The following is a 144,179-nucleotide window of genomic DNA, read 5'->3' on the forward strand; positions in this document are numbered from 1 at the left end:
ACTATCCAAATCAATTCTCAATTCATAATTCATAATTATCACAAAATTCTCATCAATACTTCTAAGCATTTCAATCCAAACCACACAAAATCTTCAATCATACAACTTCAACTTCTTAATTCAACATCATCATCACACTTCACACATTCTCATCAATTCATTATTCCACACAATCAATATAAATTATTCATCATATAAATCCAGCCACTCACACAATAACTCCAACCACAAGTCATTAATCCTCAAACACACATACCATACAACTTATCTTAAAATCATCTAGCCTAAGTTTTCAGGAAACATTATACATTATCTACGAGAAACCAAAACCATACCATGGCTGATTTTTTCCTAAGCCACAAGGCACTGCAAGCCCTCGATACATAAGCTCCAAGCCTTCACCAAGTGAGTTTCTAGCTCTGAATACCCGAACTCCAGCCTCCAACATCATCATTATTGTTCCAATTCACAATTACACAACCTAATTTCACACAATTACATACGTAACCACTAATTTCACTACCCACTCTCATATAATTAAAGGATTCATAAGGGTTATGAGTTTCTTACTATTACCCACGAGCAATTGGGTAAAGCCCAATAATTTTTCGTTGCTAGAGTTCACCTAAATCATCAAAATCACTCAAAATCAAAACCTATTTTGTGGAAAAAGGGGGCACAAAAAACTGGGCATGATATTCAGAGATACTCACCACATTGTTTAGATAGAATTAAAGAGGACTCCGAGACGAATGCGTGGCCGCTAACGGCTCTTCAATCGGAGCTCCGAATCAAAAGTTATGGTGGATTACAGATTGAAATTAAAATTGGAACCTATGAAGCACGGACACTTCGTTGAGTTGCCGTGTCCACGTGTCGGACACATTTCAGACACGACACTCACCGACACTCGTTTGACACGCGTGTCTGCTGTGTCCAACCATGTCTTGATAAAAAATAAAAAATTTATCTCTGGACACACCTAAATACTATCACGTGTCAGCGTGTCCTGTCTTATTCTTAACATATATTTTTAAAATAAATTTAGATATAGTATATATTATTATTTATTAAAATAAAAAATATTTTAAATACTTGATATAATTAAAATAAGACATTAAAAATAATTAAAAATTTTAATTTATATTTTAATATCAATAAAATATCAAAATATCATTACGATTTGTCTAAAAAATACTTTATATTTTATATGTATGGGTGTCCCCATGTCATGTAAGATTTTAAAATTTGCGTGTCGGCGTGTCCCGCGTCGTGTCGTGTCCCGTGTCCGTGTCAGTGTCTATGCATCATAGATTGGAACCCTCACTTCTCACATCTCTTCCATTTCAGCATACTATTTCAATGTTTATGAAGGGAGGGGAGGCTGAACTTAACATATATATGTTGGGTCTTGGGCCCAATATATGCCCAGTCCAATCGGTTCGGCTCTAGGCCTAATTTTAGGTCAAAATCTTTAAAATTAGTGTTTAATTCGTATTTTAATTATTTCTACCCTCCTAATTGATCAAATTTAATTTTCTAATTTTTTAAATAATAATTAATTTATTCATTAATTATTTATAAATTCACAGGTTTTACATCCTACCCACCTAATTAGGAATTTTGCCCTCAAAATTCGCTCTCAATTTTTCGTATACGCTTCCTCAAATTTAACCGACCTCTTACCGTTCATTTTGCCATTCTCCAACAATAATTTAATACCCTATTACCAATTCAAGCCTAAATTAAACCCGTATGTTTTATTTTTAGTTTCATCTAACTCTTTCTTAATGACTACAAATTTCCTTATCCTTTTGGGGTTCCATCTAAATCAAATTAAATTCTCAAATCCTTCCCGCCATCTCGAATAATAAACAATTTCTCAATCTTTTCATCTGAGTCAACCCATTATAACCTAAACCATACATTCACACTTTCCATTCCTCAATCCTATGCCAATCCTCAAATCATTCTCATATCCCAAGATTTCTTCCTCACGTCCCTACAACTCTAGAGTCACCAAATCACCCCATGTCCGTAGTGCCACTCTGATTATAAATCACTAAGAGCTTAATCTATCACTCGCTTCCATCGAACATCTTCTTGAACCTTTTTACCCTTCTAACTAAAGGCCATTATCCTTTACTCCAGCTGCACGAGTTCTAATCCCTTGGTTTCTTTTATCACCAGTTCTATTACTGCCTCTATCACCATTTCTAGCTTGTTGTCTCAGCCCGTCAGCAATTGCCTATGCAGTAGCTCTATCGTCAATCGTATCACCTCACTCGCGTCCACGAGACGCCCTTTGGGTCATGTCCACACTGAACAATCGATATTAAGTTGATCAGTCTTAATATCTCAAGTCTAGTGCTTCAAATCTCCAAAAGTAATACTCATGAACATCTATGCTATATATGTCAAGCAAACATCCTAAATAGCATGTGCACACACCCAGAGTATGCTCAGAAGCATAGTCAGTCCATTCCTCAGGCTCTACGGGAACGAACGGCTCTGATACCATAATGTAACACCCTACAGAACCTTACACTCGAGTCGTAAAGCAGAGGTGGCGAGGTATTACAACCTTTAAAAGAAAAGACGTATATAGATATAGTTGAAGGAAATACATATCTAGGAGCCTTGAAGAAAAGAAACTTAAGCAAAACCGCAAAAGAAAAAAAAAACGCAAGGTACAAAGATCGAAATGAGAAGAAAGCTATACGTACATATAAAGGTCAGAATTTCCAAAATACAGATAATCAAGCTTTTAACTCGATCTGCGAAGCGAAGGTCGGCCAAAGTATCCATATATATATAATTGTATTTCGCCTTTTTGAGTGGACTTTTGGAGAGATAGGTGTTCTGTTTATGTTTTTGGGATAATTTTGGGTTGTATATATATAAATATATGGATACTCTGGCCGACCTTTGCTTTGCAGGTCGAGTTAAGAGCTTGATTATCTGTATTTTGGAAATTCTGACCTTTATATGTACGTATAGCTTTATTCTCATTTCGATCTTCATACCTTGCGTTTCTTTTTTGTTTTGCGATTTTGCTTAAGTTTCTTTTCTTCAAGGCTCCTAGATACGTATTTTCTTCAACTATATCTATATACGTCTTTTCTTTTAGAGGTAGTAATACCTCGCCACATCTTCTTTACGACTCAAGCGTAAGGTTCTGTGTGGTAGAGTGTTGCATGTTTTCCGATAATAGTAGAAGTGGCATTGATAAAGCAAAACTCATCAGATCCTCTCCTCCGACAATGGCATCAGTAGCTTCGACAAAAATGGGGGGGGGGTCAGGGGTCAGGGTCAGCCACAGTGGAGCAAAATGGGGGTTTAAGTAATTTCGGGGTGCACCAGCAGCGAGCTCCAACAATGGCAACGGTCGTAGCAATGGCAAAAAGCCTCCATCGTCACCACTGCTTGCGACTGCCCCCTTTTTCCCCTATCTTGTAGCTCTCTCACCCTCTCTTTATTCTCTGCACTTCCCGCTGTGACAATGATGTTTCCCTCCGATGGCAGCTCCTTTGATGGCAACAACATCAGAAAGGAGGGCGGTGATTCCCAGCGACAGCAGCGATGGTGATCGCAGCCTCTCAACCTCTCTCCCCGTCTCAAACTCGCACGCACATCACTTTCTCCTTCCTCGTGCCTCCTTGCGACTTCCAGCTGCAACAGCGATGCAAACGGCGGTCCTCCCTCTGCCGGCGCCGTCTTCCCCTCTCCTCCTCTTCTTCTCTCCTCTATTCCCCTCTCGATCCTCTTTCTCTCTTTTATTCTCTCTGTGCGTGGGAGTGTGGGTGTAAAAAAGAGTGTGGGTGGGTTTAATTTGGGGATTAGGATTAGAGTTTAGTAAAAGGGCTAAGAGTAGTGTAGGAATTTTGATAAAATTAGAGGGTAGAGTAGTAATTGAAAACCAAGTATATTTCAATATAATTATTTTAAAAATATTATTTATTTATCAATTTATTAATTAGTCTCAAATAAATACTCTAATTTAAAATTAGAGATAATTTAATTAATTTTCTTTTGGTTCATAAAATCAAAGTATTAAATTCTAAATCTCAATTATTCAAATTAAATCAAATCTTCGTTATTTTCAAATTACTAAAACTCATAAATTTTAAATATTAAAAAATATCTAATTATAATGAAATTGATGGGTCTACAATAATTTTTAAACTTAAAGTATTGTCAATTCAATTTAATAAAATAATTTTTTAAAAATAAAATTTTAAATAAATATAATAAATAATAAATAACTCATTATTTTAATTTTTAAAAATTCGGAGTCTTACAAAAAGAAGCGCGCTAGATGTGAAAAATAATTATCACAGCTTAGATGGATTTGGTTAAGTATATTCCTTGATTATACAACTTTATTTTTTTTCCCACCCTATTTCGTGCATAAATAATAACAAAATTTTACTTGTACAAATTATATGCATCATCATAACTTTTCTTTTATATATAGAAAAAGGTAAAAGCACTCAACTGAAGATAGTGGGACTAAGGATAAAGACATAAAGTAAGCTCACACAGAATCTACCTAAAGAAGAAAAATTAACTAGTAGCTCTTTTTATCCAGAAAAAAACACTAGTACTCTTTCTCTACAACCAAAAGAAAATAAACAAAGAAACAAAGAAGGGGCAAAAAAGAACAAGTGGAGGGAAGATTTATAATCCTCCAAATGCAAACAAGTTGTGGGTATTTTACTATTTTTACCTTTAGGCTTTAGCACGAAAGAGTAACTTAATCTTCGTTGGAGTTGAAGGTGCTTCTCTGATTCACCTACTACTTTGGAATTTAGAATTGGTAATTAATCTCAGCCATGAATAGTGTTGAAATATGAGGCTCCAACTAATACTATGATATTGATATGATGTCAAGAAGAATATTTTGACGATGAAACAAACAGGAAAGAGAGGGGGCTCACGGGCATCACCAAACAACACAACAAAAGGAAAAAGTGTCCAAACTAAAAATATTACAATCTTACAAAAGATGAAATTTTTTATTTATGTAACAAAAAAGTGCTACCTGTCCTCTGTTTCTTCTCTCTCTCTCTCTCCCCCTCTTGTGTTGATGGATGTGAGTAGAAGGAATGACCCGTGAACTCTCTCTCCCATAATTGACCTCACTTTCCACACCATAATCAATACTCAATAATCAATTGCTCCCTAACTAAATACTACATATATAAACCACAACCAGCTCTGTTACTTGGTAGTCCCAAACAGCATTCTTTTCCTTTCTTCCCCACAATTCTCTCCCAGAAATGTCAAATTTTCATTCCATTTTCCATGTGACATTACTCTTTCTTCTTGTTCTGCAAAATCCAAGAGCAACAGAATGCCACACCAAGGGAATTCGACCGGGGCGTTCTTCTGTGGGGAGTGTGATTCCCATAAACAGAACACGAGCCCAATTATCAGAAGAGCAGTTCATGAGATGGGTCAAGTTCGTCGGTGGCCTCAAACACTCTGTCTTCGGCATTGCCATGAACAAGCTCTTCCCTTCTCACACACTTCACGTTTCCAAGAAACACGGCAAAGGAGGCTTCTCTTCTATTCAATCAGCCGTTGATTCTCTTCCATTCATCAACCTTGTTAGAGTTGTAATTAAGGTCCATGCAGGGGTTTACACGTAAGTATTCATTCTACCCTTTCTTGATGGCACTGTAATAATATGTGGATGCAAGTTGGCGATTGTCTTGTCCACATTCACCGTTATATATATTTTATTTTATTTTATTTTATTTTGTTGACAGCAAATAAAAGGAATAATAATAAAACATTGCACGTCTTTTTGCCAATGCCTTCAGAATTATGTCTTTGACTAGCAGAAGACTTTTGCAGCATACGATGAAGTGTCTTTTCTTTTGGCCCCTCTCCTCTTGATCTAATAATATTTTGGGTGTAACAAATAATTACAGAGAGAAAGTTAACATTCCACCATTGAAATCGTTCATAACGATAGAAGGAGAAGGCGCAGATAAGACGATAGTTGAATGGGGTGATACTGCTGATAAGGCGGCACCTGGGACTAAAGGGCAATTACTAGGAACCTTTGGCTCTGCCACATTCGCGGTGAATTCAGCTTACTTCATAGCCAAGAACATCACATTCAAGAACACGGCACCCGTTCCGAGGAACGGAGCAGTGGGGAAGCAGGCAGTGGCGCTGAGAATTTCAGGAGACACAGCCATGTTTCTTGGATGCAAATTCTTGGGAGCACAGGACACACTGTATGATCACCTTGGGAGGCATTACTACAAGGATTGTTACATTGAAGGGTCCGTTGATTTCATATTCGGCAACGCGCTCTCTTTGTTTGAGGTTAGTACTCCCACGAGGTGGATTGAGTGAAACATGTTAAACCATTCTGAATGAATAATGGTGGTGTATGTATAGGGGTGTCACGTGCATGCAATAGCACAGAATGTAGGGGCAGTAACAGCGCAAGGGAGGAGCAGCATATTGGAGGACACGGGGTTCTCATTTGTGCACTGCAAGGTCACGGGGTCAGGGGCTCTGTACCTTGGAAGGGCATGGGGTCCCTTCTCTCGTGTTGTCTTTGCTTACACCTACATGGACAATATCATCATTCCCAAAGGCTGGTATAACTGGGGCGACCCCAACCGTGAAATGTGAGTTCCTTTTTCTTGTTATGCTTATTATGTATGCGCCCTCCAATAGGTAAAGTCCATCCACCGAATTACATCTTTTGTTTATATACAATTAGATTATAGCCGCATGCGCATTACATATATAGCATAGCATATATAGGGGTCTGAAAAGAGATATCTGTATTATTATTATTGTTATTGGCATGCGCATTTGCATTTATTTGGGTGAGATTCTTACTTTGTTGCTATGTATTTGTATTGTAATGGGCCACCACCACCATTACCAGGACTGTATTCTATGGGCAATACAAATGCACAGGACCTGGAGCAAGCTTTGCTGGGAGAGTAGCATGGTCAAGGGAACTCACTGATCAGGAAGCTAAACCATTTATTTCACTTGCCTACATTGATGGCTCTGAGTGGATCAAATCCCTTTTTTGATTGCCTTCTATAATCCCTCCACCACTACAAATTTTTTATGTATAAATATAAAACAATTCGATAGTGCCTCTAAGTTTCAGAGTCCCTAATTTCATTGCACGTTTAGATTTCTGTGTGAAATTTTAATAATCACATTTTTAATCTTTTACCAACTATGGAGTTTGGACTCTGGAATTTTCAAATGAAAAATAAAAGATGCCTCTTAGAGTCACTGACGGACTCATTTGACTTGGCAATTCTCCACCGCTTCATGATTATATAACGGAATTACAACTGGCACTTAAGAACTATATTCATTTCCTATTACATGAATTGATTCATTCATTCCTAAATCTTAATAATGGCTAAGTAGAAACTACATTTTTAGTAATATTTTTTTACCGGATTTTAATCAAATTTTAGAAGATTAGAGGGGCTTGCTTGAGATACGTTAAGCATGTTCGCGTCGATTGCTCCGAATTCAATTACATTTTGCTGGGCTTTCTCATCGAGCCTCCTCTTTTAATTTTTGTCTATGAATATTGGGTTTGTTTCGGAGAAAAATGATGAATTTGGTATTTTAAGCTCAGCCCACTTTGCTAGTAGAACACGCAACATAAGTTCTAAAGCTAATAATATCATAAATAATCTCGAATATACTAAAGAAAATTGAAGATGCAAACTGCAAAGCAATGGGGAGCATCCAATGATGATGAGTAAGTATTGGCTAATAATGGGTGTTAGAAAGGAAAAGCTATGTGTGTCTCATCTTGTGTGGGTTACAAAACTCTGCGGACATTTCAAGCTTAGCCATGACAGCATTCTTTAAATGAATCTTGGACATCCCAACCCCACTCAAACTGTTCCTTGGACTTGGACTTGCCTCTCCCCTTTGTCTTGGAGCGCTCTGAGACCTCTTTTTCGCCTTAAATGACTCTGTATTAGCCATATAATTCGGAGCTTGTTGCCCTTTCAACAAGCTACTATCGATGAAAACACCACAACTACAACTGTTCAAGCGCGGCGTGCTCTGCGCCGTCCACAACCTCCCCTCTTCCCCCGTTAGTCCCCAATCGCGGCACGGGACTGGCAAGGGAGATGAAAACAAAGGGTCATCCCCAAAATCAGACATTGATATGTTGGTCCTCCGAGACCTTGACTTAGGCCTGCCAGTGTCCACTTCCACTATTTTTGGGCTGCCGTCATAGCTGCTATTCATTGTTGCATCAAATGATGATGATAGCCTTCTGCTCTCGCTTGGACCTCTATACTCTGTCCTTGTCTCATCAAACCTTTCCTGCAAACATTTAAAGTATTTAACTTTCCTATGCATTGAATAATATAAAAATTTGAATCTTTTATTGTAAATCTGAACCAAAAATGAAAAGCTTAAGTTACAATCCCTCAGTACAATGATATATAATGCAGTTAGATGTTACCTACTCTACCAGTCACCCAGTTGTAAGTTGTAACAAATTGAGTGAATTACAGCCACATTTATTCGTCATCATTCATCATTCTAACTATACAACTCTAACTATTCTCTAATTACTTCTAACTAACTGTAACTGATTGAAGTTAGTATCTAGTTAGGTAATAACAAATGTGTACCAAGGATCTTCTTGCTTGTGTAGGCAACCAATAAGCATCATTCCTTATGTGTCTGAGTCCGCGGCCATATTTGTGAGAGAGAATTGCAGCCTGAGCTCTAACAAGAGCCTGCATACCATGCAGCGTTTCTGCTGCTTGCTTCCTCACCAAGTACCCTCTCACAATGGCTTGTATCTTCACCAAACCCTTTAAGGCCCTTAGTGCCTTCCTTGCCTGTGCAAATACAATCCAAAAAGAAAATAAAATTTGGATCTGAATCTGAACCTTAACATACACATAACGACTATCATTTGCATATGATAAAGGAACAGAGGCAAACTCACCAAGAATCCCCTAAAAACGGTTTGGATCTTCACAGCTGCAAACTTCTCATGCCCACCAAACAAGCTGTCTCTTCCGTGGCTAGTTAGCCTCACAACTGCCACAGCGGCCTGAGCGGCAGCCACTGCTGCATCGGCTGCTGCGGCTGTGGCGGCAGCAACTGCGATGGCATGCTTGTTCTGCTCCCTCTCTGTTTTGGAGTAGAAGGACTCCAACCAAGCAGCCTCTGCAGGAGAAATGTTGGGTGGAATGGTTGCCGGATTGTGACACAAAACTCCGGAATCTGAGCGTGAATGAGAAGAACCCCACAACTTGGTGGTAGAATTTGAATTATGGCTGCGCTCTTTGTCTCTCTTGATCCCAAACAAGCTCTTAAACCACCTTGTGGCTCTCCCCATTGGCCTCAGTTTCTGAAGCAAAGACAAAATGAGGCCTTTGGAATTATGCAAGTGTGTGCGTGTGAAAGCCTACTAAATACACACCCCACAGTTTTTCAAAACTAAACAAGCTCTTGAAAATCCTCATTACATGACAAAAACATAAGATAAAAAATACAGTTATACTTGTGGGGCTTTACGTATATACATTAAAAACGAGGCATGTTACTGTTAAGAAAATGATGTGCAACAGTAAAATATTGACATTGTTCACACAGGAAGTCACCTTGGTATAATCAAATTCTCGAAAGAAAAAAGCAGTTCAAAAGTTGCAGAAGGAAAGTGAAAAACCCTAAAAAAATGGGTACTCCTCCAATGGGGGAACTCAGAAAAGAGAGTGAAATCTCTGCATCTAGTTGTTGTTCATCTGTCCCCTTCTCTATTGTGTTGTGGAGCGACGTGTCCTCAAAAAGAAAGAGATCTCTGTCCTAAAATGTCTGACACGCTCGTGAAGCAGCATTCCATATCCTCTGCTTCCTCCCTTCACTTCTCTCATGCATCTTTAACACTTTGCCAATAAATGAACCGTTATCATTCTGTGTTGTGTTGTATATTAATACTACTGCAAATAAATGAATAATGCATCTTTTGTTCTGCTGTTTTCTGTATTCAGCATTAAAACAAAGAAGATAGCTTTAATTATTAGTGGAATAAATGTTGCTTCTTTTTCTCAACCAATAAGTACCTATGCTGCAGCACCAACAAACACTACAGCTCTATGATCGTTTAAGCTTAACTGTTTCTCAATTATTTATGTACTAATTGCAATCTTTCTATTTGGTTTTACTATCCTTTTTACGCAACTCAGGCATCATGCCTTCCACATTTGGATATAAATAGGGTCCTCACTGCCCTGCCTAGTTCATTTCCACATCATTTCATTTATTCTTATGTTTATTATTAGAATCGAGTATGCTATATAAAAGCTACTGTATTAATATAAATTTTTAAATATTTTATTTTAATAAATACATAACGAATACATTGAAACTTTAAATTTTATATTCTTTTATAAAAACTTTCATAGTTGGTAATTAAGGACTTCCTGTTAAGTAAACCCAATAAATAATAACATAATGCAAACTTTGGTGAACTTAAACTAGGGTACTGGTAGTAAGTACCTTGCTGTTGGTGACCAGAATGGGAACAGATGAAAACAAAATCTCGCTGAACATGTCCCCATTTACGATTGCAGTGCCACTTTGGATCCTAGTAAAAGGTCAAAGCAAAGATTCAATAATAAGAATATTTAATTAAGGTGTTTAACGTTGGTGCATGCGGCATGGCGTATTGTAGTTACAGTACTACTACTTTTTGATGCAGTTCAGTTTAAGCTCTTAATAAACTCGTAAAGCATATGGTTATATACTTATATTTGACATGGTTTTGATTAGAGTTTTGTTAATTCCAGCTGGAAGAGGAAGGGATCAAGGGAATAATGGGGACCATATTCATTACTCAAATTCAAAGAGTTGAGGTAATCAAATTAATGAAACGGAAAAACCACTCACATACGCTAGACGCCTTTGACTGTAACTTACTGCTGTTTATTTCAGTACTGCTCCTCTTCGCCTGCCACGCTAACAAACTTAAATAAAATTCAAACAGCGAGTTCCATCGTTTGCACTCTTATTATGTCACCATTCACATCCTTTTCTTTCTCTGGTGGCCTGATGGTTGGTGGCTAATTGTGGCTAAGCGTTGACTAATCAATTCCCTTGCTACACGGGTTGAGATGGATAATGGCTATTAGTGTGTATCAAAATTCAAAACTCAAAAGTTACTACGAGGGCAACATAGGAAAATTAGCACCAAAAATTTATTGTTATGGGGTGGGTCGTGAAGACGGGGATAAAAACTCAAAATCGTAAGTAACATTTTTCAAAAAGAGGGAAAAACCACAAAAAAGAGATTCCACATTCTTGTTTTAGGTAATTACAAATGTTAATAATATTATTGTGGAAATAATTATAGTTGATCCATTACCTAAACCCTAGCCCACCACGGCAATCTCGGAACCAGATTTCACTAAAAGAGATATGCTCCTCGAAAATCTCTCCAACCTTAACCACTAAACACCCATAAATCGGAGCACTATCAGGAGACTCCGCAAAACCGGTAACAAATGATACGGATAACGGCCATATACAAACTCAATATAAACGAGTGACCAATAAAGTCACAAGTACACAACCCATCCCATTTTGACTTTGAATACTCTCACACTCTTACTTACTTAAGCGTTGGAATCCCTTTATAGGTGCCCAACGCCACCGCTCTTACAAGAAGACGATGTTCCTCCTTTTTATCCCAAGGGAAGCAAGTTCGAGCAACAGCAGAACGAGCTATACCTCGGAGACCTTTATTCACACAGGAACATTTGGCGCCCACCGTGGGGCCGAGATCTTCTAACCCCACAATTCTTTGAAAATTACCTTCTATGCTTTCTCATCTCTTTTGTAGGTCACAACACATGGCGGACGAACATAGCCACGCTCCCTCAAACCATAATCCAGCCGAACTGATGGCCATCAATGAGACCCTAAAGGCGGAGAACCAAAGAATGGCCGAACTCTTACGCCAGAGGCAGCATAGTCATAGCAAAGGAGGAGAGCATAAGTATGCCGAAAAAAAGAACGACCACGATGAACACATGTCGGAGGCTAAACATGTCATACCCACTCCCCCAAAAACAACCACCAAAAGGACTAACCCATTTTCGAAGGAGATCATGAGCTTTCACATGCCTAAAAGCTTTACCCTATCGATGACCCTGAAGCCCTACATGGGAATATGAGACCCAAACATCCACGTCACCAAGTTCTATACGATGATGTTCATGAACAAAGAATCCGACCCAATCCTATGTCGTACCTTTCCCACCTTCTTAGATAGAGCCGCCTTGATTTGGTTCTCCAACCTCTCTGAAGGCTCCATTTCCAACTTCGATGAGCTAGCCAACCAGTTCGTCAACCATTTCGCAGTATCCAAGATATACGTGCACAACTCCGACTACCTGAGCACTATAAAGCAGGGGCCGCACAAAAGCCTAAAGGACTATGGTACGCGGAATCGTGATTACACTTTAATTATGTAAAATTCATTGCTCTTTCTTTCCCTGGTAATGGCGCCAAAAACATGATGTCAAGACCATGGTTCACAACTCCGTGTAACTAACCAGCAAGTGCACTGGGTCGTCCAAGTAATACCTTACGTGAGTAAGGGTCGAATCCCACGGAGATTGTTGGTATGAAGCAAGCTATGGTCACCTTGCAAATCTCAGTTAGGCAGATATAAATTGATAATGGTGTTTTCGAATTTAATATAATAAAATAGGGATAGAAATACTTATGTAAATCATTGGTAAGAATTTCAGATAAGCGAATGGAGATGCTTTCATTCCTCTGAACCTTTGCTTTTCTGCTATCTTCATCCAATCAGTCTTACTCCTTTCCATGGCTGGCTTTATGTGATACATCACCACTGTCAATGGCTACTTTCGGTCATCTCTCGGGAAAATGATCCAATGCCCTGTCACGGCACGGCTAATCGTCTGGAGGCATCACCCTTGTCAATGGCTTCATCTTATCCTCTCAGTGAAAATGGTCAACGCACCCTGTCACGGCACGGCTATTCATCTGTCGGTTCTCGATCATGCTGAAATAGGATTTACTATCCTTTTGCGTCTGTCACTAACGCCCCGCAATCGCGAGTTTGGAGCTCGTCACAGTCATTCATTCATTGAATCCTACTCGAAATACCACAGACAAGGTTTAGACCTTCCGGATTCTCTTGAATGCCGCCATCATTCTAGCTTACGCCACAAAGATTCTGATTAAGAGATCTAAGAGATACTCATTCAGTCGAAGGTAGAACGGAAGTGGTTGTCAGGCACGCGTTCATAGGGAATGATGATGATTGTCACGTTCATCACATTCAGATTGAAGTACGAATGAATATCTTAGAAGCGAAATAAGATGAATTGAATAGAAAACAGTAGTACTTTGCATTAATCTTTGAGGAACAGCAGAGCTCCACACCTTAATCTATGGAGTGTAGAAACTCTACCGTTGAAAATACATAAGTGAAAGGTCCAGGCATGGCCGAGAGGCCAGCCCCCATGGTCTAAGAACTATGCGTTCAAAGATGGTCAAAAAGACGTCTAATACAATAGTGAAAGGTCCTATTTATAATAAACTAGCTACTAGGGTTTACAGAAGTAAGTAATTGATGCATAAATTCACTTCCGGGGCCCACTTGGTGTGTGCTTGGGCTGAGCTTAAGTGTTGCACGTGTAGAGGTCCTTCTTGGAGTTAAACGCCAGTTTTTGTGCCAGTTTGGGCGTTCAACTCTGGTTTTGGCTCCTTTTCTGGCGCTAGACGCCAGATTTGGGCAGAAAGCTGGCGTTGAATGCCAGTTTACGTCGTCTATTCTTGGCCAAATTATGAACTATTATATATTGCTGAAAAGCCCTAGATGTCTACTTTCCAACTCAATTGGAAGCGCGCCATTTCGAGTTCTGTAGCTCCAGAAAATCCACTTTGAGTGCAGGGAGGTCAGAATCCAACAGCATCAGCAGTCCTTCTTCAACCTCTGAATCTGATTTCTACTCAAGTCCCTCAATTTCAGCCAGAAAATACCTGAAATCACAGAAAAACACACAAACTCATAGTAAAGTCCAGAAATGTGAATTTAACATAAAAACTAATGAAAATATCCCTAAAAGTAACTAGATCCTACTAAAAACATACTAAAAACAATGTCAAAAAGCGTATAAATTATCCGCTCATCAGACTACATGACCAGATTCACTGAAGCAACCAATGAGATACCCAACTTAAACCCAGAAGTCCACCTTCACGCCTTAAAAAGCAGCCCCCATCCTAGAAAATTCCAAGATACCATAGTCATCGCAAAACCAAAAATCCTAGCTGAATTCCGAAAAAAGGCAACAACCCAAATCGAGATTGAAGAGCTCCGAGCACTGTGAAAAGCAGAAAAACCCACCTCGAATAGAGAGGACGAGAAGCGAAACAAGTATCCAAGCAGTAGGACAGACCAAAGGTCATTCAGACTTACACCTAAATTTAACAGCTACACTCCCCTCTAATGAGTTTGGAAAACTCTAAACTAAATTGATGATGATCAAACATTATTAACAGCAAAATTATTAATCTAATTTTGATTGATATATTAATTAAATTAATTTTGCTGTGCAGGTTTTTATTGGGCCGAGAATTAATGAAAATACAGCAAGCCCAAAATTAAAACTTGCAATCAGCCTTGTTTAATGTTTCTTACATTTTGGCTGAATGGTTATAATAGATGTTGGGCAGGAATAAATCTTATTACTTCAAAGCCCAAAGAATGCTTTCCTATTTGCTCATTGCTTGATCCAAATTTCATCAGGAAAGCAAATGTTATTATTGGGCCAGAAATTAAATGTTGTTGCAACTAAGTCCAACTTCACATTTGATAAGAGTTCCTCATGCATGATCCAAAACAAATGAAAAAGAAAGCAAAAATGCTTCCAACGGATCCAAGCACTTCACCATGTGATGGATTCCAAAATTCATTACATTGTCATTTATTGCATGGGAACTATGAGAGAGAAAGTTACAGCTGAATTGATTGATGGCCATAGTGCTACACGCCACTCTAGCTAGGGAAGTAAAAGCAACTCATTTGAATTAATTTATTCAAACACTTGATTGTTTTTTCTTTCACAATTTCTTCTCTCTCATCTCTTTCTCTCTTCTTCTTCGGTCCTTGTCCAAGAAACTATGAATGCTACGTTCATCTACCAAGAAAAAGAAGAAGTTACATGCATCAAGACCATCAAGCTAATGATGGCAAGAAAACATACTAAAATAAAAAAGAGCTGTGGCTAAGATTGTCACCAAACATGGATAGATTTGGTGAGGTAATCTTGGGTTCTTTATGCTCAAAAAGGAAGAAGAAGATCTCAGCCAGCAAGGGGAGATTCTTGGAGGATGGCTTGTCTTTGATTCTGCTCAACCACCACAGGAAGTAGCTAGAGTGGCGAAGTGATGGTAGAGGCAGAGATTGAAGCAGATGAAGTCATCATCATCATGAAGCATCAAGGGCCAGAAATCCATCTTGGAGAGCAAGCTAAGGATGGAGAGCTCGGATTGATGAAGAGTGATGACCAAGGAAGGACTAGAGGTAATTGCATGTTGGTTATTGCATGGTTATCTCTTCTCTCTCTCTGTGTGGCCAAACCGGTTTCTTGAAGGAAGAAGAAGTTGGCTTGGATTTTTGGCTTCAAGTGTGGAGGCTTCTCTCTTCTATAAAAAGGGAGAACAGCCACTGTTTGGAGCAAGGAGTTAGAAGTAAGCATTAAGAGTGCAAGGCACAGGATTCTCAGAGCTACCTAAGCTTACAGATTTTCTTCTCCTTCAATGTATTCTGTTTTGTATTTTTTTGTTTAATTTTGTCATGTCTTGAGTCTCATGGAAAAAGACAAACAGTGAGGTTTGTAATGAAAAAGCCATAGAGCGGAAAAAGGCAGAGAGTGCAAAATTAAAAGAAAAAAGCCATAGATGTCTTAGAGTTCCTTTGTTCATCTATGTTGTGTTTCATGATTCTGTGGGAATCCCCTTGTAAGTTGGGTTAGCACTTTACAGTTTGTAATCAGATTGATTATAGTGAAATTCCATCATGTTTATGATGGAGACTGGATGTAGGCTGCACTGCACTTAGCAGCTGAACCAGGATATATCTGGGTGTAATCTTCTACTATTCTCTTCTACATTTCTATTTCTACTGCATAGGAGCAAAAACCAAAATTATCTCGTGCCAAGTGACGAGACAAAAAGAAAAGTCTCGTGGCTAGGGACGAGACAAAAGAAAAAGTCTCGTGTAAAGTGATGAGCTAAAAACAGAAAAGTCTCCTCTAAGTCCAGCAAGGGTTATCAAGCAAAAAGGGGGCTAAGATTCAACCCCCCTTCTCTTAGCCACTGAAACCATCAATTGGTATCAGAGCTTGGTCTCAAAGAGATCAAGCTTTGCAGCTTGGAGTAAAGATCCTCATGGCAGAAAACAGTGGCGCAAATGTGGTGTCCTATAATCTGACTGAAGGTCAATCAAGCAACAGACCTCCTCTTTTCAATGGGAAAAATTACACCTATTGGAAGGAGAGGATGAAGATATTTGTACAAGCAGTGGATTACAGACTTTGGAGATTATTCTAGAAGGGCCTCAATTTCCAACTACCACAAGTGCTGAAGGAGTAGTCTCTCTCAAACCAGAAGCAAGATGGACTAAGGAAGATAGGAAGAAGATAGAATTAAATGCCAAGGCAGTTAATCTGCTCAACTGTGCTATCAGCTTCGAGGAGTACCGACGGGTATCAAGATGCACAACGGCAAAGAAAATCTGGGACAAATTGCAAATCACCCATGAAGGAACCACCATTGTAAAGAAGACTCAGACAGACATGTTGAATAGAGAGTATGAAATGTTTACAATGAAGGAAGGAGAGTCCATTGATGAACTGTTCGAACGGTTCAACGCCATCATTGTTGGCTTAGATGCTCTGGGAATTACACATTCTGAATCTGTGCTAGTGAAAAGAGTATTGAGATGTCTTACAAAAGAGTGGGAAATAAAAGCCTTAATTATTTCTGAGAGCAGTAGCTTAGATTCCATGACACTTGATGATTTGAGAGGAAATCTTCTTGCTTTTGAAAACACCTATTTGAAAAAAGATTCAAAAAAGAAAGAAATTGCTTTTTCTTCTGTGACTAACCCTCTGGATGATGAATCCAGTGATAACTCCTCTGAACATGAATTTGTGTTGTTTGCCAAAAAATTCAGGAAAATGATGAAGCTTAAAGGCAAAGGCAGCAGCTCAAGGAGAGTGAAGAAAGACCTTAGCAAAGTAACTTGTTACAACTGCAAGGAAATGGGGCATTTTAAATCTGATTGTCCCAAGTTAAAGAAGGAGGAGAAGCCAAAAAAAGGAAAGAAGAAAGGACTGATGGCCTCATGGGAAGATTTGGAAAATGACTCGGATGATGATGATGATGAGGAATCCGAGACCAAGTCACAACCTTGTCTCATGGCAGATCACATAGATCAGGTAGTTTTTCATAATCCTAACACTGAAGATCTTCATCTTATGATAGATCACCTTTCTGAAAAAATAAGATGTTTTCTGCTGGAAAATCAAGAACTTAAACAACAAATCACCATTCTTAAGGCTGAAAATAGTTTTTTAAAAGAAAAACTGAGAGAGGCCGAAACTGCTTGTGATCTTGTTGAAGAGAATAAGCAGTTAAGAGCCCAAATTAAGAGCTGTGAAAGTAATCATTCCGTTCTTGCATATGTGGATTGTTTTAAGCAAAATGAAGAGTTGCTTAAAGAGGTTAAAAGACTAAAGGAAGACTTAGCCAAGTTCACCCAAAGTTCTGAAAATCTGAATCAAATCTTGGCTAGTCAAAAATCTCTTTATGATAAGGCTGGGTTGGGGTTTTATAAATCTGAAAAATCTCATTTTGAAAATATTGCCTTATCTTCAAATGATACAAGGTATCAAGACCCAACCTACTTTAACAAAACAGCAACTCCAAGATTTTGTAGACTATGCAATCGAAATGGACACTTTCCCATTCAATGTTTTTTTGGTGAAAGAATGATTGGTGATAAGGTTTATAAAATTGTTTTTTATTACAATGGCTTAGGACATAGAAGATGGTTTAACGTAAAAGGATCCAAAAAGATTTGGATACCTAAGGTCACTTAAGCTTGTTTTGTAGGTGTGCCTAGCATCCAAACGGAAGGAAAATATGTGGTATATGGATAGCGGATGCTCTAGGCATATGACCGGAAACACAACCTTCTTCATAAAGCTTGATGACTATGATGGAAGACTTGTCACATTCGGTGATGATGCAAAAGGAAAAATTGTGGCTGTTGGGAAAGTGGGTAAAAGTTTCTCATCTTGTATAAATGATGTCCTTCTTGTACATAGCTTGAAACATAATTTACTTAGTGTTAGTCAATTATGTGATTTGGGTTTTGAAGTTATTTTTAAGAAATTTGTTTGTTTAGTTGTTTGTGAGAAAATTGGGGATGTTCTTTTTGAAGCTAAAAGATACAACAATGTGTATGGATTAACTCTTGAAGATTTAAAGGAACAAAATGTAACATGCTTTACATCTTTTGAATCTGAAAAATGGCTTTGGCATAGAAAGTTGGGACATGCTAGCATGTACCAAATTTCTAAGCTAGTCAAAAGGAATTTGGTTAGAGGAATTCCAAACATCAAGTTTGATAAGGATCTTACTTGTGATGCTTGTCAATTGGGTAAACAAGTAAAATCTTCTTTTAAATCAAAAGATAGAATCTCAACCAAAAGGCCATTGGAGATGTTACATATTGATCTTTTTGGTCCTAATAGAACTCAAAGCTTAGGAGGTAAACACTATGGCCTTGTGGTGGTAGATGATTACTCTAGATTTGGTTGGGTACTTTTTCTTGCCCATAAGAATGATGCTTTTCATGCTTTTTTCACCCTTTGTAAGAAAATTCAAAATGAAAAGGATTTGAAAATTGCCCATTTGAGAAGTGATCATGGAAGAGAATTTGAAAATCAAGATTTTGAAAAATTCTATGATGACTTAGGGATTTCTCATAATTTTTCATGCCCTAGAACCCCCCAACAAAATGGGGTGGTTGAAAGAAGGAATAGAAGCCTTCAAGAGATGACTAGGGCTATGCTATGTGAGAATGAGATTCCTAAATTTTTATGGGCTGAAACTGTGAACACAGCATGTTATATTTTGAATAGAACAATCATTAGAAAAGGGTTAAAGAAAACCCCTTATGAGCTATGGAAAGGAACCCCTCCAAATCTTAAGTACTTTCATATTTTTGGATGCAAATGTTTTGTGCTTAATAATAAAGAAAATCTTGGAAAGTTTGATCCAAAATCCTATGAAGGAATGTTTGTTGGATATTCCACCACAAGCAAGGCCTATAGAGTTTATCTCAAAGAGCATAGAACCATAGAGGAATCCATACATGTTACTTTTTGTGATTCTAACTTAATTCCCAGTATTGTGAAGGATATTGATTCAGATTGTGAAGAGGCTGGAACAAATAAAGAAAATCCCAAATCTGTGCAAAATGAAGAATCTGTCAGCCCGGTTTTGTCTCGTCAGATTGGAGGAGACATTTTCATTTTGTCTCCTGAGCAGACACGAACAACTGAAACAGTGAGACCACCAGAAGTTCATCAAAGCTATACACCTATCCAAAAGCCTAGAGAATGGAAGTCTATGAGGGGTTATCCTCATGACTTCATCATTGGTGATCCCTCTCATGGTGTAACAACAAGATCCTCCACCAAAAGGCAAACCGAACCTAGCAACTTTGCTTTCTTGTCACAAATGGAGCCCAACAATGTCAAACAAGCTCTTGAAGATCCATCTTGGGTCAAGGCCATGCAAGAGGAGCTAGCTCAATTTGACAAAAATGAGGTTTGGACGTTAGTACCTTGTCCGGATGGTAAGAAGGTAACGGGTACTAAGTGGGTATTTAAAAACAAACTTGGTGAGGATGGACAAGTTGTTCGTAACAAGGCTAGATTAGTGGCCCAAGGTTATGATCAAGAAGAGGGTATAGATTTTGATGAGTCTTTTGCTCCGATAGCTAGAATTGAAGCAATTAGATTGCTTCTTGCCTATGCCGCCCATAAAGGTTTCAAAATATTTCAAATGGATGTTAAATGTGCTTTTCTTAATGGCTTTATTGATAGAGAAGTGTATGTGGCACAACCCCCCGGTTTTGAACATATAGAATTTCCAAATCATGTTTTCAAACTAACTAAGGCTCTTTATGGTCTTAGACAAGCTCCAAGAGCTTGGTATGAAAGGCTTAGTGCCTTCTTATTGGAAAATCAATTTCAAAGGAGTACCACCGACTCTACTTAATTTATTAAAGCATCTAATGATGATATACTCCTTGTTCAAGTTTATGTTGATGACATTGTATTTGGATCGGCCAACATTTCCTTGTGTGAAGAGTTTGGAAAACTCATGACTAGTGAGTTTGAAATGAGTTTAATGGGAGAACTTACTTTCTTTCTTGGCCTCCAAATTAAACAAACTCCTAGTGGTACTTTTATTTACCAAGGAAAGTATGCAAAAGAGCTTATCAAAAAGTTTGGCCTAGAAAATTCCAAATTAATGGGTACTCCAATGCATCCCAACACAAAACTTGAAAAGGATGATGATGGTCAAGATGTGGATGAAACAAAGTATAGGGGAATGATAGGTTCACTCATGTATCTTACCTCCTCTAGACTGGATATTGTCCAAAGTGTGGGTGTATGTTCAAGGTTCCAATCTCACCCAAAAGAATCCCATCTCACGGCTGTTAAACGCATCATTAGATACATTAAGGGAACTTGTGATTATGGATTATGGTATCCTAAATCTAATAACTTTTGTGCAGTAGGATTTTGTGATGCAGATTTTGTGGGAGATAGAGTGGATAGACGAAGCACATCCGGCATGTGTTACTTCCTTGGAAGCTCACTCAATATGTGGTCAAGCAAAAAGCAAGCCACAGTGGCTTTATCCACAGCTGAAGTAGAATACATTTCCGTATCTGCATGTTGCTCACAATTAATTTGGTTAAAAACACAATTGGAAGATTACAAATTAAAAATCAATAGTATACCCTTATTTTGTGATAATATGAGTGCTATAAACATTTCAAAAAATCTTGTTCTGCACTCAAGAACTAAGCACATTGAGATAAAATATCATTTCATTAGAGAACATGTGCAAAAGGGAACTATTGATATTCAATTTGTAAAATCTGAAGACCAAATTGTTGATATTTTTACAAAACTCCTATGTGAAGACAGATTATGTACCTTGAGAAAAAGTTTGGGAATGTTTGATTTAAGTTTCATTGAAAATTTGTGAATTTTTTAACTCTGTTCAGTTTTTGTCTCGTAGGTTTGGACGAGATAAAAATGCAGGCTTGATGGAGGAGCTATGATCAAGGGGGAGGCAACGCAGATTTAATTTTTTTTGGGTCCCACCTAATAACTCCTGACCCCACTTTGCCGTTATGGTAGTTATCTCTCTATGCAAATAAGAATCTTCTTTCTGTGTCATCATATCTTTGGAAGTGGTTATTGTCAAATCAAATCCCTCTCTCCATCTAATCCCTTGATTTAAGGCAACAACTTTTCAGATTTTTTATTTCAAAAATAAAAAGGGAAATCATTTTTGGGTAATAACTACACCATAATGGTCATTAACCGTCCACTGATGGTCATTACTTCCACCAAATTCTCTCTCCAGTCCTCATTTAATGTGTCTCTCACCTTCCTTCTCTCCCACTCAATTCGGTTACTTCACCTTTCATATTCCATTCTTCCATCACCATGAAAAAGAAAACCGCGCCAAGAAAGAGTGAAAGAATCCTTCTCTCTCAAAAACCATCAACCCCTCAAACTCACACTCATATCCACATACATTCTACATCATCTTCATCACCCTCACCCCCTTCAAAACACACAGACACAATGAGAAAAAAGGTCATTGTCACAAAAACTTCCTCCAGGAAGAAGAAAGATCGTGTTCCCGTGGCAGAAGAAGAAGAGTCTCATACTTCTCCCATTCCTTCCCCTCCACAATCACCACCAAAGAGATCAACTCCCCATATATCCGGGAAGAGTGCTCAAAAGACTAAAGGTTTTTCTCTTCACGACACCACCGAACCTCCAAATTTGGAATCCTTGGAATTCAGAAACAAGTATGGCAAGACTCACTCCCACTTTGATCCGAGCAGATTCAACTCTTGTACCTCCTTTGAGTTTCACAATAAGGTTATGGAAAAACGTCACTTGTGTGCAACCTACCTTGTTAGTCTCGACACTCTCACTAACAAAGGCATCAACATCTCCTCTCTGTTTGAACTCCTCAACTGGAAGCCCCTTCTTCTCATTCAGAAACCAGTCTATCCTGGCCTAGTCCGAGAGTTCTACGCCAATATGCGACTCATTGACGGAACTCTTCATTCCTATGTCAAAAGGGTTCAAATAGCCCTTGATTCTGAGACTATTGGAGCAGCCCTGGGCTTCAAGAATGAAGGACCGCGAGCGTACATGGTAGACAAATGGGATACACAAGTCGGCGTTTCATACAAAACAGTTCTTCAGCACATTTGCAAAAATCTTTCTGGCTTGCATGGAACGATTCCAACCCACAAAGCTCTAGGACCAGTCAACTCTATGCTTCACCGAATCATCACCCATATTCTGACTCCTCAAAGCGGCTCACACAACCGAGTAACATTTTCTGACTGTCTTATATTATTTGCTTTGGTTACCTCTACTCCGATATCCTTTGGCTATATTATGATTAGGCATATGTGAGATTCTGTTAGAAGCACCAAAAAGGCTAACCTGCCTTATGGTATGTTTTTAACTAGAATTTTTGAATACTTTAAAGTTGATCTGTTGAATGAGGCAGTAGAGAACAAAGTATCCTCAATCAGAGGAGGAGGAGCGACTAAGGGAACCAAAGGGGGCAAATCTGTTGCATCGGATAATGACAATGAGACCCAGCCAGAGTCTTCCAAAATAGTCAAATCCATCAAAGAAATTTTGGGTGAATTCTCAAACATGGCAGACATGATGATTCAATCTCATAAAGAGACTCGCAAGCAAGCCTCTGAGAGCGAGAAAGCTTGGAAAAATTGCAAAGAAAGGGTCGGCCTGATGTTAGCAACTCTTAAGGAGGATTTGGGCGATAATAGTGAAGAAGGCGCTGAGGACTCTGCTTTTCATCTATCAGATGATTGATGACTGTTGTTTTATGTTATTTGATATTGGCATGATTAGGCTCAATCTTTCTTTTGTGGTAGCATGACTTGATACTCACTGCTTCTTGACACTTTGACTTATTTGGCATCTTATGAATATTTTGTTGTATTGCCAATGCTTTCTTACTGCAGGTACATAATGCCCCTTGATGCCAAAAGGGGGAGGAAATGATCCAAAATTGAAACAAAAAAAAAAACAGGGGATGAAATTCTCTTTGAGAATTCATGATCACCCTTGTTGATAATGGATAATGCAATGTGAAAATGCATTAGGATTATGATTGATGATGTTTTGATTTGATGATGTCTTGATAATTTAGCATTCGGTTCTACATTTTTTTTCTGCCATTACTTGATGATTATCTTGGTGAAATATGTGAATTACCTTGATAGAATGATTGATGATTGAACTTATTTTTGGCAGTTCCTTTAGTTTGAAATAATGAAAGTTGCTGTGTTTGAAAAGAATATATCATGTTGATGAAAAATATTTTTTCCACCATAACCATGATTGCTCTGATTTAGTGAAAAATATTTGAACAGCAAAATCATTTTCCAATATAGTTTGAGCAGAAAATCAAACTTGTGATAGCAAATAAGTTTTGTATATCATTCAAATCAGCTCATAAATCAAGCATTCAACATTTCAAAATTAATATGTTGAATAACATTGTTTCTTGAAGCTTGATTAAATTGTTACAGGTTAAGTGCTTCCCTTGGTAAGAATAGCATATATCAAGGGGGAGCCATGTGACATTTTGAAATGGGAGAAATTCAATCTTCAAAGGGAGTACTCATACTCAATTTTATTTCTAAAAATTTCTTTCCATTTCAATTTTAATAATGTTTATCATCAAGGGGGAGATTGATGAGTTTGGAAAACTCTAAACTAAATTGATGATGATCAAACATTATTAACAGCAAAATTATTAATCTAATTTTGATTGATATATTAATTAAATTAATTTTGCTGTGCAGGTTTTTATTGGGCCGAGAATTAATGAAAATACAGCAAGCCCAAAATTAAAACTTGCAATCAGCCTTGTTTAATGTTTCTTACATTTTGGCTGAATGGTTATAATAGATGTTGGGCAGGAATAAATCCTATTACTTCAAAGCCCAAAGAATGCTTTCCCATTTGCTCATTGCTTGATCCAAATTTCATCAGGAAAGCAAATGTTATTATTGGGCCAGAAATTAAATGTTGTTGCAACTAAGTCCAACTTCACATTTGATAAGAGCTCCTCATGCATGATCCGAAACAAATGAAAAAGAAAGCAAAAATGCTTCCAACAGATCCAAGAACTTCACCATGTGATGGATTCCAAAATTCATTACATTGTCATTTATTACATGGGAACCATGAGAGAGAAAGTTGCAGTTGAATTGATTGATGGCCATAGTGTTACACGCCACTCTAGCTAGGGAAGTAAAAGCAACTCATTTGAATTAATTTATTCAAACACTTGATTGTTTTTTCTTTCACAATTTCTTCTCTCTCATCTCTTTCTCTCTTCTTCTTCGGTCCTTGTCCAAGAAACTATGAATGCTACGTTCATCTACCAAGAAAAAGAAGAAGTTACATGCATCAAGACCATCAAGCTAATGATGGTAAGAAAACATACTAAAATAAAAAAGAGCTGTGGCTAAGATTGTCACCAAACATGGATAGATTTGGTGAGGTAATCTTGGGTTCTTTATGCTCAAAAAGGAAGAAGAAGATCTCGGCCAGCAAGGGGAGATTCTTGGAGGATGGCTTGTCTTTGATTCTGCTCAACCACCACAGGAAGTAGTGATGATTGGATTTTTGATGGTTTAGAATTTCACTAATGAAATCTCGTTGTAAAGTATAGTTTTTAACCCAAGCAATAATCCTTTCATACAAAAAGTTGTTTGTCACTAGTACAAACCCCTAAAATTTATAAACCAAAGTATTGGACCTCGGGTCGTTCTCCCTAGGAATTACAATAAAGTGTCTTGTTATTGGTTATGAGTTGTTTTGGGGTTTTGGATAAGAAGCATGAAAAGTAAATGGCAATGAAAATAAACTAACTACTATAAAAGCTCTTGGCAAGATATGAGAACTAGAAATCCTATCCTAGTTATCCTTCTCAATTGTGATGAGAATTGTTTATTGCTCCCACTTAGTTAACCTCTAACCATGGAGGAAAGTCAAGTGGATGAATCAATTTGATTCCTCAAGTCCTAATTAACTCCTAAAGGAGAGACTAGCTTTAGAGGCATTCAAATCAATTAGCAATCTCTAATTATCAATCAACAAAGAAATTAGATAACTCAAGAGTCACTAATCACTCTACCTAGGCCAAGAGGAACAAAATCTATCCAAAAATTCAACCAAGCATTTAATCAAACACTTGGAAGGCACAAAAGAAAAGTATAGTCAATCACAACAAGAGTGAATTCTAACTACAATTGAATGTAAAGAATTAACAACAACAATCAAGGAAATCACAATTATCATGAATTACCTCAAATTGCATTATTAAAAGGGAATAAAAGAAACAACAATCTATCCAAAACAAAGTGAAGAATTACAAGAATTAAAGTACATAACTAAAGAGAGGGAGAGGAGAAGATTAAGAATTGGAAAAGGAGAATTGAATTAAGGCATGAATTAACCCTAGATCTAAGAAGAGATATTAACCTAAACCTAATCCTAATCCTAGAGAGAAGTGAGAGCTTCTCTCTCTAAAACTACTTTTAAACTAAAGCTATCACTTCTTTCTTCTCTAATTTTTCTTTCTCCCCTTTAGGCCTTGATCATTTTATTCCTTTCTATCAGCAATTGGCGCCAAAAATGGGTTCAGAAACCCCTCAAAATCGCCAGGCACGTGTTGCCTTAATGAAGTCATGTGCAGACATCGACGCGTGCGCGCACGGTACGCGTGCGCGCACGGTACGCGTGCGCGTCCCTGGCTGATTCTGCAATGTGCGCGCGAGCGCCTTGTGCGCGTGCGCGTGCTTGGCCGTAATCAATTCTTTGGCTTTTTGTGCTTCTCTCCACTTGCATGCTTCCTTCCTTGCTTCCTTTGATCCATGCCTGGCCTATTTCAATCCTGGAATTACTAGCAAACACATCAAGGCCTCTTATGGAATCAAGGAGAAATCAAAATTCATCAAAATAAGGCCTAAAGAGCATGTTTTTACACCTAAGCACAAATACGGGAGAGATAACAAAACCATACTAATTCATAGGTTAAATGCGAGAAAAGGTCATCAAAATACTCTAAATTCAATACAAGATAAACCCTAAAAATGGGGTTTATCAACCTCCCTACACTTAAACCTTAGCATGTCCTCATGCTAAGATAAGAAGGAACTAAGGGGTATGACATTTATTAAATGCAACTAAACTATATGAGTCCTATCTAAATGCAACTACCTAGTGTGAGTGCAAATGCTTAGTTCAAACAAATCAATTCCCAAGAGACATGTATAGGCACAATAGCTAAGGCAATAGGAGTTAAGTCCAATCCACAATTGTATTGAATTATCAAAAAGAGTTCAAACTTGCAAGAATATAAATAATATGGGTGAGCACATGTACTTGAGCTTTTGAACCCTCACCAGATGTGTATCCGCTCTATTCACTCAAGTGTTTAAGGGTTAATTCACTCAATTCTCTTCTAATCATGCTTTCCAAAATTTGATTTTCTTCTAACAATCAACAATTATTCAATGCATCCATACATGTATCATGAGGTCTTTTCTTTAGGTTGTAATGGGGCTAGGGTCAAGGTAGGATCATATATGGCTAGTGGACTTAAGGATTTGAATCTTTGATTAACTTAAACTTTCCCACCTAACCTATATAATGACCTATACAATTAAGTACTAATCTAACTACCCATTCCTCACTTTTTCACATACTCGTGCATTTTCTTTTCATTTCACAACACTTATGCATTGATTTTATTGGACCTTGCTTTGGGGCATTTTGTCCCCTTTTTATTATTATTATTTTTTTTCCTTTTCTTTCTTTTTCTATTTTTTTCTTTTCTTTTCCATATTGTTTTTCTTTTTCTTTTGTTCTTTTGTTTTTCTCATTTTTTTTTCTATATACAAGAGCATCAATGCATAAGGTTTTACATTTGATCAATACATGAGTATGTACCCAATTCCCAATATTTTCAATAACAATACAAAATACCCTTTTGTTCACCCAATGTCCCAAGGTTCCCACACTTGAATGATACTCACACACACTAGCCTAAGCTAATCAAAGATCCAAATTAAGGACATTTATTGTTTTTCGCTTTAAGGCTAGTAATGTGCTAAATTAAAGAATAAGTGGGTTAAGCGTAGGCTCAAATTTGGCTAACAAAGGAAGATAAAAGGTAAGGCCATTTGGGTAAGTGAGCTAATGAAATGATGGCCTCAATCATATAAATGCATGAATACACAAAATAATGGACATAAAGAATCAAACGAATTAAGGATTACAATCATAGAAAGAGAATAATGCACACAAGAAGGAAAATAAATGGTTATAAGATGTAACCACACCATTAGGCTCAAATCTCACTTGCTTGTGTTCTTAGCTCAAAAACATGATCCATAATATATATAATTCAAGCAAGTTCTATGAAAAGTTTTCCACTCAAATCAATTGGTGCCCTATAGATAGAAATCCTTGGAAAATTTTCATTATTTTGACTAAGCTTATTGTGTATATATATGCAAAAATAAGAAAATGAAAGTAAAAATCCTGAAAACCTAAAAATGAAATGCAAAAGTGTTGGGATTAGAAATTTGTCACCCAAAATCGCCGACCGGTCGGACGACCTCCCCACACTTAAAAGTTTGCACCGTCCTCGGTGCACTCAAAGATGAGCAAGGGGGTACGGTGACTCTCCGGATTGCTATGTATTCTTAGTATTGCTTCCATGTTTGCTTGTGGTGCATTTATCATGAAAAACAAAAATACAACACCATAAGATGAGAAGATATAAAAGCAAGGAAGCATACATTGTTGGAATGAGGTAAATCACTAGAATTGAGTGAGTGAATTAGTGTGACATGAAGAAATATTAGGTGTGTGAATTCTAAATTGTGCGGTTTAGAACACACATTAGTATAAGAGCTATGTCACAAAAGAAGCATGCACTTCACTTATCCTAGTGTGCTTGAGATGCTTTAAGTGAACTTGTAAGGTAAAACAAGCATTACCGAAGCATAAAAGCATTCAAGTCAAACATATGGATGGATATAATCATGAAATACAATGTATTAAGGTAAAATGCTCAACATCATCCATTAAGAGATTGCCCAATCAAAGGATACGGTTCAAATCACATGGTGGCCAAATCATGCAATTCAAAAGAATTATAAGCTCGAAGACAATTCTCATCACTTGGTATTTTTCAAAAGGTAAGCATGAAGAACTCAAAACCAAGTAACAAAATATAACCTCAATCATAGAATCCAACAAAGATTATCTAAAAACATTAATGCTAAATTAGCATTTAGGCAATAAGGGCAGCAACGTATAATAAACAAAGTCAATAATTCAACACGTATAATGAAAAGAGAGAAAATAAAATGAAAGCTAAACTAAAACTAACTAATTAACTAACCAACTAACTAATTAACTAACTAACCAACTAACAACCAACTAAAATAAATGGTTATCGATGGTGTTTGGAAGTGTTGGATGAGTGGTAGTAGGAGGGAAGAAGAAAGGAGAAGGAAAGAAATAGAAAGAGGAAAAGAAAAGAAGTGGATGGGAGAAAGGGTATCCATGCGAATATTTCGAGAGTGGCGCGTACGCGTCATGTGCGCGTGTGCGCAAGTGGGGTTTGTGCCGGAGGCACAACGTTGGCGCGGCGCAGGCACAACTCTCTGGAAAATATATGGAGGTTGGAACTTCTCAATCCACGCGTACGCACGCAGGGCGCGTGCGCGTGGATGGTCGAAAATGCTGGAAGTGCGCGTACGCGCCATGTACGCGTACGCGTGGATAGTGCTCTGTTTTTCAAAAAAAAAATTTCTATGTTTTTGCACCAATCCAAGCATTCCAAACCTCCAAACAGCTACCAAAACACCATAAAACCTTATTTAACATACTTAAACTACCAATTAAACTCAACTATCTAAACAAAACATGAAATTAAACTAATTCTATCAATATGTACAAAAGAGAAAATGAAAGGATTTTACCATGGTGGGTTGTCTCCCACCTAGCACTTTTGTTTATTGTCCTTAAGTTGGACTTATGGGGAGCTCCTCATCAAGGTGGCTTGTGCTTGTATTCATCTTGGAATTCTCACCAATGCTTGGTTCTCCATTGTGCCCCAAGATTCTTCATGGATTGAGCCAAGTCTTGATGGAGTTCTTCACAAGCTTGGGGCTCCCAAAGTTGATCCTCTTCTTGTAATCCGGATCCCACACTTTGTTTTCACACCCGTCTTGAAGTTGATCATCATTATTAGTCCAATCGGGTGGTGAGTAAGGTGAATTCTCTATATAGTGGCCAACAATCCTCCTAGACCCATCTATTTGAGCACTACTCCAACCTTTATATCTCATGTTTGATGCATCAACCATAATGAGCCTTGATTTGCAATGCCAACCACGAAACATCTTTCGCTTACGCTTCATCCCACAAAGCATCCTAAGTTGACCATCCGTTTCAAGCAAGCCATACTCAAGTGGGCCAATAAAACTAATAGAAATGAATTTTACCCACTCAAGTGAAGGAGTAGATGACAACCTAGGCAAAGATGCTTCCAAAGATCTTGACAAAGCATAACCAACCCTCGTTCTTCTATTTCTAGGGACTTCCACCTCTTCACAAGATCTCTTAATCTCAATCCTTTGTTCAACAATTTTATCTAAACATTTTCCTTTACTCAAATCATAATAGGGAGGGTGAAAGGAGTTTACCTCCTCAACGCTTTCAAATCCAACCGGAGAGGTTCTTCATGCTTAAAGGATTCTTCACCACTAAGACTTGATGCTTGATCTTCATCACCAAGGGAACTCAATTCTTTCTCTATCCCATCCAAGTCTTCATATGGGATATGCCTTGGAAGGTGTGCACTTTCCTCCCTAGCATCAATTTCAATCATCTTGGAGGGGTTTTCTTCAACTCTATGTTCCCATGGAAGCTCCGCATCTCCTAAGTCTTCTACCACTTCTTTCTTGTCTTCAACAATTAAAGCTTCCTCCAATTGTTCCAATACAAAGCAACTTCCCTCATTTCCCACCGGAGTTTCCAATCTCTCCTTCATGCTATGTTCTTCATTTGATTCTCCACATGTATCCATGGGAGTTCCTTGAGTGTTCAAGCATTGGGAGGCTAATTGATTTGTTACCGCATCCAAGGTGGCCATGGAATTTTGCACATCCCTTTTCATCTCTTCTTGTCCTTGAACAAGAACACCAAAGGTTTCATCCATTAGAGATTGGGGTGGGTGGAAGGATTCATTAAATTGGGGGAAGGGTTCATAGTAGGAAGGTGGTTCTTCTTGGTAGAGTTATGGTGGTTCTATGTTTTCTACTCTTTCCACTTGTTGCACAACACACTCCATGGTTGTTTGAAATTGATCCAATGCTTCCTTGAGACGATCCCTTGACTCTTGTTCCTCTTGGATAATATGATTAGGATCATGTGGCTCTTGGATCAATGGATATGAGTATTCTTCCATAGAAGGTTGTGGTGGAAAGTAGTATTCATCTTGTGGTTGAAAATTTTCATATATTGGAGGTGGTTCATCTTGGTAATAATGTGGAGGAGGTGGCTCTTGAAAATATTGATGTTGGCGTGGTGGTGGCTCTATGTGTGGTTCATGTTGCTCATATGGTTGTTGGTAGGATGGATATGGATTAGGGTCATATGAAGGTGGTTGGTAAGAAGGGACTTGTGAGTATGGTTGGAAGTTATGTTGAGGGTATGGATCATAGGCATATGGTGGTGGTTCTTGAAAGTCACAAGGTGATTCACCATAACCATTGGATTGATATGCATCATAGAATGACTCTTCTTCATAGTGCATTGGTGGGGGTTGTTGCCATGAGGATTGATCATAAGCATATGGCTCCTCCCACATTTGGTCATCCCATTCTTGATACATATCTTCATTATAGTCCTCATTTCCTACAACATGTTGATAACCAAACTCATAGCCAAGGTGAGAATTCATGATAGCAAGAAGAAAATGAAAACAAAATCAAATAAGAAGCAAGAAAATTAAATCCTAAAACTAGCAAGAGCTAACAAAAGCAAACATATTCATACTATTCACATATATACATTAACCAATAACATAACACCATTGCAATTCCCCGGAAACGGCGCCATTTTGATGATTGGATTTTTGACGGTTTAGAATTTCACTAATGAAATCTCGTTGTAAAGTATAGTTTCTAACCCAAGCAATAATCCTTTCATACAAAAAGTTGTTTGTCACTAGTACAAACCCCTAAAATTTATAAAATTGGACCTCGGGTCGTTCTCCCTAGGAATTACAATAAAGTGTCTTGTTATTGGTTATGAGTTGTTTTGGGGTTTTGGATAAGAAGCATGAAAAGTAAATGGCAATGAAAATAAACTAACTACTATAAAAGCTCTTGGCAAGATATGAGAACTAGAAATCATATCCTAGTTATCCTTCTCAATTGTGATGAGAATTGTTCATTGCTCCCACTTAGTTAACCTCTAACCATGGAGGAAAGTCAAGTGGATGAATCAATTTGATTCCTCAAGTCCTAATTAACTCCTAAAGGAGAGACTAGCTTTAGAGGCATTCAAATCAATTAGCAATCTCTAATTATCAATCAACAAAGGAATTAGATAACTCAAGAGTCACTAATCACTCTACCTAGGCCAAGAGGAACAAAATCTATACAAAAATCCAACCAAGCATTTAATCAAACACTTGGAAGGCACAAAAGAAAAGTATAGTCAATCACAACAAGAGTGAATTCTAACTACAATTGAATGTAAATAATTAACAACAACAATCAAGGAAATCACAATTATCATGAATTACCTCAAATTGCATTATTAAAAGGGAATAAAAGAAACAACAATCTATCCAAAACAAAGTGAAGAATTACAAGAATTAAAGTACATAACTAAAGAGAGGGAGAGGAGAAGATTAAGAATTGGCAAAGGAGAATTGAATTAAGGCATGAATTAACCCTAGATCTAAGAAGAGATATTAACCTAAACCTAATCCTAATCCTAGAGAGAAGTGAGAGCTTCTCTCTCTAAAACTACTTTTAAACTAAAGCTATCACTTCTTTCTTCTCTAATTTTTCTTTCTCCCCTTTAGGCCTTGATCCTTTTATTCCTTTCTATCAGCAATTGGCACCAAAAATGGGTTCAGAAACCCCTCAAAATCGCCAGGCACGTGTTGCCTTAATGAAGTCATGTGCAGACATCGACGCGTGCGCGCACGGTACGCGTGCGTGTCCCTGGCTGATTCTGCAATGTGCGCGCGAGCGCCTTGTGCGCGTGCGCGTGCTTGGCCGTAATCAATTCTTTGGCTTTTTGTGCTTCTCTCCACTTGCATGCTTCCTTCCTTGCTTCCTTTGATCCATGCCTAGCCTATTTCAATCCTGGAATTACTAGCAAACACATCAAGGCCTCTTATGGAATCAAGGAGAAATCAAAATTCATCAAAATAAGGCCTAAAGAGCATGTTTTTACACCTAAGCACAAATACGGGAGAGATAACAAAACCATGCTAATTCATAGGTTAAATGCGAGAAAAGGTCATCAAAATACTCTAAATTCAATACAAGATAAACCCTAAAAATGGGGTTTATCAAGTAGCTAGAGTGGCGAAGTGATGGTAGAGGCAGAGATTGAAGCAGATGAAGTCATCATCATCATGAAGCATCAAGGGCCAGAAATCCATCTTGGAGAGCAAGCCAAGGATGGAGAGCTCGGATTGATGAAGAGTGATGACCAAGGAAGGACTAGAGGTAATTGCATGTTGGTTATTGCATGGTTATCTCTTCTCTCTCTGTGTGGCCGAACTGGTTTCTTGAAGGAAGAAGAAGTTGGCTTGGGTTTTTGGCTTCAAGTGTGGAGGCTTCTCTCTTCTATAAAAAGGGAGAACAGCCACTGTTTGGAGCAAGGAGTTAGAAGTAAGCATTGAGAGTGCAAGGCACAGGATTCTCAGAGCTACCTAAGCTTACAGATTTTCTTCTCCTTCAATGTATTCTGTTTTGTATTTTTTTGTTTAATTTTGTCATGTCTTGAGTCTCATGGAAAAAAGCAAACAGTGATGTTTGTAATGAAAAAGCCATAGAGCGAAAAAAGGCAAAGAGTGCAAAATTAAAAGAAAAAAGCCATAGATGTCTTAGAGTTCCTTTGTTCATCTATGTTGTGTTTCATGATTCTGTGGGAATCCCCTTGTAAGTTGGGTTAGCACTTTACAGTTTGTAATCAGATTGATTATAGTGAAATTCCATCATGTTTGTGATGGAGACTGGATGTAGGCTGCACTGCACTTAGCAGCTGAACCAGGATATATCTGGGTGTAATCTTCTACTCTTCTCTTCTACATTTCTGTTTCTACTGCACAGGAGCAAAAACCAAAATTATCTCGTGCCAAGTGACGAGACAAAAAGAAAAGTCTCGTGGCTAGGGACGAGACAAAAGAAAAAGTCTCGTGTAAAGTGATGAGCTAAAAACAGAAAAGTCTCCTCTAAGTCCAGCAAGGGTTATCAAGCAAAAAGGGGGCTAAGATTCAACCCCCCCCTTTTCTTAGCCACTGAAACCATCACCCTCAACACCAAGAGAGAGGACATCGTCAAAGACATCCTGCATTCAAAGCTCATCAAGCCTCCAAACAGGGCTGGCACATACCAAGACCAGCAATACGTAGACAAATTTAAATACTGCATTTTCCATCAGAAATACGGACACACAACAGATGACTGCGTTATAGCAAAGGACCTCCTCGAAAGGCTGGCCCGCCAAGGCCTATTAGACAAGTATATTGATACCCGAGGAAGAAAGCAAAACACAGAAGACCTTGGCCAACATTCCAAAACGACTGATAATCCCCGAGATAAAGCGAAAAAGGTAGACGAAGATATTAATCCACCTTGTAGAGTAATAAATTGCATTTCTGGCGGCTTTGCAGGTGAAGGATGCACCAACTCGGCTAGGAAGAGATCCTACGGGACTATGATGTCAGTGACGGCATCAAGCTCGTCTCAATCCATCAATCCAGACAAACTAGAGATCTCGTTCCTCCCCAAGGACTACAAGGTAAGCGACCGCAACCTTGACAACCCAGTGGTCATCTCTGCAAAAGTCGGAGAGCCATTGGTAAAGAAAGTCTTGATGGACCCAGGGAGCAGTGCAGACGTACTATTCTACTCAACATTTTAGAAAATGAAGCTACGTGACAAAGCCCTCCAAACATCATCCGAGAAACTGGTAGGTTTCTCAGGTAAGCGAGTTCCTATCCGAGGTTATATCTGGTTATAAACAACGCTTGGCAATTACCTTGCCTGTAAAACCATAAACATACAATACTTAGTCGTTGATTGCAAAAGTCCTTACAATATAATTCTAGGAAGATCCTCCTTGAATGCTTTCAATGCTATTATTTCCACCGTGCATTTGTGTGTTAAGTTTCTTTCGCAGGATAACAAAGTAGTTACAATTCATAGAGATTAAAGGGAGGCCAGGCAGTGCTATAATGCCAGCCTAAAAAATGAATATTCAAGACAACCTGAACAACAGCACGTCCAAGCAGTATACAACTCAGAACAGTTACCCCCATTAGCTGACCTAGATCCTCGGACCAACCACCAAGAGTGACCGATGCCGACAAATGACCTCACAAAGGTTCAACTAACAGCCGAGGAGGGTAAATATACATACCTCGGCAACGCGTTAAAGAACAGAGAGCAAGAACAACTGGTCGAGCTATTAAGACAAAACATCGACCTATTCGCATGGACTCTAGTAGACATGCCAGGAATAGATCCTAACGTCATCTGCCACAAGCTGGCAATCAATCCATTGATCCGACCTATAGCTCAGAAAAAAAAGACACCTTGGCACAGACAAAAGGGCAGCCTCTCTAGAAGAAACCCAAAAGCTCCTCAACGCTGGATTCATAAAAGAGCTCAGATACACTAGCTGGTTAGCCAATGTGGTAATAGTAAAAAAGAATAACGATAAGTGGAGGATGTGTGTGGACTATACAGACCTTAATAAGGCCTGTCCAAAGGACGCATACCCCTTACCATGCATCAATAAACTAGTTGACAGCTCTTCCGGATTTCAATGTTTAAGCTTTATATATGCTTATTCTGGTTACAACCAAATACGAATGCATTCGGCTGAACAGGATAAGACTGCTTTTATTACTAACAATGGAAATTTTTCCTATAAGGTTATGCCATTCGGACTCAAAAATGTAGGTGCAACATATTAAAGACTCATGAATAAAATCTTTTCAAACCAAATTGGCCAAAATATAGAAGTCTATGTTGACGACATGGTGGCAAAAACACTACATGCGACAAACCACATTAAAGACTTAAAGGAGATATTTCGACAACTTTGAACGTACAACATGAAACTCAATCCCGAAAAATGCGCTTTCGGAGTACAAGGAAAGAAATTCCTTGGCTTTATGCTCACCTGCCGAGGTATTGAAGCTAACCCTGAAAAATGCCAAGCAATACTGAACATGAGAAGCCCAAGGACGGTCAAAGAGGTTCAATAATTTACTGGTCGGCTAGCAACATTGTCTCGATTTTTGCCTTGTATAGCTCACTGATCGCATCACTTCTTCAAGGGGCTAAGGAAACACGAAAAATTTGAATGATCTGAGGAATGCGAAAAAGCCTTCATCGAGCTCAAAACCATACTATCAGAACCACCTATACTTCACAAACCGGAATTGAGTAAACCGCTATACCTCTATTTATCTGTTACTAATCATGCTATCAGTTCTGTCTTGGTAACAGAAACAGGAAAGCAACAATATCCAGTATACTTCGTCAGTAAGTCCCTCCAACAAGCTGAAGTCAGATACCCGAGGATAGAAAAACTTGTCTTAACCTTAATAACAACGGCCAGACGTTTGGGATACTATTTCCAGAGTCATACCATTATAGTAAAAATAGAACAGCCCCTCCGTCAAGTTCTAGCAAAACCTGAGCTTGACGGAAGACTCATCAAATGGTCAATCGAACTATCCGAGTATGACATCCAATACCAATCACAAGGAGCTATAAAGTCTCAAGCGCTGACTAATTTCATTGCAGAGCTGGCGGTAGACAAATCCAGTCTAACCATATCCAATTAGACGTTATACGTCGATGGGGGCTTCGAACAACAAGGGTTCTGGAGTTGAAATTCTGCTTGAAGACGAACAAGGGACAGCTCTAGAGCAATCCCTGCCATTTACCTTCCATGCAAGCAATAACCAGGTAGAACACGAGGCACTAATAGCAGGACTAAAGCTGGCCCACACAATGGGCATAACACAACTAAGCGTCAAATGTGATTCCCTACTTGTGGTGCAATAGGTAACAGGTAACTTTCAGGTAAAAGATCCACTGTTAGAAAAATATAATTCTATTGTCAATAACTCTATTGTTGGTTTCCAAAATTTCGATATTTCCCATATACCTCGAGAACAAAATGATAAAGCTGATATTCTTTCGAAATTGGCAACAACTAGGAGTCAAACTAAAACTCCGACCTTATCTCAACTAACACTTGATGAACCTGGTGTTATGCTAATAGCAATTTCGAGTATTTCACAGGAAGAAGACTAGCAAAAACCTTTTCGTACACTATCTACAAACAAAACAAATACCTAACGACGTTCAAAATAAGAGAAAGTTCAAAAGAAGAGCGAGTTTCTACACACTACTCGGCACCGAACTATACAAGCGAGCTTTCACAAGACCTCTTCTAAAATGCCTAGATACAACAGATGCCAAGTTAACCATGGACGAGGTACACGAAGGCGTTTGTGAAACGCATATAGGAGGACGAAGTTTAGCTTCCAAGATCCTCCGAGCAGGCTACTACTGGCCAACTTTGCAACAAGATTGCATGCATAAAGTTCAACATTGTGACTATTGCCAACGTCACGCACCAGTCATCCATAATCCAGTCGAGCAGTTGCATTCATCAGAGGTAAGCTGGCTGTTCAATAAGTGAGGACTGGACATCCTCGGACTTTTCCCACCAGCACCAGGGCAGGTTAAATTTTTAATTGTTGCTATTGACTATTTTACAAAATGAATAGAGACAATACCATTGGCAAAAATAACTTTTGAAAAAATGATATCTTTTGTATGGAGAAACATACTCTGCAGATTTGGTATCCCTCAGTCCATTATAACTGATAATGGTAGACAATTTATAGATAAAAAATCACAACTTTCTTATAAAATTTCAAAATAGTTTAACGGTTCTCATCTGTAGAATACCCACAGACTAACGGTCTAGCTGAGGCTGCCAATAAGATTATCCTATAGGGGCTCAAGAAGAAGCTTGAAGATTCCAAAGGAGAATGGGCCGAGCTCATCCCAGAAGTACTATGGAGCTATAACACAACAGAGCAATCCTCAACGAAAGAAATCCCTTTTAGGCTGATGTACGGATGTGATGCCATGCTACCTGTCGAAATCTCCTTACAATCTCCCAGAACTGCAAGCGTCAATGAAGACGACAACATTGAAAACAGAAGAACCGAGCTTGACCTCGTCAAAGAAAATCAAAACAAGTCAACACTTCAACAGCTTGCAGCAAAACGAGCTATAGCTTGGAAGTACAACAAGAAACTCAAGCCGAGAACATTCTTAGAGGGCGACCTCATCCTCAGAAAAATAGAAGACGTACAAAAGCCACCAGGACATGGCAAGCTAAGCACCAATTGGGAAGGCCCATTCCGGATTTGCAAAGTCATCGGCAAAGGAGCATACAAAATACAAACACTTGATGGCACAATACTACCAAATAATTGGAACATTTCTTCTTTAAAACTGTATTACAGTTAGTCTATAAGTCGGACACGGTGATGCACTCTTTTTCCTACTACCAGATTTTATCCCTAAGTTAGATTTTACTGGAGAGGTTTTCATGAGGCACACCACCCCGCACCCTTACAATTACTAAATTCATAATACACTAACTATCAGTTACTTTGTATATCTGTTTTCTATCCTACTCGGCCAAGTACTTTAAACAAAATACTACTAAACTCATGCGATGAGTATTCAAAAGGTTTTCAAGTCAGAAAACCACACAACTTACTAAACATGCATCAACATTCAACCAAATTATACCAGTACCAAACATTTTTCGGGTAAGTAAGCTAGCAAACAACATCAAAACAGTTTTTGGCTATACGCTAGAAGTTTCACAATCATACAAAAGATAAACAATATACAACTACTAATTTATCACATAAGTTCACGGGGCATCTGGGTTCTCACCCTCCCCCTCAATACCATCTTCATCATCCTCAACTAACTCCTCGCCAACAACAACCTTACACGGATCCATTGCAGACAAATCAGCAGCAGGCGCCAGAAGTTTCGCTTGCTCAACAGTCCTCTCAAATCCAGCAGCGAACATCTCAAGGCTGTGGTCTTCTTTGTCAGTCTTGAGCTTTTTCTTCTTAGCAACCAGCACAGCCAGCCTAGCCTCCAAAGCAATTTTTTCTTCATCAAATGTCTTTCTGACATTCTCGGCAGCAGTTAGCTTCTCTTGCAAAGAGTCCACCAAATCCAAAGCAGTGCGAAGTTTGTTACCTTTAACCAAATTATCCTGCATCAGCTGGTCCACAACAACTTTGTCAAACAAGTCCCTGGCATGTTTTAACTCCTGAGTTCGGCCGATAGACATCAGCCGAGCTCCTTTCACTTGAAACAACAAACAATCAAATCAAACCAGCACAAACTAACATTGCAAAGGAAAGACGAACAAAGATATCATACCTAAAGATATTGACAAACGCCAATGTCACCAACGTCCTGAACCAGTCTGATATCGGCGAGGCTTTGACAATATTCATCGGCAACCATCAACAGAGGAAAATGCTCACTCCATAGTGAGGTGAGATCCTTATCTCCCTTATAACCATGCAGTTCCTTTTGATTTTCGGTAAACCTCTTTACCTGATCCAAGTCGACCTCCTTCCCGCCAAATTTGTCACCAGCCAAATACACCACCTTTTCTTTCTTGCCATCTCCCCTCTTTTGCTTATAATTTACTTTCTTAGTAGGAGAAGGCTGATTAACCTCGGCTCCTTTCTCAACCTTCGCATGAATACTAGACCCTTCTTTATCCACATTCTTCGCTCGGAAGAATGCCTTCAAACTGCTCGATGTCACTTTCGGAGCCTTCTCAACTGCAAAAATACCAATACAAGAGAAACATAAAAAAACCATAAAACAAACTAGACAAGTCTAAACAAAATTTTTACTTATGTACTCTGAAACAACATCTTTATCAGACTCCCACTCAAGAAGTTCCATAACAGACAACAAACCAGAAGAGGAAACATTGTTAACTAAATATTCCACCATCATCTCATTTCTATATTCCATCTCATCCATCCCCAATATCTGCCTAGGTCTAGGACACCAGAATAAAAGAAACTTCTCCAGCAAACAGTCATCAACATACCAAGGAAACTCATCCTCGGCAACACTAACCTTCAGAAACATTGGCTTAAACCCTTTATAAGATGACTTATACAAACTAAAGATGGCTCGACCAGGAGCACTCGCCAAGTTCAACCATCCACCCCTTTTCACACCTTTACACTGGAAGAGAGCAAAAAACACCTCCAGCGATAGTTCGGATTCAAGGTACTCCATTAACACCTCAAACGCCCTAACAAAAGCCCATGAATTTGGGTGCAATTGAGAAGGCGCACACTTAAGCTGCATCAACACTCCACGTTCAAACTCAGTAAACAGAAATCTAACACCAAGGTCTACAAAAATGCAACTGTACATGAAGAAAAACTCAAACCCTTCACCACGGTGGTATAAGCGGTCATCAGCATTATAAGGCAAAAATTTAATATTAATACCCCCACCCTCCCTAACCCACGAAGACGCTAAGCCTAACTGAGGCACGCTTTGCTCATCATCATATACAGAAGACCATCCCCTCACCGATTCCACTACCCATGCAAAAGGATCATTAGGATCCCAGACCCACACATCTTCAACAATTTTATCTTTTTCATCAGCAATTTCCTTTTTACCATGACCCCTAACATTCCTCCCTATCACAACCTTCTTCCCTTTCACCATTCGAAAAGACACAATAAACGAATAAAATGAAAAGAAACTAAACGAGAGTAACTAACCTTTCTTGCTCATCTTCACCAAATACACAGAAAATGTAAGACCCAAAACGAATAATCAAGAGTTCAGCAAAAACCACCCATCGAAGGTAAACAATTTTATGATGAAAAATGGACAGTGAAATTTTGATTTGATCCAAAATTTGCTCCCATTGAAGTGTATAGATAGAATTTGTGCACACCCAGTGTCCATGCCATCAGATTCTCCATATAATCTTTCGTAGAGACATAATGAAGACAAGAGATTTACTGTTAAGTCCGCTTATAAGGCCCTGAGTTCCCTCCAGCAAGTAGCAACAATGTATCGATGAAGATTTGGAAATGGAGAGACACACAACGAATTAAAACTTTCATGTGGCAAGCCAACCACGACAAACTCTTAACTAACATACGCAGACACAAGTGGTTTGGAGTTTCTCTTTTCTGAAATAATTTCCAGAGTATGGTGGAAAGCATAGTCCATGTGCTAAGAGATTACAAGGAAGAGATGAATATTCGAAGGAAGCTTATCCACCCGCAAAAAATCAATGTCGTCACCTCTTCTAATTTGAAGGATTGGATTGAATCACCCGCATAATCTCTGTATTTATCCAAAAAGAGGTGGATTAGCACTTTTTTGTTACTTGTTGGAAATTGTGGACTTGAAAAAATATAGAGATTTTTCAAGAACCATTTAAACGTTCCAATATAGTGGTTTCTATTATTCATGATTATGTTGACACTATTCATGAGATTTTTGATAAAAAGAAGATTGGACCAGCCTACCCAATTAGGATAGAAACCAATATTAAATGGAAGACTCCTATGGAGAATTGGATCAAAGTAAATACAGATGGAGTAAAGAAAATTAGAGTGAACAAAGTGGGATGTGATGGTTTACTACGAAATAAAGATGCAAATAAGTTGTGTTTTTCAAAATAGTTGGGAAAATGGTCATCTTTCTTACTGGAGCTCTGAAAAGTCAGTCTTGGACTGGAGATAGCCTGGTCTATGGGGTTCAAGAATGTGTGATTAAAGTGCAATTTAAAGCAGCAATAGAAAGTATATCAAAGACCAAACAAAAAAGAGGAGTGGAATCGATCTTGTATTACAGAATCCAATATTTTATCTCGAGAGATTGGCAAATACACTTCTCGCATGCCTACCAACTCTTGTGTTAATTGGCTAGCAAACTATAGTGTAGAATAGAGCTAAGATTTAATCATATGGAATTCATCTCCAGCTGATCTGAATCTATCGTTACTTGATGATGCTATGGGGTCTCTAAACCTAGACTCTTATTGTGTGGTTAGGTTTTGTTTTGGACTTTTAGCCCCTTTGTAAACAAAAAAAAAGTTCATAATTTGACTCCTCAAAAGAACGGATCTATTTATTAATTTGTGGGGATAACTAACATTTTAAAAAAATATATGAAAATATCCATACAAATATATATGTACCTCCATTAAAAAATTGTCAACCTTTAACAGAATTAAATTTTTTCTTGTCAACCATTTAAACTTCACACATGTCACTTTTACATTGGCTACTTCAAGTCTACCTTAGCCATCAAACCAGGTCATTTACCACAGGTCACACGCCACCTATTTAAAATGGGAAGTTCTATGATATGGATAGAGTTAGACATTCAGAGGTATGGATCCGACGTGGACGGAATGCAGTTTTGACGCGTGCACGGGATCCTTGTGTCATTGAAGCAGGTGAGCTGATAGAAAGGCTGACAGCAGCAGGTGGGGAGCAGGTCTCGTATTTCGTTCTATGGAGTGTTAACAATTTAACAAAATTGATTAAATGTGTGGTGTGATTAAGCTTTATTGGATGATGGGCTGAATAAAACGTTGGAAAGTTTTTTTGATCCGTTGGTTGGATTTTGGAAGCCCATGATAATTAATCACTGATGAAAAATTTGAAAAATTTTGAAGAGTAATGTTATAAATCGTAGAAATATGCTTTTGAGGAGTGTCCAAAAAATGATAATGATAGTGATAAAGGGATAAAAATTAGATCATGATATTAGATGAGTAAAAACATGATGATTACTCTCGTATATACTTATATGTATTTATTAAAAATTAATATTAATAAATATTATATAATTATAAAAAAATAATAATATTGTAATTAATAAAAATATTTTATATTTGTTATTTATATATATTTAATAATATTTATATAAATAATTATGAATAATAACAAATATAATTAATTTTAATATAAGTGAAAATAATTATAAAAAAATATTGTGCAATTTTATGATATAAAAAAATATGAATAAATTAAATTTTTAGAATTTGTTTTACTTTATTACCAAATAAAATACAAGAACAGTAGAACACTAATTATTTTTTGTATTAGTTTTTTGTATCCTATTCTTCAGTGTCTTATTTTTTTCCATTCTCAAAATCGGAGACAGCTTTAGTATTTGTATAGCAAAAATTTTTGTTTAATTTTGTAAAAGTTTAGTGGATCTTCTTTATTAATCCCTTCCAAAGATTAGCGCAGTTCAAATCAACTTTTGTTCGTCCAGCTAAAATTTTTAGGTTTTTCAAGTACAATTTATACTTTTTTCATTACTTTCAACTAAAAAATTCTGCAGAATCTAAAAAATAGATAAAGAGGAGTAGGGTAACAACTTTTATATGTAACTAAAAGTTCTATATTTTTCAGATAAAATTTATATAATTTTATCTTTTTTATTCACGTAAAAAATTGCATAACGTAAGCAACACAAAAGATACGACAAACTGTGTTTTATTTAAGGTTTAAGATTTCAAATGATATTTATTTTTTCAAAATATGGCCTAAGTTATTTCTAAGACCAAACGTAATTAAATGTGAACGTCGACAAAAGAAAAATGAAATTGCACATTTTTAATATAGGTCAACAAATTTCTGTTAATTAAATAAAACAATTTTTGAAATAAATAACCAAAGTTAATTATTTGTATTTATATTTTTTTAAATATTTATATTTTTTTATTAATATACATATTTTTATAAAATTTAAAATCCTTTTAAAAATAATATACCAATAAATCATTTATTTATATATTTATTACAATAATTTGAATTAGAGTACATTGCAAAATAGCTTTTAAATTCATTTGATATAAATTCTATTATTTGTAAACAATAAAAATCAAACGGATATTATTCAAATCATAACAAATTAAATAAATTTTATTTTTTGAATCTATTTAAATCATACTGCAAATATAGTTATATCTCATTATTACTAACAACAACATACTTTGAAAGTTTTTAAATATTTTTTCTTTGCAAACAACATTAATAAAGAATCTTTTACGGCAATGCTATTGCATGACCAAATTATTTTAATAATTAATTTAGTCTAATAAAAAATAATAAAAACACACATAAGAAGAAAAAAATATTTAATTAAATTTAATTAAAAAATAATTTTTTAAATTAATGTTTTTTATTATTTATTACTTAACTCATTAGCAGTGAAAATGATATGAATAATAAAAAAATATTTATATTTTTTTAAAAAATATATTAATATACTTAAAAAATATCTAAAAATAGCAACATTTCCAATCCAATAGAAATGAAAAATGCAAAAAAAGAGGTCACAAATTATAAGTATTATTTGTAAAAAAATATATATTTACGATTTCATCTAAAGATCATTTTAAATTTTTCCAACTATAAAGAGAGACTCCTACTTGAAGTGTTCAAAAGAGACTCCTAACATTAAAGATTCTTAAAAGTGGACCAGTGATTGATTGTTTTTTCATATTGTAACATTTTTTGTCAGCAATTAATTGTCATGGGCTTCCAAAATCCAACCAACGGATCAAAAAACTTTTTAATATTTTATTCAGCCCATCATCCAATAAAGCTTAATCACACCACATATTTAATCAATTTTATTAAATTGTTAACATTTCATGGAACGAAACACGAGATCTGCTCCCCACCTACTACTATCAGCCTTTCTATCAACTCACCTGCTTTAACGACATAGGGCTCCCGTGCACGCGTCGTAACTGCGTCCCGTCCACGTCGGATCCATACCTCTGAATGTCTAACTCTATTCATACCATAGAACTTCCCATTTAAAATACCCTTATATTAAGAGTTAGGGATCACTTTGTTACTATTTAATATTAATTAAAGATACCACATATGCATACCATATCCCTCCCCACAATATAATTAATTTTAAAAATACTATTTGAATATCAAAATTAACTACTAAATTAATTCATATGTATTAATATATAAATATATGTAAAATTTAATTTTTTCTTAATATATATTTTATTTTTTAATTTATATCTATTATATATTACTAATTTTACAACCAAAATATACCACATATCACTCTCTCATTGTAATTGAAATTAAAGTTTTTTTTTTTTCAAAATTAAAGAGTTTTTTCCTCATTTCTCTTCCTTTCTCTATCTCTCTTATTCTTTTACTTATTCTATCTTTCTTATATACCATTATCAATAATTAATTATAAATTTGACAATCAAAATATGCAACAAAATATTTTTAAATTACAATTAAAATTAATTTAAAATTAAAATTAAAATTAAAATATAGCTATATTATATTACTATTGAACAAGTAAAATGTATTATTATATGACACTCTTTCATCAAAATTGAGATAAAATATTTTTCTTCAAAGTTAATAAACTCTCTTCCTCCATCCTCTTATCTTTCTCTCTCCCCTTCTTTATTTCTCTCTATCCTTCACACTCTATATATAACTTATAATTTATATTTTATATTACTAATTTGATAAATCAAAATGTGTCACGAGATATTCTTTCATTATAATTAAAATAAATTTTTTTCATCCAAAATTAACAAACTTTCTCTCTCCTTCTTCGTCTTCTTTATATTTTTTTTTAATTTCTCTCTCGTTCTCTATTACTCTTTACCTTTCTGTTCTAAAAAAATAAAATTAATAAAATAATATAATTCAAATAAATTCATAAAATTATAAAAAATCTATTAAATTTATAATTAAATATAATTAAAAATGATCCTGTAATAATATTCACATGAAAATATATTATTATTATTATTATTATTTGCATACCTTTTTAGTTTTTTTATTTAGTTTTAAATTTTTACCGCTTATCTTTTTATTTTATATATTCACTTTTTTTTCTTCAAATATTTATTACATATAATTTGGAGAGAATACTAATATTGTGATTAATAATTAGCATCAAGATTCAATTCTTTCAAATAAATGATTTTGAACTAATTTTATAACTATTAATATAAATTTTTTATACTAATATCTAATTATATTTTTATATATATAGAGGAAAAAACTACTATTTTCAAATAACAAGTATATAAAAATTAATTATTTTTATTTGTGCAATAGACTTAACACCTAATTAAATATAAAAATATACACATTAAATTCTTTTAAATTGTAGATAATGAATGTTAAAATTAATTAAACTCTTTAATATAAAAATAATAATAATAAGTTTATTATTTGATTTTTTTTATCTACGGAGACCCTAGTCTTTTTAATCGACAGAGACTTTTGTTTTATACGAATCTTTTGTAAAAATAATTTGATTCTATAAATCTTTTGTGTCATAATATATAATATAAAAATAAAGCGCTCTTTCTTTTTATATTTAACATCTTCCTAGAAGTACTCTGTTAGGGTTTTCTAGTGCTCTGTTAGGGTTTTTAACAAAGTCTTTGCTGCCCTCAAGGCTACACTGTCAATGTCAATTAAATTTCAACACAAATCTCTGACTACTAGTTTGACAAAGATAATCTACGTAATCTGCATGGCTGAGGCAAGGAGGGATGAAGATCGGACCGAGGAAGACAACCGAAAAGGAGGTAGAAATGTGATTCTGCTGGAAGAGGCAGACATATCAGAATGTATTAACGCTTTCTCCAATAGTCTCTATGGCAGACTCTTTGCTTCCAAAACCTTCTCAGTTGGAACCATGGGGAATGCTTTAAAGGCTATATGGGGAAATCCGGAGGAATTTAGCGTGAGTGACAAAGGGGACAATCACTTTCAATTCTTTTTTAATAAAGAGATGGATGTCTTGCGTGTTTAACGTGGTTCTCCATGGCTATTCAAGGATTACGTGCTCTATGTCAAGAGATGGAAGGAAGATCAGAACGGTGATAAAGAGATTGTTTCCAATTTTCCACTTTGGGTTCAATTTTGGAGTTTGCCAGAATCGTTTAAAACCCTCGAAGTTGGACGTAAATTGGGAGAGAGGCTGGGCACAGTGTTGGAGGTAGGTAAATTTCAGATGAGAGGCAGAGAAACTAGGATTGTAAAGGCCAAGATCAATATTGAAGCTACCAAGAAAGTGAGGAATCAGTTAATTATTGCAGGACCTAATAAAAAGGAGGTAGAGGTGGCATTGCGCTATGAGAGACTTGGAAAGTTCTATACCTATTGCGCAAAATTGGGGCACGAGGTGAAAAACTGCCATGATCTGCTGAAGGACACAGAGAGTGATAGGGTAAAAGAGGATGACATTGGCGAATGGGTTAAAGCCAGCCAAGTGGGAATACGAATTAACTCTAAAAGAGAAATAACATTCAACAACTTAGCCCAGAATCAGAATAAGGCTACTCAACGTAAGAAAAAGCCGGTCTTAAACTGCTTATTGGAGGAATTTGCAGGGATGTCAATGCACGAGGAGGAACAAAGTTTGAAACCACAAAACACTGGCAACAAGGCAGCACCTGAGTCACCTCAATCAGCCAACTCTAGAACAGAATGCATGGAGGTTATCATAGCTGGTCAGTCCAATGCCAAGGAGGATGAAGGACAACCTATGTAATTCACTATTGGGCAATGTCTCACAACAGAGGAAGGCAAGAAGTGAAAAAAATTAGCAAGACAAGGTACTGGAGGGTTAGAGACTAAAGCTGGATCCAAAAAAAGGTTGATGAGTGGTATAGTTGAAGGATCTACAAAGAAAGCAAGAACAGAGGATGAAAATGCAATTGAACAGGGGGTGGAGGGTGCCAGCCTACAAATGGCATCCAAGGCGCCATGAGAACCATAGTTTGGAATTATCGTGGTTTGGGGAGACCCCTGACAATTCACACCCTAAAAGGGATATGTAAATCCTACTCCCCCGAGATTGTGTTCATAAGTGAAACAAAGAACCAATCTCGAGGTGGAAGCAAAACTCCGGGCATGCAGCTATGAAAACTGGCATATTGTTAACCCGTCAGGAATGGCAGGAGGACTTGCGCTAGCTTGGAAGGACAGCATCCATGTTCAAATTATAAACAGCGGAGAATTCTTTGTAGCAGCTGAAGTTAAGGAGTTCGGAAACAATGGGGTATGGACGTTCATTAGTGTCCATTTGAGCTGTTCGGAACAAATTCGAGCCTTACAGTTTGAGGAGCTTACAACAATGAGTCAACAACTGGAAGAAAAAAATGATAATAGTGGGAGATTTTAATGCTATAATAAGTCAAGCGAAAAAGGAGGGTGGAGGCCAAAAATCAGCAACTACCATTGCAACATTCATTAATTTTATTGATAGCAACGAATTAGTGGATATTGGAATGGTGGGGGGCTTTCACGTGGACAAACCGAAGACAAGGAGAGGATTTGGTGAAGGAGAGGCTTGACCGCTATTTAGTAGGGATGGGATGGAAGCTGAAGTTTCCGAATGCAGTGGTGCACAGGCTCACAGAATCAGGCTCGGATCATGCTCCTATCTTGATGGAAACTGAACCTCGATCCTGGCATAGTAAAAGGCATTTTAAATACCAGGAACGTTGGTGTGGAGAAGATGATGTTAAAAGAATTGTCAGCAAAGTGTGGAAAATGGAAGTAGTAGGCTCGGATATGTTCTTCTTGGCCCAAAAGTTGAAAGAATGTAGACATAGATTAGTTCAATGGCAGATAACTCACAAAGCAAACTCTCGGAAAGAAATTGAGGACCTTCAAGCTAGCCTAGAGGAGCTGCGGGTGGCTGGAATCAATGGGGGAGAGGAGATTACCAGATTGGAAGAGAAGTTGGAGCTAGCATATATGAAAGAAGAGAGCTATTGGAGAGAAAAATCTAGAGTCAAACGGCTAAAAGAAGGAGATCAGAACACCAGATTCTTTTACCAGAAATTTCAATCAAGGGTGTGAAGGAACAGAATTTGGAGATTAGATGGGAGGAACAATGAGATTGCATCAAAACCGAAGGATATTGCAAAGGTAGCTGAAGACTACTTCTGCGATATTCTTACTTCTTCTTGTTCGGTTGATCCGAATCCATATTTGGAGGATTTGGAGCCTAAGGTTACAGATTCCATGAATCGTAGGCTCCAAAGGCCGGTAACTATGGACGAGGTTAAAAGAGCTACATTCAGTGTTCATGCTCAGAGTGCTCCTAGTGATGACGAGTTTACAGCTAAGTTTTTTCACTTTTTCTGGGATATAGTTGGAGGTGACGTTTTTAAGGCAGTGCAAAGTTTCTTTCACAGTGGCAGAATTCTAAAAAGCTTCAACTATACTCAAATTTGTTTGATTCCAAAGGTGCCAGATGCCAGTGACATGACTCAGGTACGACTGATTAGTTTGTCCTCAGTTATGTATAAAATTATTTCTAAAGTTATGGTGCATCGACTACAAGGTATTATGAATAAAATCATAAGCCCAAATCAGAGTGTTTTTCTCAAAGGTAGACTCATTTCAGATAATATTATAATTGCCTACGAATGTATGCACTATTTGAAAAATAAGAGAAGTGGAGCAGATCATGAAATGGCTATTAAACTAGATATGAGCAAGGCTTATGATAGGGTTGAATGGCACTTCTTATGGTACATCATGGAAAAGCTGGGCTTTGATGCTAAATGGATAAACTGGACTAAGGAATTGGTAACGACTGTTTCTTACTCTATTGTTGTGGAAGGGCAACCTTTTGGCTAATTTAGGCCAAATAGGGGCATCCGACAGGGTGACCCCCTATCTCCATATCTATTTCTTTTTTGTGCAGAAGGGCTTTCCTTCTTGCTACACAAGGCAGAGCAAAATAGATTAATTCAAGGAGTTTAAGTTAATCGGAGATGCCAAACAGTTAATCACCTTTTGTTTGCTGATGACTCAATCCTTTTTTGCAAGGGCTCACCTAGTACAAGGCAAAGTATTTTGGAATTGCTAGAGATATACCAGGGCTTCAGTGGGCAAAAATTCAATTTGAACAAGTCGACCATCTTTTTCAGTCACAACACACCTCGGAACATAAGACTAGCAATTGCGCAGACACTAAATATTGAACATATCAGAGCCCAAGACAAATACTTGGGGCTGCCCTCCATAGTTCAGAAATCAAAGAAAGCAACCTTTGGAGCTATCAAGGATAAAGTTCAGAAGAGGATTATGGGTTGGAAAAGAAGTTTATTGTCCTCAGGTGGCAGGCACACGCTATTGAGAGCGGTGGGGGAAGCGATTCCTATTTACACACTCTCTTGTTTCAAGCTCCTGGACACGCTGTTAACTGAGATTCATAGCATGCTCTCGCAATTTTGGTGGGATCAAAAAGGCGCAGAACGAAGAATGGTTTGGATTAAATGGGACACAATGACGAGACCGAAGAAAGATGGAGGGTTGGGGATCAAAGATCTAAGGGCACAAAATTTGGCCTTATTGGGCAAGCAATGTTGGCGTCTAATGAAATACCCTAATTCTACACTGTCAAGAATATTCAAAGCTAAATATTTCAGATATACAGATTTCTTACATGCAGAGATAGGAAGCATACCGTCGTGGGGCTGGAGAAGTGTTCTTGAAGGCCGCAAGGTGATTGAGAAAGGATTGTTATGGAAAATAGGCTCTGGTGCTAATGTCCGCATCTTCCATGATCCCTGGCTCACACCACCATTGCCCTTTAATGTCCCTCAAGCTGCAGTGACAATCCCACCGAATCTGTAAGTGTATTATGTTAGTGCGCTACTAAATCCTGATAGAAGTTGGAACAGAAACCTGATTGAGTCAATTTTTCCAGTTGATATATGCAATAAAATTTTTTCCATCAAACCAATAGAAGAGGAGGATGAAGTTAATTGGTGCTGGACAAAATCTGGTATATACGAAGTTGGGTCAGGATACAAAGTTGCTTATGGGTTCTTTCATTCTCCTACTTCATTGATGCCTCAGAACATACAGAACCACAGAGTATGGAATAGCATTTGGGAATTGAAATTACCTCATAAAATTAAGATTTTTTTATGGAAGAGTCTTCATGAAAAGCTTCCGGTTTTGCATCAAATCCATAGCCGGTTTGCATCCACCCTCGCCACTTGCCCAAGATGCATGCTAAAAGATGAATCAATTTCTCATGCCTTGTTCCAATACCCTCTATCTCTAAGCTTAATAACCCCTGACTTATGGCAGAGAGAAGAGGAGACCTTTATCAATTGGTGGCAACGAGCCTTATCTTGGACAGCGGCTCAAATCGAAGGTAGACAAAAGATCCTCTTCATCGCGGCGCTGTGTTGGAGCACTTGGAAAGCGAGGGATAGGTGTGTCTTTGAGAAGCTAATAAGCCCAGCGCTAGAGATAGTGCAAAAAGCCAGCAGTCTAGTGCGTGAACTCAATAGTCATACCTTATGAATGCTAATAATTTCTCTTTATTCTTACTTTACTCTTTCTTAAGCTATTTGTCTTCCAATCACATTTGGTGATAATTGGGAATACTCAACTAATTTTAAAAAATTTATATTCTACTAGTTTTACACTAACTATTAAATTTGATAGCTGATTTTAATCTATTCTTAGTATGGTTGAATTAATTATTCTATGCTGATGCTGCATTTATGTGATTATGTGCATCTTTTTTATAGAAGAAATGAAGGGTACAATTGGTAGATATGAAATAAATTTCTTACTTAATTTCTCTAACGGTAATTAACCTTTCCAACATGAACACAGAAGTTTAAATTTTTAGCTTCACGTGAACGTACGTTCAAAGGTGAAAGCACTTCTGGGTTAGGAGTTCTAAAAAATTGCCAAACATGACAATGGGACGTTCAAGACGCTTAAATGGGCTTTTCTATTTCTCAACGTAAACCCAAACACACTGTCATATGGTCCAACAAGAAAATGGCGTTTGCAAGATCCCCCATATTGTACACAATTTCTGAGCAGTGAGAACGTGGCAGACTGATAGTTGTTGAATTGAAGATCAGCACAAGAATGGAGGTTATGACCGTGGCAACTCGTAACACTATAATTACACTATGGTTTATTGAGAGAAATATAGAAATAATGGGGGACTTTCCAAACGATAGAATGATCCGTAACCCAGTTATACTTATACTACGGAGCCACAACTTGACCAAGGTAGTAGTGCTTTTGGATGTTCAACACTTTTATTTCCCTCCACTTAGCTTGTATTAATTTATTAATAATGTCATGGCAGTATATACTGGAGACGAGCGTTTTTCCACGAGAAGCAGAGGCTCTCAAAGAAATAAGGAATGCCACTGCAAACCACCCAATGTAACTAACTATTCTTTCTAACTACTACTAATTTAATTTGCATTATCCTAACCTAACTTAACCTAACCATGCGGTTATTAATCAATTCAGGGGGTTCATGAGAGCGGCACCAGAAGCCAGTCAGCTAATGGCGTTACTGTTGAAGGTGTTGAATTAATGCCAAAAAAGACAATTATAATTGGAGTGTTCATTGGATACTCTCTTCTCCACACGGCGCTTACGATTCCTCAAGATGGAAAAATTATAGCGCTGGATCCAGACAGAGAAGCTTATGATAAGGACTCCCATCCATAAAGAAAGCTGCCGTTGAACACCAGATCAACTTTATAGACTCTCCGGCATTACCGATTCTTGATGAACTCTTGCAAGATGAGTGCAACGAGGGCAGTTTTGACTTTGCGTTTGTTGACGTTGATAAAAGCAAATTATTGGAACTACCATGAGCGCCTTCTAAAACTGATTAGGATTGAAGGGATAATAATATACGATAACACGCTGTGGGGTGGAAACGTTGCATGGAAGGAAGAAGATGTTCCAGCAGGAAAAAGAGCATTCAGGGAAGCCGTACTCTGTTTCAACAAAGCAATCTCACAAGATTCTCGCATTGAAATTGCTCTTGCTTCTGTTGGTGATGGCTTCACTATCTGCAGGAGGCGTATTTAAGCAATCATCTGCTGTTTTTGTTTCACAGGCCCAACTACACTTTATTTTACTTGTGGCCTATTTTGTTTTTAATTTGGCCTTTCATTCTCCTGAACGCTATCTTAGCCTATAACTTACATTCGGGCCTCCGTCAAATAAAATAAAAATTGCATCGTCACACGTTATATAAACTATTTCGCCTTCTAATTGAGATCAACAACCCGAAGAACAAAGCGTCTCTGCAGCGTCAGCCATGGAGCGCATCAGAAGAGGTCTGGCGAAGACGATGATTGGGGTTCTTTGGTCACGGACGATGAATTGGGTTGGGATGGGGTCTATGTGGGGATGGATCTTTGTCCAGGTCGGGTACTGTTTGGGTGTTTTGGTCCGATTCATTTGGGCTTCGCTCTAACTGGGTTGGATCCTGACAAAAATATAAACTATTTCGCCTACTGGAGTGTATATATATATATATTTCATTAACTAAAATTGTGGATTTAGTTTTGCATCATGTTATTCATGTATGATATAAGAGATTGAGCCTGTAATCTCTGATTAATGAAATTTATTGATAGAAAACAAAAATTGAAAATGAACCTTTAAATTGATTTAGTTCCCATTAAAGAGAAAAAACAAAAAGAAAAGAAAAAAAAAGAGACTTTGTAACCCTTTCTATTATTTTCGTAATTTCATTGAAGCTAGAAGCCTAGAAGTTATACTCCATTGGAAAAACTGAAATAAATTATATAAAAAAAATTACATGTATATTTAAAAGTAATAATAAGTGTCTATCTATTAATTGGACATTTAATAAATTTAAAGTTGGAGCACAGAATTTTAAGCAGTAATCATAAAACATGCATGTCCAAACGAAACATCTACCTTTTTACATGTGCAAAATTATCATTGTAAATGCGAAGTGTTTGAATTATCTCAACAATTATTTTCTTCTTGTTTTTGTTTTCATAGCCAGATTCTTGGTTCATAATAATTTATATAAGTAAAGGCTTTGTTGGTTTGCGGTGGGACCTGGAGTACTTTTCCAAACTTTGAAGCTTCAATAATGAATATCAGCAGGAAAAACATTTTAAAATCTTATCCATACCCTGCTTTCAAATCTCTACAGTGCAGCCATCTTATCAGAGATTATTTCTTTTAGAAATAAATAAATATATTAGAAAAAAAAAAGGTATTATTATACATTGAGGCTAAGGTAGATTTATAGGAGATGGAAAGGGGGGAATGCATGTGTTGTTGATTAGTTATTATATATAGCATAAATTGGATCCTAGTTGTATGCCTAAGAATGAAGGCGAGGAGAGGAGCAGGGACTGTATGGTCCCTCAAAGGGGCCGGGCCGGGCTACCCAATCAATCACATGGTTCCTGATGAAGTGAATCCTAATAACCCTGCCAACGCACACAAGATCTTAGTTTAAGAGTGAAATTTCTTCAAGACAAAAAAAAGAGTGAAATTCCTTGTTTTATAACAGGTGAATTTGGGTTTGAGATTTGGCTAAGACCAATAGTGAATGAAAATCCTTAATATTATGTGTTTGAGAGTGTAGTACACGTGAATATTGTGATGTTATAATGCGGGATTGTCCAATACAACCTAACCAAAAAACAAATTCCTGCTAACTATATATTGTAAATGTATATGAAAATAAAGATAATGGGAAATTGGTGGCATATGTGTATGTGTGTGGAGGAGAAAACAAGCTATTAAGCATCTCATGTATGTCCACCCTTGTGATGAGGGGTCAGAGGGGAACATGTCCATACTCAACTTGCATTCAGATACTAAAGTTTGTTGTGCAAATGATGCAAAACTAGCTAGCTAGGCAGCCCGTCTTATAACTATTATATATATATATTATTAGTAGCTAGCTATCACACAAATATAGATAGATAGATTGAGTTGCCTATATGTAAAGTTAGTGAAGAGGATGAGAATATTCCAAACCTGTGGACAAAAGGCCACCCCTACATGTTGTGCGTGTGTGTATACATCTTTGATGGCAGCGATTTTGTGTTTCTTTTTGCACATATATAGAGACAGCTATGATGGCGAGGGTCCGGATGGTTATTCATTATACATATCATGATCATGGGTTGTTTCTTGGTGCTTATGTTAGTTGTTGATGACCCTAATCATCCATCTATCTATCTATCTATCCCGTGTATTATCCTCAAATCAAAGGTCGTCTTTTCTGCTTAGCTTCATTATAATCGCATATATGTTATTTCTTGTTTGATCACGTAGCCAAGACACAAAGTTATTATTGGCAAAAATAAAAATTAGGAGGCTCGTCTCATGGAAGGGGAGTAGGGGACAAGGAAAGTGACTTAAACAAATATTCAAAGGATTAGGTTGGTTGCCCAAAAGGGTAGCCATGTGATGGCTATGACGGTGCAAAATCATGCTGTCTATAGACACTTCCATTCACCCTATACCTTTAATTTCATTTCCTCATGTTTCCTGTATATATATATGGTAATTAACTGGATCATTTTTCCGTTGGTTTTAACCAAGAAACTTTTTCTATCGACTAATATATGTTTTTTTTTTAATTTATATGTTCTAAAATATTTATATGTAAGTCACAGTTTTGTTTAAAATACTATTATTAGTGTTTTTCAGAGAAAATAAAACATCTTGTAGTGATTGCAATGAGGTGAGGGGATATATGTTGGATTTCTTCATAAAATCAGTAATTTCCGTACCTCTAGCCATTGCCAATAAATTCTTTGATTTAATTTGGAACTTTCAATTCTTGAATCACAGAGAGCCAAATGGAATCAAGGTGTATTTTTTGTTGTTCTTTTGATTAGAATTGGGGACCCAAATTTTATAATGTTTATGATGAACAGTCGTGTTCTTTCCATCAAAGAACAGACCAACTGTCAATATAATAATAAATAATTACAATACCACTCAAACTAATTTCTATATTAACAAATTGGACCACAATTAGAATAAAAATTCTAACATTCTCCCACTTGGTCCAACATTTGTTATGTATAGTTTGTAATTACATACTATACTTAAACAATTAAGACAAATTACACGAATCATAGCGGTAGTTTCTCATTAATCGAGTATTACCTTCTATGTATCACAATGTAATATCTCATAACTGAATAAACTCTTCATGTGGTATTTCTGTAGGAATAAGCCCAATGCTTATTCTAGGTCCTTCACTGAATTTTATTTGTCATTCTCAATCATGTATGCGCATATATACTGACCAAATGAGAAACAAACAATAATAGGAATTTCATATCCAAATATGTCATATAATATAACATGAGTCATATAAGTGACATTACAGAACATAAACCCATACTAGTAACATGATCCTTAAACAATCCTGGTGGCATGCCTTTTGTCAAAGGATCAGCTATCATCTGTTTAGTACTAATATGCTCTATCTGTACCTCATTAGACCTAACTCGGTCTTTAATGGCTAAGTACTTAATATCGATGTGCTTACTTCGACTACTACTTCTATTATTCTTAGCCATAAACACAGCAGCTGAATTGTCACAATATATTCTTAATGGCCTAGAGATACAATCCATAATCTTAAGCCCGGAGATGAAATTCTTTAACCAAACACCTTGTGATGTAGCCTCAAAACAAGCAATAAACTCGGCTTCCATGGTAGAAGTGGCTACAAGTGATTGTTTTGCACTCTTCCAAGATACTGCTCCATCAGCAAGCATAAAGATGTATCCTGACGTTGACTTTCTAGAATCAACACATCCCGCCAAGTCTGAATCTGAGTATCCAACAATTTCTAAATTGTCGATTTGTCTATATGTAAGCATGAAGTCCTTGGTCCCTTGAAGGTACCTTAAGACCTTCTTTGTAGCTCTCCAATGGATAATTCCTGGATTGCTTTGATATCTTCCTAACATGCTAACAGCAAAAGCAATGTCAGGTCTTGTACATACCTGAGCATACATTAGGCTTCCAACAGCTGAAGCATAAGGAATATTTTGCATCTGTTTCTTTTCAAGTTCATTTTTGGGACATTGATCTAAGCAGAATTTGTCACCTTTCACAATAGGTGCAACACTTGGTGAACAATTTTGCATTTTAAACCTCTCAAGAACTTTATTAATATAGGCTTCTTGAGATAAACCTAAAATTCCTTTATGTTTATCTCTATGAATCTTTATGCCAATGACATAAGATGCATCACCCATATCTTTCATATCAAAATGTATATAGAGAAATTGTTTCACTTCATGTAACAACCCTAAATCATTTGTTGCAAGCAAAATATCATCTACATATAAGATGAGAAATATGATCTTGCTCCCACTAACCTTGTGATATATACATTGATCAAAAATATTTTCAATGAATCCAAATGAAGAAATCACATTGTGAAACTTCAAATACCACTGTCGGGAAGCCTGCTTAAGACCATACATTGCTCTCTTAAGCTTGCAAACTAACTCCTTACCAGCACTTGAGATAAACCCTTCGGGTTGTCTCATATAGACCTCTTCTTCCAAATCTCCATTAAGAAAGGCCGTTTTCACATCCATTTGATGCAATTCCATGTTAAAGTGTGCTACCAATGCCATAATGATGCGGAAGGAGTCTTTCTTTGAAACAGGAGAAAAGGTTTCCCTGTAGTCAACTCCTTCCCTTTGAGTAAATCCTTTGGCAACAAGTCGAGCCTTGTAGCGCTCAATATTGCCTGATGAATCCTTCTTGGTTTTAAATACCCATTTACAGCCAATGGCCTTTTCCCCATCAGGCAATTCTACAAGATCCCAAACTTGGTTATCTGCCATAGAATTCATTTCATCCTTCATAGCATCTAGCCAGAAATTGGAATTACGACTTTCCATTGCTTGTGAAAACGTCGTTGGGTCATTTTCATCACAAATATCATAGTCAGACTCAGCAAGATACACTACATAGTCACTAGAAATTGCAGGCTTTCTTATTCTTGTTGATCTTCTTAATGTTACATCATCAACCTCTTGTAAAGGTAGTGGCATAACAGGTTCTCCCTCTTCTTGAAGTTGCTCTTGAGCAATATGTTCTTGAACAACATTTTCATTATGAAGAGTTTGATCCTCCACCATATGATCTACTTGAACATTATCTTCATGATATGGAACATTAGTAATAGGTTGTTCTACATTGACCCTATTTGTATGGGCATTGTATTGAACAATCATTCTTGTACATGGAGAGGTTTGATAAACATTATCATTCTCAACAACTTTAAGAGGATGATTTCTCCCACTTTCCACATCATGCTCTAAAAACCTTGCATTTCTAGATTCAACTATTTTACTTGAATGGGAGGGACAATAAAATCTGTAACCCTTAGACTTTTCTGCATAGCCGATAAAATAGGCACTTATCGTCCTTGGGTCCAACTTCCTTTCTTATGGATTATAAACCCGAACTTCAGCAGGACAACCCCAAATACGTATATGATTCAAACTAGGTTTCCAACCTTTCCATAGCTCAAATGGCGTTTTAGAAACTGCCTTTGTTGGAACTCTATTTAATATATACGCAGCTGTCTTAAGGGCTTCACTCCACAAGGATAAAGGAAGATTGTAGTTGCTAAGCATACTCCTCACCATATCCAGCAAAGTCCTATTTCTTCTTTCAGCTACACCATTTTAATCTGGTGTGCCAGGCATGGTGTATTGTGCCACAATACCATGCTCTTAAAGATACTTTGCAAATGGACCAGGTGCTTGTCCACTTTCAGTATATCTCCCATAGAATTCTCCACCTCTATCTGATCTCACGATCTTAATTTTCTTTCCGCATTGTTTCTCTACTTCAGCTTTATAAACTTTAAAAGCGTCCAATGCCTCATATTTATTATGAAGCATATAGAGATACATATATCGTGAATAATCATCAATAAAGGAGATGAAGTATTTCTGACCACTTAAGGACATATCAGGACAACATATGTCAGTGTGAATTATTTCTAATATGTCAGAACTCCTTTTAGCACCTTTTTGAGACCTTTTGGTTTGCTTTCCCTTAATGCAATCCACACAAGTATCAAAATCAGTAAAGTCTAGAGTTTCAAGAACTCCATCACTTACTAATTTCTTTATTCTCTCAATGGAGATGTGTCCCAACCTTCGGTGCCACAACATGGAGGATTTTTCATTCATACCATTACCATGCATAATCATAAGACTAGATGGAACATTATTAGCTAAATGGACTTTAAATAAATCACCAATTAAAGTACCACGTCCAATAATATTAGAATTTTTAATAATGTCAACAGAATCATCATAAAAATTTATACATAATCCTTGTTTTACAAGTTTAGATAAAGAAATCAAATTTTTAGAAAAATCTGGAATATAAAAGGTTCTTTCTAAATCTAAAATACAACCAGTACTTAATACAAGCCTAAATGTTCCAACAGCTTCCACACGTGAACGCATCCGATTGCCCATATAGATACTCAGTTCACTTCCTATCGGTTTCCTTTTCCTTATGAAACCCTGCATGGTATTTGAAATATGAATTTCAGCACCAGAATCAATCCACCAAGTGTCATGACATATTTCAACAAAATTAGATTCAAAACACACTGAAGGAATAAGATCACAAAGGTTAATACCTTTCTTTTCAAGCCAAACTTTAAATTTTGGGCACTCCTTCTTCATGTGTCCTTTCTTTTTACAAAAGAAACACCGTGCACCTTCTTTCTTCATAGGATGGGATACAATACCCTTTCCTTTCTTCTTATGAGCTTGCTTTTTACTACCCTCATTTGTCACTAATAGTGCACTTTCACCAAGTTCCTGAATTAGCCTTCCTTCCTCTTGCACACACATCACCAGTAATTCATTAATGGACCATTTTTCCTTATGTGTGATATAAGAAATCTTAAATGGTCCGTACTGGGCAGGAAGAGAATTCAGAATAAGATGCACCAGAAATGAGTCAGAGATCTCAACCTCTAAAGCTTTCAGTTGTGCTGCAATGTCTCTCAACCTCATGATGTGTTCACGCACACCTCTTACGCCGGTAAGCCTCATAGATGACAATTGTGTCATTAGGGTGCTTGCAAGTGCCTTACTAGAAGACTCAAACTGTTCATCAATAGCCTTCATATAATCCTTGACATTCTTACAATCAGGAATTGAACCTCGGATACTAGCTGAAATACGAGACTTAATGAACATCATACTTAAACGATTGGATTTCTCCCACCGTTCGTATAATGCTACCTCGGCTTGAGAACTAGCATCAGTAGGTGTCGGAGGCTCTTCCCTATGAAGAGCATAGTCAAGGTCTGCACACCCTAAGTGAAAGAGAATCTTATCTTTCCATTCTTTATAGTTGTCACCACTTAACAAATGAACTTCAGATACAGTTTCAGATATCATTACTGCTGCAAATAATAAATCATGCTAACATTACTCAACTTTAAATAGGCACATCAAAATCCATAATATATGATAATACATGCCAATGCAAGTCATATCAAAATAAATATAAATTATAGTGTCATTAAAATCTACCTGTGGGCAAAGATTTTAACACACATAATATTTACTATATGAACTAAAGTATTGAAACTAGAAAATAAAATACTACTTCTTAATACTTGTAGGCTAATTAAGAAGTAAAAAATATTTTCTATTTCAATCTAATTATATGTGAATAACATAATAAATTCCTGTGGGTAAGTTTATTATATAGTTCACAACAATTACAAATATATTATATTAATATTTATGTGATTTCTTTAAATATAATTATTATTAAGGATGTTGTGGCTACTCCTCAATAAATCATATATTAATCACAATATGATATGCAGCGGAAGAATTTATATTGCATGCAAATATAATCATTAAATAAATAAATTCAATAACATGATTAATATCAAAAGTGAAGATGATCTAGTGGATAACTATTTTGCCAATATTTAGAAGATCCAAGTTCAAACCTCACTCCAACCAAAATTTGAATTTTATAATAAAATTTAAATTTTGAAACACAACAACTTCAATGTAAAAGTAGAAAGCATTTAATATTATATAACAAACAAAATTCATCCATTGAAACAAGTTTATTCTGTTTTCTTTCTTCCACCGTCTTCCCTTTCTTCTTCTCTCTTTCTTCTTCTTTTTTTTTTTAATTCAAGAATAAGAAAACTTATGGGAATCATGGAAAATTATACTATTATGAAGAACAACTACGACACAAATTTAGGAGATTCTTTTCTGAGAATATTATTTATTATTCTCTCTTCTTATGGTACGTCAACTTTAACTTTCAATGATTTTTCTTACTTATTTCAAAATTCATACTATACATTCTTCTTTTGAAAAAAATTTATCAAAATAATGCACAGTAATCAAATTTTTAAATGGCAAGGCAGAGACAATTTTGCTCTGATACCACATGTTAGATTTCTTCATAAAACCAGTAATTTACGTACCTCCAGCCATTGCCAATAAATTCTTTGATTTAATTTGGAACTTCCAATTCTTGAATCACAGAGAGCCAGATGGAATCAAGGTGTATTTTTTGTTGTTCTTTTGATTAGAATTGGGGACCCAAATTTTATAATGTTTATGATGAACAGTCGTGTTCTTTCCATCAAAGAACAGACCAACTGTCAATATAATAATAAATAATTACAATACCACCCAAACTAATTTCTATATTAACAAATTGGACCACAATTAGAATAAAAATTCTAACAATATAGACAATTGTTTACATTGTTTGGGTTTCTACTAGATTGTGGAAAGGGATGACAAAAAAAAAATTCTATATTCAAAACACAGGCTAAATGAAGACCTATGAAAGATTTATGAAGACGGGTAGTCGTTCTTGCAAATAAATAAGGACCAGCGAAAACATGGATTTTTTTATTTTAATAAATAAATTAATCATAATAATTATTAAAATAAATAATTTAAAAAATATTTATCGAAATAAATATCCATCTCTGATCTTGTTTATACTCTTGTCTCGTTTACACTGTAAACAAGATATATGTAGTTTTTTAATTTTCATTTATCTCGTTTATGGTGTAAACGAGATATACTGTAAACGAGATATATCTATTTATAAATAATTAAATATAATTTTTAAAAATAATAAAAAATATTAATGATTTAAATTGAACAAAACTCTTAAAAATGGAACGTTTCAAATAATAAAAAAGATAGACGATTTTAAATAAAAGAAAAGATAAACCGTCCATTTTAAATGATAGGAAAAATAGACTGTCCATTGAAAATAAGCACGTCAACACATTTTACGCCCACTATTAATATAATTACCTTTTTACTGGCCTACTATTAATACTATTATTTTTAATTGACAAAATTTTTAAATTTTGTATGTACTCTTTTGAGTATTAATTTTTAAATTCAAATTATATACATTTCAAATTTCGTTTATGGCATAAAAGTACATAAAATTTAAAATATAATTTACATATAATTATATTTTAAATTTTTTTTGTTGTACAGAAGTATATACAAATTTAAAATATATTTAAATTTCAGTAATATTATAATTAATTTTGATAAATATTTTTTAAATTATTTATTTTGATAAATATTTTTTAAATTATTTATTTTAGTAATTATTATAATTTACTTATTTATTAAAATAAAAAATCCGTGAAAACATAGGTATTCCGTATCACAAAAATCTGTTAAAATTTTTTTTTTATAATGAATATATTATATAAATTTTTAATGTATATATTAAATTATGTTGAATTGTGTTAGATTGTATTAAATTATGTTAATTTGTGCTAAATTATATTGAATTATGTTATTTTTTGTTAATGTTTTTATTTTTTAAAAATATTATTCATCAATACTCAAAAAAAATTAAACGGAGACTCATAATAAAAAAGAAACAAAAAAATGTTGTTAAAATATGATAAAAATAGACAAATACAATAGAAATTTATATATGAGAATATAAAAGAGTTGTATTTTGGTGATATTTTCACGGTATAATATTTGATAATTTATGAGAATAAATTTTTTATTACAAAAATATGATACACAAGAACAAAAGAATTAGGATAATGTAAACTTATAAATTTGATGTGTGTTAAAACTTTTTTTTATGGTTTATTTATAGATGAGGATTTTGAATTAAATAATAGTAGGATATTATTTACATAACCTATTTACTAAGTAAAAACACACTATGAAAACCATGTTTTATTAATTGATAATATTACATACTCTATTATATAATGCTCCATACTTCATAATATGACATTTATAATAACAATTATTTTATAACACTCCCTCTTAGATGTCATTAGAAATATGTCTCATTAAAAATCTTGTTAAGAAAAATCATACGAAATAAAAATTCGACTAAGAAAAAAAAAAACAATATCTTTTATAACGAGAACTGTCTCATTCAAAAACCTAATAAAAAAATCCAATGAGATAAAAACCTAATCATTAGGAAAAAGAGTATAATCTCTCCCCTTTTGATAACATCAAATAAGATATCGAAAGCAACACATTCCAATTCTAGCTATGTACCAGATTTTTAAAGAAGGATTTAGGAAGCGACTTATTGGTAAATAAGTATGCCAAATTATCATTTGAACGTTAATTGTTCCTTAATTTTGAAGATCATGTGTGAAAAGAATTTGGGAGAAATGTATTTTGTTCGATCACATTTGATATATCAACTTTTAAGTTGAGCAATACACATCGTATTATCTTCATACAACGTTGTAAAAGCTATCTTCTTGTCAAACAATCAACATGATGATTGAATATATCTAATATGGTCGTCATCAATACGAGCTATAACTCGGTTTTATGACCATCATCAATACGAGCTATAACTCAGCATCACTTATTATAGCTCGGCTTTTATGAGCTATAACTCGGTTCCGTTTATTTTCTTATCATAACCGATACCCAAACGGCACAACGATCAGATACGTTATCAATCCCCTTCGAGCCGACATAAATGCTCGAACCGTAACTGACAAGAAGCACACCATACAAAAGCAAGGTAAAGTATCTTCTTCAATAGGTTCAGAATACACAATATACTGACTTAAGTTCCGGAGTGCTTTTGCAGGTACACTCCTCCCCCCCCCCCTTTTTTCCGACGATCATATTCTCGCATCATATCAGAAGGAGAAGCTCGGACTCAAAGGTTTGGACGATCAGCCTCCGAGGATATAGTTCAGCAGTCATCCGTCATTAGAAGCCGACCTATTCTACAGGCAAGAACAATTGGCGCCACCGTGGGGCCGAGGAAATAGATCTTTTCTGCTGGTCCCATTACTTCTTGTCGCATCCATGGCTGACGTGCCACCTCCTTCTCCATCCGAGCTTCTGCGGATGATAACCGAGCTACAGCAAACCAATCAGCGTATGGCAGAGGAAAATCAAAGAATGGCTGCCCAAATTGCCGAATTGAATAATGCCCGGATCGAAAACAATAACGCTCACCAACATCAACAAGACGATGAAGAGCATCATTCCGACCCATCCCACGTCTCGGAGACCATCCGAGTCGAGGGAGCCCAGCCTGAAGACGAAAACAAAGAGCCTGATGAGCCCGTGGGGCCCTTCACGCCAGAAGTAATGAATTTCGAGCTACCAAAAAGATTCACTTTGCCACTAACCCTCACACCTTATGATGGGCTCGGCGACCCGAAGAAATTTCTCAAAAAATTCCGATCAATAATGATCGTTAACGGTGCATCAGATACTGTCTTATGCCGTTGTTTTCCGAATTATTTATATGGTCCTGCACTTGATTGGCTGTGTGCTTTGCCTGCAGGTTCTATCTCATGATTTCAGCAGCTGGCCAAGCTATTTGAAGAACACTTTGCTGGGTCTGTAATTTATCTCCACGACTCCGATTATTTGAACACAATCAAGCAGGGACCTAATGAAAGCCTGAAGGAATATATGACCCGCTTCACGAAAGTCGCTATTAATATACCCGACCTCCACCCCGAGGTCCATCTGCACGCAATCAAAAGCAGACTCCGACCTAGGAAGTTCCAAGAAACCATCGCAGTAGGCAAGCCGAAGACCCTTGCTGAGTTTCGTGAGAAAGCCAAAGGCCAAATTAATATCGAGGAGCTTAGACAAGCCCGGAAGTCCGACAAAATATATTACCGAGACAAGGATAAAACTCCAAGCACTAAGAAAAATTTTAAACTAACCACTCGATTTGATTCTTATACACAGTTTAACATCAAGAGAGATGATATCATCAAAGAGATCCTCAATTCAAAGCTCATCAAGCCACCAAGGAAGGCCGGAACCTACCAAGATACCAAGAATGTAGACAAGTCCAAATATTCTGCCTTCCACCAGAAGCACGGCCACACTACCGATGACTGCGTGGTCGCGAAGGACCTCTTGGAGCGGCTAGCTCGGCAAGGACACCTTGACAAGTATATTGGCGGTCACATCCAAAAGCATACCACACCTACCTCAAAAAATGACTCATCCGAACAACTTCACTGAGGAAAGGAGAAGGCATCCTCGAACCAATACGAAAAGCCACGAGGTATAATTAATTTTATTTCAGGGGGATACGCTAGTGGAGGGCAATCAAATTCGGCCAGGAAAAGATCATTCCGAGCAATTTGCTCGGTGGATGGACCACAACGCAATACCGAAGCCGCGAACCAACTTCCCCAAGTAACTTTTACACACGCAGACTTCAATTCCAGTATTCAGAACTTAGATGACCCTGTGTTCATTACCCTTCAACTGGGAGATTTGTTGGTAAGGAAAGTACTCCTAGATCCCGGAAGTAGCGCCAACGTTCTGTTCTGCTCAACATTCCAAAAGATGAAACTCATCGACAACATACTCCAGTCAACAGGGGGAGACCTAGTCGGTTTCTCGGGAGAAAGAGTTCCGATCTTGGGTTCAGTGTGGTTGCAAACCACACTGGGTGAGTATCCTCTTTCCAAAACATGTGATATTTAATATTTAGTAGTAGATTGCTTTAGCCCATATAATCTCATACTTGGCCGACCTTTCTTAAACAAGTTCGGTGCAATTGTATCTACAGTTCACATGTGTGTTAAGTTTTCTCTGCAGGACGATCAAGTTGTAACGATTCATGGAGACCATAAAGAATCCCGCCAATGTTACAACATCAGCATGAAATTCCCAAATCGTTCAAAGCAACAAGTCAACAATGTCGACCTCGGCACCAGCAACTCGGCACTAGCCGACTTAGATCCAAGAGCCGACTTTCTTGAAAGACCTACACCATCAGATGACTTACAAAAAGTTTATTTCAACAATGATCCTAATAAATTCACTTATGTAGGTACATCAATCAGTGCAACGGAGCTAAAGGACATCGCTGCCTTTCTACAAGAGCAAGCCGACCTATTTGCATGGACGCCTTCGGACATGCCCGGCATAGACCCACAAATCATCATCCACAAACTAGCTATAAATCCGACCGTCCGACCAGTACAGCAGAAGAAGAGAAAACTCGGCGATGAAAAGAAAAAAAGGCATCCTTAGAAGAAACTCAAAAGCTAATCAATGCGGAATTCATCAAAGAAATCAGATTTACTACCTGGCTTGCGAACGTGGTAATGGTAAGGAAACAAAACGATAAGTGGCGCATGTGCGTCGACTTTACTGACCTAAATAAGGCATGCCCAAAGGATTCTTATCCTTTACCATCCATAGACTCTTTGGTGGATAACACATCAGGTTATGCTACCTTAAGTTTTATGGATGCGTATTCGGGCTATAATCAAATCCTCATGCACCCATCCGATCAAAGTAAAACGGCATTTATCACTGATTTTGGTAACTACTGTTATAAAGTTATACCTTTTGAATTAAAGAATGCAGGAGCAACTTACCAACGTCTTATGGACAAGGTCTTCGCCAAACAAATCAGTAGGAACATCGAGGTGTATGTCGATGATATGGTCGCCAAAACAGAGACTGGCAAAAACCACATCGATGATATAGCAGAAATCTTCGGCGAAATATGCCGCTACAACATGCGCCTAAACCCAGAGAAATGCGCATTCTCTGTTCAAGGTGGTAAGTTCTTAGGTTTTTTACTCACAAGCAGGGGCATTGAAGCAAATCCTGACAAATGCCGAGCTGTTGTCGATATAGTAAGCCCAAAAACAGTAAAAGAAGTACAGCGCTTCACAGGAAGACTTGCTGCACTATCAAAATTTGTACCATGCTTAGCTTCAAAGTCTTTTCCTTTTTTCCAAACAATAAAAAAGAAAAACAAATTTCAATGGAACGACGACTGTGAGAAAGCTTTTTCCAAACTAAAAACAACTCTCTCACAACCGCCGATTTTGCAAAAACCCCTCTAAGGGGAGGATTTATTCTTATATTTATCAGTTACTGATTGGGCGATAAGTTCTGCTCTTGTTACAGAAAGAAACAAAGTTTAGCATCCAATATACTTTGTCAGCAAAACTATTTAGCACGCCGAGCTCAACTACTTGACAATAGAAAAGCTCGCCTTAGCCCTAATATTTTCGGTGAGAAGACTCCGACCTTATTTCCAGAGCCACGTAATCTATGTCCGAACAGATCACCCATTAAGACAGGTGCTACACAAACCAGAAATTGCAGGCAGGCTTATTAAATGGGCAATTGAATTATCAGAATTCGACATCAGATATCAATCAAGAGGACCAATTAAGTCCCAGTTCTTGGCCGATTTCATCGCAGAGCTTACGATACCTACAGAAGAGAACCATACAAAGCAATGGACTTTATATGTAGACGACTCATCCAACAATGAGGTTTGTGGAGCTGGCATCCGTCTGGAAGCAGACGATGGCTTTGTCCTAGAACATTCCATACACCTATCTTTCAAAGCCAATAACAATCAATCTGAATATGAAGCCCTAGTCGCAGGACTCCGACTTTGTTTGGATCTCCAAATATCTGCCATAAAGGTACACTGTGACTCCCTATTGATTGTACAACAGGTAAATGACATTTTCCAGGTACGAGACCCTCTTCTTTTTAAATATCTACTGTTAGTAAAGGATTTAAGTTCAAACTTTTCAAAAATTGAAATACAACACATACCACGAGAACAAAATCATAGGGCAGACATTTTATCCAAACTAGGCAGCACACAATCCCACTCATCTACACTACATCAATTCACTATAACATCCCCAAGAGTAAGCCTAACAGATGTGTTAAGTGTTACACAGGAACAGGATTGGAGAAACGACTTCATAGAATATTTACAAGCAGGTCATATACCAGATTATATAGACAACAAAAAGAAGTTTCGCCGACAAGCGTCTTTTTTCACGTTACTCAATGGAACATTATACAGGTGAGGATACACTCGCCCGCTGTTAAAGTGCCTTAACAAAGCTGAAGCCGACATAGCATTGGCCGAGGCGCATGAAGGAATTTGTGGAACACATACAGGAGCTCGGAGCTTAACATCAAAAATCCTCCGCGCTGGTTTCTTTTGGCCGACGTTGAAACATGATAGCCAAAACAAGGTACAGACTTGCGACAATTGTCAAAAATATGCACCAATCATACACATGCCTGCCGAGCATATTCATCATTCTGATGTTACTTGGCCTTTCAACCAATGGGACCTGGATATCCTCGGTCCATTCCCAACAACACCGGGCCAGGTAAAATTTCTCATTGTTGCAATTGATTATTTCTCAAAATGGGTTGAAGCCCAACCTTTAGCTAGGATTACATCCCAACAAATGATTTCTTTCATTTGGAAAAATCTTATTTGCCGTTTCGGCATCCCACACCATATAATCACTGACAATGGTCACTAGTTCGTCGATCAGAAATTTCAAATTTTTTTGCAGAACTTTAAAATCAAACAGCCTTTTGCTTCGGTTGAGCATCCTCAGACAAACGGATTAGCCGAAGCAGCAAATAAAGTCATCTTACATGCACTCAAGAAGAAGTTAGACGACGCTAAAGGACTCTGGGCCGAATTAATACCTGAAGTCCTTTGGGGATATAATACAACACCTCAATCAGCAACAAAAGAGACACCATTTAGACTTGTCTATGGCTCTGAAGCGATGATACCACTAGAAATCTCGCAAAGCTCTATCAGAACTAATCTCAGTAGTCACGATGAAGCTCAGAAAGCCGAGTTAGATATCATCGAGGAAATAAGGGATATAGCAACACTACGATAACGTGCAGCGCAACAGGCAATAGCTCGGTGACACAATAAATCGGTAAGAAGTCGATCATTTCAAAAAGATGACTTAGTACTTCGTAAGACAGAGAATGCTCGGAAACCACCCTCCCACGGAAAGCTCGCAGCAAACTGGGACAGCCCATACCGAGTAACACAAGTCCTCGGTAACGGAGCATATAAGCTAGAATCCCTAAATGGTTCAATCCTACCTAATACTTGGAATGTTTCCTCCCTTAAAAAATTTTATAGTTAAAAGTCGGGGTCAGGGTTGTACTCTTTTTCCTACTACCAAGATTTTTTCCCAAAAGGGTTTTGCTTGGAGAGGTTTTAACGAGGCTAGCCTACCTGCACCTTTGTATTCAAAGGTCTAACATTTTACTGTATATGACAAATGAGTTTTTTCTTATTCTCCTTAACTAACGAATTATACTATCAGTCATCTTCATTATTAAGCGATGCCATTCTATCTATTGTTCATAAAGTTCCAACAACGAAAATACTCGTCTAATCACAATCTGCCTATACTCGGCAATCATATTGTACAAACGGAAATATTCCGATCAACTGAGCAATGCTCTTTCCAAAATAAAAAGCAACTCCAAAATATGCCACATAATCAAAGGCAAACAATCTTAAAATCCAAACAACACAATCCAAGTTCAAAAGCATCACATACTACTATCTATTACATCTACAGCAGCACAGTATTCAAACAAGCATATAAAGTTTTATAAAACAAAACATAATCATAAACAGAACACATTAAACATTATCAGCCTCATCTTCGGTGTCACCATCATCCTCGGCCATCGTGCCATCACAAACAATCTTCCCAGGATCCATCTCGGATAAATCCACTTCTGGTGCCAGAAACTTTGCTTGTAAGAGAGCCCTTTCAAATCCTTCAACGAACGAATCCAAAATCTCATCACCTTTCTTTTTCTCCATTTCCTTTAGCTGAGCGGTTACTTCAATCAACCGAGTTTGCACGCTTGCCAAGTCAGCCTCCTTCTTCTTCAAATCCTCAACATCGTTAGCGTAATTGTCTTTGGTCTCTTTCAACTGCTTTTCAACATCAGCCAATTTAATCTCCAGCTCAACAACCATACCTTTACTCTTACTTAACTCTTCTTTTATCAGTGAGTTTTTCTCCTTTTCAACTGTCACCTCCTTATGTTTCAACTCCTGGCTACGACCCAAACTTGCTAGCCTCAGGCCAACAACCTACAACACACCATCACAAAAAGTTAAAAATCACTGCCCCAATAAAATCATAATATAAACAAGGCCAGATAATTACCTGCATATACTACCCGATGGCCGTTTCCCTAACCTCATTAGCCAGAGACACATCGGCCGAGGATTGGCAATACTCATCTGCCACAACCATATAAGGATAATCCCTCCCCCATACTGATAAACCATCACTCTGATCAGATATCTCATGAAGCTTTCCATGATTAATCATAAAAGCCCGAATTTCTTCCAAAGGAACCCCCTGCTCTTTCACACCAGAATCTTCTTATAAGTCCACCACGTCCGACTTCCTCTTCTTCAAAACCACTTTTGTCCGAACACGAGGGGGCTGCGTAACTTCTCCAGCCACAGCCCCTTTTTCTCGGTTAGATGATGACACTTCCTTCTCAAGATTTTTATTTTTAAATCGGCACCTCAGGGATGCAGCTGAAACTCCAGGATATTTACTACCTGCAAAAACACACCATATGTTACACATCCATAGAAGAATAATATATACATCACATAAAACCCCAAACTCACCCAAATACTCCAACACAGCATCCTTATTTTCTTCCCACTTGAGTAACTCATACATAGATATCAGCTCTGTACGATCAATATTTTCAACCAAGAACTCAATCAAACAAATATTCGTCAGAGATATGACCTTGGAACCGAGTATATTTTGAGTTTCCGAGCACTACCACAATGGAAACCTCTCGCCCAAATTCTCATCAGTATAAAAAGGGAAGTCCTTTTCCTAACTCCTAACCTTAAGGAACATCTCCTTAAAATCCTTAAAAGATGATTTATACAGCTTGAATATACCAAACCCAAGGGTGCTATTCAAATTTATCCAGCCTCCCTTCCACACCCCCTTTGCTTGGAATAAAGAAAAAAACAGATCCACTGATGGCTTCTCTTCAAGAAATTCTATCAGAATCTCAAAGGAATGGAGGAACGCCCACCCGTTCAGATGAAGCTGAGAAGCAGCATAGTTTAAATGTTTCAAAACTTGGCATTCAAACTCTGTAAAAGGCAGCCTTACTCTCAACTCTTCTAAGACACAGCTATGCATATAAAAAAATTTGAACCCCTGCCCACGATGGTGAACCCTATCATCAACACTACATGGCAATAACTCAACCTGAACTTGGCAACCAGCCCTTACAACCTTCGCTGCACTCACTTCCTTCACAGCAGCTTTATCACAGAATAAAGAAACTCGCGATCTCACATCCTCACTGACCCAGTCGTAGGACCAGTCTATCTTATCCTTCTTCTCCTTCTCAAACCCCATCAGAACACAAAACAGAAAAACGAAAGGAAGAAGACGCAGAGAAAAATAAAAATGAGAGAAATGGCATGCATACCTCTTTTACTCATTCTGATTTTCCAAGTAGCAGAAACCAAGGGTCAGTCATAAACAACTTGGTAGCCACACCAGTAACTTAACCACACACACAAGTAACTGTTACTCTATCAAATCAAACGGTAAAGTTGCTTTGGAAACATAACAAGCTTTAAATGCTCCAATGAAACTTTCTCTCTCCCCACTAAAAGCGGACACGACCTCCCACATTCAACAATAAAATTTTCTTTTTAATGAAGTACGTTGAACTGGGAGCTCACCGTGGTTACCTATTTAAACCGAGTTATAACTCATCAAGAAGCTCAACCTGCTTCATTAAAAAACTCTCCTCAGGCTAAGCTTGGGGGCTGTGATATGGTCATCATCAATACGAGCTATAACTCTATGACCATCATCAATACGAGCTATAACTCAGCATCACTCGTTATAGCTCGGCTTTTATGAGCTATAACTTGGTTCCGTTTATTTTCTTATCATAACCGATACCCAAACGGCACAACGATCATATACGTTCAATCCCCTCCGAGCCAACGTAAATGCTCGAATCGTAACTGACGAGAAGCTCACCATACAAAAGCAAGGTAAAGTATCTTCTTCAGTAGATTTAGAATACACAATATACTGACTTAAGTTTCGGAGTGCCTTTGCAGGTACACTTCCCCCCCTCCCCCCTTTTTCAGACGATCATATTCTCACATCGCATCAGAAGGAGAAGCTCGGACTCAAAGGTTTGGACGATCAGCCTCCGAGGATATAGTTCAGCAGTCATCCGTCATTAGAAGTCGACCTATTCTACAGGCAAGAACAATATCTAATCAAACTCCTGAGTTAAATGTATTCACGACTTGCCTCATGTATTGTAAGTATTTTAGCATAATTGAAAGATGTTGCAACTATAATTTGTTTCGTAGATCTCTATGATATAGTTGTGTCATTAAATGTAAACAAGCATCCAGTTTAGAATTTACCTTTATAGGGATCAGATAAATAATTTATATCTACATAGCCAACTAATTGTGACTTGGATCCACAAGGATAAAATAATCCCATATCAGTCGTTCTACGAAGATATTGAAACATATTTTTTATTTCATTACAATGTCTTCTAGTTAAAGAGGAAATGTATCTCGCTAATAAATTTACAGCAAATGCTATCTTGGGGCGTATATTATTAGCAAGATACATTAATGCCCCTGTGATACTAAGATATGATAACTCAAGACCAAGTGTTTTTTCATTTTCTTCTTTTAGTCGGAATGGATCCTTCTTCACATCTAGTGATCTAATGATCATTGGATTCTTACTGAATGTGATTCGTTCATATAAAATCTTTTTAAATATTTTTTGTGTAAGTCTTTTGATGAATAAATACCCCTTTTGTTACATACTCAATTTGAAGGTCAAGACAAAACCTTTTTTTTAAAATCTATCATCTCAAGCTCTTTTTTTCAGAGCATTTATGATTATTAGGATCTCGTTAGGAGAATCAATAATATTTAAATCATCAACATACACAGCAATTATAATGAATCCATATACATATTTTCTTATATAAATACATGGACAAATATCATCATTTTTTAATTCTTTTTTCATCAAAAACTCTATAAGATAGTTGTACTACATCTATCCAAGTTGTTCTAAACTATATAAAGATCTTTGTAATCTAACTGAATATATCATCCTAAAAAATTCTCTTTAATTAGATGATTGATATCTTTAGTCTTTTAGGAACTCTCATATAAATATCATAATCTAATGACCCATATAGATAGACTGTGATCACATCTATTAGATACATATTTAACTTATGATATGCAGATAAGCTAATAAAATATCTTAAGGTGATTGAGAGATTCGTTCTCATAAGTAAGGGTCTAGCAATCAATTGGAGGTGTTTAATAAGTAATTCTGCTAGTTCATTTTATTTATGAACAAGCTATTGGATGTTCAGCACTAATACCAGTAGTCATATAATAAGCATCATAGGATTTGGAAGTAAATTCACCAACATTATCAAAGTGAATTGTTTTGATTGAATTTTCTGAAAATCGTGCCTTTAATTTTATAATTTGCACAAGTAGTTTTGCAAACGCCAAGTTGTGAGATGATAATAAGCACACATGAGACCATCTTAAATATGCATCTATTAGGACCATAAAGTATCTAAAAGATCTAATAAAGGATGAATTGGGAAACCTATATCACCTTGAATCCACTCAAGAAATTCAGGAGATTCAAATCTAATATTTGCTGCTGATAGTCTTATAATCAGTTTTTCCTGAAAATATGAAGCACAACATAACTCGGTGAATTGAAGAATCTTATGGTTGTTCAATAAATGTCTTTGTGAGTTTTCAATAATCTTTCGCATCATTGTTATTATAGAATGATCTAATTGATCATGCCAAATGATGAATTCATTTAGGCTAATAAATTTCTGGTTTACTATAACATGTAATTCAATTGCACTAATATAAATATAAAATATATAAGAAAAAAGTATAAACAATTTTTCTAATATAACTTTTTTTATTTCAATCACAACTTATAATATATAAAGACTCTTTATTATTCTCATTTATTATCTCAATATGATATCTATTCTTACGGATATCTTTATAACGCAACAAATTTTTTTGAGACTTTATAGATAATAACGCATTATTTATAATGCGATTTAATTTGTTCCTCTAGAAAATAAAATAACAACTCTTCCAAAGCCATTAATCATTTTACTTATATTAATAATAGTAGCAACACTTGCCTTTTTATGTATAAGATTGGTAAAATAAATTTTACTTTTAAGAATAATATATGTACTTGCACTATCACTGACAAATGTCTTTTCTTTGTATCTTCATCATTTTTTTCACAAAAAAGAATAAACATGTAAAAATACAATTCAATATATAATTTATCTTTAAAATTAATTTTCTTATGAAATTCATAATTCAATTATTTTGTTAATGCATATGTAATGTGCTAAATCATATTCTTACTTGCATAGCTATTTTATTTATTGTACACATATTATAATGGTACAAATTTATTTATTAATTATTTGAAACTTACATAGAAGAAAAAATTTAAAAATAAATACATTTAAATATAAATAAGTAAAATTATACCTACATTGATATATCAAAAATCAAACAAAAACGTGAAAAAAAAATATTTAACATTTTTATTATTGATCATCATATGATCAATATTTTTTTTTTTTTTTTGCATTTCTAAAAAAATTAGGCACATCTTGATGAGTTGCAATAGGAGTAACTTTTGAGATAAAATTAGTTTTTATCTTTTTCTCATTCTCTTTTAAAGATATTTGGTAAAGTTTAACAAAGTGCTTTGGTGAACCATAAGTAATGCGATCAATGACCTTTACCACCACAATGATGACATTTGCTCTCTATATTTTTATTGTGTCCATTTTTTTTATTATCTTACTTTTTGTAGGATTTACCACCACAATGATGACATTTGCTCTCTATATTTTTATTGTGTCCATTTTTTTTATTATCTTACTTTTTGTAGGATCTTTTATTATTGAAGAATATTTTTTTTTTCTTTTGTCATATTTGTTACTGAAATAGTGACCTTTATCATTTTTTGGATTACAATGTCTCACATTCACCTCAGAGAACGGAGCAGAGCTAGAAGGGCGAGATTCATGATTTTTCGTGAGCAATTTGTTATTCTGTTCTGCCACAAGAAGATATATGCAATTAATTCAGAATATTTTATAAATTTTTTCTCTCGATATTACTGCTGTAGGAACATATTCGAGTCATAAAAGGTAGAAAATATTTTCTCTAACATATATTTATTAGTAATATTTTTCACACAATTTTAATTTTAAGGTTATTTTGAACATTGTGAAATTATATTCAGCGATAGATTTAAAATTCTGTAATCACAAATATAACCACTCATATTGGGCATTTAAAAGAATCATGGTGATAATATATTTTTTTAGGCTCTTCCATAGTTTTAGTAAGATATTCAATTTTTCAATCATTTGTCAATGTCAAAATATATTAGGATCAATTAGCATTTATTAGAATTATTTAATATATCTAAATATTTATTATAGAATATTACGTCTTTATTATTTCGATTCTCTTAATACCTATAAATACTCTTTTATATTGTATCATTCTATATAACTTAAATATACACAAATCTTTTCTCTACTGCTCTCTCTTACCCTTTCTAACAGTCAAGATAATAACGAACGAAAATCATTGCAATAGCGCGATTCTTTAGCGTTGTATTATTGTTTGCCTTAATGGCATTACCAAGACCCATTGAATAAAGTAGATTTTAGTATCTACAATCCATGATGAATATTTTTTTCAGAATATAAAATGGTATAACTTTCAAACAAAAAAGATTTGACATGATTAAATTTTTTTATCTTACAAACCTTCGTGTTGATAACGTATTGTAAAAATATGATATAAGTAGATAAATAAGAGTAGAGATTTATATATAAAAATATAAAAGAATTATACCTTGATGATATCTTTACAATATAACACTTATTAATAATTTGTGAAAATAAATTTTCTATTACACAAATATTATACAAGAGCTAGAATAATGTAAATTTGATACGTGTTAAAAATTTTTCTTTAAAACCTATTTATAGATAAATATTTTGAATTAAATAATATATAATAAAATATTATTTATCTAACCTACTTACTAATTAGTAAAAATACATAAAAAAAACTCATTACTTATTAATTGATAATATTTCATCATCCACTATGTATAAAAATTTCCAATATTCTATTATATATGATAAGGCTCCATCTTCCATAATATGACAACCACAATAATGACCATTTTATAACAAACCCAACATTTTTAAACAGAAATGGATTAGATCTCTCACCCAAGAGATACTCATTGTGATCCCTAATTGTCGAGGTCAAAGAATGGAGCGCGCCGATGGAATTATAAATGCGAATGCTATGTTTGTGAATTGGATTAGTTTATATTTTTCTATGTATATATTATGGGTATTTGTGGTTCAAGTATTACATACATTGTTATAAAGATTCTATTCCCATGGGAATTAAAGATATCTAAAGATAAAGTAAAAATTGAAATGATGGTATTTTGATTCTTTAAAATCAAATTTACTTAAAAATAATTTTTCAAACTTTGAACCAAAGATGAGAATATAATATTCCCATCTTAAAATTTTTTCAGGAATTATTTATAATTCCTTCCACCACACACGCACACCTATGGGTAATAGAAGCAGGAATGAATCTATGAATAGAACAAATTGCTACCAGTTACCATATAATGAGTTTGACAGGAAGAATTGAGGAAAAGAAAGAAGGCATGGATCCGAAGATGAGAGGGGTAAACTAATAAGTAGGTACGGATTGGTACCGAGAGGTCCACTAAGGTTCTCACATCACATGGGAGGTGCAGAAATAAATGGGAGATTCTAGTTACAGAAAGCGATGTGTGATGGGCATGGATGGGTTGTACGGTGTATGCATGTGGGGAAAAAAAGAATAACGAACGGGGTCAGTCCGCACTCCACAGTAGTCATAGTGGCCACTCACTCGTGCGCTCATCGCTCTGTGTCTGCCGTTTCCCTTGTTCCCTTCTTTTCTCAGCTCTGACCAAACCTCCTTTTTCACCTTATACTCTCTGTTTCCTTCCTCCCCTTCATTATCTTTTCTTTCCCAAATTCCCCAACCATTTTAATTTCCTCCATCCACCAACAATATATAATATTATTTTATTATATACTTTCTAAAGATCATGTAAGTGGAATTCGGCAGGATGCAATTCTTGTTCAAAAAGGAAAATGCAGATTAGTCACAGTAGCATGCAGCGATGTCATGTATATGTATGCCTTTATTAATTTCTCTCTTAGTTAACATGTTTATTTGAGGGTTTGACTTTGACCCGTTAATATAACCAAGAACCATGTGTCGCCTCTAATTATCTTGACCATAAGAGAGGACCACGCATACAGCATAGTCTATGCTCTCTCTTATTTTTGTCCCTCAAGGACATGTCAAAGCATCTATCACCCTCACAATGCAATAAGTACTACTTTAACATGTTCAACATTTTTATCCTTATATTCTATTCGTGATACAATGGACTTAATTTATAATGTGATACCCTCCTGCCCTATCAAAATAGTTTGAGCCTAACTTTGATTATTTGGCTACATTCTATGATTCTATTCAATTTCAAATTTTGGTCTATCTTTTGTTGGGAAATTGAATCAAATCATTTGTTTCCATTCTTTTAGTTCCATTTCATATTCTCCATTTATATTTTGAGTTGTATACCACACGTTTTGTTTAGAAATAATCTTTTCCTTTCAAAGCTAAGTCACAAAAAGAAAAGTTTTATACGTCTAATTATTCATTTATGCATTACTATCGCTCGAGTTTTTTTCTATTCATTTTTTTATCTTCTGTTTTATTGTTAATGGACAAAATTTTAGTTAAATTAAAAGAATAATATTCAATCTCTTTTCAGTATTTTATGGAAAAAATAATTTATCAGTGTACCACCAATAAGATTTCCATAAGGATTAAAAATTATATTTTTTTTCACGTACTAGCCAATCTTAAATAAATTGCACACACTTTCATCGTCATCATTGTTTGAGTTTTCTTGCTAGGTTTTCTATCTCTTTAGTTTTTGTAGTTACTTGATCTTTCAATCTTTGAGCAGAAATATAAATTTTTCGTTTTTATAGACTAATAACAATATGAAGAATGGAATTTGTACTTCAAGAATTCTGACACTCAAATTAGAGATGTCACTCAAGAAATATTAGGGTTTGGGCTTAATAACAATGTAAACCTGAATCATTGATTGTGGTCTAGAAAGGTTAAAATAGACTTTGAAAATGTTAAAAGGATGGTAAACAACTTACTTCTCCAAGTTGCAGCATCCACATCACTAGCTTGTTTTGGCGAAGACATTTCTGTGCTGCTATTTATGTATTTTTCCCTTATCTCGGAATTTATGTCGAAAACGACATAATCATCTGTTAATTATTCACTCTTGCTATAGGTTATATTGTATGTCCAGGTCCCATATGATATGCTCTTGGTTCAGAAGAAAAAGGAGTGAGAGAGAGAGAAAGATGAAAGAAATAGTAATTAATAATAACTTGTAAATTCACTCTGTCTCCCTATCGGAAAAATTACAAAACAAAATCAGATATTACAGCGTCACCATCAAGCAGCATCATTCATTAAGGCTGATTTCATTTCGTGAAAAGATGATCAACACGGCGATGGAGTTACGGTGGCCACGCCAGTCAATGAAACTTTCCGGCCATCGTCATCAACGCCGGAATCATCCCCCTCCACGTCATCTGCCAACGTCAGCAGCTGGGCCCGCTGGGCTTCGTATTCCCATTCAGTAGTCCCAATCACATACAGCATCAGCCCCGCGCAACAGACCTGAGCCGACAGCAGGCCCAGCCAAAGCCCGCGAAACCCAACATCCAGCCAGAACCCAAGCCCAACCGCCACAGGCATCCCACCAAATAAAATGCGCTCAAGTTGACGTTAGCCGCCATGCTGGGCCGTGCCGTCCCCCTCACCACCCCGCATCCCACCGTCTGCGGGCAGTTCCCAATCTCGCACAGCCCGAGAATTGGCAGCGCCGCCGACGTCAGCCGCAGGATATCCTCGTCAGTGGTAAACATCCTCCCCCATATGTGCCTCATCGCGGTGGCAAAAACCATGGCCGAGAAGCCCATCATGGCAGAGAGGAAAACGGAAACCACGGCAGAGAGCTTAGCTCTGAATGGGCGGTTGGCGCCGAGCTCGTTTCCCACCCGAGTGGAGACAGCGAACCCTAAGGAGGAAGGGAACACGTAGATGAAGGAAGTGGTTTGGATGAGCACACCCATGGAAGCGACGGTTGCGGTGGGGTCCATGAGGAGCCCGCAGAGGACGATCATTATCTCGTACCACCACCACTCGAGGCAAACGGAGAGGCAGCTAGGAGCGGCGAGACGGAGGAGGGGCTTCCAGCCGGCGAGGCAGTCGCGGGTGGGCGGGGACCACGTGGGGCGGTGGAGGCCGGAGAGCCAGACGCGTCCGACGAGGGAGAGGAGGATGGAGAGGTTGGAGGCGGCGGAGGCAGCAGCAACACCCGCGACGCCGAAGCGGAGGCGCGTGACGAGGATATAGTTGAAGGGGAGGTGGAGGAGGGTGCCAGCGAGGGAGGCTTGGGTGAGAGGGTGGGTGATGCCCTGCGCGCGAAGGTAAATGCGGATTGGGTGGAGGAATGAGTTTGTTACGAGGTCAGGGAGGGAGAAGAGGAGGTAGGTGCGTGCCAGGGTGGCGATGTCAGGGTGCTGGTGGAGGGAGCGGAGGATGGCGGAGATATTGAGCCAGAGGAGGGAGATTGGTAAGGAGGAGAGGAGGAGGAAGATGATGCAGCGGTGGAGTGTGAGGGAGAGTAGCTTTGGGCGGTTGGCCCCGAAGGCCTGGGAACAGAGTGGCTCCATGCCGAGGGCGAGGCCGGAGAGGACGGAGTAGCCGGTGATGTTGGCGAGAGCGATGGCGAGGGAGCCTGCTGCGAGCTGGAGGTCTCCGAGGTGGCCGAGGAAGAGCATGGAGACGATGGAGCGGGAGTAGAAAATGAGGGCTGTGAGTGCGATGGGGAAGGCCAAGAGAAGGAGGGATTTGAGTTCTTCCATGATTTCTGAGAAGCATGATGATGAGGTGTTTTCTTTGTCCTCAATGAAGCTGTAGTGGTAATCGTGCTCTGTTTTAGTACTCTCCATTCTGTGCTGCACCTAGCTATGAAGATCCAATGCAACTTGTGTTAATGTGGCATGGTACGGTGTATTCTGCAGAGATACTCTCGTAAAGAGCACTCTGTTTTTTGTATTTTCAATTGCAAATCAGAGCCACAGTGGGTGTGACTCTCAGTGGCAATGCAACCCAAGCAGAGACCTGCCCATGTATAAATAGACCACAATTTCTTAGTTGCCCCTCACAACAACATCTTCTGTGTCTCTCTTCTGGGTCCACCACCACTATTTCTCTTTATTGTGTTTCTTTCCTCATGCTAATACTATTCCCCATTCCCTCCCCCATCTACATTAATATCTTCTCCGCCATCCTTCACAATACAAAATTACCTCCTCTCTATTATCAGATGTTTAAATAGTATATATTCTTTTTTTATTTATAAAATTTACATCTTCTATTTTATAAGATTAACATAAATACATTTTAATTTATTTAACCTAAATATTTTTCAATAATAATTATATTAATGATAATTATTTACTTGATTTAATAATAATAATAATAATAATAATAATATAAAACATATATGTATTATTGTTGTAATACAATTTATTTATTTTAAATATTTTTATCACTAATCATCAAATATATAAAAATTTAAATTAAATATAAAATATGTATGTTAACATATTATAAAGTATTTATTTAACATTTTTTATATATTTTGTTATTAATAATAATTATATTATTATTATTTAAATCAACCAAATAATTATTACAAATCTTTATATATAACTATAATGATTATTGAAGGATACTTTAGTTAAATAGAATAAAATGTATGTTATTTTAATCTTGTAGGAGAGAAAAGTATACATTTTATAATTAGATGAAAAAAATTGTTATTAAGACATATCATAGAAGAAGGGAGTGTCATCTTCTCAAAGAAATACTCTTTAATTTATGTTAAAACATCTTCAAAAGTTTTTACTTTTTAGTTTCTATATGTATTCATATCATATAACCCTTATTGATAGAACATATTTATTTGATACCATGTTACATATACTGATATACAAGATAAATTGTTAATTATGTTACACTACTGTTGATACATATGGCTTTCATTTAATTTTCTCGATTATTAATAGGATATTTTAAGGTATGTTTGATTTTTGGAGACATGAAACACAACGAATCTTACTCTTACGTAAATCGATCAATATAAATACATATGTATTTTATATATATGATAGAAATATTTTTTATTTTATATGTTTATAATACATTATTCTCGTATTAATTTATTGCATTTATTTTTTATGAATTCAACATATATTTCCCAAAAGAAAGCTAATCCGTTTGAAGGGAAAAAAAATTAAAGAAACATTAAAATTATTAGGGTAAAAAAAAAACAATAAGGACGTGGTCGAGTTGAGGAACTGATGAACTGAAAGGTTGACACACATGTCAGCTTACATGCTTGTGCATCAGTGCATTACTCCTTGTTTCTGACATTATATTTGTTCTTACCTTTACAATCCTCAAAACTTATGATCACCCTTTTAATACCTTATCTTTTTTTTTTTGGGAAAAAAAAAAGCAAAATACAAATATTATTATTTGCGTAAAAGTTTGAGTTTAAGAATTGTAAGTAATACGTCACGACGTCAATTTAATGATTCTGTAGCAACAATTTCCCAAAATTGAATTGTTATTTGGCTCTTGTGACTTGTGAGTTGTGATATATGCATGCCCGGCAATGCTGCTCCTTGCTCCCCCTTCACATATAGGTAACTGCGTTTTCAAAATAACAAAATCTTACTTGCTAATTATTTAACGGAAAAGTATAGGTAACCAACAAAATTTTTGAATAATGTGTAAATAATGTGAATTAATAGGGTTAAAAGAGTAAATTTAATTAGTAGCATTAAATTAGAGTGTAATATATTTTCATTTAATTAGTAATTATTCATATTGTTCAAAATTTTTATTGTTCCTAGCACTCCCCTGATTTAATTTATTCCTCTTAAGTTTTTAGGTTATAACGTGCGATACAGTTACTTGTATATGGAAAATAAAAGCGCCAAATTAAATTACTACTATTTACTGACTTAGGTGCCATTATTATATTCCTCGTTAACGCATCATGCATATAGTACCGGTAAACGAGTGAATAATGGTAGAAGTGTCAGTAAATGATCAAATTTATTTTTGAAAAAATATTTATATTAATTTTTGTTGGTGATATTAAAATTTGTTGATAGGATATGTTAAGTGAGATTATACTAATTAAACTGCACACATATCAGTTCTAATTTATTTGCTAACATGATAAGGTATTAAGGTATAATTTACTAAAACTTTTTGAAGAAATATTTGTTTTTTAAAGGCACAAATTTTTTATTTTGTATTTGATAAATAAAAAATATGTATTTGTGTTTACATCTTTTAAAAAAAAGAAATTACTTTTGAAATAATCTAAGATAGAATTAAACTTTTTAAAATTGATTTATGCTTATTAAATATAACTTTATATATTAATTAATTTTTAAATTTAATTTTTATATTTATGTTTATTATGGTTCTTTTTTATTTTAAAAACTATTTTACTAAATATAATTATAGTGCTTATGTTTATTGAAAATTATTTTTAGTTTGATTTTACCAAATGTACGTGTTATAACTTTAAAAAAAATTGTCTTTTAAAACACATTTTTTATGAACTACTTTTGAAAAATAAAAATGTTACTAATCCAAATATAAATTTATGTAATTAGATCAAATCAATTTTAAAATAAAAAAGACCTTGAAGCATTTAAATTTTTTATTTAAGATTAATTTTATCTAATTTTATAAATTTATTATATTAGTAGTGAATTAAAATAATCAATTATGTACTATAATATCATCACTAAGTGTGATATCAATAAATTCTAATGTTATGAGTAACAAAATAATAAAAAGATTAATATGAGAAACTTAAAATTTTTAAAAATAAATTTAATTAAAAAATATTTCAAACATTAATTTAAAACACAAGTGATCTCTAGGAACAAATTTTATCATATAGCCATCGATCTATCTGTTGGATAAGTCTAGACATAGCATTTGACTTATTGAATGATAAAAAAGTCATCTTCGAAACATTACTAGCATCTGATGACTTTGCTACTCCGCTTATAATATTAACGAATCCAATCGTACCTAAGATTGGTTTTGACTTTCAATAACTTAATTGCTAATGACACTCGAAAACGTTTTCACGGCCTGCATAGTTACCAGATCGGGTTCAAATGCAACTCTGATATTGTTTTTTGGCTTCAAAATCTTAATGAGCATGTACAGTCACGCCGTTTCTAAAGAGAAAACAAATTAAACACATGATAATAAATAGATGAAAATTTAGTTGCAGTTGATGGTTGAGAATTGTTAAATAATTTGATAAATTTAATTAAATTATCATCTGACGATTCTCAGCTATCTCAATTATTAACTTCACATGAATTTAATTGCATTTGAATTTTTATCTAATAAAATAAAATAAAAATTTATATAGACTTGTTTTTATATAAATTAATACTAAAATACTATTAAATGATAATTTAATTAAATATGTTAAATTATATAATAATTTTTTATTATTAATTTTACATAAAACTAGGCGTATAAATTTTCACCATAAATTAAAATGCAATAATTAGTCTTTGACTAGTAAGAATTTCCAATTGCAAAATCTGTCAATCAGCATTTCGCTTTTCATATGAATTACTATGCTATTTAATTTTGATTGGAAAAATATAGGTAACCAATAATATTTTTGAATAATGTGTAAACAATGTGAATTAATAGGGTTAAAAGAGTAAATTTAATTAATAACATTAAATTAGAGTATAATATATTTTCATTTGATTGGTAGTTATTTATACTGTTTAAAATAGTCGTTGTTTACCTAGCACTTCCCATTTTAATTTGATTATCCATCGGTTGTCGGTTCAATAGCAAAGGAACGGCATTTAAACAAAAAAAAATCTCATGCCATTGATTAACAAAATTAAACTTTCAAAGTAAATTTAAAATTCTTTATTGTGTTTTTTTAATTAGGGTTTTATCATTATACTTCTTTAAAAAAATAAAATCAATCTGAATAGCTAGAAGTTATTGTTTCTTTTGAGTAACTTAACACGCTATTAAATCATCTTTATTTATTATAGCTCAAACAGGACTTAAAATATATAAAGGAGAATTTGTATAATATATACCAATTTGTCTCATTGTGCGTATGGTTTATTGATATGAATCTCTTTCGCACCTATGTTAATGTGTATATATTGGGTTTTGTAAAAATTTCATTGTTAAAAAATTATATTTATTTTAGATAAATTTATCATCAAATTATCCATAGTATACTCGTGAGCCGTTCGCTAATATGAAATTTTCTCCAATTTTAAAGTTTTTTTAAAATAAAAATTATCATCTAAAAAATCAAGAAGCCTAAGTAAAAGATGTTATAAGTTAAAAAAAAGTTATTTGAAAATAGAAATTAGATAAATTGTGATTAGTGAGAGTAACAGAAAAGAGAGAAAGCAGAACAGCCAAAACAGGTCCAATCAATGGAGTATTGGAGTGGGTAGATCTATCACTTTCATCCCACTTCTCTTCTTCTTTCCAATTCAAACCTTCTCCTGTAGTCTTGGACCATCAACCCGCCTCACGAGATTATGGTGGAAATATGTAGAGACGCAGAAAGACGCCGAAGAGCAACCATTGAACGACATCATGAGAACTAGCAATATATTCTTCAGGAGGGATCAGGAGTGCACGAGAAAACAGGGAACACAATCTAACAAAATTGTTCAGTAAGCACTCTTCTTACAATCCATTATATTGCTTTTCCAAATTAAATCTTAATTATGCTTGTCATGGATTCAAATTCGATCTGATTGGATCTTTATTTAGGGTGAATGATGAAGTCCTAAATGAAGCTAAAAGAATTTGGATGAAGAGAAGCTTATTGGTAAAGATATCGCTATTGTAAATAAAGAGAGTCTTGCTGATGAAGCTAACAAAAAAGAAGCTAAGGGATAAGATACTTTGCTAATTTACTGAATTTTCTAGATTGATGATAATATGTTTATGCATTATCTAAATTTTTTGAATGAACATCCTGATTTCCTACTCAATTCTTTAATTATTTTTTATTATTTTGGTTTGTTAATATTTTGTTGCTTATTATGAATTTAGTATTAAAAAAACAAATTCTGTGATTTTTCTAAAGGTAATTTTTGATATTATTGTAGTTATATTAATCATGAGATGTCTAGCTCCTAATTGTTTTAACATTATTAATGGGAAAAGTTGAATCGCTGGACAATGAGTTCATGAGGCTAACAAAGTGTTGTACTATATGTCAATTTTACAAATTATTTTAATATGGAAATAGAGATGGTATTTTGGTTGAATATTGATATTTGAGGTGTATTATAGTATTGTGAAAATCATTCAACAAGTTCCTCACGTGTTTCAATACGCTCTCCATGTGTTGGCCAATATGTTGCCACGTGTCCAACACGCCCCCACGTGTTGGTCAGGATGCTGCCACGTGTCCAACATGCTCCCCACGTGTTGCAACACGCCTCCACGTGTTGACTTCTCACCTACAAAATCTACCAATCTGTAATTACACCAAATAATCCCATTTCAAAAAAAAAAAACACCAATATTTCTTCCATATAAAAAAAATCAGCCTCAATTTTAAGATAAGGATTTTTTTTTATTTAAATTAAATAAATATATAAATTATAAAAATACACAAAATGTGAGGTATTTATAAAAATGCATACTCTTACGTATTTCGAATGCTGAGAGATAAGTTAAAAATTAAATAAATATATCTTAGCATCTGAGAACCTGTGCTGTGACCGGGTGACGCCGAGACATATCCTAGGTGCACCTGGGATATGTGTTATTAAAGAGATCGACTCCTGAGCACCCGAGATATGTGACAACTTAGAATGTGGTCTTAGAACTCAAGATATATACGATTCTCTAGATGGTGTCTTAGCATCCGAGATATAGCCAATTATGTAATTTGGTTCTCATAAGTGCAAGCAGACGAGAGGGACAACAGCCCTCCATGTATAAATCTTCACGTCACTCATAAGTCAGTCAGGCGTAGTCTGACATAGCTAGAAATTCTCGTATGGTGTACATCAAAGATGTTCACATAGTGTTAAAGTACCATAATTAAGAACGACATATGAATGCATGAAATAATATAGAAACCAAAAAAGGTCATACCTGGTCAAATGTGAGGCCATTGATATGACGATGTAAAATCTGGATCTTGCCATCATGACGATCTCTACTTTGTTGCCCTAATCCTGCCAACCTACGCAAAATAAAAACATTTGAACAAAATTTAATTAATTATATTAATTAACACGCATTCAATGTCTACTACTTGTTAAATTAAAAATTATTCATAATATGTACATACCTAGCTGCAAGTGGGAACCTGACGACGTCATATCCCACCGGACTAAAACACGGAAATCCATGGTAAATCCAGGACACAAGAAACGGCATGCAACTCGCAATGTCGGTCACATCACGTCCTGCCGTGGTGCACAGTAAGTGGTACGTATGACAGAGTAGTGTAGACCCCATCACAACTGGCTGCAACGATGGAAATCCTCCAACAGCGGTAGCCATCTCAAAGGGACAAGTGTAGTAGTCTTGTGCATGAATAGAAACCCCCCAATAAGCATCATCAAGTAGCACCGGGCGTACTGACAGAGCATATTCGGAGTTGCCCCAGCTGGAATGTGTGAAACTCTATCCCTCAACCAGGTCATCCTCACCCCAAAAACCTACTTTCCTCCCTCTGGCTGTGGTGGCGGCCTGACGCCAAGTAAATCCTCAACCCACTCCTACGTGAGGTGTCCATGCCATCGTTGAAAGTCTCTGGTATAACCCCCAATCGGTTCTCTATCAGTGTGCAGACCAATGTAGTAGGTAACATCATGGAGCGTAATGCTGACCTCACCCCATGGAAGGTGGAACGTATGGGTCTCAAGCTTCCACCACTGGACAAATGCAGAGATTAAGGAATTGTCAAACATAAAATTTCTCAACCCTACTACATACCCAAATCTCACCTCCCAAATCTAAGACAGTAGGATGTTCGGCAAGAGGAGACCCAGTATCACACGGCATGGTAACAGTAACCGTGATCTCTGCAATATCTATAACATACACTCTCGCATATTAATCTCGTCTAAACCATTAATTGTGTTTAACCATTACTAAAAATTTTAAACCAAGTAGATAAACATCGATAATAAATGCAACAGATACAATACGAATGTCTATCAAGCAATATGTAAAAAAATTAAATCATTCATGTTGCACTATTTTAACCTGAATGTCACATTTGGGCATGATTTCAATTAATTACCTATTAATTTCACTATAATTAATAGTTATCTATTTTATTTATTTAAGTTACAATCAATTATACAAAATATCAAAACTTATTATACCTTACTATATATATATATTGCCTAACTTTGTCTAGTCACTAAATCCTACCACATTAACTAAGTTATTAAAATGGTTAAATACTATTTTCGTCCTTAAGGTCTGGGGTGAAAATCAAAATCGTCTCCGACCTTTTTTTATTATTAAAATCATCCCCAACATTACAAAACGTTATAAAATCGTCCTTTTGTCCATAAATAAAATTTTTCGGACAATTTTGCCCTTAAACAAAAATTAAAAAGTCTCTCCACCTTCACCACTACCCTCTGCATTATCATCACCATCACCGTCGCTACACCATAACCACCAACAATCCAACAACACCAACAGCAACAATAAAAAATAAATCAACAAAAATTTCAAATTAAACAATTCAGCAATCATCAACTATAATTTCATATCCAAAATTAGCAACAACATAAATTAAAAAATTTAAAAAAGAACTCATGTTCTTAAAAAAAAAAAAGAAGAAGAGAGAAAGAGAACAACGCGAAGAAACTGGGAACAAGAACTCAAAATTGCAGTATCTCACATCACAAAATAGAAGCAACGGATTAATTTTGAGTTAACCAACATGATCTCACTAACGAAGCTATTATCCACTGCCACCAAAAATAGCCTTGAGCTTCTTCACTTCAGAAAGATCAAGTAACGTATTCTTGGTGATCAAATCAGAATTCAAGTTGCTACCAAATAATGCAACATCAAGAACAGACATCATCACCATTCATATATAACAGAAGCCTCATCATTCTCCTCTTCACCTTCCTCACCCCACCACCTCCACTGCCATAACAGAACCCACCACCACCCCCACTATCATCATCAACACCAGAACCCACCACCACCCCCACCTCAGAAAATCATAACTCAGAATAATCAACAAATTCACCTTGAACAATAATCAACAAATTCAGCAACAACAATATTCCAAATTTAAGCCAAATCACAAAAAATTAAATTATAGATATTCCATAACAAATTCTAGAAAAAATTCAGAAATTCTACAACAAAAATCCAGTTCAAAGAAGAAGAAGAAGAAGAAGAAGAAGAAGAAGAAGAAGAAGAAGAAGAGGGCGGTGAGGGCAAGGAGGAGGAACAGTGGCGGATCACAGGCGGCAGGACGGCGGTGCAGCGGTGCGGCGGAGCGGCGGTATAGCGGTGCGGCTGTGCTGCTTCCCTTCCCTCCCCCTCCCCCACCCCCTTTCTCGAGCCCCACCCCCCTTCTTTCTCTCCCCCCGTTTCTCTCTATATCCCTTTCTTTCCTTTCTTTTTTATTTATTTTATATTATAAATTTTTCAATGAGGGGTAGTTTGGTAATTAAAAAAAATAAAATTGATAAAAAGGATAATTTTAAAGCATTTTTTAACGTTGAGGATGATTTTAATAAGGAAAAAAGGTCGGGGACGATTTTGATTTTCGCCCCTTACCTTAGGGACGATTTTAGTACTTAACCCTTACTAAAACCTAAACATATAAACTAATTATTTACTGAAAATAAAACAAGGAAAAACTACTAACCTTAAAATCTAAAGTTCCAGCCACGTGCCAAGTAGCATTCAGTCTATTAATGTCTCCATCGCGGACATATTCTCGGGGGCCATATTTGTAACACCCTAATTAGCCTAAGCCTTACCTCGCGTCGTAAAGCCAAGGTCAATCAGAGATTACGACAGTTCTAAACTCATACATAATATATATATAGAAAGAATAGTATAATCTAGAAGCCCGATGAAAGATATAGCTCAAAAACAGAATTTCGAAGCACAAACGTACTAACGGAGCTACTAGCTTAAGGCATAAGAAACAAAGAAGATATAACAAAAGATAAGTATATAATATCATAGGGAACTAGTCACGACTCGCGGAGTTTAAGCCGGCTAGCCATATACTGATATACAAAACCATACAGTGAAAACAGCTTATACAAGTTTTGTTCTCTCAAATACATGCCTCTAGGCAAAACAAAATACAAAAGGAGAGATGTATAAACAAAATAAACCAAAAAGAACTCCAAAATGATCCAAGATTCTCCGCTCCTGTCACCAACCAAAGCAACTCACCAAGGTGGGTTGCGACCTGCATCTGAAAAACACAACAACAATATGGTATGAGAACCGGCGGTTCTCAGTATGGTAACAGTTCCCAGTGATATAGGATATAAGACCCCGGGACGCCAAAGGTAATCCTAAGCTTCATATCAATCACAAGATTCAACTTAAAGCATTCTAAAACATTTAAGCATAATATACCAACTTGACTTAAATAAACCAGGTTATCTATCTTAAGGGATTTCTATTCTAACCAAACACCACTGTCCCACAGCCTTCACCAACCGATCCTCCATGCGATCCCATCGCCACCGCCTTCCGAACCTTCTCAATCCCAGCAGAAAACACAGATAATGTTCAAAGCAAGTAAAGCACAAGTATTAGCATATATGGCAAATAATTCAGATAGCAAGCAAGCATGTTATTCAATTAGGCAAACCATCAAAAGTAGACAAAGCAAACAAGCAGATAGAAAATGCATATGATGAATGCCTGCCCTACTGGCTGTGATATCACATTGTCGGTTCAACTGCCAACTCGACACATCTCCATGGAGACGTCGCCCTTCGGATTTCTCATATGGGAACCCCCGAGATATAGTGCCCGGATCACTGTCCAGGTACCGGCGCCTGCTCGCCCTATAGATCCTAAGGGATGCGAGCGGGATATTCTTGCCTCAGACCTCACATTTCAACGTAAGCGGGATTAACCACCATCCTTACGCCGCCGCCGCTACCTCGACAGGCGGGATTAACCACCGTCCCTGCTAGGCGCATAGCGTCTCAAAATATCATGTAAAAATATTATTTCAATGGTTTTCAAAAGTATTTTCAGCATACATAGATCCACCACTTCAATCCGAGTCCCCGACTCATCTCAACCACTGTCCCTTTATAACTCAGTTTCCAAATACCAAAAGTCTATCATTCCTCATCTCATATACCAATCATCCTTCACCTAACGTCAAACCATTCTCAGCACGCCAGAAACCTAGGCCTCCATTTTCTAATTTACCTTAAAATCATGTACTAGAGCCCTTAATTTATATCCCATGTTCTAATACTCAAAACTAGGCCCAAACGTCTTAAAATGCTGTTATAGAAGTTTACAACTTTGTTGAAAAGGCAAAATAGTTGAAAACAAATAAATTTTTGAGAAACAGGACGTGTGCACCCGCATATATCAGAAGTAATGAAATTCTACAACTTTGGAAAATTTCATATTTTTAACACCAACTTTGAATGATCATAACTTCCTCTTCCAAATTCCAATTTTTTACAAACTTTATATCGATTCGAACAGTTTTCAATAAGCTTTAATGCTAAACTAATTTCAATAGATTTTGAAAATCAAGGCATAAGTTATGATTAGACAAAGTTCACCAAAAGTCAACTTTTACCAAGACTCACAAGAATCTCAATTTACCAACTTTCATAACCCAATCCAACCAAAACCACATCAATTCTATCACATATTAGAATTTACCATTTTCCATATCCAATTTACCACTCCACCATATATAATCATCAATTCTCACTATCAAATACATAATAATGCCCTTACTAACCATCATCATTATTAATTTCAACATCAAACTCCAACATCATACTATCAACATCAATATAACCATTTATCAACAATCCCAACACTCACCTTCAATTACCAAAAATATCAATATTTATCATCCATTATCAACTACATCAACAAACCCTCATCAACAACAATAAATCATACATCCCTCATCAACCTGTATAATCATTAAATTCCAATAACATCATTATTCATCATCAATCATTAACTACCAACAATTCTCCATAATCATCTTTAATCACAATATTCCAATGATACCAACAATTAACATCAATTTACACATAATTATTCATACACCAACAACATTCAATCCTATCTTAGGGTCAACTAGCCTAAGTGTCCATGAATATTATATACTACATAGAGAAAACCAAAACCATACCTTGGCCGATTCCCTTTATGCACCCAAACTCAAAATGAGCGCCAACAAGCTTCCAACTACAATCCAAGCTTTCAAATCCACTCCAACAAGCACAAATAAGTTCCAAAAGCTCCCAAAGCCACAATAATCAAACTATATACATATAAATCACCACAAATCAACCTAGGGTTCAACATAAGCATAATCTCACAAGGGTTTAAGAGCTTTTACCTTTCCCAACAGATTTGATAACACAAATCCAAAGCTAAGCAAGGATTAGAGCAAACCTAAACATCCAAAATCACAAAAACCCATTTAACCCAAAACTCTAATAAAATCCGAAATTTTGAAGAGAGAAACTGGGAAGATTTCGTGATTACCTTGAGGGTTTCTTGGGTGAGTTTTGTAGAGCTCTTCACAAGAAACGCGTAGCCACAAACGGTGCAGCGATCGGAGCTCCGTAGCTCAAGATATGAGCTTGGGAAGTTTGAAGTGAATAGTAACAATGGTGAAAAGCTCTCACCTCTCTCCTCACTTCAGCTGCTGTTGTGTTTAGGTTACGAGGGTGAAAGTGGCTGAAATGGGTTCATTTAAGTGTATTTATATGTTGGGCTTGGGCCCAACTTGGGTCCGGTCCAATCCGTTAGCGTTTTTAGCCCGTTTGGCCTAATTTCGGGTCAAATCTTTAAAATTAAAGCCCGGTTTTCCATTTCTAATGTTTTTCTAAGGTTTTTTTTTTACGGTTTTCACTTTTCTCGTGCGGTACCACGCAGACTTGAACCGGTTCAACTGCCGGTTCGTAATTTTTTACGGTTTTTCGTAGAAAGCACATTTTCTGACTCAGAAAGACTCACTGAGTCCAAAAATCACCTTTAAATCCTCAAATTCTCTCTCTAACTTTTTGGAATCTAATTTGGGCAATTAATCACTTAATTAACCAGTTGATTAGTTGCGGTTCTTACAATATTTACTTAAGAAACTCAAACTTAAGCGTTTAGAAACTAACAAAATTCTTAAAAACTATTCAAATGTATAGTAATATCGGCTGCTATGACCTTATATATGCGTTCGAGCATCTCGGATGTTGAGACCCAAATTAGGTAAATTGTATATATCTCGGGTACTGAGACCCCTTTCTCAGTTGCCACATATCTCGGGTGCTCAGTCTCCGATCTCGATAATAACATATATCCCAAGTGCACCTTTGGATATGTCTGGCGTCGCCCGATCACAATACGGGGTCTCAGACGCTGAGATACATTCAATGTTTAACTTATCCCTCAGTATCCAAAATGTGTAAGAGTACACATTTTTGTAAATACTTCATATTTTATGTATTTCTGTAAATTATATATTTATTTAAATTAAATTAAAAAATCCGTTATATATTACTGTTTTGGACAAAAGAGAACATAACCAACCAAGTGATTAAGGTCATAATCGATCTCATGGGATAATGACCAGATACCACAAACGAATATGCCACCATATTCTGTAACCGCCAAATTCTGGCAAATAATGCGCCATGATAAGTACTTAATGCCGGAAAAACGGCAGCCCCAAGGGGCAAAGACCACCAGGTAAACAAACGAAAAACTCGCTTTACTACCTCGCACACTACTGACTTTAGCATCGGAGAGTCTTGCAGGTTGCCCACCTGACCTGGTTCTGCGTCTGACAAAGTTGGGATCTCTTACCTCCACCTCCTCAATCAAGCATGTACCTAGAGAACAAAATACTCGTGCTGATATGTTATCCAAACTTGCAAGTATTAAGCCTTGATCGAAAAATTGTAGTTTAATACAGGAGGTGCTTGCAGAGCCCACTGTAACGAAACTCGATATTTTGACCTTGTGTTCATCTACTTAGGGGTGTTCAAAATCGATCCAGACCGAGAAAAACTGAACTAACCATGAACAAAAAAAAATATATTTTACTATTTTTTTGCAGTTCGGTTCGATTTTTGGTTTTGCCATTAAAAACTCTAACCGAACCAAACCGAATCGGTCAAATAAAAACCCTAAAAAACCATTAGACCATTACCCCACCCCACTCCCATCAGATAACCTAATCACCTAACGTTCCTAACTCCTAACCTAGTGTAGCCACTCTCTCAAAGAAGCCCTATTACCCCAACCCCTCCCAGCCCTTCCCAGCCCTGCCTTCTAGCGCTTCGCAGCCCTTCCCAGCAATGCTAGACCAGCCTTCCAGCAGCGCCAGACCATCCACCCAGCAACAACGTTCAGCCCCTTCCAGCAGCGTGAACCGACAAACCCAGCGCCTCCCAGTAGCGCCAGACCAGCCACACAGCAGCGACGTTCAGCCCTTCCCAGCAGTGCAAACCGGCGAACCCAGCCCCTTACAGCACCTCCCAGCACCGAACACCAAATATGGGGATTCCAAGTCAGGTATTAATTTGAATAATTTATGTCCTATGTTCAGTGTATTTTTGTTTGAATTTATGGTAATTGTTAATTTTATTTTGTTTGAATTTCTATTTTTGTTCAAATAATTTTTGTTCTAACTTCTATGTTTAGTGTATTTTTGTTTGAATTTCTGGTAATGTTTAATAATTTTATTTTGTTTGAATTTCTGCTTTTATTTGAATAATTTCTATTCTAACTTCAAAGTATTTGTAATTGCTATAATTTTGTTTGTTGTTCAATGTATAATTTTAGTGTATATTTATTGCAGATTGTTGTTAATTGTTTAATTTATTTGTTGTTGATTTACTAAAATTGCTTTTGAATATTGTTCACTATTTAATTTATTTGTTCTTGATTTAATGAAATTGCTTCTGATTGTTATTCTGTTATTCACTGTTCATTGTCCAATGTATTGTTCAATGTTCAAGCTTAGAGGATATGTCCTTAACATAGAAAGCTCTTCCCTAAGCCTCAGGTTTTGTTTTGTTTTATTTTTTGTTCTGATTCTATTTTTTTAAAATTCTGGTTTAGTCTTCTTATTGATTTTAATTTGTAATGAACACTTAGTTGGCTTGTTCTTGATTTTATGTTTGAGTTGTTGATTCTGATTTTGTTTTTTAATTCAGAACTTTTTATTCTATTTTGATTTAGGTTAATTTTGATTTAGAGTTGGTTCTGAACTTTTTGTTTACTCAATGATAATACAAAAAAGGGGAAGGTGAAAGAGGAAGAATTGGTGCACCACATGAAAATTTTTGGAATTAGTTTGGTTGTATTTTTTATTCATTTTGGTTCTATTTCTGCTTCAATCTCTTGATTTTTCTGAGTCAGGTTAATTATCTAATTTGAATTTGTAGTTGGGTGTTCTAATTTATGTTGTTTTAATTTTTGTGTTGTTCTAATTTTGACCTATTCTAATTATTTATTCAATTTTTCTTGGATATATATTATTATCTGGTCACGGTTCTCTGCTCTTTGCTGAATTCAGTCATTAGAGATAATAATAATTGAGCTGTAAAACATAATCAGCATATAGTCAACTATGTTGCTACAGTATTCATATTTTTGTAATATGTTTTTGGAAGACAAAGCTTTAAATCACCTGATATATGTACATCGTATAGAAGTAGTGATTGATTTTTGTAATATTTTTTTGGAAGACAAAGCTTTAAATCACCTGATATATGTACATCGTATAGAAGTAGTGATTGATTGATAATAGTTGTTGCTTTTCACCACCCTTATTCTTATTGTTATGATTTATTCAATTCTTTTATTAGCTTCAATTTTGCATATTATGATTCATATGTTCGTATTATTGCTTAATTTTGTTAGGTAACTGATGAGCGGATAATTTATACGCTTTTTGGCATTGTTTTTAGGTAGTTTTTAGTATGTTTTATTTACTTTTTATTATATTTTTATTAGTTTTTATGCAAAAATCACATTTCTGGACTTTACTATGAGTTTGTGTATTTTTCTGTAATTTCAGGTATTTTCTGGCTGAAATTGAGGGACCTGAGCAAAAATCTGATTCAGAGGCTGAGAAAGGACTGCAGATGCTATTGGATTCTGACCTCCCTGCACTCAAACGCGTTTTTCTGGAGCTACAGAAGTCCAATTGGCGCGCTCTTAATTGGGTTGAAAATCTAACATCTTGGGCTTTCCAGCAATGTATAAGAGTCCATACTTTGCCCAAGATTTGATGGCCCAAACTGGCGTTAAACGCCAGCCAGAGACCCTTTTCTGGCGTGAAATGCCGGAACTGGCACCAAAACTGGAGTTGAACGCCCAAACTGGCACCCAAGCTGGCGTTTAACTCCAAGAATGGCATATGCACGTGAAAGCTTCAAAGCTCAGCCCAAACACTCACCAAGTGGGCTCCGGAAGTGGATTTCTGCACTATCTGTACTTAGTTACTCATTTTCTGTAAACCTAAGTTACTAGTTTAGTATAAAAACTACTTTTAGAGATTCATTTTGGAGGGATAACATTTTACATCTCATATTGTATCTTCTATGGCATGAGTCTCTAAACCTCATAGGTGGGGGTGAGGAGCTCTGTTGTGTCTCATTGGATTAATGCAATTACTATTGTTTTCTATTCGATCACGCTTGATTCTATTCTAAGATACTCACCCGTACTTCAATATAAAGAATATGATGATCCATGAAACTCATCATCATTCTCAAATTTATGAACGCGTACTTGACAACCACTCCCATTCTATCTGAGCTCAACGTAGTCATTGGGCGACAGCTTGAGTGTGTATCTCTTGGGTTTCTAATCCACGAGTTTGACTTGCATCTCCTGACAACAGAGCATTCAAACCCATGAGATCAGAACCTTCGTGGTAGAGGCTAGAACCAATTGGCAGCATTTCTGAGATCCGAAAAGTCTAAACTTTGTCTGTGGTATTCCGAGTAGGATCTGGGACGGGATGACTGTGACGAGCTTCAAATTCACGAATGTTGGGTGCAGTGACAGTGTGAAAAAGGATAGAGAGATCCTATTCCGACACAAGTGAGAACCGACAGATGATTAGCCGTGCAGTAGCTGTGCCTGGTATTTTTCATCCGATACGAGAGATCCGACAGTTGATTAGCCATACAGAAACCGCACCTGGACCATTTTCACTGAGAGGACGGATGGTAGCCATTGACAACGGTGATCCACCAACATACAGCTTGCCATGGAAGGAAGCCATGTGTGTTTGGAGAAGAAGACAGTAGGAAAGCAGAGATTCAGACGACAGAGCATCTTCAGAACCTCAACCTGTTTCTCATTACTGAATCACAAGTATCATTCATTTCATGTTATTTACTTTTCATAAACAAAATCATTTATATCATTTGAATCTCCTGACTAAGATTTACAGGATAACCATAGCTTGCTTCAAGCCGGCAATCTCCGTGGGATCGACCCTTACTCACGTAAGGTATTACTTGGACGACCCAGTGCACTTGCTGGTTAGTTGTACCGGAGTTGTGAAAAGTGTGATCACAATTTCGTGCACCAGTAACGATGGCTATAATTTTACATTTTCCTAATGATTGAAAAAACCGAACAAATTGAACTAAACCAAACCGATTTCAATGGGTTTGGTTTGGTTCGAATGGTTTCGGTAAAAAAAACTGAACCAAATCGAATCGCAATTTAATTAAACGATTGGACCAGATGACTTTTCTATAAAAAACCAAACCAAACCACACCACGAACACCCCTACATCTACTATCAACATATGGATGAAACCAATTTGTGAATATTTAGAGCACGAGACATTGCCCAGTGATCCAAAGGAAGCGAAAAAATTGCGGCTTAAAGTAGCCAAATACACTATGATAAATGGTCAATTATATAAAAGAGGTGTGTCCCAGCCTCTATTGAAATGCTTAAATGACCAACAAACGATGTATGTGTTGCGGGAAGTTCACGAAGGTTGTTGTGGACATCACGTAGGGAAGTTTTTGCCTCATCTTCTAGGGAAGTTGGCTTAGCCTGAAGAGTAGTGACCGAGCTATTGAGATCCTTGATTTGGTTGGTAGCCTTAGCAATCATCTTGTCTTTTGCAAGGAATTCTGATCGAAGAGTCATAATATCCACCTCTGTATCCCAGACATACGTCGCGGAACGCAGAAGCATCCTTTGAACCCGAGGAAGGGTATCCTCCAGCGGCATCTTGGCAAGAGCTGCCCGAGTCTCTTCATCCATGAATTGTTTGTCCACAAACTCGGGAGCCAGAAACCCTTGATCCATAACATGCTTGAAAGTCGGAGGGGCAAAAACAACAGCATCATCTTGGCCGGCATCTCGGGGCCACTTCCGAGAAGGAGAGTTGGCAGGAGAAATTTCCTCCACAATGAGTACCTCAGGGGCTTGCCCTTCCCCACTCCCTGAGGTTGTGGCTGACGGCTTATGGTAGCAGAAGACGAGACCCTGTCACCACCAACTGTGATAGGAGACTGGGATGCCAACTTCCTCTTTATCTCGGCGATAGCAACAAGCCTCCCGGCCATGTCAACTGAAAAACAAAAAAGAAGGTAACTCGTTAGATAGAGAAGTAGAAGATAAAATAAAGACATAGAAAGTTGAAGGCTTACTAATGGCATTTCGAGCATCCTGCTCGTTTATAAGAAGTCCCTTAGGATTAGCGGACGCTCATTCCACAATATCATTAATAAATTAATACTGAGGAGCTCGTCAGCGCTCACGCTGGAAAGTCAGTTTTTTGGAGAAGAGACGTTAAAATTTCAATAGAGGTTAAATTTCTTGGCACCCTCCAAAGTAAAGAAGAAAGGAGTAGTGCCCTCAACACCCTTAATCTTAAAAACCTTTTCCTTGAATCCATGATAGAATTCTTCAAATAAAGTAAAAATTCTTTTGTTCGGGACACCTCCGAAAGAGATTAATCCGCGACCCTGTGACCTATTTGGAACTGTCAAAGAAAAAAAGTAGAAGAAAACCCTAAGTGAGGGAACGATATCTAGGAGCGAGCATAGGAGCTCGAAACCTCAGATAATCGCCCAAGTATTGGGATGAAGCTATGAAGGAGCACACCCAGTGTGGGTCAAAATAGTCACTTGGAAGTCTGAAAAGGGCAAACAAATCCCAATCCTGGAAAACAAAGTTTCATACATCCATAACCAATCCAGAACAGTACTGGCATTCTCATTTTTTGTGGCACAAACGCTCTCCGGATTGCGGAACAGAAAAAACGTATAAATTAGTAATATCAGAGTAAAAAATGATTTGGGCCTCTCGTAGATTATTGAGCTCCTCTTGCGTGATAGTGAACGAAGTGGTTTGGATCTCTTCGAAAACCCAGGTATAGAAGTCCACCTCGAGTTCACTATTCATCCTCTGAATAGGAGCAGCTCAGGGTCTCGGCAAACTTGTACCGCCACGCCCACGAATCGCATTTTATGATAATTTTTTACTTGAATTGAGTGAATTCATCACATAAACCTCTTTTATTCCTTGAATAACATGCTTTTGTTAATTCTCTCTAAATTACACCTAAGTGTTGAAAATATACTTTTTATGCTCTAAATAGTCAATTTAATCCCACTTTTATTCCATTCAATGATGTGATATATTTTGTTGAGTAATTTCAAGATCAATAGGCAATGATGACTTTGGAGAAGTGGAAGAGCATGCAAAGTGGGAGATTTTATGAAGAAACAAAGGAGAAGAACACACTAGTGTGTGGGTACACACACCTTCCTATGCATACGCACAAGAGGAGTTTCAACAAGTGTGTGTACACACATGCCTGGGCGTACGCACAGGTACGAAGCGTGCCTCACTTAAAATGTCATGTGCCTCATGTTTTTGGGGGGCTCTTTGGCCCAAATCTAAAGTATTGAAGATCTATCAAAGGGGAACAACATACCATAACACATAGAGATCATTTTAGAAGTTTTAGTTAGGTTTGAGTTTAGTTTTTCTTAGAAAAATACTCTCAATTATCATTTAGGATTTTATTAGGGTTCTTAGTAGAGTTTGCTATTTTACATTTCAATCTTGGATTCTAGCTTGTTTTATTGTAAGTAGTCTTTAATTTTTTTTTCAATTACACTATATTTACTCATACTTTCTTATAATTGAAGTCACTTTGTTAGTATATTTACTTTTGAATTCTTGAATTTCTTGTTGATGAATTTGATGTTTTGAAGTTTATATATGCTTAATTGAGTTGCTATTGTTGAAATGTCCATTATGAATACGGAGTAGATTTTCATTTCTTGACTTGGGGCTTGAGTAACTAGGATCCTAAAGTCATTAATGTCCAACATTAAGTGGTAATTTTGGGTTGTTAGTTGCTCTTGTTTTCACTAACGCTAGCTTTTTACTAAGTTTAATTAGTAAGTTAGCTAGGATTTGTGGATTAAGACCAATTATACCTACTTGACTTTCTCCATTGTTTAGAAGTTAACTAAGTGGGATTAACTTATTGTAATTGTCATGGTTGTAGTTAACTAGTTATGACAAGGATAGGATTCCTTAACTCTCAACTCTAAGTCAAGGCTCTTTCATGCATTGAATTACATTCTCATTAGTTTATTGCTTCAATCCTCTTTAATTTGCATTAATTGTCTGTTATTTTATTGTTTTAGTTTATTTAATTTTTAATTCCTTTAATTTCCATCTTATGCATGGAAAACTCCAACTTCACAACCAAACTTGCACACTTGATTGTTAGTCTAAGAAAAAAGGACCCGGAAAGTAAAACTCCCAGTTTTTATTGATTTGAATTGTTACATTCTTCTTCTAAACTTTGATCTGCTCTGTTTTGTCAGTTAGGAGCTATACTCGCAACGAAATCTACTCTTTCAATTCCTAGTCGACGATCCGGTGAGCATCAGGCACCACCACTATGTTACAACCACTATCAGAAAATAAAATCCTAACACCACAAATACTTGACTAGACTCAAAATACCAAACAAAATCCAGGAGGCACAAAAGTGGGGACAAGCGAAATCATCAATCAAGTGGAAAAATTCAAACAGTGGTGCCCCAACTACATTTAGCCTAATTAAAAGGAAGATAAACGAAAGGAAAGCATGAAAACCACAAGAAGCATCAAACAGTATCCACAAAACAAGGAGAGTGAACAAAAATTCACAAAGCAGAAGCTTCGGAAAGTTACATGCAAGAGCAGAAAGGCATCAGAATCACTAACCTCAAGAATGTTAATGGAAGAAGAATCGACGACGATGAACTTGGCGAAGAAAGAAAATGCGTTAAGGAAGGAGAAGAAACCGCTCGCGTATGGAGAGGGAAAAGAAACTGTTCGCACAAGGGAAAGAGTTTTGGCAAATGGAAGTGAAAGGTTTTAGTAAAGGATATAAAGTGAAAACAAAATATTATTTAATTTCAAATCAATGCTGCATTTATTATAGAGATAGAGTAGAACTGACGGTTAGTGGAACGAGGGAATTATAACCGTTTTAAAATTAAAGAAAACTATTCAGTTTCCATCAATGAACCCTTCAAAATTCCTATCTGAAGGAGGCCTAAACTTGTAAACTCGGATACCCCCGACCCGAGGGCCCGAGTCCAGGAAACCGAGTTGGGGGTACTGTTCCGGACAAAAGAGAACCTAACAGACCAAGTGATTAAGGTAATAACTGATCTTACGGGATAATGGCCGGGTACCACAACAGATATGCCACCATATTCCATAACTGTCGAATTCTGGCAAATAATGTGCCATAATAAGTACTTAATGCCGGGAAAAGACATCCCCAAGGGGCAAAGACTAAAAAGAAGAGGCAACCACCAGGTAAACACACGAAAAACTCGCTTTACTACCTCACACACTATTGACTTTAGCATTAGAGTGTCTTACGGGTTGTCTACCCGGCCTGATTCTGCGCCTGATGAAGTTGAAATCTTCTACCCCCACCTCCTCAGATCGTGACCTCGCTTCGAGCACGAACAGTTACATATATGTTTTATGTGGTAATTGAGTTCTACATGTTTGGTTATTATGGTTGTCATTGTATCACTTTCTAAAAGAATATGAAATTTTTTTAATTTATATCTATTTTTTGAGATTTAAAAGCTACCAATTTACTTTTAAAATTTACCGATTTTTTTCGTTTTAAAAAAAATATGTAAAAGGTTTTTATTTTAAGGTAAGTACTAGCCATAGTTATTAAAATCGGACCAGACCAACCGGTTCGACCAAAAAATCATATCCTATACCAATTCGGTCCGATATTTGGACCGTACAAGACAAAGAACCGAAACGAACCGGTCAAATTCGGAGTGAATTGGTAAAAACCGGTCCGACTGATCCACTTGAGATTTAAAATTTTTTAAAAATACTCGAGATAAGGTTCAAACCCCCTGTCCTTAATAAGAGAAATGTCATTCACAGCTACGAAGTTGTCATATTTTTTGTTAATATATATGCAAATTATAATTTATATAGATATCTTTCATTAAATAGTTTACTTCTATTTAATAAATTTTAATTTTAGTTATAAACTCATTCATTCTTAAATTAATTATATTTTTATTTAACAATAATTATAAACTCACTTATTTTTTCTTTTCATAATTATATAATATCTATTAATATTATTTTTTAATAAATACTTATAATATATAATAGTATAATAGATATAAACTAATTAATAAATTATTAAAATTTAAAAATAATAATTATTTTAATATAAAAACAAAATAAAAATATTTATAACAGAGTAAAATTAACAAAATATTTATTGTTCATGTTCTATATTATTTTAGAATAACTAAATATTTTTAAAATATTAATAAAAATATGTATATTAAATTTTAATTTTAAATTTTTTATTATTTTTTATTTTTTATTTATATAAAACCGAATTAATCGGTTCAACCAATAATTCACCAATTAAACCAATAATTTAATGACTCAAATTACCGGTTTAGTTCTGATATTAGAACACGTGGGGGACGTGAGGGGACGCGCAGACAATTTCTGCGACCTGCGACTACAATTGTGGAGAGGTTAGGAGGGGTGGATTTATTAGCAGAGTTTCATTATTCTTTAATGAAGTTGTGTTAATTGTTGGAGTTTTAGGCGTTTTATTTTATCTTGGGCCTTTTATAGGTTGCACTTTTTGTCACGTTGGGTTTTAGGTGATTGTTGGACTTTTAAGTGCGGAAAGAAGATTAATTTTTTTTATTTTTTGTGGTTATTAGCTATTTTTGGGCTGTTATCATTTTTTTTATGGAGTTTAAAAATTAATATTATGATTTAAAAAAACAATTATTTTGTTCAAATTTTTGTTAATGTTTAAAAGAAAATGTGGGTATCTCAATATCGCAATTGTATTATCAATACAAATTAAAAAGAATTGAAAATAACAAATAAATAAAGAAATACAAAGTGTCGGAGGCAAAGTAAATTACAAAAAATAAAACAAACAAGAAATTAAAGAAATGATGAAGAAAAAAATATAAACGTAAAAGAGAGTAACAAATAAAAGTAGAAAAATTTTATTAATAAAAACTGGTAAAAAACAAATTATAAGTGTTTAAGTTAAGAGGAATTACTTAAAATTTTTAATTTTATTCTGTAATGCCATGGGGCTGAGAGCGTTTTGGATTTCTAAGTGTTTTCCAAAAGAACTGAACTCCCTACAATGTGTTTCTAAAGCGCTATTTATAGACTAACTTAATGTCAATTGATAGTTACCCTTTGTACATCATTTTCGGAGAATTTAGATTGCATCCGTCATTGTTTCCGCACTCCTTACTTAATGTCAATTCAAAAAATCCAAATAAATAACCAAATTGTCAAATGACTTAATTTTAATTAAAATAAATATAGATATTATATAGAAACATCAGTATATGATAAAATATTTTTTTTATCATTTTTTTATAAAAATAATATTTTTGTCTAACATAATATCCCCAAGAATTTTGATTTTCAATGATTGAAAGTGAAAAAACCTTGTTGTTTATAACAATAAAAGAAGTATATATAAACATATATTTATTTATTCTTTTAAATTTATTACTATTATTTTTTATTATATATATATATTTTTTTCTTTTTAAATATATATATATAAAAATAATAAAAACACGTATTGATAAGTATCTTATTTTAAAAGGTTAACTTAGAATGTGAATAAGAGTATTCGTACGGTGTTGTACTCTCCCTTTTTTTTGGTTATTTTTATTTATTTATTTATTTATTTATCTATTTATTTATTTCTATTTTGACTAAGCAAAAATAAAACAGCTCAATATCCTATCATTTTGTAATACCTGAGAAAGAGAGAATACGTTAGTGTTTGAACATCCAGAAATTTCTTTTTTGACTCTGTGTCTCCCATTTTTTCAAATTTCATTTACTATGATGGGCTTCTTCCATTCACAAGGATTCAACTATACCTAACTCTTCTTATATTTCAGGTAAGATTTAATTGCTAACTCCATTTTTATCTTTCTGTTTTTTATTGTTGGTTTAGAGAAACCCTAACCCTAAAAATGGTGTGAATAATATCTCGCGTTATCTATGAGTACTAGAATCTTACTCTGAAGAGTATTCTCCTTTTTTCTTTTATATTCTTTTACTCAAATTAAGATTTAATTGTTGAACCCTTGTTCTTCAATTCTACTATGTTGTTCTTTTTTTTTTTTTCTCATTTTTTTATGTTCGTTCTTTTAATTTGATTAATATGACTTTATGAGCTAATTATGTTATTTGGTAAATTGCTGATATTTACAACTATAGATAATTTTTTTTAATTATGATCTTGTTTAATATGTTCTCTGTTATTCAAATTACATGCATGCTCCACGATATTAAATTTTATGAACAAAAAATTACAGATAACTTTCTTGGGCATGTTCATGTGTGCTGGAATTCAAATACTCTTTATCTTAGTCCTTTTGAATTGAAAAAAAAGGTAGGATATTCTAATGTCTAAAAAGGCATCTCTTCTTTTTAGTCCTATTGGAAATTTGTGATAAAATCTCAAATAAATAGGATGTTAATATATATAAGGGTGTGGATACCTTTCCCTAGCATGACGCGTTTTGACGAGTGTGGGGGGCTTCGGCTATTATCCCTATCGTCAAAGGCAAAACCGTGAGGCCTTGTGTGCCAAAGCAGACAATATCGTGCTAGCGGGTGGTCTGGGCTGTTACAGATGGTATCAGAGCCGGAGCCCAGATCGATGTGCTAGTGAGGGCGCTGGGCTCCCTTAGGGGGTGGATTGTAAGGTCCCACATCAGTTGGGGAGAGGAACGAAGCGTGCTTTATAAGGGTGTTGATACCTCTCCCTAGCGTGACGCATTTTGACGAGTGAGTGTGGGGGACTTCGGCTATCATCCCTATCGTCAAAAGCAAAACTGTGAGGCCTTGTGTGCCAAAGCGGACAATATCGTGCTAGCGGGTGGTCTGGGCTGTTACAAAATCCTTGCTTACTGCTTAAACCAAATTAAATCCATGTAAGCTCAACTTTTATTCATTTCTTATGCATTACTTTCTACCTTTACAATTTGTTTGTTGATTGTTGACAATTTCGGGACTCAATATTTGGATTCTTCAATCTGTGCTCTTATGGCAACCTCAAGCCACAATCTGTCAACAAGTCTTCATTCTTAATCTAAAGTGGTCATTTGTGATAAGCCTGTTGTCAAAAGCGGCAAAGATTTTGCTCATGAACTAGAGGCCTCAAAATAAAAAATATGAAAAAATCTCAGGTACTACTCCCTTTCACCATTGATGGTGCAAACTCAGCTTTCATTGGCCCTATCATCTCTCTTAAAGTCGCAAACAAGATCAAAAATTCTTTTCTTGGTCACTCTCAAAGAAAATCCGTTGCTTTTCAAGATTCTATTTCCATTGGATAATTCGACTCCAACAACAGGTTATTCAGAAATCCCCAAAGACCAACATTGAAGGTTACCGTACTTAGTTAGATAGGGTTGAAACTGAGAAGATGACCCTGTAGAAAGAGAATGAAATATATGATCTAATTCAACTTAGTAAAAACTGTTACACTGTTAATTCAGGACTAATGAAAAGTGCATTGTACTTCTGGGATGAGACTTCTCATACTTTTCACACCCCATATGGCATGATTACTCCTACTTTTCTAGATGTAGCTACTATCACTGGCTTACCTTCCTTGGGAGAGAAAATTCTAACTACTACAAAGTCGACCACAAGAGTTGAGTATGCCATTGACATCTCTTCTACTACCTACCAGAGCTTCATTCTCAATAATAGAGGTCAAAATGGGGAGTCTATTTCTGATGATGAGCATATAGTCTTCCTTCTCTATTGGTTGAGTGGAGTTATTTTCTATGTCCAGAGTATTCAAGTCGAAGTCACTTATCTCACATTAGCCATTATGTTAGCCAAAGGTAGGAAGTTGTGTTTAGCCAAATTGTTCTTGACTCGACTATATCTGTAAAACTCGAATAATTAATAAATAATTAGCTCATAAATTAATATTTATTCTAGAAAAAATTAGAAAATTAAATTTTATTGTTTAATATGATAGATAAAATTAAAACAAGAATTTTGACACTAATTTTAAAGAATTTGTCCCAAGATTGAGCCAAACGACTTAAATCGATCGAACCAGACCCAAAACGGGCTCGTGGGCCCAACTAACTTACTTAACCAAATGAGCTTCAGCTCATTTTCTCTTCCTCTTTCAGCTTTCACGTTGAAACCATACATCCAAGGGAAGAACATCTTCCAAAAGCCACAAACCCTCATTTGATAATCAAATTGTCATAATTTTTTTTTCCGAGCCCCGATTACCACACCGTTAGGCGTTAGCAGCCACACGATCACATCGTCAAACTCTACAAAGCCCAGTACACTGTAAGGTAAGAAAGTCACATTCTCTTCCTCAATTTCTTCCTTCCCAACTTCAAAATTAATGAGCAATTATGTTGAAAATTATTTAATTTCAGTATTTATGTTCGAATTAGCTTGCGAGTTTTGTTGGGTGTGGCTCAGTTGAGCTATGAGCAAGGTACGAATCATAATCCTCTTGTGAAATTGTTGATATTTTGAGTTTAGAGATTAATTATAGTGATATGTGTGATTTAATTGGAGGTCAAAACTTGTGATGTTGGAGCTTAATTGAGGCCTTGGAAGCTTGGATTGGATTTTTGTGCTGGAAAATCTATTTTGGAGGTGTTGAGCCTTGAAAGCTTGAGGAAAAAGTGAATTGGAAGTGTTCCGGGTTTTATCGGGTTATCGGCCAAGGTATAGTTTCGGTTTCTCGTATCTAAAATGTAACGTAATGTAATGTGAAAACTTAGGCTAATGACCCTAGGATAGGAATTGAATTTGTGATTTTGTTGATTGGTTGAAATGGATTGTATTGATTATGTGGTTGTTGATTTTGGAGGGTGTGATTGATGTCCTTGTTGATTATGCATGTGATTGGTATATGATGATAATTGGTATGTATAAAGGTTGATTTGAAGTTGATATTGAATTTGATATGGATATTTGATGATGTATATTGAATATTGTGGAATTGGAAGTATTGGGTTGAAATTTGATAAAAATGGAGAATTGGTAGGATGATGAATGTGTATTGTATATTGTTGAAATTGAAATATTGAGTTGAGATTTATGAAAGATGCTGAATTGGAAGGGTTTGGGTTGATTTTTAAAAGGTTTGAAATTGGTATGTTTTGAAAATGGAGGTTTTGTAAAGTTTTACAAGAACTATGATTTTGACCAATTTTGGCGGAGCATAACTTGATCTCTAGACCTCCGATTTGTATCAAACTAATTTAGAAAGAAAATTTGGTTCGAGATGTTTATACCGTTTAAAGAACGGAGGAGAAATATTTTAAAACGAGAAAGTTATGCGCGATCAAAGTTTTGGGTACAAAATTGAAAATTCTGGACTGAGCAGCTTTTTGAACTTCTGCTATGCATGCGTATGCAAGGGACACACGCGATGCGACCAGTGGCTACGGCCCAGAGGTCTCGCGTATGTGGGGTGTGTGTCGCTTACGCGAGAATGGCATTTTCCTTGGTTGCGTACGCGACCACATGGCACGCGACGCGAGCAATCAATTCGGTTTGAAGTGCTCACGTACGCGAACTAGTGATGCGTACGCGAGAAGTCCAGTTTTGCCAGGGTGCGTATGCAAAAGGGGGCACGCAATGCAAGCATATGCTATAGGTTATGTTCCTCGCATACGCGAGTGATGAGTGGATATTTTATACGCTTTTTGGCATTATTTTCATATCGTTTTTAGCATGTTTTGTTTAATTTTTATTAAGTTTTCGTAGGTTTTAGTGTAAAATTCACATTTTTGGATTCTACTTTGATTTTGTGTGTTTTTGTGCAATTTCAGATATTTTCTGGCTGAAATTGAGGAGCTGGAACAAAAGTTAGCAAAAGTCTGATCCAGAGAAAGCACTGCAGATGCTGTCCAGATCTGACCTCCTTCCACTCGAAAGAGCTTTTCTGGAGCTACAGACATTCAGATGGAGTGTTCTCAACAGTTATGGAAAGCTGAAATCTGAAACTTTCCAGCAATGTATAATAGTCCATACTTTGCTTCAGATTAGAAGGCCCAAAACTGGCGTCCAATGCCAGCTTCCTGCCCCATTCCAGGCGTCCAGCACCCAAAGGAGGAGACCGGCGTCCAAACGCCCAAAGAGGACCCCCTAGTCAGCGTTCAACACCCTAGAGGCCTCCTAGCACGTGGATCTCATCAAAGCTTAGCCCAAACACTCACCAAGTGGACCCCAGAAGTGGATTTTAGCGCTAAAAGACTGTTTTACGCTTTCTTATGTAATCCTTAGTCATTAATTTAGTATTTAAGGGATATTTTACATAATCATAGGGGACTTTTACACCATATTTTTGTTTATCACTGTATTTTCTATCAGTATGAGTTTCTAAACCTCCTAGGTTGAGGGGAGGAGTCCTGCTGAGTTTTATGGATTAATAAAAGTACTACTATTTCTCTTCAATCCGTGTTTGATTTAATTCTAAGATGTATTTTCGTTCTTCAACATGATGAATGGGATGACCCGTGACAATGATCTTTGTTCTTCATACTAAGACCGCGTGCCTGACAACCACCCGTGTTCTTCTTGGGTTCGTGTGAATACTTCAGTGGAAAGCATTGAATCGCCAGCTTGATTATACATCTCTTAAACGGCTAATCCACGATTTCGTTGGGGACTTCTCGAGACACCAGTTAAGCCGAGGTATGGGGAGATTAGGGTCTCTATGGTAGAGGCTAGAACCAAGGCGCAGCATCCTCTGATCCGGAAGATTCGACCTTGTCTGTGACGTTTTGAGTAGGATCACCAAAGAGAATGAACTGCAGGAGCTTCACCCTCGATCAGAATGGATCCACACTAACCCTGGGGTTCAGATCTGGAGAAGTATTGGCGGCTGCTCAAACCAGCGTCAATCAAATACAGTCAGCCATTGAAGAAATCATTCACAATTGAAGAAGACAGTAAGACCAGAGTTAATATAGAAAGACAAAGCAACTCCAAGCCTTAACCATATAAGATTATCATTGTAAACATATCAACCTAGTTCAAATCTCACAAATCCAACAACTCTTCTACTCACCTGACTAAGATATGCAAGATAATCATAGATTGCTTCAAACCACAATCCTCGTGGGATTAACCCTAACTCGCTCAGGTATTTCTTGAACGACCCAGTGCACTTGCTAGTTCTGTTGTACGAAGTGTAGAGATTCGTGCACCAAGTTTTTGGCGCTATTGCCGGGGATTGTTCAAGTTTGGACAACTGACGGATTATCTTGTTCCCTAGATCAGGTATTGTCTTTAATTTTGTTAGAGTCTTTTATTTTATTTTATTTTCTTCTTCTTTATTTTCGAAAAAAATAAAAAAAATTCAAAAAAAATAATTTTCTTTTCTTTGTTTAATCTTTGTTCTTGGTTTGAGTCTTTTGTTTTTGTTCTTGTTGAAATTTTCGAAATTTTTTAGTCTTTCTTTCTAAAAATTTTCAAAAATAGTTTCTTTGTTTAAATCTTGTGTTAATCTTTAAATTTGGTGTCCTCTTGTGTTTTTCTTTTACAATTTTCGAAAATTTTGTTCTTGATTTTCAAAAATTTTAAGTTTGATATCTTTTGCATGTTCTTGTGTTCTTTGAATTCTTTGAGTTTTGTTCTTGGTGTTCTTTTTTATCTTCAAAGTGTTCTTGTTTTTCTTTTTGTTTTGATCTTAAAATTTTTAAGTTTGGTGTCCCTTTGTGTTTGTCCTTCAAATTTTCGCACACTAGGAGTCATTAGATCTAAAAATTTTAAATTTAGTGTCTTTTTGTTGTTTTTCTCTTTCCTTGTTAAATTCAAAAATAAAAAAATATCTTCTCTATCTTTATTTTAATTAAATTTTCGAAATTTCATTAAAAATTCATATTTTAATTTCAAAATTTTTATCTTATCTTAGTTTTAAATTTCAAAATTTAAATCTTTTCAAAATCAAATCTTTTCAAAAATCTTATCCTTTTCAAAATCTTATCTTATCTTTTTATCTTTATTCAAAATTCAAAAATCTTATCTTATCTTATTTCAAAAATCAAATCTTTTTCAAAAATCAAATTTCAAATCTTATCTTTTTCAAATCTTTTTCAAATCTTTTCAATTTCCTATCTTAACTTTTCTAATTTCAAAATTTTAAAATAAAATCTTTTTCAAATCTTTTTAATTTCTTATCTTATCGTTTCTAATTTCAAATTTTAGATTCAAATCATTTCTAATCTTATATCTTATTTTGTTTTCAAATCTTTCTTAATTAATTACTTATCTTCTCTCTCTTCTTTTTCAAAACTTCCTAACTAATTCTTCTTTCTCCTAATTTTCAAAAATTTCTTCTTCTATTTCTCTATTTTCTTTTTCGAAATTCATAATCAAATTTTCAAACCTTTATTTTTCGAAATAAATAAATAAATAAAATAAAATAAAAAATATTTTAATTTTTGTTTATCTTTTCTACTTCTATTTATTCAAACTCTTCTTCTGCTTCTTCTATCTTCCTCTTCTTTCTTCGTATCTCACTGGGAGCTCTCTATACTCAAATCAGACATAGAAGCTTCCTTTCTTTCTTTCTTTTCTTCTTTTCTTGTTTATGACCAGAAACAGGGATAAAGAGCCTCTCTTTAATCTTGATCCTGAACCTGAGAGGATTTTAAGGAGGAGCTTACAACAAATTAAAGTATAACACTTCGGAAGAAATCTTTCAGAAAATTTTGAACAAGAAATTGAAAACATGGCCGAACCTCAAGGAAAGGCAAGAAAGGTTCTTGGTGACTTCACCATGCCTACCTCTAGCTTTTATGGCAGAAGTATCTCTGTACCTGCCATTGGAGCTAACATTTTTTAGCTTAACCCTCAGTTAGTCTCTCTTCTGTAACAAAATTGCAAGTTCCATGGACTTCCACTAGAAAATCCACATCAGTTCTTAGCTGAAATCTTGCAGACTTGTGATACTGTTAAGATCAATGGAGTGGATCCTGAGGTCTACAAGCTTATACTCTTTTCCTTTGCTGTTAGAGACAAAGCTAAGATATAGTTGGATTCTCAACCTAAAGAGAGCCTAAACTCTTGGAAAAAGCTGGTTAATGCTTTCCTGGCTAAATTATTTCCCCCTCAAAAGATGAGTAAAATCAGAGTGTAAGTTCAAACCTTCAAACAAAGAGAAGGTGAATCCCTCTATGAAGCTTGGGAAAGATACAAGCAACTGATCAGGAGATGTCCTCCTGACATGCTCTCAGAATGGTCTATCCTAAAAATTTTCTATGATGGTTTATCTGAGATGTCCAAAATATCATTGGACAGCTCTGCAGGTGAATCGTACTCCACTTAAAGAAAACGCCTGCAGAAGCTAGATAACTCGTTGAGATGGTTGCAAACAATCAATTCATGTACACATCTGAGAGAAATTTTTCTTGAGGAATTCTGTCGACAAGAGACAAAATAAAAAGGTCTCTTGTTATGGGATAAAGAGAAAGAGGCGACGATGGTTGTGGTGGGGGGCGACAACGGTGACAGTAGTTATGTTAATTGAGATGAGAATTAAATAGAGAAGGATTTGAATGATGATGATAAAGGATTATAAAAACGATAGTGGTGGTGGAAAAATTGGAAATTAAGGATGTAGTAGCTTAGACTAAAAAAAGCACTTTAAAAATTTTTGATAATTTTTTAAAATTTAAATAATTTTATCAACAAAAATTTATCTTTTATAAATGGGAAAGTATGAGGAGCCTAAAGGATGCAGCAAGAAGCTATGTAGCAAGTGTTGGTTTTTTGACAGAGAAAATTGAGAGTAGAAATAAAGGGTAATGGAAAGATATTTGTTATTACTTTTTCACATATATACTAGAATCAAATACACGCATCACATATATATATACATACTAACTCTACACTAGAAATGCTAACTAACTAAATTATGTTATCCCTTGAATATTTACATATTTACCCTGACTCCAACTCACTCTTCTCACTCTTATCCCTTATACCCCCCCCCCCTCAAACTGAGGTATGGACATGAGAATACCCTTAGTTTGTGTCTGAATCTGTCAAATAAGTGCTGGGATAATGGCTTAGTCAGGCAATCGGCAACTTGATCAGGGGATGGAATATGTGCCACAAAAAGAGATTTCTGATTGACTATATCTCTAAGAAAATGAAGATCCAACTCTAGGTGCTTGCATCTACTATGCAGTATGGGATTAGCAGCTAGAAGACAAGCACTCTGATTATCACAGTAGATGGTAGGCGGTGTAGGCTGTGGTATATGTAATTCACTCAAGAGTTGCTGGACTGAGATGATTTCAGTTTGGGCTGCACACATAGCTCGGTATTCGGCTTCTGTACTGCTTCTACTGACCTTTGTCTGCTTGCTACTCTTCCATGATATCAGGTTATTGCCCAAGTAAACACAAAATCCAATGATGGACTTTCGATCCTCCAAGTCACCTCCCCAATCAGAATCTGCAAATGCAAGAATTCTGAAATTAGTGGATTTGGTAAAAACAATTCCATGTTCTACTGTACCTTGCACATAACGAAGTATCCTCTTCACACTTTTTCAATGTTTAAGGGTTGGTTCATGAGCAAACTGAGACACCCGGTTCACTGCAAAAGTAATATCTGGTCTGGTCATTGTTAAGTACTATAAGGCTCCAACTATAGATCTGTACTTTGTTGGATTTTCAAATGGTTCTGAATCAGAGGAGTAGAGTTTCAAATCTGTCGACATTGGCATTGGCAAAGGCTTTGAATTATTCATTCCAGCCTTGAGTAATAGTTCCTTGGAATACTTCATTTGAGATATCAAAAGATCTCCATGGAGAAGATAGGTAGCTTCAAGACCTAAAAAATAGTTGAATCTGCCAAGATCTTTTAAAGAAAATTTTCCATGTAATTGAGATATTAAAGTTTCAATTTCCTGTGAATTGTTCCCTGTGACTATAATGTCATCCACACACACTAACAAATAAGTCACATTAGAAGAATTGTGTCTAACAAATAATGACACATCTGATTTAGTACTTTTAAACCCAAACTTGTAGAGAGTATCTGCTAAGGTCTTGAACCAAGCTCTAGGTGCTTGTTTCAAGCCATATATAGCTTTATTTAGCTTACAAACTAATGAACTATTATGATGAACATACCCTTGAGGCTGAACCATGTAGACATTCTCTTCCAGTGTGCCATTTAAGAAGGCATTGTCAAAATCAAATTGCCTTAATGGCCACCCCAAAGAAACTGCAATGGTTAACTCAACTCTTATTGTGGTTGATCGAATTACTGGTGAGTAGATCTGTTCATAGTCCACACCTTCCTTTGGATGAAAACCCTTGCCCACCAGCCTAGCTTTATACCTAAGAATCTCTCCATTTTGATTTTTCTTGATTGCAAAAACCCATTTGCTTCCTATTACTGTTGCATTAGCTGATGGTTCTGTAAGAGTCCAGGTATTACACCTCTCTAAAGCCTAAATTTCTGCGTCCATTGCTCTCTTCCAATGAGGGCAGTTAAGGGCCTGCTTAACTGTAAGTGGTATACTGTAAACAAGATCAACCACTTGTGTGTTGAAGGTTTTTGGCTTGTGTATTCCAGATTTGGCCCTTGTCATCATGGAATGGGTGTTTGTAGGTGTAATGGAGGGTAAACCTCTCTTTAATCCACTAACAGGGATAGGTGAATGGTGTTGAGGCAGAGGTAGGGGGTCTGATATTTGTGAAATTGAAGGTCTGATGTGAATAGGGGAATCATTAGAAGTGGTGTTTGGTGGTTCTGGCAGAACAGAGGATGCTGGGAGAGAGGGATTTTCTATAGAAGAGGGTGAGGATGAGGGTATGTGTATTTCAAACTTAGTGGATTCAGGAATATAATCTTGTGTATCTACAGTAGACTTGATTGCAGAATTAGAAAACATAGAATGATAGGGGAATAAAGTTTCAATAAAGCTAACATGCCTTGCAAGGTAAACCTTACCATTCTTTGTCATGCACTTATAACCTTTATGATTAGGATCATAGCCAAGAAAAAGACAAATCTCAGATTTATAGTCAAATTTAACATTCTTATATGGTCTTAAGAAAGGAAAGCATGCACATCCAAATACTTTAAAGAAAGTGAAATCCGGTGTATGGTGAAATAGAGTTTCATAAGGACTTTTATTTTGCAACACACTAGTGGGTAATCGATTAATGATGTAAATAGATGTAATAAACGCATCTTCCCAAAATTCCATAGGAAGAGATGCTGTAGCTAATAGGGAAAGCCCTATTTCTATAATATGTCTATGCTTCTTTTCGACACTACCTTGTTGGTGATGTGTGTAAGGGCATGACATTCTATGTTGGATACCCTCAGTAACAAGAAAGCTAGTAAAGGGTTTAGAAAGAAACTCACCTCCCTTGTCGGTTTGTAGGGATTTAATGTTGTGACTAGTTTGTTTTTTCATTAGTTTCTTGTAATTTTGAAAGGCTAATAAAGTTTGAGATTTATTCTGTAAAAGAAAAATAACAGTAAATTTTGAAAAACCATCTACAAAGCAAGCATAATATTTATAACCATTTCGGGAAGTCACAGGGGATGGTCCCCATAGATCAGCAAAAACACACTACAATGGTGCACTATACACAGTTTCAGTTTGATCAAAATGCAATCTATGCATCTTTGCCAGAGGATAAATTTCACACTTATATTGTAAAAAAGATACAAAATTTGTAATAGGAATGGAGCATTTATTCATGATGGTAAGCACAGTTTTCATGGCACAATGGCCAAGTCTTTTGTGCCATAGAACAATATTACTATTTACATTACATTGAGTATTGAAAGCAGTGAAATTAGAATTGTTGATGACATTAGAATTACAAAGAGCTTAATTGAAGTTGTCTAAACCAGGAACAACATCATGATGGAAATTAGAATTACAGCTTAAAGCAGTGGCCTGAGTATTAGGCTTAGGAACTCTGAGAGTGTCAAAGGAGTAAACTCCATTTCTAACTATGCCCTGTAGGAGAAAGTTCCTGGTAGCCTGATCACGGATAACACAAAAATCAAGCCAAAATTCAAAGAAAACCCCATTTTCAGCTGCAAACCTGGACACACTTAGCAAATTCTGGGTAATTTGAGGGACATGAAGCAAATTCTTTAAACAGAAAGAGATATTAGTATATTTATCATAAAGGATAAAGGAGCCAGAATTCTTGATGGCAATACCTGTACCATTACCTACAAAGACTTGATTTGCGTCTGTGTTGCTCGCAAAAGAAGAAAGAAGATTTGAAGGGTCTGGTGTGAGATGGTGGCTGGCACCAGAATCTGCAAGCCAGGATGCATCACTCAATGATGAGGATGGGGCAGTAAGAAAGGCTGTTGGTTGGTGAAAATTCGCAGGGGGAGGTGGTGGGTGTGCATTGATGTATGGAATTTGAGGTGTCGTAGAGGGATTTCCAGAATTGGGATTGAACGAATGGTCGAATCTGTGGTAGCAGTTCCATACCACATGCCCTAATCTTCCACATAGTTGACACTGCACTCTTGAATTGGTGTTATTGAAGCCAAAACGTCCACCACCACGGCCATTTCTGCCTCCACGGCCGCGTCGATTGGCGGTGGCACGGTTGTAATCAAAGCCTGATGGAGAATTTTGAACATAATGAGCAGTTGGCATACCAATGTCAGATTTTTTGAAGCGCTCGAGCATCTCTTCATGCGAAAGGAGAAATGCTTCAGCCTCAACAACTCGAAAAGATCATCTCTTTGCTGTGACGGAAGAGATATATACGGCATAATCTTCAGAAAGCCTATCAATGATAGCTTGAAGGTGATCATCCTCTGGTACTTCATATCCCACAGCAAACAAGGAATCCACAATTTTGCGAATTTTGGCAAGGTACTCAGTTGCTGGACCAGTCTTCTTGCAGGATCGTAGTTGACTCTTGAGGCTTTGTACACACGTAGAGGAGGCAGCTTGGAAGTATTCATCTATTTGATTCCAAACATCAGAAAATTTGGATAGATGAATGATTTTATTCTTGAAGGGGTTTGTCATCGAAGCTACCAGCCAGGTTGTGAGGGTTCTATCACGCTTTCGCCAATTCTTGAACTCTTCTGATTCAGTGAGTGTTTTCTTGGTGGCATCTGATGTGAATTGTTCTGGAGCCTTTGATGGATCAAGGTGGGTTTCGAGACCCAAACTTTCAATGGTAAGAAGTGCAAGATATCTCCAAGTTGAGTAATTGTCTTCATTGAGTTTTCAGCAATGGGTGAGGTCTTTTTTGTTGAATCTGATAGCGTGATTTCCATTGTGGATCTAATGATGAAATGGTGGCTCTTGATACCATAAAGGATGCAGCAAGAAGCTATATGTAGCAAGTGTTGGTTTCTTGACAGAGAAAATTGAGAGTAGAAATAAAGGGTAATGGAAAGATATTTGTTATTACTTTTTCACATATATACTAGAATCAAATACACGCATCACATATATATATACATACTAACTCTACACTAGAAATGCTAACTAACTAAATTATGTTATCCCTTGAATATTTACATATTTACCCTGACTCCAACTCACTCTTCTCACTCTTATCCCTTATAGAGCCAATGGCCTAAGCGTACAATATACAATGGGCTAAATTTTTGGTTCATGAATAAAATCCACTCATTCCAAAAACTTAAATTGATTTTGGGGTTTACCAAGAATCGAACTCTTGACCTTTCGGATCTAGAACTTTAATACCATGTCATGAAATCAATCATCCCAAAAGTGTAACCTGATAGGATAATGTAACACTAATGGTCATATCTCTAATACTTTCTAAATCTCCATTGTACCCACCATTGGCTCCCTATACTTTCTCAACTTAATTTTATTATTTTATATATAAATTTGTTAGTGTCTTAAATTTTTGTGAATAAAAATAGTAATTTATCTATTTAATTTTTTAGACGCTGCTCGTTCTTTAATTTGGTCAAATCAAATACTGATGAAGAAAAAGAATTAAGTCAGCTCGATTATTACAACAATGGAGCATTACTCATAAATCGAAGATATGCATGCAAGTATTGGGAAAAACTAGAGTTTGTCATGTAATGTGTCAAGGATGCATTTTTCACAGTGCGTGTAGAAATTCAAACCACAATAGAAAGTGCGAAATGAATAATGATTATAGTTGGATACGGTTGGATTTTGGGGGTTAAAATTTTCTTGTATAATTGGGCAGCAGCGATATGCGAATGGCTTATAATCTTAAATTTAAAATTATAAATTTTAAACTTTAAATGTTTTTTATAAAAAATAAAATGAAAAAATTAATTAATATTAATTAACTAAAAATTAATTTTCTATATTTTTTTTAAAAAAGACAAAATAGTTTATCCTTACTAACTTTTGTGACTGATTCCCGCCTATTTGTAATCTTACGTGTGATAATCTGATCTATAATGCATCATCTTCATGTTCATCAGCAAATCCCTTTGATGCCGGTACAGAATATATATATTGTCCATTTTGATACATGTACACTTTCATTTCGGTGTTTGCATATCATGTATGAATATAGCTTGTCTAGCTCAGAAGATGAAAATATGTTTTAACAACAATCAATACAAATATACAATAGATATCAGAAGAGCTGTCTTCTACTATTTAGTTACATCAGATCAAGTTGTTAAGGAACATGGTCAATCTTTTTCGGCTGCAGCTTCTTGTTCACGCATGTAAACAGCTTACGTTGATATTTCTATATTATTTTGGTGTGCTCAGATATTTTTATTTAATTAATTATTAGAGTTAACACAATTTCCTGAAAATGAACCGTCATCAATGTCACAGCAAGTAGAGCTCAAAGGAATGGATAACTTTGGTCTATGGACCATTTACCTCATTTGCATGCGCTAATGTAATTTTCACACTAAAAATATTCGCTTTGTTAGCTAGATGTATATAAAAAATTGTTTATTAAATCGATTATTAATATAAAATATATATTAAAATAAATACACATTAAAAATAAATTAAATAATATATATTTATATATAAATATATATTTATTAATTTAATAATTAATTTTTAACGTGCATATAATATTTTTGAAAAACAGTAGTGTTTATTTAGATGGTTTCTATATTTAAGGGCAGAGAAAATGAACTATTAAAAAGTGAATGAAATCAAAAGTTTTGTATCTTATTAATAATATAATTTGTGCAGGAGATAGGTGATAGGTCTATAAGTAACATTTTGTTTTTACTTTTAATTCATGAAAAATTATAGCATTAATATTTAATTGGTATAAATTTTAAAATTAATTTATAATTTTTTTATAATAAAAAACTTTTTATTATTTTTTTTAAAATAAATATTTTTAAAATTAAAAAATTAAATATAAAATAATTTATTTAACTATTATTAATATAAATTTTTATGTTTTAATTTTTTTTTAAAATCTTAATTAAGTTATTTAGACCCAATATATGGTAGTAAATTAAAACAATGCAAAACCAAGGACTATCCTCTTCTTTCTTGTGTTTTCATGAAATTCAAATTGGGTCTTATCAGTTTCAATATAGGAAGAAAACTTAAAGAGGATATCAAATAATGATTACAAAATCTTCAAAAGCTTTATTTATAGGTGGAAACTCAGGTGTAGTCAATTTCATATGAAATTAATATCTGAGAGTCATTAGATAAGTTGACTGATTTGACTAAATTTTTATCTAACAACTCTTAAATATTAACTTCACGTGAAGTCGACTTTACCTGAGTTTTCACCTTATTTATGTAGAGTATTGTAACCAACGTGGCCTAGTTTTTATATAATGTTAGCCGCACATTGTTATTTGTTTGTGAAGAATTAGTTATCAGTTGGAATTAAAGTAGCATAACATAAATGAGAAAGCTTTTTGTATGCGAAAAGTATATTATGGTTTTTTATGGTCTAAGATTTCTTATGAATCATGACTATTTAAATTTTGAACTAATGGCTAAAATTTAAAATTTTTATTAATTATAAAATAATTATATTTATATTTAAATAATTTAAAAAATAATTTTATTTTAAAATTTTATTTTTATCTTTTTTTTTCTTTTCTACGAATCTCCAAACATCAACATGCCATCGCCAAAAAATTTTTTTGCACAGGTTATTATTTAGAAGTTGGGTTCATCTCCTTGCCTTGAATTTTATTCAAAGAACCACGCCACTACCCTGCTTCACTGCCTCACCGGAGCACTAACTCGGCATCTCCGCCATAAGTATCCTCCGCTCACTATCACCTCCTATCAGCAGTACCTCACATGCTTCTTTCCTCTCCGGTGCTGGCATCGCAGCGCTGCCGAAGGGAACCATGACATCAGTTTCTGCCTCCCAGCTTTAGGGTCTCTAAAGAAGAGTTTCGGAACGGAGAAGATGTCCAAGTTCACAAGAGCGTGTTAGATCGAAAATACAAAAGAGAGATAATAATTTGGTTCGAAGTTTGAATGCATAACAAGAAGAATAATTTCACAAAAAAAGAGAGAACAAAGATAGTGTTGGTGCTACCATTAATGGTGGTGTTGATATTTTTGTAATGGTAGCAGTAAGCATTATGATGGAAGATGTTTAATTGAAGAGAAGATAGAGAAAAGGATAGTATAAACATTTTATAAGATTATTTTATAGAGTAAATAGCCATTTCTAACAATGAAATATTCGAAAACTAACATTTTTACCCATGAAAAAAGAAAATTAAAGTTATACCCATGAAAGATGAACTTTTGCAGACAAAATTATCCGACCCTTAACAAATTAAATAAAATTTTCAAATTACCCTCTACTATAATTTTAATCGAATCTCTAAAACTTATTCAAGTAATAATTCCAATCTTGAACAGACACAATAATCAGATGGCAAAGAGCTAGATTAAGCTCGACCCTTTCATCCTCCAAGATGAGAGCCTTGGCTGTTGGCTTGGCAAGTAGATCAGTGTGAAATTTCCAAAGAAATGGTGGATTCTCTAGAAGAAGTGAATACATCATCAATCCCTGCAAATTGCAAGACCTTCTTGAAACCCTAACAGCAACAATTCCAAAACCACGAGGAGCAGGCACTATACAGACAGTGACGGAACCACATTTTTTGGTGACCTTGCAGGGAACGGTGTGTAGCTTTCCAATCTTGTTACCCCAATAACCTCTTCTCACAAGAATCACCAAAAGTTTTGCCAATATAATGGCACTGCAAATGGCAGTTGCAATCTCCTTGCTGCACTTAACACCGAGTCTGACGTGACCGTTGGTGCCACCGACAACGACGAAAGGCTTGAAACGGGTTTTTTGACCGGCATGTGTTTGTTTTTGAACGGGCATGATCTTCATGACTTCATCCTTCAAAGAAGGACCAACCAATGTGTCAATGATTTGGTGCTCCTTGATTGGGAGATAGTGGAGGTAGATTTGTTCGAGTCTACTGATCTTTCCCCCTTTTCATGAGGCGACCCAACTTCGTCACTGGAACCCAATTTTCCTCTTCCTTGCGGCATCCACCGCCCCTGTGGCGTCCACTGCCATTGTGACGCCCATCGCAGCCCTGTTGCCCCAACCACCGCGGCCTCTGAAGCCATGCTGGAATCTGCCACGATCTCCGCTGCCGCGTTCAGCCATTGATGAGATGAGAGGGAAGAAAGATAAATGTAGGGTTTGGAATTGGGGGAATAGTGGTGTGAAATAAAATTAAAAGGTAGAGTTAGGTTATATTAAAGGGTAATTTAGGAATCTTATTTAATTTTTTAAGATTTGGTTAATTTTGTATGTAAAAATCCATCTTTTATGGGTATAACTTTAATTTCTATCTTTTATGAATAAAAATGTCAACGTCTGAATCTTTCATAGTTAGAAATGGTTATTTAATCTTATTTTATATTTTTCTAAATGGATCATTAAGATCTAAAATTCTAGTTGGTCCATTGAAGTCATTCCCCATAAATGATTATAAACCTTGACAGAATCTAAGCCAGTAGCATCAACTATTGTTCACCAAAAAAATGATAAATTTTCCCACTCTCTGACATCTAGCTTTCACCCAAGAAAATGATAAAGAATAAGTGAATGATATCTCATAATTTGTTTTTAATAGGACGTCAAAATCAACTGAATTTATTGGATCATTCTATTTATCTATTTAGATAAGTAAATTTTTATCTCTAAAATTATGTTCATCTAAATTTTTAGATTAAATAGACTAAGTCTGATTAATCCAAAAAAATAACGGGTTAAATAGTCAATTCGTTTAGTTTTATGATTTTTTAAAAAATTAGTATTTTTTAATATTTTTTATTCAATTTAAAAATCTAACTTATCGACTAAAAAAATTTTGTTTTAATTTTTTTATTAAAAAAATGACTTTTGGTCAAAATTTTTTTTTAAAAAAAATAAAAACTAAACCGATCAGCTCATTTAACTCGTTAGACTAGCAATAAACAATCCGAATTAAAAAATCACAATCCATAAATAAAGTGAATTTAAACAGACTAACTCATATAACTCGTAAATTTAGGTGGACCAAGTCTAAATGAGTTCCACACCCTTTTGATAACCCTAGTTTTTTAACTTGGTTGGTATATATGGCAGATGAAAAAACATATCACATTCATATATCAATTTCTCCAAATGGGAGTGTTAGTACAAATTCCAACTTGTTGGGAAATTCGACTAGAATATTTGTCGACGGTGTAAGGACTGGACATGAGAAAACAAAACTCTGATTATATGGAGTATCAAGTGTGGAGAATGATCGGAGTCGAAGCTAGAGCAATTTCAAATTAGCAGCACGATACATAATATGAGAATTTGTTGGAGCTAGTAATAGATTATGCAAGAGCATCGAAGTCGAAAGATTTTCAACAGGTGAAAAACAGGCCAAAAAGCAGCTACTATTTTTCTCGTACAATTAGACTTTTGTTTGATTCTCAAGCTGAGTTAAGAACAGGGGTGCGAATTTTGAGGAGCAAACTGAGGAGAGAACGTGGGACTTGGAGACCAAGGTAAGAGAAGATGTGGGATGGCACACTTGAATATCATGATTCTTCATGGTCAAGGTAAGGTTGTGGCCTGAGAAAAAAGAGGAAGTTAGATCGTGGTAAGAGAAAGATCTACAAGCCTATCCTCATGGTTTATAAATAGAAGAAGTTCAAAAGGAATAGGGGACTTCATGAACTCTTCATCATCACACCAAACTCTGCAAAATTTCCAGTCACACTAACACAACAGAAGTCAACGGAGTACAAGTACTACTAAAAAACTAGTTATTACAGACAGATATTTCTGACGGATTTTATCCCACGGAAATACAGACGGAATTTGAGAGGAATTTTTTGTCAGAAAACAAAAAAAATGAATTAGCATAAATTACAGACGGAAAAGAGAATCCATCGATAATTCTATCAAAAAAATTAAATTTTTTTTTCGTGGGAAATGATTACAAATAAAAGATCCGTCTATAATTAAATGGACAAAAATATTGCGTTTTATTAAATTATTACAGACGAAAAATCCGTCTGTAATTTAAAATTTTCCGTCGAAAATATTAAATTAACCCTAATTTTATCCCTACCCTCTCGATCCATTCACACTCCACACACATCAAATGAGTCTCTCCGTCACCGAGTTGCTTCTTCTCTTCGTCGCACCAGCTTCTTTTGCCGCTGTCGCTGCCGCTCGCATCGCAGGATCTCTCTCTGTCATCCCTTGCGTCGCACGGGCTCCCTCTGCCGCCGCTCTCGTCGCATCTGCAGCGATTCGTGAAACTCATCTGAACTTGGTGGAAACTCGGGGATTATTGTTGAATGGCGAAGCTTGAAGCAAAGCTCGGAATGATAGTTGACTCCGTTGGTAACTTCTTCTCCAGCAAAGACCAGCTTCTCCACTAACCGAATCAAATCGAATCAAACACTTTATATATAGGGTTGCATAGATCTTCAATCTTTTGATCTATTTGCACTCCACTAACCAGGTTAGCCCTAACTCCATCCCTTATTTCTCTCGCTAATTTTTCATTCCAAACGCATTATTGTGCAGTGTCGCTCTGGTCTCAAAATTTGATTTGAAACAGTGCCGATTAGTGGTTAATTGCTATCAATTTTGTATAGTTGAACATATCTCGAGAAAAACCATCTAATTTGCTAAATATAAGAAGTTAAAGAGGGCCAAATATAATTGGAATGCTTAGAAAAAGTAGTTCTTGGTTTTTTAAGACTCTTAGGGTTTTCTGAATTCAGCATTGTGAAATCGTGATCCTTTGATTCTGCTATTACTGTTATGCTGGGTGAACTAGTTAATTCATATATAAATTCGATTCACAATATTTAGATATTTTGGTCAGCTTCTGGAAACGAAAGCTTATATAAGGAACCAGCTCCAGATTGCTATAGCATGTTTATATTCATTCCCTGGCCGTTACTTTCAATATAGACCGGTGTTGTCCAATATTGTTGTAGGCTTGCAGCCACTCCTTTGTTGTTTTGTTTTCTATGTTAGATAAGTGGTTAGATCACTCTAGTTATTAGTGCATCAAATAATTGTTTGTTGATTATTGTTTTTGGTGTGATTAAAAAGTGCTCCTTTTTGCATAAACTATAATATTTTGAATTTTTATTCCTTTTGATTTCCATTTATACTATCAAATGATGGTAGTATGTCTGATGTATTGCATAACACTTATGATTATGAAAGGGCTCTTTATATTGAAACCAATATAGGTGATGAGTATTTTGGTGAAAAATAAATTTCTCCCAAAACACACAAATCTAACCGGCAAGTGCACCGGGTCGCATCAAGTAATAAAAACTCACGGGAGTGAGGTCGATCCCACAGGGATTGATGGATCAAGCAATTTTAGTGGGTGATTAGTTTAGTCAAGCTGACATTTAGTGAATTGTGTGAAATGTAGCCAACAGAAAGTAAATTGCAATGAATCTTAAAGATGCAAAAAGTAAAATTGCAAGTAAGTTAAAGAACAAGAAAGTAAAAGAGAGAGAATGAAACAGAACACCTTCAATTCTCCACCCAAGATTTAAAAACAAAGAAAAGAAACTTAAAGAGAGAGCTCTCAAATTCTAGTGCTCCCTAGTGGAGCCAGCCTCCCTTACAAATATGAAACAGATGCCTTATATAGGCTTTACAAAATGGAAATGAAAATGAAATTAAAAACAAATTACAATTAAATGAAATTCCTATTTTATATATTTCTTGTGCCTTTGAGTGATGATCATTTGGGCCCTTGCTCTTGATGGAATTGGGTTGATAAAGGCCTTGGTTGATTGCTCTTGGAGTTTGGAGAGGAACCGAATTGAACCGGGTTGAGTTTGCAAAAGTTGGACCAAAAGTTGGAGCTAAAGTTAGGGGTCTAACTTTGGCTCCAACTTTTCATAGCAGCCCACAAAGCCTGCTGGTATGAACGTTGGTGCCAACGTTAGGGGTCTAACTTTGACCCTAACGTTGGCCTCCCTTATGCACATTTATGGCGCCAACTTTGTCCTTTTGTCATGTTGCCAATTTTATGCCCAATATAGACTATCATATATGGTTGGAAAGCTCTGAATGTCAGCTTTCTAACCCACTTGGAATCACTTCAATTGGACATCTACAACTCAAGTTATGATCATTTGAAGAGGGCATGGTCGCTGGCTTTGGTGTGCAGCGTTTGGGGTAACGTTAGCCTCTTGGCGAAAACGCCAGTTCTGGAGGCTCAAATGTATTGTCCACCCCATACTATTATATATTGTTGGAAAGCCCTGGATGTCTACTTTCCAATGCCGTTGGGAGCACATTATTTGGAGCTCTACAGCTCGAGTTATACTCCGTTGAAGGTGCAGAGGTCAGTTGGCCTCACTGCAGGTTGCCACCATGTTCGTTTATGCACATTGCGGGGCAGTTTTCTCCCTCAATTTTAGTGTCCACCATGCAGTGCCATATATGTTTGGAAAGCTCTTGATTCCTACTTTCCAATGCTTCTTGAATCACCTCATTTGGAGCTCTGTAGCTCAAGTTATTCTTGTTGGAAGTATACCCTTTCAAGCTGTTGTGGTGTGTGGCGCCAACGTTAGCCTCAAAGTTAGGGGGCTAACGTTGGCGCAAACTTTTGCTCCTTCCCCATTGAATTTTCATGTGCCAACGTTAGCCTCCAAGTTAGGGGGCTAACGTTGGCGCAAACATTGGTGCCCAGGGGAGAAATTCTCAAGTTCCAACGTTAGCCTCCAAGTTAGGGGGCTAACGTTGGGGCTAACTTTTGCTCCTCTTCCTTGAATATTCATGTGCCAACGTTAGCCTCCAAGTTAGGGGTCTAACGTTGGTGCAAACGTTGGTGCCCAGGGGAGAAATTCATGTGCCAACGTTAGCCTCAAAGTTAGGGGGCTAACGTTGGCGCAAACTTTTGGAGCCCAGGGGAGAATTTTCAAGTTCCAACGTTAGCCTCCAAGTTAGGGGTCTAACTTTGAGGCTAACTTTTCACCCAAAAGATTTTGCTTCCTGGTTCAACTTATTCCATTGTCCTCTCTTTACTCCTAGCCATTCCTTCTTGCTTCACCCTTTCTCCAAGCCTTCTTCACCTATCATTAATCAACCAAACACATCAAAGCTATGCTCAAAATCATGAGATATTCATTCTTTCATAATATGTGACAATTTTAGCATAAAACCTCATGAAATAGCATGAATTCATACATGGTTGATTAAATCAAAGGAAGCATGAAAATCTACCCACTTGGCTTGCTTATGGCTCAAGAAAGTGCATAAAACCTATTGAAAACAAAGGAAAAAGGCATAGAAAAACATGACATGATGACATGTCATCACAACACCAAACTTAAACCTTGCTTGTCCCCAAGCAAGAAAAGAATCATGCAATAAAGATTGACAATCCAAGGTAAGAAGAATATCAACTCAATGTTCATGGTAAGCTAGTTTTCTAAGCATGCTACAATCACAAAAGAAATGTAAATGATTGATGCTTCCATGTAGCTCAATTTATGAAATCTTTCTTTTATATTTCTTCCTTGAAACAAGCTTTTGATTTTTTTTTTATTTAGCTTCTCCTTTTGGGTGCTTTGCCCCATGAGTTGATAACAAAGCTACGACTTCTAAATGCTTTGTTTTCAAGTATTACCACTTGATACATAAGCACCACAAGCATTTGATTAGAGGACTTCATTAAGCTCATTTTTCTTTTCTTTTCTTTTCTTAACTCTCTAATCATTGATGCTCAGAGCCTTGAGCTTTGAGGGAGTGCTTTTGCACTTTGAGCCTAGCCTTGACTTCTAAGTGTTTTGTTTTCAAGCATTTGGCTTGATACATAAACACCACAAGCACTTAACAAATAAATTGCCATTGGTACTCAGAGCCTTCAGCTTTCTCACTCTTTCCCTTTTTCTTTTCTTGCTTTATTTTTGCATTTGCTTCTTCAAGGTTTTCATGATTTTCAAAAGATTTCACAAGATGTCCTAGATGAAAACTTCAATTAAATAAAATCCAATGCAATTAAGCAACAATCAAACATACTAGCTTACCAATACTTTTATGCACATGCTAAAATCTTCTTTAATGCCTTGTTTGTTTATGATCATGATACTTTGTTGCTTTTGAATTCATAAAACTCAAGTTGGTAATCATAATGACATAGCACCATGTTGCAATTTAGAAATCAAACTATGCCTTTTCATACACACATGCATACAGAGAAGGTACAGACAATCATGTAGTTTATGGTGCTTGAAACAAATGAGAGGAAAAGGAACTTTACAACCTTGCAGTTCATCTTCATTATTGTTGTCCTTTTTCCTCTATTCTTCCTCCTTCCCTTGCCAAACTCAAAATACTTGCTCATCCTCAAGCAATAATTAGAACAATGGCTATGGGGCTAAGATGTATCATGAATGTCTTATATAATGAAATGTTAGTAGCACATGTGTTTTAAGCAAGCAAAATTAAAGATAATAATCAAGGCACAAGAGACAGAGACATTGTGTTTGCAAGCTTAAGAAGGTGAGCATAATACTTTGCATAAAGAATAAGTGGCACACCAAACTTAGTGTGACACTTTCACTTGGAATCAATGCAAGTATCCAGTAAAGATTTGAAGCAAACTGTGTTGCATAGCAACACCAAACTTAGAATGCAATCCTATGCCAATTTATTTGAACTAAAACTAAACAAAAGAAACTGTTATATGTTAAGTACAATCACTAAATGAAGAATCTGTTGTGAATAAGGATGTCTTGGTGATGTATTAACAAAAACAGTTAATGGAGGAAAGCATTAAAAACAAGTAAATAAATGAAACAAAGAGAAAACAAAAATTATCCAACTAAGAAGAAAAATAACACTGTAAAAAGCAATATGATTATGCAGACAAGTGACGTTGCTGGATTGATTTGCATAGAAAAATAGGTGGCACACCAAACTTAGAATCTTGGTGTGTCACTTTCATGTAAAATTGATGCAATCATCCATGAAGATGGAAAACAGTTTGTTGCAGGGCAACACCAAACTTAGAATGTAACCATATGCCAATTTATTGAAATTTAAACGAAGCAAGGAAAAGAAATGTACCTACTGTCTACCTGTTCTTTACTTTCTTCCTCTTCTTCCAATTTGTTAAGAGAAATGACTTCAAAGGAGGAGAAGATTCAGCTATTACCCCTTGTCTTGGTCTCTCCTCAGCAAGCTTTCTTTTGTACATGGCTTGAATGAGCTTGCTTGCTATTGGTCCAGGGGTTGGATTGCTTGTGGTTGACCTCCTCTTGAATGTTGTCCTTGGTAGTTTGGTCACAATCCTCTTCTTGGTGCTTTTGTTAATTGCCTTCACTTCTTTGAATCCATGTTTTGGTGGTTGTGTGATTTTTGGAGTTTTGTATTCATCCAGAGCCTTTTGTATTGGTGGTTCCATGAACTCCTCCTTTATGTACTTCTCTGCCTCACTTGAGTTTGGAATGACTTCTTCACTTTCTTGCTCCTCCACTTCCTCTTTTACCCCTAACATTTGTTTCAATCGCTCTATCATGGAGGAGGTTTGTCGATCTTCCCAACATTTCTTCATCTCCTCGTTATACCTTTCAATCATGGATTCAGATGTTGAGGCATTTTGGTCCAGGGAGGTTTGTGAGAGTTGTGAGTTCTCATGTTCTCTTGTCATCTCAAGTGAAGTTTCAGGTTCAACCACCTCATTCTTCATTGAAAGTTCACTTGATGCAGTGGCCTCCTTATCTTGCTCTTCCACTTTCTCCTTCATATCCATCAATTGGCCTTCATTTTTCTTGCTCAGTGGTTCTAAGCTCCTCCTTATTTTCTCTACTTCTCCATTCATATTTTTGAAGAAAGCTTCTTGCCTTTTCTCGGATATTTGTGCTTCTTTCGCATATTTTTCGAGCTTGGACTCAAGCTCTGAAAGCCTTGAGTGGTTCATGGAAGTTTGTGTGGGTGGTGAGTTTTGAAAGGGGCTTTCGGTTGAAGTATGGTCAAGTGATGATATCTTTGGATGATTATCATATGGAGCACTAGAATTCCCTTCCCAGCCACCATTAGAATCATGACTTGCATTATTTTGTGGTGGAGAGAAATATCCCATATGATTTTCTTTCTCATCTTGTGGTTCTGAAGCATAGCTCCATGAATTGGAGTGCCCAGAATTTGAAGTTTCTTGGTGATATCCCCAGCCATCATTAGAGTTTGGTGATGGTGGGTGATATCCCATAGAATTTGTTTGATCATAAGATGAGTTGAACTTCATTTGAGTTTTGTAAAACACACAACCAAGGAAAATTGAAATTACTCATATCAGAGATGAGAATTTCTTAGTGAGGCAAAAACTCAAACACCTTGGTTTCACTTTGAAACAGAAAACAAAAATAAAGAAAATGCTTGATCTAGACTTCTCACCCACATAATCATTGTTGATCTAATCAATCCCCGGCAACGGCGCCAAAAACTTGATGAGTATTTTGGTGAAAAATAAATTTCTCCCAAAACACACAAATCTAACCGGCAAGTGCACCGGGTCGCATCAAGTAATAAAAACTCACGGGAGTGAGGTCGATCCCACAGGGATTGATGGATCAAGCAATTTTAGTGGGTGATTAGTTTAGTCAAGCTGACATTTAGTGAATTGTGTGAAATGTAGCCAACAGAAAGTAAATTGCAATGAATCTTAAAGATGCAGAAAGTAAAATTGCAAGTAAGTTAAAGAACAAGAAAGTAAAATAGCTGAAACTTAAATTGCAAGAAAAGTAAATTGCATGAAAAGTAAAGGGGCTGGGGTGTTGGAAATTAAAAAGAGCAATAGATCACGCAACTAGAAATTTAAATTGCAGGACGAATAAAGGAAATTGGATGCTGGGAATCAAAACAGAATTGAAATTTTGAAGTGCAGTGAATTAAAAGCAGCAAGAAAAACAAAGAGAAATCTCAGAGAGAGAATGAAACAGAACACCTTCAATTCTCCACCCAAGATTTAAAAACAAAAAAAAGAAACTTAAAGAGAGAGCTCTCAAATTCTAGTGCTCCCTAGTGGAGCCAGCCTCCCTTACAAATATGAAACAGATGCCTTATATAGGCTTTACAAAATGGAAATGAAAATGAAATTAAAAACAAATTACAATTAAATGAAATTCCTATTTTATCTATTTCTTGTGCCTTTGAGTGATGATCATTTGGGCCCTTGCTCTTGATGGAATTGGGTTGATAAAGGCCTTGGTTGATTGCTCTTGGAGTTTGGAGAGGAACCGAATTGAACCGGGTTGAGTTTGCAAAAGTTGGACCAAAAGTTGGAGCTAAAGTTAGGGGTCTAACTTTGGCTCCAACTTTTCATAGCAGCCCACAAAGCCTGCTGGTATGAACGTTGGTGCCAACGTTAGGGGTCTAACTTTGACCCTAACATTGGCCTCCCTTATGCACATTTATGGCGCCAACTTTGTCCTCTTTTCATGTTGCCAATTTTATGCCCAATATAGACTATCATATATGGTTGGAAAGCTCTGAATGTCAGCTTTCTAACCCACTTGGAATCACTTCAATTGGACATCTACAACTCAAGTTATGATCATTTGAAGAGGGCATGGTCGCTGGCTTTGGTGTGCAGCGTTTGGGGTAACGTTAGCCTCAAACGTTGGCGAAAACGCCAGTTCTGGAGGCTCAAATGTATTGTCCACCCCATACTATTATATATTGTTGGAAATCCCTGGATGTCTACTTTCCAATGCCGTTGGGAGCACATTATTTGGAGCTCTACAGCTCGAGTTATACTCCGTTGAAGGTTCAGAGGTCAGTTGGCCTCACTGCAGGTTGCCACCATGTTCGTTTATGCACATTGCGGGGCAGTTTTCTCCCTCAATTTTAGTGTCCACCATGCAGTGCCATATATGTTTGGAAAGCTCTTGATTCCTACTTTCCAATGCTTCTTGAATCACCTCATTTGGAGCTCTGTAGCTCAAGTTATTCTTGTTGGAAGTATACCCTTTCAAGCTGTTGTGGTGTGTGGCGCCAACGTTAGCCTCAAAGTTAGGGGGCTAACGTTGGCGCAAACTTTTGCTCCTTCCCCATTGAATTTTCATGTGCCAACGTTAGCCTCCAAGTTAGGGGGCTAACGTTGGCGCAAACGTTGGTGCCCAGGGGAGAAATTCTCAAGTTCCAACGTTAGCCTCCAAGTTAGGGGGCTAACGTTGGGGCTAACTTTTGCTCCTCTTCCTTGAATATTCATGTGCCAACGTTAGCCTCCAAGTTAGGGGTCTAACGTTGGCGCAAACGTTGGTGCCCAGGGGAGAAATTCATGTGCCAACGTTAGCCTCAAAGTTAGGGGGCTAACGTTGGCGCAAACTTTTGGAGCCCAGGGGAGAATTTTCAAGTTCCAACGTTAGCCTCCAAGTTAGGGGTCTAACTTTGAGGCTAACTTTTCACCCAAAAGATTTTGCTTCCTGGTTCAACTTATTCCATTGTCCTCTCTTTACTCCTAGCCATTCCTTCTTGCTTCACCCTTTCTCCAAGCCTTCTTCACCTATCATTAATCAACCAAACACATCAAAGCTATGCTCAAAATCATGAGATATTCATTCTTTCATAATATGTGACAATTTTAGCATAAAACCTCATGAAATAGCATGAATTCATACATGGTTGATTAAATCAAAGGAAGCATAAAAATCTACCCACTTGGCTTGCTTATGGCTCAAGAAAGTGCATAAAACCTATTGAAAATAAAGGAAAAAGGCATAGAAAAACATGACATGATGACATGTCATCAATAGGCCATACTAAATTTTAATTTGAACCTCTGAGATTTCAACCAATTTTGCTAGGTTAATGCAATCTTCAAAATCTCAGAATTAACAATCATAGGTAGATTTTAGAATAAATCTCCTGTTATCTCAAAAACTGTGTGAGGATGAAGTGGGAGAAAATGTTAATTATTTGGTTTTTCTTATGAATATTTTAAACTTGTTTGCATTATTCAATATTTCAATTAGAATTCATCTGATACGTATGTCTTTCCATTCTTCATTAACTTGGTTGAAAGGAATTAGGAATGGACATTAGAAACCTTGCTTACTTCACTTTTTGTCTGCAGGCTTGTTCCTGTAGGGAACACAAAGTTCGCTAAAGATGCTGCCTTTGCCTACAAATCTTTGAATCTGCGTGATGTAAAAGCCTCTTTGTTCCTTTTTATTACTGGACACAGAGTTTGCTAATTGCCACACGATTATTCTAATGCAGACCTCTCCGAACAGAGCAACTAGAACTTTCATGGATTTTGAATCAGTGGCTCAGGCCATGGATGGTATTTAACTCTTTCAACCATGTTCTCGTAGTAGCTGTACTAGTTTTTATGACTTCTTTTTTGTTCTAATTAATTGTTTATAGTTGTGGTATTTTTCATTTTCAATTGATTGAACCTCACTTTGGCTGCTTTTGGTTTTGCTTTAACACTTGGAATATCATAAAACTGAAAAGTGATAAGAACATAGTGATAAGCACAGCCTTTGTGTTGCTATGATGGTATGTTCCCGCCACTACAATCCGGGGTGGGTTGGGTTTTTTTTGGGGGGGAAGGGTGGAGAGTGTTTTGCGTTGTGTTTCATTCTGTATTTCATTCCAATGCATGAGCAAGTTTGTCATGGTCGCGGAGTCCTGACAGTTAAAAGCTTAGGGTTTGCTTGGTTTTATATTTCCTTTACAAAATCCTATAAACAGGAAACAACTTAGGTGACAGATTCGTATTTCGTAATTAATTTTTAGAGTTTCGGGATTAGTCTTGATAGTTAGTTGAAACTTAGGATATGTTTTAGTTTTTTTTTTTTTTACATTTACAAAATCATATAAGCAGGAAACAAATAATGTGAGAGGTTTATAATTGATATTAAGGATTTAGGGTTTAAACCTTAAAGTTAGAAACCCATGTATAATTTTGTATTTCCTTTATAAAATTCTTTAAATAGGAAATGTTATAAAAATAATGTGGCAGGTCTATGATTAACATTGAAAGCAAGATATTCTGGAAATAATTATATGAAAGTAAACAAAGCCTTTAGAATGTTAACTAGCCTTGTACATTGATTGATGTGTTGTGCACCTTCTAGTTTAGCAGCAGTATAGTAGTGACGTGAACTTCTGCTAGTGACTGTAAACACTGAATGAAGAATGATCGGACTCTTCAGATTGAACTTATTATATTTAGATGCAATGAATTTGAATTATTATATTCTTTGGTTTGTTTAGAAGGGTTTCCTAACAATTTGAAGAGCCCTAATCCTACTTTCTAGTTGTAATGATGCTTTCTTTCACACAGATTTGAAGAGCCCAAATTTTTTAAAAGATATTTATCCAATTAGTGGGTAGAAGAGAAGACTGGTGGTCGAATACCTGCACTGTTGCTTCTGTTTCCATTGAACTTTTTGTTCCTCTATTGATACAGAACTTCCAAATTCTGCTTCAAATTCAAGTGATCAATTAATCGATCCTCTGTTTTCGTTTTTTTTTTTTTCACCCTCCAGGTTGGAATTGAAATGCAGAAAAAAGCAGCATTGCCGTTGAGGGACGCAAAAAGCGGCAATGCGAACAAGATGAAGGCTCTGTGCGGCAAGGAAGCTTTGGTGAAGCTTCTGTGCTGTTCTCTCAGGTTCATTTTTGCAAAAATCTCTCCTTTTTTATTTTTTGGTTTCCGTTACTATTTGGTTGCTGAGAAATCATAGGAAATTAAATTCTGCATTTTTTTTATAGGTCTCACTTTTCAGTTTGATTGGTTAAATTAGCTTGACACTTTTCTTTTAACAATGTTTTGGTTGCAAATATAGAAAGAAGAAAGTAAAGAACATGAAGGAAGTTTTATATCAGTGTCCTACTCTGATAACCGGTTTGGATATGAAAGAAAAGAAACTAAAAAATGATCTGAAATCATGAACTCATGTTCTTTGAATTTAGTAAATGGATAAGTTAGGATTTTTATTTTTTGATGGAATGTCAATTACCTTCTCACCCCCTCTTTTGGTGCAGGAAGAGATTGTTTTTGTCTTATGCCTACTGGAGGAGGCAAGTCGATGTGTTATCAGATTCCTGCACTGTCCAAAATAGGAGAATCACATTCATATTTCCTAATATATACAGTTGTGCATCTTTGTTGAGCTGAATTCTATGTGGTAATTCACTTGATTTTTGCATGCTAGGCATAATTGTGATTTCTGACTTTTGTTCTGTTGACAGCCTTAATGGTAGGCATATTTTCAGCTTGATCCATTTTATTTTACATTTTTTTTTGCTATATTTAATTTCTAAGTTGGGGCTTTGCTATATTTAAGTTCGTTTGACGATTACAAATCACTTTCATCACCATGTTCCTGATTCAGCACTAATATCTTCTTTTTTCTTTCTGTTTTACTTTTTAATTTTGAAATATACAGGGTGATTACATTAAAGAAGGCCAAGTAATAGGGTATCTGGATCAGTTTGGCACTTCACTTCCTGTTAAGGTGATTTTTCTTAGCCTATTTAATTGTGAGTAATTCTGAAATGTTTACTTCCTACTGACCTTTTTCTTTTTATCTTTTTTTGGGTTAAATTTAAATGTTGCAGTCAGATGTGTCTGGAGAGGTGTTCAAGCTACTCTTTCAGGATGGAAGTAGTGTCCACCGGAATTAAGTTATATAATATACGACTTTTGAGATAGTAGTAGTAGAAATGCGATTCAGCTGGATTTGAAATAAAGACACTTTTAAGTTTTCCTCCAGTAAGTAATGATGACAAAATCAGGATTAACATGGTTCATTATAAATTAGTAAATTAGCATAAAAGTTTGCTGCTGGGGGTACGAGTTTCATGGGTTGCTAACTAACTTAATGCTTATGATCTACCTCTCCAATGTCCTTTTGATTGTTATTCATGATTTCCTGCATCCTGCCTAGTGCCTAGTTGCAACTTGCAACTTGAAACCACCAAGACTAAGGTGCAGTTTGATATTCATAGTTGTGATGAATTTCTTATTGTTTTTCTGTTTATGATTTATAGAGGCTGTTGGTTATGGAGATCCTCTTATGGATGTCTTGCCTTCATTCCAGAATATCAAGTGATGAGTCATGTGGTATCATTTGTTGAGCAACTGATATGACAAATTCATTTGTAGTCTGGTTATTCTTTCTTTTCGGCTGCAAATAAGTCAAGAAATAATGAATGGTACCGCTATATTGGGCAAGGAGTCCTTTATAAGAATTTGCACGAGTTGTAGAAAAACTAGATATGGTAGTGCTTACTACTTCAAGGGAGCATCTTCTATCTGCTGAGAGCAAGGGTATGGTAGTGCTTACTACTTCAATAGTTTTAGCAAGATAACCGTGTTCTAACTTGTAATCTTGGTTGAATCTTTTTAGGTTTGCTATGCAGAGATATAAGTCCGTATTGATTTCGTTTCTATATTAACCTGACTTCAGAGATTGCTGAGCAAGCAAAAAGACGTGCTGAGGTTACAAGGTAAGCTTTCACTTTAGTTCACTACACTTGTATTATATAATGTTGATTAATGATTGAATAAAGGATAAATTTAAGATGCCAAGATCGGGTTCTACTTGATTCTTTTTAACACATTAGTTTTATAGTTGATTTAACCAATTCGGGTTTTAATTCTATTTCAGTCAGAAGATGCCAAGATCAACTTTTAATGTGGAGCTTGATGTTGCCAATGCAACTTGGTTATCCATTAATATTTTAGATTATCCCATCTTTATGTGCTAAGTGTAATTTGTGACATCAGTTAATGAAGGAGATCCATGTAATATTGGGATGGTCATCTTATTTTTGTGGGGTATCTTTTTATTGAGACAGTGAGATATTGGATAATGGTGTTGAAAAATAACATCCAATTTTATAGGTATCGTGTAATGAATATTATGTTTATCTATGAATATTATGTTTATCTATGTGATTTTTGGCTTTCTTTTTTTCAATTTACATAGAGTAAATTTCGAAAACAAATATAAAGTATTTATTTTGCAATGAAAAAATTTTAAAAAATTCTATTTTACCTTACTGACAGATTTACAGACGGATTTTTTGTCTGTATTCAGAGTGTGGGATGATTTTCCAAGGTTCAAATTACAGACGAAAAATCTGTCTGTAATTATAGACAGAAAATCTATCGGAAAATTTGTCTGTAATTACCGACAAAAAATCCATCAAAAAGTTCGACGCTTCAAGGAAATGAATGGGAGAATTTACCGAGGGAAAATCCGTCGGAAAAAAATTCGTCGGTAAATAGTTTTCGACAAGGCCTTTACAGAGGGACAAAATCCGTCAGTAACCAAAAATTTGTCTGTAATAAAGACAATCTATCTGTAAATCTATGTGTATTAATCCATTTTCTAGTTGTGAAGTATATATGAGTGTCTGCAGTCCACTTTTAATTTAATTTATTTCTTTTGTGTTTTTCTTTCTTTTATTCTTTTTGTTCTTTCTTTTTTTTCTGTTAATTTATTTTATTTTACTTTCCTTTGAGCATTTTTTCTTCCTCTCTTTAAGTATTTGCTTTCTTTTAAATTTCAATTATACTCTGCCATTTAATTAAAGCTTTCATTTATTTTACATACTTACTTTATTTGTTACAATTTGTCACAAGTATGTTGACACGGTTTGTTTCGACACAAACACTAACTAATTTTCGAGTCGAGCCTACTCTTTTTCAAATGAGTCATATCTACTCTCTAAACTGAGATCTTGATACAAGCTTGATCCAATATTCTGTCGAGGTTGCCAAAAGCAAGTGAAATAATTTGGCATGCCTGGTGGGACTCTAGTAGGGGTGGCAAACAGGCTAGCTCGCCCCGCTCCACCAAAAGCCCACCCCGCCCTGCCCCGCCTAATGGCGGGTTGGAGGGCTAAGCCCGTCAATTCTTTTTTTAATTATTTTTTTATTAATAAACTATTAAATATTAAATAATATATATAACTTTATAACTATTTCAATAAATTTATAATTAATTTCTAAAGATATAAAAAAATTATAATTTCTAAATTCACAAACATTAAAATATTTATAATTCTAAATATGTAACAAATATAATCATCAACCAATTTTTTGAAACAAAATAATAAAACTAACATTGTAAAAAAATAAAACAAACATTGTCCAAAATATATAAATAAACATCTTCAAGACTCTAATCAATCAAACATAGAACATAATCCAAATTATAACTTAGAACATCTTCAATTATCATCTTCAATTATAAAAAAAATGACGGGCCCACCGAAGAAGCCCGTCCCGCCCTGCTGAAAGCCGCCAAATCCCGTGGATTAGCTAGGCAGTGTAGGTTAGTTAGGCTTTTCAATTATGAAGGTTTTAAATTTTCAACCCGGCCCGCCTTTTTTGGTGAGTTACGCAAGCCAACCCGGCGGGTGTTTGCCACCTTTAGACTCTGGGTTAAGTAACATGTCAAATTTTGCATGCAATTACGCAGTAACAAATTAAAAATGTCTGATAGAGCCTCTACTTCGACGGATATGTCAAATAATGAAAATGGTGAAAACACAAGAGGTTCAGAGGCAGAGGCTAGCCCATCAAGTCGGAGGACCCTGCGATCACAGAGGAAGTCCCTTCAACTGTGTCCAGTACATGACCTCCATATGGATTGCCTCCAAATTACTCTCCACCAATAGAAAATCCTAACATGGGATTTATGGGAGGTACGACCAATACAAGGAATAATCTCTTGTATAACTTGATACCTCATGCAGGTTACCCTCCAGTAGCTATACCGACTCACTATAATCCTAATGTGGAAAATTATAATGCTTGTCAATATTTGATGAGCAATCCCCCATATTTAGTGTCAGTGCCTATGTCCTTGCAACCTAACGTGGTAATGCCAAATGTCGGTTTGACACAAGGTACAGGGGCAACCCTAGTAAAGTTTCCAGCTAGTAGAGGACGTGGCTTCATATTTTCAGAAATGTCGAGGCAAGTTTCTGTCAGAACAACGTCTCCTAACATGGTTAAATCCTTGCCTGTGTTTAGACAACAAATTGAGAATAATCATCACGACTTAGTCAATATGCTTACACAGCAGATGGCTACAATTTTAAATCCCATAATGAAAAATAATAATGTAAGAATAGAGCATATAGCTCGACGTGTCAATGATGTTGTAGGAGTAATCAATCGATCGTTTGTACCATCAATAGGTGGAATGCTTACTAATAATCCTCTGTAATGTTAAATAGAGGAGATGATTCAAATAGAATTTTGAATGAAGTAAGAGTAAACAATGCTGCTCAAACCTATGGTCAAAATATAACTCTGAATAAAGCAAGGTTAAATATAGGGGTGACAAATCAACCTTATTTTATATCTCCATTTTCAGACTATGTTTTGCAAGCTAAACTCTCTAAGGGAGTCAAAACTCCCAAATCACTCACTAAATTTGCAGGGGAAAGCGAGGAATCGATGGTCGAGCATATAGCTCGACATATAGTCGAGATAGGTGAGCTAGCTAACAATGAGTATTTGAAAATGAGATACTTCCCTATTCTCTAACAAAAAATGTCTTCACTTGGTTTTTAAACTTGCAACCTAACTTGATCCATAGTTGGGCTCAGTTAAAGAGAAGTTTTCATATTCAATTCTTTAGAGGTGAAATGAAAGTAACTTTGTTTGACTTATTCACAGTAAAGAGAGAAAAGCGGAGTCAATCAACAACTACTTGATACGATTCAAGAATATGAGAAACAAATATTTCACTCCTATTCCTAAACCTGAAGTAGTCAAGATGGCCATAAATAGTCTCGACTTTAATATTAAAAAAAATTAGTAAATCAACAATTTTAAGACTTGGCTCAGTTAGCTGATAAAGTACAACAAATTGAAAAATTAAATAAAAAAATAGGAACTTGAGTCAAGTAAAAGAAAATCTTTCTTTAATAAGAAGGTGAATTATGTCAACTGTATGAGCGAGGAAGAGTCAAACAATGAATTTGCCTTTGCTGCAAAATTAAAAGATGGACCTCCATATGTGTGTCGATCTCTTAATTCAGCAACAGACAAAACTCCTTTGTCAAGAGAAAGAAGTTACTCTTTCAATTTGACAAAAGGTGAACAAATTTTTTACATGTTATTGAAGGATAAACAGCTTGTACTACTTGAAGGAAAGAGATCTACAAGAAAAAGCAATATTTGTAATAAAAAATATTGTTACAAAAAATCAAAATTTTGAAACAAAAAGGAATTTGTAACAAAAAAAGAGCCGTTGCAGTATGTTTCATTACAAAAAGTTTTTGTAACAAAAAATGGATCTGTTACAATTCAAAGTAATATTTTGTAACAAATTTTTTTGATACAAAAACCGAAATTCGTTACAAAAGTGATAACAAATTTTGATCTTCAAAATATTTTTGGTAACAAAATATTTTTTCCTATCGTAAATTTTGTTACAAAATATAACTTGATTTTGTAACTTTTTTTCTTTAGTTACAAAAGTACAATATTTATTTTATAACAATTTTTTAATAGAAATTGCATGCATAATTTACCAAATTATCTTTTTAATTAACTAATATATTAATTACTTTACTGAGCAAGTCGACATTTATATAATATGTAAAAACATAGATAATTCAAACATGCTTCATTTAACTCAAATTATTTTAAAATAAAATAACATTAGTGTCTACATTGATTAGTTCTACAAGTTATATTTTTTACACTAGTTCAACCAAAAGTTAAAAGTCTAACATAGATTAATGTCTCTATGAATCAAAATATTCTTGAGTCCTTTAGGTAGTATGTTGTCACCATTTTAGCACTCCTGTAAACGAAAAAAATCGAAACAAAAAATTAGAAACAAGATATAACACTAATTATAATTTTTTCATTAACGTTTATCCATAATTTTCCTAACACCAAAAAATATAACACCAAATTAAAGACTTCAAGACTGTTTACCTGATCACGTCTAACAACTTGAAATATTCTTTCTTAATAAATCAGAAAACAGCTAGGGACAAAGCAGAGGGTTGCTTCCCTCCAATGTGTATCCGTTTATCTGAAAGCTGGACCTTAAAAATGTGAAGAAAGAAAGAAGATGTCTGCAAATTAAAGAGAGAAAAAATGAATTGTATTAGGAACATAAACACCATATTATCACTTATCCAAAATAAAACCAAATTTGTAGACAGACATTTGGATTTACCAAAATATTTATAAATAAAGCACAATATAATAATTTCAAGACACAAGTTTGTACGTTTGCAAAGGCAATTGCTAGGAGCCAGAAGCCAGGAGCCTTGCCATCACCCTGAATAATCTAAATGCTTTTGTATTGAGATGGTGAGGCCTTAGGGAATATGGTTGCAAAATTCCTGATAGCACTCCAGAACTTGTCTATTTTTGACTTCACCTCAATTTCTGCCTCAAGCTTTCCAACAACACCAGCCATTCCTTGTATCGAGAGAGAGAATTGTTGTGACTTATGATAAGAACCTCCTACAAAATTTGCACATATATAATTAATAATGGAAATGATTCAAGTGTTCCAAATATAGTATTGCAATCACTAGCTAATACAAGAAGTCAAAGTAGTTTTAGTGCCAATAACATTAGGATAAGTTCAAATATAGATGTGTTTATGTGAAGTTGATAATTAAAAATCGTTAATTACTTTGCCAAATGCTATTAGGAGATAAGGTTAATTATTATAATTTCTAGGGTTAAATATAAAAATTAATCATACAAAACTATCTCATAGCTTATACAATTATTTATTAAAAAAACAAAAATTATTATAAAAATTTTCTATAGAAGACCATTTCTCTGATCTAGTTAATCATTTCTTGAATATATTTGTCCAACAAATCAAATATTTTTATTATTGTGAATTTGGGAACAAAACAAATGCCCTAAATGAAATTGAACATATGATATTTTACTAGTATCTGGATATAGACATGAATAAACAAGTAACCATAAAGGTTTTAACTGTTCTTATTTTAGATACAAAGGCTAATCCAACAAGCTTTCTAGATCTAAAATAGATTGAGCAAGCAGCATTTTTCTTTTCACAATATAGCCTACTAACAAATTTCATTTTAAAATATTGAAATGTTTTGTAACAAATTTTTTAATATTTTGTAACAATAACTAATTATTGTTACGAAAAAAGCATAATTTGTAACAATTTAAAATTTGATACAAATTTTTTGTTACAAATGCTCCATTTTCTTGTAGTGAGAATGCCATTTGTTTATAAAATTAGAAATAAAATTTTTTGTAAATTTCATCAAGCCTATGGATGTTATACTAATAATTGTGTACGTTTTAGAGACTTGATACAGAAGGCTATTGAAGATGGTCAACTAAAGTTTGCAGAGAAACTTGAGATGAAAGTGGACTCTGATCTTTTCCAGGTCACATTAAACTTTCTTGAAACAAAGAAAATAACTTTCTCGATTAACATGGCTTCTGTCGAGCCTATGGAAAAAGATGATCAGTTCAAACTCGACATATTCAAAGCAGAAAGACCGTAGGAGAGGACTTGTTGGATTTTTTGCTAAGGCAAAAGGAAGAAGAAGGGAACATTGCTATATGCCCTCGATGCCGCGCTTTGTTCGATGCATCAGGTGCCAAGGCTTTCGACTCTTACAAAAAGAGTAGAGAGCGGGTTTATCAAGAAGACATGAGGCAAGGCCAAGTAAAGCAGGGGGTAAGAGTCGATACTCTTCTGCTGCTCCTGTCAAACAGCAGATGCGTACTATTATCACAATTGATTAGAAATCCCAAGAGATGTCAAATCAAACTAGATTCCATCCCTCTAGTGTGTTAAATAACAAATGGGCACAAAACAATGCTCCAAACTACTCGAGGAATTACATTTTCAACGTTCCTAGAGGAAGTTTCGAAAGTTGAGCTGGAAACCAAAAAAGAGGTGTTTCTCGATGAGGGACAAGCAGAAAAGGTGGTGGATAATTGTTCTTTTGAATTTGAATAGATTTGGGACAAAAGACAAAGGCATTAAGCCATAAAAGCATAAAGGCCACATGTTCACTATCAGTCACGGGATCACCCTCGAATCCCATATTGTTCTGAATAAAGCCCGACACAAAAGTCGAGTCAAAATTGATGTCGAAAATATCATCGGGATATTCTGTAGCCCATGACATACATTCTTCGTCGGAGGCTATGCCAGTCAAAGCAGAAACTTCCAGCAAAGTTGGTCCCATCATTCCATAAGGAAAATGGAAGTTATTGATAGCAGGGTACCAAAAGTATAAACTAGCTCGTAAGAGGGGTGCAGTATAAGAGAGGTTAAAGGTAGCTAGTTTTAGAGCATAAACAATCCCTAGTGATTTTCATGTAGGTTTGTAGGTCGGGGCCAACCTCAACATCTAAGTCGAAATAAGGGAACTGGATTCCTTTGGAGAGGCAGTCCAAAAGACCCGACTAGCGAAATAATAAGCCCTAACGTTTTTGCAAAAAATTAGAGGTAGATGCTCAGGGGGAGATGGAAAGAAAGAAGAGATTGACTCAACTTGTTCTTGAGTAGAAAAAGGCCCTAAAAAGGAATACAAATGGCCAGTAACCTTGAAGGGAAGTGGTTTCAATGTCCGAATTGGGGGCTCTCAAGCTCCCATCTTCGTTGTAGAATTGTGCCACATCAGCCATTAAGGGAGGAGGAGGGATGATTTGAATATTATCATCTTCTTCACCATGTAGGGAGGTAGCTGGGTAGTTGGTGCCACACCAGTGCAAAAGTTGCCGCGATAGTTGTAATGGCTGGAAAAAAGGAAGAGCGGAGGCCATGGTTGTAGGAGTAATGGTGGAAGCAGTAATAGCGGCAACGGTTGCAGAAGTAGAAGAGGCGGAAATAATAGAAGGTGAAGCAGATTGCTGATGAGCTGATTGTAAATCCATAAGAATGGAAATGGTTGAAAGAGATTTTGAAGAAGAAGACAATTGCTCTTAAAGAAATAAGAAGTAAATGGTGGAGATAGTGAAAATGATGAGGTAATAGTACCTTTTGAAGGGAGATGGTTAGTTTTTTAACTTCAAAACCCATTAAAAGCCCAGGGAAGACGTTACACATTCTCAAAAAAATGCGCGAACCATTTCAAAAACTGTATAACTGTCTTTTTAAATTGTGAAATTTAAATTTGGCTTATGACTAGCACGTGATTAATAAAACTTATTATTTCAATTCCTAAAATGATAAGTTTTAAGGAAAAATTTATTAGTACGAATTTTAACCTGTTAGAAAATTCGACTAGAATGTTTACCGACTCATATGTATTAAGTCGAAAAGATCCGGGACGAAATCAGTTGACCACACATGGTCGAAATGTCAACAGAGTAAAGACTCGACATGAGGAAACAGAACTCTAATTATGCGGAGAGTCAAGCGTGGAGAATGATCGGAGTCGAAGTTAGAGTAATTCTAAATTAATAGCACCATACAAAACGTGAGAATTTGTTGGAACAAGTAGCAGATTGTGCAAGAGCATCGAAGTCGAAAGATTTTCAACAAGTGGAAAACAGGCCAAAAAGCAATTACTATTTTTCTCGAACAATAAGACTTTTGTTTGACCCTCAAGCTGAGTCGAGAATAGGGGTGCGGATTTTAATGAGCAAATTGAAGAGAGAATGTGGGAATTGGAGATCAAGGTAAGAGAAGAAATGGGATGACAAACTTGGATGTTAAGATTCTTCATGGTCAAGATAAGGTTGTGGCCTGAGAAAAAGGAGGAAGTTAGATCGTGGGAAGAGGAAAATCTGCAAGCCTATCCTCATGGTAGGAGAAGTTCAGAAAGAATAGGGAACTTCAATCTGAACACTTTATCATCACACCAAAGTCTACAAAATTTTCAGTCACACTGACACAACGGAAATCAATAAAATGCAAGTGCATGTGAATGTCTGGAATTCACTTTTAATTTAATTTATTTCTTTTGTTTTCTTTTGTGTTTTCCTTTCTTCTATTCTTTTTGTTCTTTTCTTTCTCTGTTAATTTATTTATATTTTATTTTTCTTTGAGTATTTTTTCTTCCTCTCTTTAAGTATTTACTTTTTTTTAAATTTCAATTTTACTTTGCCATTTAATTAAAACTTTCATTTATTTTACATATTTACTTTATTTATTACAATTTACCACAAGTATAAATATTAAGTAATTTTTGAATCAAACTCACTCTTTTTTAAGAGAGTAGTATATGCTTTCTGAAATGAGATGTTGATACAAGTTTGATCCAACACTATGTCGAGGTTTTCAAAAATCAAGTGAATCAGGGAGAAACTCCAAGCTTTTCCTGGGCCCAACCGGATGCTT

At 35.8% G+C, this 144,179-nt stretch overlaps 6 protein-coding genes, 2 long non-coding RNA genes and 2 pseudogenes across 13 annotated transcripts; 6 read left to right on the forward strand and 4 right to left on the reverse strand.

Moving 5' to 3' along the window:
- Positions 1-4,849: 4,849 nt before the first annotated feature.
- On the forward strand, positions 4,850-7,309 carry LOC112738026 (probable pectinesterase 53). The gene is made up of 4 exons (XM_025788248.3): positions 4,850-5,650; positions 5,940-6,342; positions 6,418-6,653; positions 6,920-7,309. The coding sequence occupies exons 1-4, from the start codon at positions 5,283-5,285 to the stop codon at positions 7,071-7,073; spliced, it is 1,161 nt and encodes a 386-aa protein (XP_025644033.1). The 5' UTR covers positions 4,850-5,282; the 3' UTR covers positions 7,074-7,309.
- A 362-nt stretch (positions 7,310-7,671) lies between these two features.
- Positions 7,672-11,054, reverse strand: LOC112738027 (protein IQ-domain 26). 3 transcript variants are annotated; one of them, XM_072211603.1, is made up of 5 exons: positions 10,933-11,054; positions 10,543-10,630; positions 8,987-9,929; positions 8,664-8,876; positions 7,672-8,349 (listed from the first exon to the last, which is right to left on the reverse strand). In XM_072211603.1, exons 3-5 carry the CDS (start codon positions 9,380-9,382, stop codon positions 7,807-7,809), a joined length of 1,152 nt encoding a protein of 383 aa, XP_072067704.1. In that variant the 5' UTR covers positions 9,383-9,929; positions 10,543-10,630; positions 10,933-11,054; the 3' UTR covers positions 7,672-7,806. The 3 variants fall into 3 exon arrangements, with proteins under 3 accessions (XP_072067704.1, XP_025644034.1, XP_072067705.1); XM_025788249.3 differs by lacking the exon at positions 10,933-11,054 and having other exon boundaries at positions 8,987-9,394; positions 9,648-9,929; positions 10,543-10,758; XM_072211604.1 differs by lacking the exons at positions 10,543-10,630; positions 10,933-11,054 and having other exon boundaries at positions 8,987-9,394; positions 9,713-9,812.
- Positions 11,055-37,250: 26,196 nt separating this feature from the next.
- Positions 37,251-38,308, forward strand: LOC140177553 (uncharacterized). The gene is made up of 2 exons (XM_072210674.1): positions 37,251-37,442; positions 37,787-38,308. Exons 1-2 carry the CDS (start codon positions 37,251-37,253, stop codon positions 38,306-38,308), a joined length of 714 nt encoding a protein of 237 aa, XP_072066775.1.
- A 320-nt stretch (positions 38,309-38,628) lies between these two features.
- Positions 38,629-41,962, reverse strand: LOC140177924 (uncharacterized). Of its 3 annotated transcripts, XM_072211607.1 has the most exons (4): positions 41,724-41,962; positions 40,636-41,212; positions 39,251-39,663; positions 38,629-39,089 (listed from the first exon to the last, which is right to left on the reverse strand). In XM_072211607.1, exons 2-3 carry the CDS (start codon positions 40,646-40,648, stop codon positions 39,251-39,253), a joined length of 426 nt encoding a protein of 141 aa, XP_072067708.1. In that variant the 5' UTR covers positions 40,649-41,212; positions 41,724-41,962; the 3' UTR covers positions 38,629-39,089. The 3 variants fall into 3 exon arrangements, with proteins under 3 accessions (XP_072067708.1, XP_072067707.1, XP_072067706.1); XM_072211606.1 differs by having other exon boundaries at positions 38,629-39,663; positions 41,724-41,948; XM_072211605.1 differs by having other exon boundaries at positions 38,629-39,663; positions 41,579-41,948.
- A 5,895-nt stretch (positions 41,963-47,857) lies between these two features.
- Positions 47,858-51,169, forward strand: LOC112733485 (uncharacterized). The gene is made up of 5 exons (XM_025782448.1): positions 47,858-47,965; positions 48,184-48,765; positions 48,829-49,188; positions 49,750-50,555; positions 51,022-51,169. Exons 1-5 carry the CDS (start codon positions 47,858-47,860, stop codon positions 51,167-51,169), a joined length of 2,004 nt encoding a protein of 667 aa, XP_025638233.1.
- A 722-nt stretch (positions 51,170-51,891) lies between these two features.
- Positions 51,892-53,448, forward strand: LOC112738028 (probable caffeoyl-CoA O-methyltransferase At4g26220; annotated as a pseudogene).
- A 25,299-nt stretch (positions 53,449-78,747) lies between these two features.
- Positions 78,748-80,676, reverse strand: LOC112738029 (protein DETOXIFICATION 51-like). Its single transcript, XM_025788251.3, is given in 2 exon segments — positions 78,748-79,145; positions 79,148-80,676. Coding segments are annotated over 2 exon segments (1,515 nt in total). The 5' UTR covers positions 80,406-80,676; the 3' UTR covers positions 78,748-78,888.
- A 4,280-nt stretch (positions 80,677-84,956) lies between these two features.
- Positions 84,957-85,580, forward strand: LOC112735876 (uncharacterized). Its single transcript, XR_003168594.2, has 2 exons — positions 84,957-85,235; positions 85,336-85,580. It is a non-coding gene; the product is annotated as an uncharacterized lncRNA (long non-coding RNA).
- Positions 85,581-120,204: 34,624 nt separating this feature from the next.
- Positions 120,205-121,011, reverse strand: LOC112733496 (uncharacterized; annotated as a pseudogene).
- A 10,750-nt stretch (positions 121,012-131,761) lies between these two features.
- On the forward strand, positions 131,762-135,796 carry LOC112735878 (uncharacterized). 2 transcript variants are annotated; one of them, XR_011869585.1, is made up of 8 exons: positions 131,762-132,166; positions 133,380-133,504; positions 133,879-134,021; positions 134,283-134,351; positions 134,455-134,608; positions 134,887-135,166; positions 135,246-135,345; positions 135,507-135,796. It is a non-coding gene; the product is annotated as an uncharacterized lncRNA (long non-coding RNA). The 2 variants fall into 2 exon arrangements; XR_011869584.1 differs by having other exon boundaries at positions 134,455-135,166.
- The last annotated feature ends 8,383 nt before the right edge of the window (positions 135,797-144,179 follow it).

This window comes from Arachis hypogaea, chromosome 13, assembly GCF_003086295.3.
Source record: "Arachis hypogaea cultivar Tifrunner chromosome 13, arahy.Tifrunner.gnm2.J5K5, whole genome shotgun sequence".
Lineage (NCBI taxonomy): Eukaryota > Viridiplantae > Streptophyta > Magnoliopsida > Fabales > Fabaceae > Arachis > Arachis hypogaea.

Excerpts from the sequence above, each read along its gene's own strand:
- LOC112738026 (XM_025788248.3), top strand. The coding sequence starts at position 5,283 with ATGTCAAATTTTCATTCCATTTTCCATGTGACATTACTCTTTCTTCTT. Across the intron at positions 6,343-6,417 it reads ACGCGCTCTCTTTGTTTGAG|GGGTGTCACGTGCATGCAAT; the intron begins GTTAGTACTCCC and ends GTGTATGTATAG. Across the intron at positions 6,654-6,919 it reads GGCGACCCCAACCGTGAAAT|GACTGTATTCTATGGGCAAT; the intron begins GTGAGTTCCTTT and ends CACCATTACCAG.
- LOC112738027 (XM_072211603.1), bottom strand. The coding sequence starts at position 9,382 with ATGGGGAGAGCCACAAGGTGGTTTAAGAGCTTGTTTGGGATCAAGAGA. Across the intron at positions 8,877-8,986 it reads CCGTTTTTAGGGGATTCTTG|GCAAGGAAGGCACTAAGGGC; the intron begins GTGAGTTTGCCT and ends GTATTTGCACAG. Across the intron at positions 8,350-8,663 it reads CACAAGCAAGAAGATCCTTG|GAAAGGTTTGATGAGACAAG; the intron begins GTACACATTTGT and ends AAATGTTTGCAG.
- LOC140177553 (XM_072210674.1), top strand. The coding sequence starts at position 37,251 with ATGGACGAGGTACACGAAGGCGTTTGTGAAACGCATATAGGAGGACGA. Across the intron at positions 37,443-37,786 it reads AGCAGTTGCATTCATCAGAG|GGGCTCAAGAAGAAGCTTGA; the intron begins GTAAGCTGGCTG and ends ATTATCCTATAG.
- LOC140177924 (XM_072211606.1), bottom strand. The coding sequence starts at position 39,158 with ATGTCTATCGGCCGAACTCAGGAGTTAAAACATGCCAGGGACTTGTTT.
- LOC112733485 (XM_025782448.1), top strand. The coding sequence starts at position 47,858 with ATGGCAGGAGGACTTGCGCTAGCTTGGAAGGACAGCATCCATGTTCAA. Across the intron at positions 47,966-48,183 it reads AGGAGTTCGGAAACAATGGG|TGGATATTGGAATGGTGGGG; the intron begins GTATGGACGTTC and ends GCAACGAATTAG. Across the intron at positions 50,556-51,021 it reads GTGACAATCCCACCGAATCT|AGAGAAGAGGAGACCTTTAT; the intron begins GTAAGTGTATTA and ends GACTTATGGCAG.